The sequence below is a fragment of the Ranitomeya imitator genome, chromosome 5 (assembly GCF_032444005.1).
Source record: "Ranitomeya imitator isolate aRanImi1 chromosome 5, aRanImi1.pri, whole genome shotgun sequence".
NCBI lineage: Eukaryota > Metazoa > Chordata > Amphibia > Anura > Dendrobatidae > Ranitomeya > Ranitomeya imitator.
In genome coordinates, this window is record NC_091286.1 from 259,049,676 (window position 1) to 259,193,854 (window position 144,179).

A 144,179-nucleotide genomic window follows, 5' to 3' on the forward strand; every position below is an offset into this window, starting at 1 on the left:
AGGAGAAGCAGATCTCTCAGATCTATTACACGTGTTCATGTGTTCTATTGATTTATGAACTAGAAACTTAATGATGGTTCCTTAGTATGAGTCAGACCTAGTAGTCCTCTCGCATCGCTCACTTATCTGCACGGACATGTCATCACAGATATCATTAATTGTAGCTCTGTTATGATAGATGCCACTTGTCCACATACTACCAGATACCGGTAATATCACGTTCTTCTGGTCCATGACAAGCTGAACCCATGAGATCACCTCATCTTAGAGGTAACCTTTAATTTCTTATTTACCAGCTTCTTTTCTCAGCTAGTGACCCATAATTAAAGGAAAGGTTCACCTCCTAGCCATTTTAATAAACCTTTAAGAAATAGCAATTCTCTAAGATCTTATTCACTTCCAGTCATCAGGAGAACACTGTGATTAGAGGATGTTGGGCTTTTTAGAGTTTTGCACAGTTAGCCACCTATAATCTGCTGACAAAGGTGAAATTCTCTAAACCCACATGTTATCAGAACGCTCCAGCGCGCCTGTTAACCTTGGATTAGATAATTGCGTTTCACCATGCATCATCACAGAGATTCTCTAGAAGATAGAACAGGAAGCCATTAGGAAAAGGATTCAGTTTTCAGCTTTCATTTTTTCGCTCCCCCCCAAGAACCATAACTTTTTCACTTTGCCGCCGACATAGCCGTGTGAGGGTTTGTTTTTGGCAGAACCAGCCCCAACACCATTCATCATAATGTATCATTCACTGATAAATGGGGAAAAAACTCTAAGTTGGTTCAAACTGTGTGACCCAAGCAAAAAAAAATTGTCAATGTTCTGAAACGTGCATTTTTTCATCAATGGAGCAGTGCGAGGCATTTTTTGTTGTTCATAGTTGTGTTTTGTATGTAAACCCCTTTTCTTTGGTATTCTTACTAGGCCTCTAGTGATAATCCTCAACTGACAAAACAATGATTTTATGAAAACTACAACATGCAGCCCAGTGAGTGACGCCACTTGGCTCAGGGTCTCTGTCCCTACATTATGCTGCTTTCAGATTACATAGCACAATCCTGGTGACCGATTCCCTGTGAATTATTCTTCCTAGATGTGACTACGCTTTCCACCATTGGTATTGGTTCTCTTGGCCTATGGAGCTGTACGTTCAGAGCGCATAGGTGCTTCAGGAGGAGACACGGTCTACTCACCTTGTTGGTGGCCAGTTCAGCCGCCAAGGAATATGGGTTAATAAAATCTAATTGGCTGAATATTATGCATAAAAATTTCTGTACATACATTGCAATGATTGACTTCTGGCATAATAAAAACATTAAAATCAGAACAAACTATACAGAATAGAGTATAAAAAAAAAATCTTTATTTCTGAAACATTACCCAGCCCATCTGTTTATTCCAATGACAAGTCACTTATCTGTACATTTAGCATTTAAAACGATTAACAAGATGGCATGTTAATTTTCACCTACCGCACATTTGTATCATGTCTAATAGTGATGAGCGAACATGTTCGGTTAAGGTGTTATGCTCGTGTGCGGAGTGTCTTCGGCATGCTCGAAACACATGTTTGAGTCCCCGCGACTTCATGTCTCATGGCCGTTCGACAGCTGCAGGGGCCGCCTGTTTGCTAGACAGCTGCACACGCGCAGGGGCCGCCTGTTTGTTAGACAGCTGCGCAGGGGCTGCCTGTTTGTTAGACAGCTGCACACGCGCAGGGGCCGCCTGTTTGTTAGACAGCTGCAAAGCGCAGGGGCCGCCTGTTTGTTAGACAGCTGCACACGCGCAGGGGCCACCTGTTTGTTAGACAGCTGCACACGCGCAGGGGCCGCCTGTTTGTTAGACAGCTGCACACGCGCAGGGGCCGCCTGTTTGTTAGACAGCTGCACACGCGCAGGGGCCGCCTGTTTGTTAGACAGCTGCAAAGCGAAGGGGCCGCCTGTTTGTTAGACAGCTGCACACGCGCAGGGGCCACCTGTTTGTTAGACAGATGCACACGTGCAGGGGCTGCCTGTTTGCTAGACAGCTGCGCAGGGGCCGCCTGTTTGTTAGACAGCTGCACACGCGCAGGGGCCGCCTGTTTGTTAGACAGCTGCACACGCGCAGGGGATGCTTGTTAGACAGCTGCACACGCGCAGGGGATGCTTGTTAGACAGCTGCACACGCGCAGGGGATGCTTGTTAGACAGATGCACACGTGCAGGGGCTGCCTGTTTGCTAGACAGCTGCGCAGGGGCTGCCTGTTTGTTAGACAGCTGCACACGCGCAGGGGCCGCCTGTTTGTTAGACAGCTGCACACGCGCAGGGGCCGCCTGTTTGTTAGACAGCTGCACACGCGCAGGGGCCGCCTGTTCGTTAGACAGCTGCACACGTGCAGGGGCCGCCTGTTTGTTAGACAGATGCACACGTGCAGGGGCCGCCTGTTTGCTAGACAGCTGCACACGCGCAGGGGCTGCTTGTTTGTTAGACAATCCCTGCATGTGTTGCAGCTGCCGAACAGCCGCGGGGATTCAAACATTTTTAGAGCACGCCGAAGATACCCTGTTAGCACCCGAGCATGCTCTGATAACACCTTATCCCAGCACATTCGATCATCACTAATGTCTAATCAAACTGCTATATCAAACAGAAAAACTGGAACATTCTGGGCACTGCCATACATAACTAACAGGAAAACAATTGATTCAAGAAATAAGGCACTAAAGTATATTGAAACAAGTATGCAACCATTGTGTATATGCATATACTAGCAGTATATATACACATCCATACTCTGACACAGCACCAAATGGAAGCCTATGGAACCAATGTTTGCTCCACCTAGAAGCCATGTTTAAGTTATGTGCAATTAAAACTTATTTCTTAAAGTGCAGCTTGTACATCATCATTAAATAAGTTACAATAAAACGATGGTGCGTGTAATGCCAAACATAAATATCATTAAATTACAGTACAAAGTAACCCATTTACCCCATAATGCTAAAATACAGAAACAGACATGAAAAACCTGTAGGAACAAAATTAATATACTATGCAAACATCTTGCTTTTCGGCTTCAGAGCCAACATAATGATATGGAAACGTCCTACACAATAAAAAGGATAAATGGGCTGTAACTACCATCAGTATTTTACAAAAACTACTGTCAATTAGAGTAAAATCAATAAGATTTTATTAAGCATAAAACAAAATTAGACAAACAAAAAAGATAAAATAAACACACTAATCACTTTTTGAGAAACCAAATGAGAGGCTTCAAAATAATTGAGACGCTCTTAACTGGATTATACGTGGAATAAATAAAAAAGGTAGTTTACTTTAGAGGGGCGATAATGGAAAATATACAGTTGGCCGTAGTGGTTGTCACTTCCGAATAAACTTCTCAGACTGCTGGTAAAGATGTCACTTTGTGATTGATACGACTTGCTGACAACGTGACAGCTGCCATCGGGTTCTCAGAAAGATTCAAAATTAACAACCAATATGGCTGTACTCCCTGTAAAAACAGAAAAAAATCCACTATATCTGCTGGTTAAACCAAGCTTACTACTGCGCCAACATCCAATTTGCTATTACATGGCCAATGTTCATTTGTGGATCACAATTCTCTTTGTATAATGTGGATAGGCAAATTTGGCTTAGTCTATATTACAAACTGCATCAACTATCACTCAAAACTCACCGCAAGTAAACTCAACCAAAATCATGTCACCGTAGGGAGTCTAAAACCCAAATGATAGCTATTCAAAGGGGTTGTCCACTACTTGGAAAACATCTTAAATTAAACGGGGCTCCACTGAAAATAAAACCAGCTTATACTCGTCTACTGAACAGGCACCGGTCCGGCAAAGTCTACGCTGCAGATAATCATTGGCCGCTAATGGGCTGCTTCGCTCCTACCAAACTTAGACGTATGGGTAAGATATGAGCACTGCAGCCCACCAGCACCCGCTGTTTATGTCACGTGTCTGGAGATATGGCTCTGACATCACTGGAACGGTGGTGGTCTGGCAGGCGAGCATAAACACTGGGTTCCTGTTTCATTTAGGAAGTGGATGTCCAAATAGTGGCTAACCAGTCACCGATTCCTGCCTTGTGAATTTAGTTCTAGTGATATTGGCATGTGATTGAAGTCTGGGATACTGATGTGTGAATAAAGCCTAAGGGCGAATTCATATACTGCAGATTTTGTTACAGAAATGTCTACAAAGGAATATCTGTCCCATCCATCTGACTGGGATTGTTCCAGACAAAATGGCACAACTTTCTGCCACAGAAATGCACACCAAACAAACAACATGCAATCATGCCCTAATTGAGCCGATGCAGTTGCTGAAGCATAGGTCTGCTGCTGAAATATCCTGTAACAGGCACTTTTCTAGGTAATAGAACCTGTCCCCGATACTTTCAGGGCTTAAAGAGGTTGTCCACTATTGTAGCATTGATGACCAATTCTTAGGATAGGTCATCAGTGTCTGATCGGTCGGGGTCTGACACCCAGCACCCCGGCCAATCAGATGTTCTGTGGGGTCGGCCGAAAATACTCACTTGCGGAGCTGCCCATCTATGGATAGTGGCAGTGGCTGGATACTACACATCTGCCTCCTATTCAAATCAATACGAGGTGGATGTATAGTATCCACAACCATCAGAAGACAGCCAGTTCCGCAAGTGAGCACTTTCGGTCGCCGCCGACACAGAAGACAGCTGAGCGGCAGGGCTGCAGAGTCCCAACTGATCAGACATTGATGACCTATGCTAAGGATAGATCTTCAATGCTAAAGTAGTGGACAACCTCAGACTGTTGGCTTGGGAGCTGTATCGCCCAGCATGCACTAGTGTCTCTTCACAACCTATGACCTACTGGGCCGGACTGTATCCACGGACAACCACCAGTCATGGAAAACTCAGATCTAGAACAAATGGATGTGGTGGTTCACACTGATACAAGAGACAGCTGCGATTAAATTCTATTCTCTGCCTTGGAGGTTACAAAAGTGTAGAGCACTAGAGTTTGGTTCACAACATCATGTATCCTGTTGACAGTGTGCAGATAAATGGCTTCCCACGACGGCCTGGTTCCCTGATCCAAAGTCTTCTGTCTGCTGCAGTACAAATTCTACTAAAGAAAACGAATGACGGTAATGCAATTTCCTGATCGATTAGTCTTCATACTTCCAAACCAGAGGTACACACTAATGGAACGCATGGCGTCTGACTTGTACGTGAACTTCATAAAAATGCATTCATCAAGTTACATAGAAGGTTAACCATTTGGCGTGAATCTGATGCTGGAAACCATCATTTTACCAATGGGGAAAAAAAACTTCCAATGACCTTGAGTGTGAAAACTATCAGTGCAATACATGTCTCTGTATTGAGGGCATTACTTGCTCCAACACATACAAGCTCACCTACGTGTGACCATGGACACACAATCTCAGCCAAACTAGATCAAGTGCAGGAAAAAGGAACAAGAATGCAGTGACAAGTTTCCCTCCTAAACGATGTCAGACACCCATGTACATTGTGGCCCCTAATTGCACAGATATTTAGGAAACGTTGCAACATTTTATCCAAGGCTCTCGTTTCAGTACAATTCATACATGATAGTGTTTATGGCTTCTGACTAGTACTGAGACTCTGGACATGGCACTAAGCCAGCCTGAACATCTTAAAGGCATAAATCAGTAAAGCAAAAAAAATAAAATCACATTTACCATATATATTTGGCAAAATGACTGTCAAATGGCATTGTCAACATAGCAGTCTTCAAAAATGTGCTACCTTGGTGAAATTTATTAGACTTCTATGCTGTATTTTCCTAAAAGCCAAACCATTTAGAAGAACATGAACAGGAGTAATAGAATAGTTCCATTACTAATCTGGAAGTTTGGAGTTGTGATACCGGTCCTCTTACAGCAACAAATATAGTCTACGAGCCACAGTAACATTGTTAAAAACATATCCACCCCCGTCTTTACAGGTGGATGGAAGCAGAACGATATTTAGGTTGATGATCCAAGAAAACCACCTAAACCGCTTTGCCAAGATTATCCTGTATGAAATCTGCCCCTAGGTCTTTATATGAAGTAAAATTTACAAAGAAACTAGACTTTCTTAGACATTGGATGAAAGTCTCACAGAAATATGGAAATTCCTCAAATCATAAAACTTTTAAGCCTTGCTAAATTTTTCACAAAGAAATTAAAAAAAAAAAACCATAAAACCACATTCCATAATTGGCACTAAAAAGGATACGTGAACAAAGTTTTACTTCCTAACGATTACATTTAGTGGTCACCATGATGGAATGCCAGATCACCTGCTTATCAATGGAAATGGCTTTCACAAAACTTTGATACAGTGGTGTAATTTACACGCGTTTTCCTAGTGGAAACACGCTGAACAAATGTCAGCTGAGCACTTCTCTCCCTTTGTAACGTTTTTTGCTCCTTACGGACCGCTTTTTCCGACCGCGCATGCGCAGCCGGAACTCCGCCCCCACCTCACAATGGGGCAGCGGATGCACCGGAGAAATGCATCTGCTGCCTCCGTTGTGCAGTGCGTTAAACGCTAGCGTCGGAATCTCTGCCCGACGCATTGCGACGGGGAGATTCCGACGCTAGTGTGAAAGTAGCCTTACACTTTAGTACAGAATACTTCCAGGCATGCTCAAGATCGTACCAAAAAGTGCATGAAATATAATGGGAGATTTTGTGGAAGAATTGTCAGGTCTTTCCTGATAAAAAAAAAAAAAGTGTAGCCAAATGGACTGATTTGTAAAATAAAATGTATAGCCATCGTATCTGCAGCGACAGTTTTGATCCCATCATGTGACCAAAATGCATATGGAATGATTCTAATATCCACACATAAGAATTCATTCTTTTAAGATCTAGGGGGAGCAGGAGAATCATAGTACATAATAGGTGTTCTTAATAATGGCCACTAAATGTCTATTATCATTGCAGAGTGCCAAGCGGCATCATTTCTGAGTTGGCCTTCTTTACGCCATACCAAAAACCTTTTGTCTGGCATAATGCTGAATACAAACCTGAAAAGGAATGGTCATTCCCCTTCTGTCCATCTAATAAGAACATGGTCACTTGGCTGAAATATCAGGAATTACAAAAGGTAAATGTTCATATTTCAGGGGTTTAAAAAAAATATAAAAATAAAACAAACCAGCACAACATGTAACTTAAGGCTTTTGGCAAAACTATTTTTTTGGCATTTTTGTTCTTGGCAAGCTAAGGGTTTTCTCGAAAATCTACATTGAATTTGTTGATCCCACCAGCAGAAATCAAGCTTCCTTCTAAACTTTGCTTTGGCACGGGTACTTCACTACTAATCACTAAACAACAAAAATCCCTCCTTAGCCAGGTGTGATTTATGTTAAGGTACCTACACACAAGAGCAAAGCCGTCTGCCACCATCGATTTTGGGTGATGAGAGGAACTAGGAGGCTCTTATGTGCATGTGTCCTACAAACTCAAAAACAAAAAAGGGCCAGAGGAATAGTTTAATTTTCTGAAGAAAAGCTGATGGCGGAATGAACAATTGGGCCACAGCTCCTGAAGGTGTATAGGCACATCTGCAAGTAGTGCAGGGATCACAATGCTCATTTCTTCTCTATAACGGAGCTGGTGAGCTGGCGATTCCTAGTGTAGCACTAGAAGGCTGTGTAAAGTGCTCGGACAACCAAATCCTGCTCACTTTCCACTGGCTTTTGTAAGACTGCAGCGAAAAACCTGCTTGAAGTGTTGCAAAAATGTTGCGACTTTTGGCATCTGCCATGTTTTAGATACTTCGGTACAGAGAAGCCTGACTGAGTGGCCTCAAAATCATCCCAATTTACGCCACAAAAGTGGTGCAAGTTACTACAGAAATTATGTCAGTTTCTTAGGCTGGCTTAATGAATTTGGTGCATCTTGCTCCAGTGGACTGTTCATCAAGAATGGTTATGTATTGCAAAAAGGACGCTTGATTACAATTATGCAATCAAACGGTAACCATGTCCATTTTGTCTTTTTACGCTCTAGGCATGGCTGAATAGGAGATCGTATTTGTTGCTGAAGAGGACCGCTACTTGATGTAGATTCGAAACGTGCCCTACTATCAGAAGAGGCGCTAGAAGAAGCTAGAATACTGCTGTACGGATGAACACGAGCAGCTGACATATCTTCATATTAGTGTTATATCAAAACGTTCCTGGGCTGGGAGTCATCGCCACAAGAAGAGATGCGGAAATAGAATTTCCAATGACTCTGAATACAGCATCCCTCCGGAGGTGTCGAAGAAAAGGAAATGTTGGCTTCACAGGAGCTAGACAGCTTAACTATTCGAAAATAAACAAGGGATAGAAGGCGAGGTTTGAAGCCTGAAATAAAATAAATGGTAAATTTGTCTTCACAAACTTATGCCAAAACTCAGAAATCTCCACCAACAGAATTGAAAGAGTGATCGTTACTGCTGTCTTCATTACAGATTTCGATCTGTACGGAACTCGGTTAATCTTTCCAATACCTATGATTCATGGCTCAAGTAAGCCAAGCCTGTGTGACAGAGGCTCGAGGAATAGACAGAGGCCGCTTAATCCTTCAAGTTCAGATCAGGAAAACTACTTTGATTGTCTAACAAAAAAATAGAAAAGAAAATGTAAAAAAAAAAAAAAAAAAAATTATATATATATATATATATATATATATATATATATATATACATACATACATACATACATACATATATACATATATACACATATATATATATATATATACACATATATACACACACATATGTACACATATATATATATATATATATATCTCAACACTTCTATGAGAAATAAAATGTTCTAAAGTAAAAATACAGATATCACAAATAAAAAAAGCAGCAATTCTGGGCATATCCAGCTGGGAGTGCACCATTATCTGGTGGCATTATGGTCTGCCTTTGGGGGCTGTCTAGAAAGCGGAATATTGACGTAGTGGTGGTCTACGGTCTCTGTTCAAAGATCAGGTGACGGTGATAATGTTCTCCGATACACTGCATGGTTTGGCCCCCACAAGACATTTTTCAAGCTTAAAGGAGTCCTCCCCTCCTACCACGGCATGCCGGTCCGTGTTCTTTTCCGTTGCTTTTTACAAAGGCAATAGATAGGCAGTCCAAATAACCCTAGGGGAAAACAAAAACAGCACTCAAGTTACTACAAAATGTAAAGCAATAAAAAAAAAAGCCTTGTCAGTGTTCTGTATGGGATGTTCATCAGCGTTTGGCTAGTGTTAATTTTTACCATGAATAATGTTAACTTGGAAAAAATAAATAAAAATACAAGGCTTCTCCTATTCATTATGGTGTTAAAGGGGTATTCCCATCTCCTAAATCCTATTCCAATATGTGCAGGCATTGCAGGACCTTAGGTATCTATGGATACCACAACCAGTAGCAACTAGCTGTCACTTTATCAGTTGATGCAACCATGGATACCTAAGGTCCTGCAATATGAGAAAACATGAGAAAAGAGACGTGACGAATCACAAAAACTATACTACATTTCCAATTGGAGGTATTTGCTAATTTTGTCATTATTACACCTACTACCTATTGGGATTGGATCTTGGAGATGGGAATACCCCTTTAAAATCACATACTGCACACTGATGTCATCCATGTGTTGTCTGTGATTTTTGCGCACCCGTCGATTTGTATTGGTACTTTTTATCAGTTAGGACGGTTAAAAAAAAAGGTCTGCAGAAAAACAGACGAAGTGCCCTGCACACTTATGGGGAACAAAATCCATCAGAATGAGGTTTAACATGTATACAGGCGCTGGTCAATTGATTATCGGGGTAGATTTTGATCAGACATGTTAGAATTGCGGACTGCACATCTGTTGGTGGTTTCTTATACAGAACACAGTAGCGCTCATTTGGCCGTGAAAGTTGGGAGAGACACCCGAGATGGCCGTCTGCCAAACAAATGTCCCAACCATCGTTTATCCAAAACCCATCGAATGTTACAGAGGGTTAAAAAAAAAAAAAAAAGACCTAGGCCCATCAAGTTCAACCTTTTCTCCGCCAATTAGAAATGCGTATGGTGGGATTAACAGAAAGCTAGTGGCGGCCATTTTGCTGATCTAGTCATGGGAGGGCTGCAAGAAAGCAGGCTATGTGTTACTTTGTGCATCTCAAGCGCAAGGGAGTGGTTCCTTTAGGTCAATCATCTGTTTAATATAGAACCCACCTAATGTTTCTTTAGTGGGTTTTTCGGTGGGAGTTGGCTACTCTTGCATATATATTGATTATATGCTTATTGTGTAACTATACCTTAGCGTTACAATTGTCTTGAGCTATGGCTAGTGCTACCTATTTTGCGTTCCTTCTTTGTAGTGTGCAACAAAAAATGTTTTCTATTAATATCTTGATACGTGGGATCTTGAAGATTTAGCACTCTTTTTTTCCGCAGTCTATGGACCCTTTTTTTTTTTTTTTTTTAAGACTTAAAGTATTTCTTATGCTCTACTGCAGTCAGGTATGCGTCACTGTGAAATGTTTGGACATGTGCTGTGTTCAGTTGAAACACAAGAAAACTGATCGCCATGCCACAGATAAAGTGAAACCTAGCCCAAAGAGGATTTCCCAGGAAATCATTACTAGTGGTTACATGTATGTGCATTTGTGGACACGCACGGTCACCTAACTGTTTTACCAAACAGGGCCTTTATCCCATGAGGCCTCTCCTGGATTTTAAACATTAAATACATAAAAGGCATTAAAAGGGCTTTATAGGTTAAATGTGGATTTATGTCTATCCTCCATCTGTGTAAGCTGGTATACAGTCTGCACCAGGACGCACAGCAGGTGGCCCAGATTATGTCCGAAGAGAGCAGACGGCTACATGTGTTCAGCTGCCAGCGGGCAAAGTTGAAAAAGCACAGCACGCCAGCTGTAGAGAGAAAGCATTTTAGATATTCCAGCAACCCACCCATTTAAAGAGACCCTACACTCCATAGATAAAATATTCATGATCTAGAGAAAACGGAGGTTGTCAGAGCATGATTAGGTCCTGTTGTGAATGGGATAATAAATATATATATATATATATATATATATATATATATATATATATATATATATATATATATATATATATATATATATATATATATATATATATATATATATATATATATTTTTTTTTTTTTTATGTCCTGGATACAGATAAGGCAGTTTTTAGTAGAATGATTTTTTTCATTGAGAATGAAAACCTTATGATTTAATTTAACATAAAAATCAGACTTAAATAGGTCATTTTCTGATTACATTAGTGTTAAGGATGACTCTTACCTATGACAACTGCGATAGCTCCCAATGCCAGGCCAATGACTAGAAGCAAGGGTGCAATAAGCAGCTTCCCAGCTGAAAAAGAAAAGGAAGTCGTCATTTTATATGAATAGATAAGACCCAATGACAGCCAAGGAGATCTGCAATCTATTATGGGGACAGCTGACATTTTTAGAACAAATGTAAGAGATGCTCTGCATATTGCAGACATAGGATGATTTCACAGTCATGTGTGAATGTATAAAATCTTTCACATAAGAGTGTTGCGAACGTCATGCATTAAATGAGACCCTAGAATAATGTAGCAAAGGACAGACCCTGCAGTACATAGAGTGGTCCGGAAATATATGTACTGGTTGTACCAGGCAATGACTACAGCATCACGCTTATGTGGTTTAGAGACCAGTGTTCACAGGCCGATTTGGTTTATTACTATTGATCGCTACATCTGATAAGGGAGTCCGTCATCCCCATAATGCATTTTAAATGGGCTTCCTGGAGTGATCACTCTCTAAATCCTGCTGGAGTGTGCGCGGCCACGTCCGTTCTCTATCCAGTCTCCGCTAGCTCCACAAATACACCCAGAAGTGTTGCCAGAAGAAAGTAGAGCGGTAGGAGATCGCGTCCGGCCCACACACTCGCCAGTACTCCTCCAATCAGAAGTGGAGGAAGGGCTTACAGAAGGCATAAGTGCACTGAAGCCTCCTCATTTGCATATGAATTAAAAATTATTTTCTCAGGCACCTTACCAGTAAGAGGTATAACACTAGTATGGTTGTTATAGGGGGTAAGTCCCCTACAAAACCGTATAGTCAATGAAAACTGCATTTTGGGAGTCAGTGACTACCTTAAAAAAAAAAAAAAACAACTTGAAAAGTCACTAATGCTGTCCACATAGTTGGCACTATACTACACAGCCGTCTTCTACAAGTCCTGATCTTTAAGATTTGACCTTCTGAAGTATTTGTATATAGAGACTGTTGTGTCGCCATGCACTCACCACAAACAGAGCCTCGCACTAATCTCCTTACATGCGGTCTCTCGGGGAGGTAGCGGTATTTGCATCCAAATATACTGAGGTTTGACGTGTGATCACCAAAGAATCGCAGCTGGCGGTATCTCTCCCCACACCGGTAGCAGAAATTAGTGTTACACTGAGAACAAGTCATGTGATCGCATCCTTCGGTTCTCTGAATGTGGACCTGGAAGGTGAAAGTAAGAAGTCTAGTGAAAGTAAATGGACAAATGGACAGATCCAGTTGAGAAAGTATCTAAGCGACTGTAGCAAGAGCGGAGGCTTGTCGGTCCTTTACAATAAGGTGTCCCAAAATACTTCCCAAATATATACACCTGACCTGTTTGGCTTCTTATCCATGGGTAACAAATATTGCTCCACGCTGGAACACTTTCCTAATAGATTATCTAAATGGGTCAGTTTGTAAGAAAGAAAAAAAAAATAGCAAAAAATATATAAAGAAATGAATGCGGAAATGCACAAAGAGGCCAGCAGAGGGGGCTTACATCCCATATAACTGAATATTTGTACATTGCCATATACAAGCAATTCAATATTAAGTAGATAAAATAACATTAGCTTTAATAAATTCATAGCGAAAAAAATTAGGATGCCTTATCTTGTAGGTCATATATACCAAATAAAAGAATCCCCTTGAGGTTGGATTCAAATGAACTGATGTCATGGTCCATATACGGACCGAAATGTCTGGACCGGCCGACATGACCTTGCACGGAGACCCACAGTTCATGTGTTGTGGGCCATGGACCCAGCCTAAAACAGTGCAAGTGATGATTGTTAGCTCAGTCTGGGTCCCAAAGCTGGCCCCCATCCCCATTCTCTCCGGGCCGTAGGAGCACAGCCAGGAAGCGTTGCATAGATCGGCAGGCTGCACATGAGAACACAGGTTCACACCAAGGACACTGACAAAAGTGGCCAAGCAGCCCAGAAATGGAGGGAGTAGGATGCGCATACGCGCTGCTCACTGCTTGGAGCCATACCAGGAGTAGATATAGGATACGTGGTAAGTCATGCTTTAAAAGTAAAACTGGATTTTCCAGCTATCAAATCACGGTAGAAATTTACGGGTCAATCCACACAGGTTAGGAAAAGATCTGCCTTGGATATTTCGGCAAACCCCATCAAAACTGTTAGAGAGTTACATACACATTAGCCGTGGTTTTCACCAGTGCTACTTTGATTTGGGGTCCCTTTCCCTCGTCCTACAACAGGTTGGTTTCCATATGTCTAAATAGCCCATCTCAGGGTCTCTTGTCATCTACTATGCATTAATATATGGCTTTACAGTTGTACTTTATGGATGGAGCATTGACTTATATCTGTATGGTATAGCTTTATACATGCCTTGTAGGTCTGGTGACCAGGTATAATTAATGCACTTTACATAATTTGATACAGTTAAGGTTTAACAGGATTGATTGCAATTTATTTGATCATTGCACAATTTCCTTATTTTAATTATAATACCTTTTTTCATATAAATCCTCTGACTGAATAGATAGTTATAGACTTGTTTACCAACCTTGTTGGACCTGGCACTATGGTGTCGCCACCCTTTGAAAAAAATTTTTACTCTAATATTTGAATTGGTATTTTTTAGCCTTTTTATCCTTTGTTGTTTATGTATTATCTATGTATGTAATAGAACATATCATTTGAATATTGCTCGACTATCCATTCGTTATTGGTTATCTGTAAAATTCTATGGATAAGCTTTTATTCAATTAGCCTTTCTTGGGATTATACTTTGAAAGGGGGTAAATCTGCGGCCAAGACCTGTAACAGCAATTGATATGCTGTGGAATGAAAAACGCACTGCAATTTTTGTGTCAGGAGTGATCAAAGTACTGGATCAAAAATTCGCAATGCAAGTCTATGGGTCTGTGAAAATCTGATTTTTTTTTTTTTTTCCAAGGACTGCTAGATCATAAAAGCTGATGACACTGACTAAACTGATGAAAACGGATTAACAAAAAAAAAAAAAAAAAAAAATTAGTGATTGAACTCTGGCTGATTTCATACGAAAAAAAAATCACTCTGATGTCTCACCATTTAGCCAGAGTCTGCCGATTCATGACATAATTAGGGTTGTCAAAGCGTTGACATTATTGACCACACATAACGGCCAGGTTATCGCTGAAAAACCACTCGAATATGTGGTTTTACCACAGATCAATGTGTTTCTTAAATTGATATATACTGGGGAAAAGAAGTATCTTCAAGTTTTCCCGCTTACAAAGAATGGAGAGGTCTGGAATTTTTTTTATCGTAGGTACACCAACTGTGAGAGACAGAATCTAAAAATAAAAAACAAAATCACATTGTAGGATTTTTAAATAATTCACCTTCTATTCAAATCAATAGGAGGTGGATGTGTAGTAACCCTGCGGAAGTCACTATTTGAAGACGACCAGATCCGCAAGTGAGTCCTTCCGGCCAGAGGACGCCGACACCAGCTGATCGGCAGGGGGTGCTGGGTGTCTGATCTTGGCCAATCAGGCACTGAGGACTACTCATCCTACAGATATGTCATCAATGCTAAAGTAGTGGACAACCTCTTTAAAGGCAAGCGTAAATCCAGTTCTGGCATCAGTCTTGAAGCACTGCTTCTCACAAGGAGCGTTTCAGGTCAATGATCACCTGCAGATTTCGGTCTCTGGAAGCAGTAGCCGCTGATTAAGGAGCAGAACTGACTCCTCCTGTTCTCAATTCAATGTTAAATTGGGATAAGGATAAAAAGTAAAAATACAATTAGGAAAGATATGTAATTTTGTCATGGAATATGACTGCTAGCGAGGCCCTAAAGAAGTACAAAAAGATGAAGATGCCTGATGATAAATATATTACAACAAAGGTACCATTTAGAATAAAGGGTTCCTGCATTGTCCATATGGACCAGCAGCTTGTCAACCATGTAACCTGCGAGAACTACGGGCCGCATGAATGCTAGACAGGCTTTATCATTGGAGAGCTCCAGGCTGTCCTCTTAAACACTATGGCGTTTCAGAGAAAAAGTCCGGCCATGGGATAATTAGTCCACCAGGCAGATTTTTATAGCTTCTCACCACATGGTTCAGCTTGACAGGTTTACACACCGCTTTAGAGGTGTTCACACTAGATAGGTTCCTAACAAAACCAGAGATCGCCTTGTCTTTTGGCTGCTGGGCATGCATGCGTCAAATTATGTGCCAAGTGTCTTAATTTTTTATTATTTAGAGAAGTAACAATATTCATATTTCATATTTTCATGCCTTAGCACTACAGAGTGCAACGTTATTTGTTTGTTATGTATAAATATGGCTACTCTTAGTTCACACCAGTTTTCGGATTTGGAAGTGCAGGTCAGTGTTTTGTTATCTACACACTGGGGAAAATCCTGTTGATACACCCGAACAGCGGAAAACATAGGGGAGCCACTCAGTGAACTCCCCTCACACTGCCCACATCTTTGATAAAGATAGGTTTCCTCTGAAAAGCTGCAGCACTTAGTATTGGAGGAAAAGGTCCATCACGAGGTCCATGCTGTGATGTGCGATCAAATATATTTCAGGATGACAAAGCAGAGATGGCCTAAATAACTCGTTGATAGAGAATAACTATTGTGGAAAACTGAAGTACTGCTTTTATGCTATGCTGAAAAACATTAGGGCCATGTTTCCCTCTGACACTAGATGAATCAAAAGACGGGCAAAGTATTCTGGAAGTGTTCATTCTACTCAACCAACGACCCCATTCTAAGTGCTATAAAAACCGCAGGAGACTTAGGCTATGTGCACACGCCCGGAATTGCAGCGGAAATTTCCGCAACTGTGCCGCGGGTAAAACGCATGCAGAATTGGCATACGTTTTCCCGCTAAACACTAGCGTTTTCCAAGCATAATTAGCTTGCAGAATGCTAGCGTTTTCCAAGCAATCTGTAGCATCGCTTGGAAAACTGATTGACAGGTTGGTCACACTTGTCAAACATAGTGTTTGACAAGTGTGACCCAACTTTTTACTATGGATGCTGCCTATGTGTGCGTGTGTATATATATATATAAGCCCGGCGTTGCCTGGGCAAAGTAAATAGCTGTGGTTAGTTATAGCACGTCACTTCTCTTATTTTCCAATCACGCCTCTCATTTTCCCCCTCACATCTCTCATTTTCTCCCTCACTCCTCTCATTCCCCCCTAACACTTGTCATTTCGACCTCACATCTGTCATTTTCCTATCACTACACTATTTTCCCTCACTCCTCTCATTTTGCACTCACACCTTTTCATTTTCACCTCACACCTCTCATTTTCACCTCAGTATATACATGTTTGTAATCTCCCTTATATATAGTATACACCTGTATGTCATCTCCTGTATATAGTATATACCTGTATGTCATCTCCCCTGTATATAGTATATACGTGTGTCATCTCCCCTGTATATAGTATATACCTGTATGTCATCTCCTCCTATATATAGTATATACCTGTATGTCATCTCCTCCTGTATATAGTATACACCTGTAGGTAATCTGCTCCTGTATATAGTATATACCTGTGTGTCATCTCCTCCTGCATTTAGTATATACCTGTATGTCATCTCCTCCTGTATATAGTATGTACCTGTATGTCATCTCCTCCTCTATATAGTATATACCTGTGTGTTATCTCTCCTGTATATAGTATATATATGTGTGTCATCTCCCCTTTATATAGTATATACCTGTGTGATCTCCTGTATTCGACCTCGTTAACACGTTATTTGCTCAGTATTTTTACCTCAGTATTTGTAAGATAAATTGGCAGCCTGATATATCCCCAGCCAAAAGGAAGCCCTCCCCCAGGCAGTATATATTAGCTCACACATACACATAATAGACAGGTCATGTGACTGACAGCTGCTGTCTTTCCTATATGGTACATTTATTGCTCTTGTAGTTTGTCTGCTTATTATTCAGATTTTTATTTTTGAAGGCTAATACCAGACTTGTGTGTGTTTTAGGGCGAGTTTCGTTTGTCAAGTTGGTGTGTTGAGTTGTGTGTGGCGACATGCATGTAGCGACTTTTGTGAGATGAGTTTTGTGTGGCAACATGAGTGTAGCAACTTTTTGTGTGTCGAGTTGCATGTGACAGGTTAGTGTAGAAAGTTGTGTGCAGCAAGTTTTGCGCGTGGTGAGTTTTATGTCTGGTGCCTTTTGAGTATGTGCAAGTTTTGTGTGAGGCAACTTTTGCATGTGTTGCAAATTTTGTGCATATGGCAATTTTTCCGCGTGTGCAAGTTTTGCGTGTGGCGAGTTTTCCATGAGGTGAGTTTTGCACTTGTGGCGAGTTTTGCGTGAGCCTAGTTTTTGCATGTGGCGAGTTTTGAGTGGCGACTTTTGTGTTTCGACTTTTATGTGGCGAGGTTGGTGTATGTGTGGTGAAATGTGTGCCGAGGGTGGTATATGTGTTCAAGCACGTGGTAGTGTGTGGCGCATTTTGTGTGTGTGTGTGTGTGTGTGTTCATATCCCCATGTGTGGTGAGTATCTCATGTCGGGGCCCCACCTTAGCAACTGATCGGTATATACTCTTTTGCGCCATCGCTCTCATTCTTTAAGTCCCCCTTGTTCACATCTGGCAGCTGTCAATTCGCCTCCAACACTTTTCCTTTCACTTTTCCCCATTATGTAGATAGGGGAAAAATAGTTTGGTGAATTGGAAAGCGCGGAGTTAAAATTTCACCTCACAACATAGCCTATGACGCTCTCGGGGTCCAGACGTGTGACTGTGCAAAATTTTGTGGCTGTAGCTGCGACGCCTCCAACACTTTTCCTTTCACTTTTTTCCCCATTATGTAGATAGGGGCAAAATTGTTTGGTGAATTGGAAAGCGCGGGGTTAAAATTTCACCTCACAACGTAGCCTATGACGCTCTCAGGGTCCAGACGTGTGACTGTGCAAAATTTTGTGGCTGTAGCTGCGACGGTGCTGATGCCAATCCCGGACATACACACACACACACATTCAGATATAGATATAGATATATTTTTTTATTTTCACCTTCCGGCGTCCCCTGCAGCCTTCCTGCTCCTTGCAATGCTCCTGTTCCCAATGATGCCTAGCGGCAAAGACTTCAGATGACGTAGCGGTCTTGCGAGACCCACGTCATCACAGATCATTGCCGCAAAGCATCACTGGGAACGGAAGCATAGCGAGGAGCGAGAATGCTGCTGGAGACGCCGGAAGGTGAGAATATCACGATTTATTATTTTTTATTTTTAACAATTTAATGGTTCCCAGGGCCTGGAGGAGTCTCCTCTCCTCCACCCTGGGTACCAACCGCACATGATCCGCTTACTTCCCGCATGGTGGGCATAGCCACATGCGAAAAGTAAACGGATCAAAACATTCCTATGTATGCGGAATCCCCGCGATTCCGCACTAGGAATGAACATGCTGCGTTTTTTCCCGGAATGCGATTCCGCCGCGGCAAAAAACGCAACATGTGCACAAAAATTGCGGATTGCATTCTAATAATAGGATGCTTAATATATGCGGTTTTTTTTCACGGTTTTATTGCGTTTTTATAGCGAAAAACCGTGAAAAATCCTGAACGTGTACACATAGCCTTAAAGCAAATTTGGTATATTTACTAAATCATAAATGGACAATGATCCTGGATGATATGTAACAAATACCATGAACTTGTATCTAAATAAAATGGTCAATGCCATACAGAAAAAAAGTAATAGATTCAGTGGGGAAAATAAATATTTGATACTCTGCCAATTAATTATATAAGAATCATATAATGTGATTTTCTGTTTTTCTATTTTTAGAATATTGTCTCCCACAGTTGAAGCGTACCTACGATAAAAATTACAGACCTCTCCATTCTTTATAGGTGGGAAAACTTGCTAAATCGGCAGTGTATCAAATACTTATTTTCCCCACTGTATGTAGCCTGAGACAGAGGAGCTGTGTGTATAGACAGAATGCTTAATCACCCATCACAAATATTTGATGTGATCGCAATCTCCAAATGTTCCACAATACAGGGTCCTCTATTATCCCACTGCTTATCCCACCCACTGCTGTAATCCTCCTACTAATCCGGATTACACTTGTGAAGGTGACAGGGAAAAGTTACTGGCACAGTATCAAATGTTTCTATCACATTGAACATAATACTGGCCTCCCCAGCCGCAGAGTCAGTCATCCTTTCCTAAAAACAGAAACACAAAAATGGAGTCCCATGTTTTGTAATGGTGCTGCAGATACACAGCACCCAACAAACTGGACTAGGCATTATTGCATGTGCGAGAATACCATCTAAACTTTCCCCAGATATTAGCATCATCACTAGGGATCACCAACACCCTTTATACATAATAATCTACAACTACCCTACTGACTATTTAGAGGAGCAGTATGCTGTAGGATTGGCAAGATGGCTTGTTGGGCAATTTATAGTCATCTTCAATGTAAAAATACCTTATGTAGACCAACAGCTCACTGCCCGCAGCGTTGTTCCAGCAAGTGAAGTGTTGCTGATCTCAGCGGGTAGTTTGAATTTTTGAGCATAAAATCATATTTTTGGTCTTTCCAGTTCTGATTTTTTTTTTTTTTTTTAAATATTTCATAAAAATTAGACATAGGCCTGAGTGGTATGTATGAGCTCTACACATTAAACATTTACCTTAAAGAGATGGGCTGATGGTCAAAAGTAATTTTCTATTTGATGCCATAATCTAAAGTATTTTCTAATCTACGTGAATTAAAAACTCTAGCCTTCCTTAACTGCAATAGCTGCTTTTTTTGTTGCCTACTTTCTTCTTGATGAGGCTTCCTTTGAGAATCCCATTGCATGCTGGGATACGCAAATGAAGCGTCAACAGGGGTTAGAGGCTATGGTCATCGCCACAGCCCTTGCAACTTTTCCTGAAACAAAACGCCAAAGACGCTAGGTTCAGGGAGATGGGCTAGTACTTGCGTGCTGTGCACAAGGACCACACGCGCACCATTGCATCTGAGGGATGATTGGTTTTTTTGGTTTTTTTTGACTGCGCCAGGTGTCTACTTTCATAAAATTTGTAGGTATTGGGGGTTGGATATCTTCATGTCAACATTATGAAAATTTACAAAATTTAAAAGTAAAAAAAAAAAGAAGAAAAAAATCTCTGGCAACAAAAGCATAAAAAAAAGTGAGCGCAATTGTGAGAGCTTTCCTTTATAGATAAAATCCATAGATTCAAAGATAGCACTGGACATTAGACCTAAACATATAAAAAGCAAAAAAAAAGAACAAAAACAAAACGGAGCATCAGGTAATACTGGTATTGCCAAGTGAACAAATAAAGTCACTACTTGCTTATACCGTTGTCATTATTTGATTTACAATTATACTACGGTCTCTTTTAGTTGATAGAAAACTTAACCTTAAGGGTATCATCTCAATCAACCAGAATGTGGCTAAGGGGCAAGTGAAGGGCCTGACAAGTTCCTTTTGCACCGGTTAGAACACGCCGTTTTCTGTTGATTCTACAAACAAAACTCTCCTTCCCAACCCATGCCAAACACTCAGGACCTGATAACACGGCATGTTTATGCCCATTTTCAGGTTGCACCGGAAGGGTGAATGGGGGTTCCCATGACACACCAATCAGATGGCTATTGAGTGTTTTTGCCTCAGGGAATGTGAAACCGTAAACTTACTTGACTTTTGTCAACTCAGGTGTTGCAGAAACAAAAGCTTCAACCTCACATGGCCCGGGTATTGACAGTCATGTTCTTCAAAATTGAGCAGATGACATATGGAGGGCACACAGAGTAATAAAGCAGGACAATGGACTGTCACATCTCACTGTATGGCCCAGGTGGGCAATGTTCTCCAGAGATAGCGGATAATTGTAATGTGAGATCATTACTTTGGCCTTTGTGAAAAGATTGTGCTAGTTAAATAAACTCTGGTTACAAACATTGTACACTGCTGGGTCAATTATTCATGACCTTTGAGTGACATTTGGGAGGATACAGCTCGGGGCCAATGTTGCTGATAAAAAGGAACAGGGGTAACAGGTCTTCCACCAACTGGTGAGACGAGTTCGGATGTGGCACGTCTGCCTGACATCTCAGGTGAAAGCAAACAGGCTTGGAAAATGCATCTGTCAACATTACAGTTTTACCTTGAAGAAATCACAACTCCATTTTTCTTAAGCTTACTTGGGGAGAACCAAATTAGGTCTGTCTGATAGAATAAAAAATGGGTAGTTTAAGACCTTCTGAAGTTCCTTGAAGACAAGATTTAGAAATACTGCTCTGGAGGACCATCATTGTTGAATATTTTTTAATGGGTGGTCTCTAGTAGTCGTTTTTTCCAGTCAATCCCTTGTATACCCAAATAGGATAAGTGGACTTAATATCAAATTAATTTTAGTTCCGTTTAATACAGTAACGTTGCAAAGAACTGTACAAAATCAGAAAAATTATCTTTCCGATGTGATGATTTACCATGAAAATATATTGTTCCCGATTAGTCAATAAAGTATAAAAGTATTTACACGGACCTTAATAAAAGGTAATTGAACAAACATGACTCCCGTGCACCTTCTCAGATACTCACCTTACATCTCGGACACTTCTGGGCATTCCTTTGCCCATACTCAATCTCATTAGCCCAGTGACGCAAAAGTTTGTCTCCTTTCTTGTACTCCCTGCAGTTAACGCCTTCATGCCAGGGAGAATGGCACTTAAAACACCATACAAATTGGCAAGATGGACACTGAACCTAAAAGCAGAAATAAAATAAAAATACATCTATTACTTATGAATTTATGTTTGACCATTTGTTAACAGTGTTGACTGGTCACAAAAAAGCAAATTGTGAGAAATCATCATGTGCAGATTAGGAATCGAGTATATTTTGTGTGAACTATTTTCAGGGGTGGACAAACTTGTAGACTTCAGTCCAGGAGCCAACATGAATGTAGTCTCCATATATTAGCAAAATATAATGTGATTGTACATCTCACTACATCTAGTTATGGGGCAAGAACCCTAGATCATAAACGAGCAGGGCCAGGACTGCTCATGTCAAATTGTAGAATTAGGTCACAATTGAACAATGACCCAGCCACAAGGTTAAAAGTTGGCAGTTTTTGCTTTCATTGCTTTTCCCGTTGCTCCTATGTCTATTCCAGCAAATGATTTTATTTACTGCTAATTTTTATGGTGATTTCAAGGGGGTGTGGCTCATAGGATTCTTTGGGGGTATATCTTTAGTTTGCTCTGTACTATTACCTTGTGAGCAAAGCACCTTTGGTAAAGACCATAAAAGTTAGCACTAAATAAAAAATAAAAGAATAATACCCAGAAGTATAACAAGAATAAATTAAGAGCAAAAAATGGCCACTTTTGTCCAGTTCTGGGCACCACTTTTAAAAAAAAAGACAATGAAAAACTAGAGCATGTTCAGAGAAGAGCTACCAGGATGGTGAGCGGGCTGCCAAGTACGTCCTATGAGGAATGGTGAAAGGATCTGGGAATGTTTAGCTTGCAAAAAAGAAGGTTAAGAGGAGACTTAATAGCGGATTACAAATATCTGAAGGGATGTCACAGTGTAGAGGGATCAGCCTTATTCTCATTTGCACATCGAAACACGAGAAGCAATGGGATGAAACAAAAGGGAGAAGATACAGATTAGATATTCCAAAATACGGTAACTTTTTGACAGTGGCAAGTTCTCCTTCAATGGAGGTCTTGAACAGAGGCTGGACAAAGATGGTTCAGTGAATCCAGCATTGAGCAGTGGGTTGGACATGATGACCCTGGAGGTCCTTCCACCGTTAACATTCTATGATTCTGTGACCTGGTGACAGGTCCTCAAAGATGTAGAGCAATTCCTCTATAAAGGACCAGAAGGAGCTCTAACTCCTTCTGCAGGTATCATCTGCACACCTTCCGAAGGCTGAAGAATCTTACGCTACCTGCCATCTGTTGTGCACTAGAAGATTTTCGGCAGATCAGTGAACCTCCACATTTTCACAAAATGCAATCAAATTAGCCCCTCAATATACTATGGCAACAGTAATATCGCAGTCAGATAATACAGGTCATAGTGCTCAAGCAGTCTGTTGCACTGTCCTCACGTGTGTTATGTAACTGCTCTGCATATTTAAAGAGTACAACAAGACATCGTTTAGTCACTAGATTGGTATGCTAAAAATGAGAGTGATCCGTGGGTAATCCCAAAGGGAATGCGGTCACTTATGTGCAATATAGGAACTGTATTAAAATAAGCTTGTTTTACTGGAAAGAAACCACTGCTGGAATAAATACAAGGAGATCTTGACAATACTTACTATACTATACATTCACATACCGAACCATTATATCAGTGCTCTGCTACCTAAGCCCAGACAACCGTTGTAAAACCACAAATCACAGCAGTTTCACAATGATTTAGGGGTAAACCTTTTAATTACTGATCAGTATTTCTAATGTTATAAATCTTTGTAATAGACTACATTGCCTTACTGTGCTTCTCTTTATCTTGGGCCTCTTTCACACTTCCGTCCTTTGGTGTCCGTCGCAATGCGTCGTTTTGGGAAAAAAAACGTATCCTGCAAATGTGCCCACAGGATGCGTTTTTTCCCCATAGACTTGTATTGCCGACGGATCGCGACGTATGGCCACACGTCGTGTCCGTCGTGCACTGGATGAGTCGTGTTTCGGCGGACCGTTGTCACGAAAAAAACGTTCAAGGGAACGTTTTTTCGTACGTCGGGTCCACCATTTCCTACCATGCATGCGCGGCCAGAAGTCCGCCCCCTCCTCCCTGGGACTATACAATGGGCAGCGGATGCGTTCAAAAACTGCATCCGCTGCCCACGTTGTGCCGAATTTTCACAACGTCCGTTGGTACTTCGCGCCGACGCATAGTGACAGCCCCGTACCGACGAAAGTGTGAAAGAGGCCTTAAACACCATGATGAAAGTGCTGGCTTGTCTGCCTAGTTCCTGCTATCTTAATAGCTGATTTGAACTCCAAGTCTAAATAAAGGGTTAGTACTCTGATCTTCAATGCTCCTCTCCTCCGTGCTCACAGAAAGACTAGGGCTAGCATGGCAGAGGAGCAGAGAAACCCTCCCACAGTACAGACCTTATCTAGACATGCAGTCCAAATCAGCTACCAAGACAGAATGAACTAGGCAGACAAGCCAAGCACTTTCACCCAGTATTACAATCAAAAGAAAGCTAGATCAATTAATGGAGCATATTACAAAGATTCAGAACTTTACAAAGACTGGTGCATGATTAAATAAAAGTTCAGATACTCTAAAGGAAAAATCCAATATAAACAAAAGGAAAATCTAAAAGGCCATTGCATTTATTATATAAGAGTGCAAACAGCAATTATCCATGATACAACATTGGCACTGATGTAATATTCTCAGTGGCCACATAGCAGACATTTATTTTTAACCCCTTTACCCCCAAGGGTGGTTTGCACGTCAATGACCAGGCCAATTTTTACAATTCTGACCACTGTCCCTTTATGAGGTTATAACTCTGGAACGCTTCAACGGATCCTGGTGATTCTGACATTGTTTTCTCGTGACATATTGTACTTCATGATAGTGGTAAAATTTCTTTGATAGTACCTGCGTTTATTTGTGAAAAAAACGGAAATTTGGCGAAAATTTTGAAAATTTCGCAATTTTCAAACTTTGAATTTTTATGCAATTAAATCACAGAGATATGTCACACAAAATACTTAATAAGTAACATTTCCCACATGTCTCCTTTACATCAGCATAATTTTGGAACCAAATTTTTTTTTTGTTAGGGAGTTATAAGGGTTAAAAGTTGACCAGCAATTTCTCATTTTTACAACACCATTTTTTTTTTAGGGACCACGTCTCATTTGAAGTCATTTTGAGGGGTCTATATGATAGAAAATGCCCAAGTGTGACACCATTCTAAAAACTGCACCCCTCAAGGTGCTCAAAACCACATTCAAGAAGTTTATTAACCCTTCAGGTGTTTAATAGGAATTTTTGGAATGTTTAAATAAAAATGAACATTTAACTTTTGTACACAAAAAATTTACTTCAGCTCCAATTTGTTTTATTTTACCAAGGGTAACAGGAGAAAATGGACCCCAAAAGTTGTTGTCCAATTTGTCCTGAGTACGCTGATACCCCATATGTGGGGGGGGGGGGGGGGGGGGGAACCACCGTTTGGGCGCATGGGAGGGCTCGGAAGGGAAGGAGCGCCATTTGGAATGCAGACTTAGATGGAATGGTCTGCAGGCGTCACATTGCGTTTGCAGAGCCCCTAATGTACCTAAAAAGTAGAAACCCCCCACAAGTGACACCATTTTGGAAAGTAGACCCCCTAAGGAACTCATCTTGATGTGTTGTGAGAGCTTTGAACCCCCAAGTATTTCACTACAGTTTATAACGCAGAGCCGTGCAAATAAAAAATATTTTTTTTCCCACAAAAATTATAATTTAGCCCCCAGTTTTGTATTTTTCCAAGGTTAGCAGGAGAAATTGGACCCTAAATGTTGTTGTGCAATTTGTCCTGAGTACGCTGATACCCGATATGTGGGGGGGGAACCACCGTTTGGGCGCATGGGAGGGCTCGGAAGGGAAGGAGCATCATTTGGAATGCAGACTTAGATGGATTGGTCTGCAGGCGTCACATTGCGTTTGCAGAGCCCCTAATGTACCTAAACAGTAGAAACCCCCCACAAGTAACCCCATATTGGAAACTAGACCCCTCAATTAACTTATCTAGATGTGTTGTGAGAACTTTGAACCCCCAAGTGTTTCACTACAGTTTATAACGCAGAGCCGTGAAAATAAAAAATCTTTTTGTTTTCCCACAAAAATTATTTTTTAGCCCCCAGTTTTGTATTTTCCCAAGGGTAACAGGAGAAATTGGTCCACAAAAGTTGTTGTCCAATTTGTCCTGAGTACGCTGATACCCCATATGTGAGGGTAAACCCCTGTTTGGGCACACAGGAGAGCTCGGAAGGGAAGAAGCACTGTTTTACTTTTTCAACGCAGAATTGGCTGGAATTGAGATCGGACGCCATGTCGTGTTTGGAGAGCCCCTGATGTGCCGAAACAGTGGAAACCCCCCAATTATAACTGAAACCCTAATCTAAACACACCCCTAACCCTAATTCCAACGGTAACCCTAACCACACCTCTAACCCTGACACACCCCTAACCCTAATCCCAACTGTATATGTAATCTAAACCCTAACCCTAACCCTAGCCCTAACCCAAACCCTAGCCCTAACCCTAACCCTAGCCCTAATGGGAAAATGGAAAAATACATTTTTTTTTTATTTTTCCCTAAGGGGGTGATGAAGGGGGGTTTGATTTACTTTTATAGTGGGTTTTTTAGCGGATTTTTGTGATTGGCAGCCGTCACACACTGAAAGACCCTTTTTATTGCAAAAAATATTTTTTGCAATACCACATTTTGAGAGCTATAATTTTTCCATATTTTGGTCCACAGAGTCATGTGAGGTCTTGTTTTTTGCGGGACGAGTTGACGTTTTTATTGAAAACATTTTCGGGCACGTGACATTTTTTGATCGCCTTTTATTCCGATTTTTGTGAGGAAGAATGACCAAAAACCAGCTATTCATGAATTTCTATTGGGGGAGGCGTTTATACCGTTCCGCGTTTGGTAAAATTGATAAATCAGTTTCATTCTTCGGGTCAGTACGATTACAGCGATACCTCATTTATATCATTTTTTTATGGTTTGGTGCTTTTATACGATAAAAACTATTTTACAGAAAAAATAATTATTTTTGCATTGCTTTATTCTCTGGACTATAACTTTTTAATTTTTTTGTTGATGATGCTGTATGGCGGCTCGTTTTTTGCGGAACAATATGACTTTTCAGCGGTACCATGGTTATTTATATCTGTCCTTTTGATCGCGTGTTATTCCACTTTTTGTTCGGCGGTATGATAAAGCGTTGTTTTTTGCCTCTTTTTTTTTTTTCTTATGGTGTTTACTGAAGGGGTTAACTAGTGGGACAGTTTTATAGGGCGGGTCGTTACGGACGCGGCGATACTAAATATGTGTACTTTTATTGGTTTTTTTTTTTTTATTTAGATGAAGAAATGTATTTATGGGAATATTATATATATTTTTTTTTTCATTATTTTGGAATATTTTTTTTTACACATTTGGAAATTTTTTTTTTTACTTTGTCCCAGGGGGGGACATCACAGATCAGTGATCTGACAGTTTGCACAGCACTCTGTCAGATCACTGATCTGACATGCAGCGCTGCAGCCTTCACAGTGCCTGCTGCGGGGGGCTCAGGGAAGCCCGCAGGGAGCCCGTCAGCGGTGACGTCACCGCTCTGCTTTCCGGCCGCCGTGCTCACAGCCAGTACAGGAGGAGAGCAGAGCACAGTGCTGGAGGACAGACAGCGGTAGGCAAGTATGTAGTGTTTGTTTTTTTTTTACTTTTAGGATGGTAACCAGGGTAAACATCGGGTTACTAAGCGCGGCCCTGCGCTTAGTTACCCGATGTTTACCCTGGTTACCAGTGAAGACATCGCTGGACGGTGTCACGGGAGATCCAGCGACGAAATAAAGTCCTGGACTTTGTTCAGCGACCAACGATCTCCCAGCAGGGGCCTGATCGTTGGTCGCTGTCACACTGGACGATATCGCTAGCGAGGACGCTGCAACGTCACGGATCGCTAGCGATATCGTCTAGTGTGACGGTACCTTTAGAGGGAAGTGCACGCTATCAGCCTGATGAATGGAGGGAGCACGCAGTATCCACCGCTGATAGCGCCACCTGGGACATACTCCCCTGCGTCTATGTACTGCTTCTACAACCTGAATTCTATATAGCTTCAGGCTTTTTTTCTGATGCATCTTAGTTCTAACTTTTGGGGCTCCTCCAACATACTAGTAATCTAGCACACTGATGAAGGTCCAGTTACGACCGAAACGTTTGTGTTTACTGTATGTATAATAAACCCCCATTTTTGCATCACAACACGTCCGGAGTGTGCCAGTCACTTGTTATTTACACATTGAGGCTTGGGAACCTATGACCGTGCACCTCCTCCTTTCGGCTGTGCTGAACATTTTCTATATTACCATTGTTAATATATTCGTCATCATATTATATAGCACTGTGTACTGTACTGTGGCTCATTTTGCCTTTCTACCCAGTTAGTTCTTCTCTTTTCCACTGGGTCTATGGACATCACGTGACTAACAACTGACTAGTTGAATCCTTCAAAGCTCTAGGATGACTTGTGCAAAGAAAATTGACCTACTGTTTCTACAGTCACAAAAATGTATGGCAGGGGTGAGGGTGAGCAGCTTTTTAAGAGTTGAAGAAGGGGATGAGTCATGCAAGGGCAAGAGACTTCCTGTTTCTACATATAGCAGAGAAAAGAGAATAACTTACTGGGTAGAAAGGCAAAATGAGCAATTGTAAATACACAGTGCTATATAATATGATGATCGCAATAAACTAAAAGGACAAAAACTTTGATGGGAGGACTTATTTAAGGCTGCTCAAGAACCTTTGGTGACTTCAGTCATGTGAACATAACGTCATTAGAGGTTTCTTAACTGCAGGGGTCTAAAGGAACTGAAAAGGAGACAGGTTGGTATGCAGGATTGGCATTAGGGAGAGAAAACCAAGCAATTTCTTATGCCCCCGCTGTCTTAGGCACCCCCAGCATATCTATTCCAAGGCTAAGACTGCTTAAGAACCTTTGGGGACATCACGGTCATGTAACCATGTGGTCACCAAATGTCTCTTGCAGGAGTCTAGAGCTGAAGAGGAGGAGACAGGCTGGTATATATGTGTGTGGTCATGCATGTGCATGTACATTTCTGCCAGAGGTGCACGGCACTGGTGAGATTCCTAATTAATTAAGTGGCAGGCATCTTTTAAGGAATTAGGTGCATCTTACTCCAGCAGCTCCATTCATTAATACTGACCTGCACAAAGCCCATCTTAATGAATCAGGGCCATTGTTCACGCTAGCGCGTTGCCAGGAGTAAACCGGTGATGTGCTGCCGAGAACATGATACACAATTCTAACCCCATCTTCCCTAGTCAGCATGTGAAAAGTATAGACTGCTGTACATTTAAAAAGGAAATAGGATCTCAAGAAATTCATTCAGGGTTTGGAGAGTTATTTTGATGTTCCAGAATTTTATTTATTTATTTTTTTAATGAGATGACCTGATTATATTTGAATAAATGTAGATTTTTTTTTGTTCAAGAATAAATTTGTATTGTTGTATATGAAAAAAAAAATCCCCTGAAAATAAGCCCTAACCTAGGATTTTGAGAAAAACATAATAATATAAGACCCGGCCTTCTTTTCGGAGAAACGCTGTAGCTGTTAACAAGTGCAGACAGTGATCTAGACCATTATCTACAACTGATCGCAGTAAAAACCCAATAGATGATCAAATGTTTAACCATACAGGCACTTGTGAAAAAGGCAAGACTCGTCACTCAGACATCCTCGTTGCACAGGTCATTGGCTTACTTTGAACTTGATCTCGGATTTGCTTGGGTTTGGAATGTGGATCTTTCTCTTGAAGGTTGTAAAGTGCTTGCACTGTGGACAGGGCTTGGTGCTAGAGTCTATGCGACTAAGTTCCAAGAAGTATTTGTATTTGATGATGTCATCATGTGGCAGATTGAACAAAATGGTGGCTTCATCCAGGTGTTTATTGCATTCAGTTATTGGGCATTTTATCTCCACTTGTCCAAGCTGCACCTGTAGGTAAAGTATAAGAATAAGCAATGTTTTAATCAGTGTTTCGCCCCTCTGTGCATTAACATTTAGAAATTGTAAACTTGCATTCAATCTGGGAGTAGGACGGCTCATGCGAGAAACCAATGCATTCAGTACAAAGCTTTGACAACCCTCCAATAAGCCGACCATAAACAACGATCATCCACCCAAAGCAAAGCTAAAAGGTCTATTTAGAAGAAGCAAATTTAGCTTGCAAGTATCTGATGGAAATTTTCATAGCAGAATCCTAATACATAGGCTGTTATTTTCAAATGCCTGATGGATGTAGCAAAATATGCATTATAAATGCCGTAACAAGCTGCATTTAGAGATAGGAACAGCCATCACGATGGTTTTACAATGTTTTGCTCATTTTCTGGATTTGCAATGAGAAAGGATTGTTGCAAAAATTGTCCTTCAGAAATGTAATGGAAGCTTGTTAATGTAGCGTTCAGGCCAGGTGCCTTGCAAAATGACAAGACTTCCCAACTTTTTTTTTTTTTTTTAGCAATGGAAAACCCTTAGGGCCCCCCCCCCAAAAAAAAATAAGTCTATAAGCACTAATACTCATGTTCTAATTCAGAGGTCCCCAACGTTTCTGGCCTTGAGAGCCACAGTCAGCTCTGAGAAAGGGTCGCGAGCCACATCCAGCCTTGAGAGAGGGTCGTGAGCCCCCCTCAAAATAGTGGCAACCAAAGCCCCCATTACAGGCATAATGTTAACCAAAGCTTTTCCACAAAAATCAATCACCGCAAAGCAGTATACAAAGATCCAAGGGTTCCTACAATACCCCCATTCAGTATTCTATAAAGCACTCCCAAGACAGTGTCATATCCAGCTTCAAACACCTCCTCTGACAGGTGGTGTCATCTTGTCTCCAGCGTACCATACTTAAATCATCTCAAAACCCTAAGACCAGTAGATGTGCATGCAGATCTGCTCTTCTGTGCAGGGCTGCTCACAAAATTCAGATGTGCTCTTGATACCTATTTGCTAGAACTGGAGCGAATGCACCAAGCTGACAGACAGCCGCGAGCCACAATTCATGGGTCCGCGAGCCACATGTGGCTCCCGAGCTACAGGTTGGGGACCCCTGTTCTAATTGTTCCCATTTGTAAGCAAAATAAATCAGCAGTGAAACAGTGTGAACAAGGGCAAGACAACAATAATCCCAAACCCATTGATTAATTCAGACTCAAGAGCCCACACCAGATCCCCCTAAATCATACCCCAAGGTCAGACCCCGGGTCAAAAATCTAAATCACTCCCTAAAGCAAACAGCAGGTATTTATTTCCTCTTCTGGCTTCCTTATCATCTTTAGGGTCCTGCACATGTCAACCAGTTTCAGGACACTATACTTTGCCATACACATGTCCTCATGCAGGTTAGCGTCAGGACCCTTGTATGCTCGGCCATACACAATATGTCATTGCTCAGCGTCAGGTCCTGAACGGCTCGATATTGCAGGTAGACCTGGGACACCCTGGACTGCAGGGCTGCAACTCCCACATTTAGGCCATTGCATGGTCTGGAAAAATGAAAGGAGCATGGAACGAGCAGTCTATATATGATATGATATAGATAGGCCAATACTCTTGTAAGATAGATCAAGCTAGTACACATGGCAAAAATTCCCTTCTAATAAAAGAATCAAGCAATCTACAATGAACAAAATACTAATTAGTGATGAGCGAGTGTACTCGTTGCTCAGGTTTTCCTGAGCATGATCGGGTGACCTCCGAGTATTTATGACTGCTCGGAGATTTAGTTTTCATCATCTCAGCTGAATAATTTACAGCTACTAGCCAGGTTGAGTATATGTGGGGGTTGCCTGGTTGCTAGGGAATCCCCACATGTAATCAAGCAGGCTAGTAGCTGTAAATCATTCAGCTGCCGCGATGAAAACTAAAATCTCCGAGCAGTCAAATACTCGGAGGTCACCCAAGCGTGCTCAGGAAAACCCGAGCAACGAGTACACTCGCTCATCACTACCGTATTTCTAAAGTAAGCTTGGCTTGTGTACATTGTGTAATAAAACCAACACAGAGGTATGGATGCATACATATGGTAGTCATGGGCATGGAAGCATTATTAATCAGGAAAAACACAGTAATGATTTACAGCCTTTGGAGTTTCCCTCTGTTCCCATCCTATAGGGCCGCAGTAAGTTCTCTCCTGGTAAGCAGGTGTGATCTAGATCGGTAACTTGTGACCCACTGATCTGAGTTCAATCGGTTTAGCTGTTCTGTTGACACAATGAAATGCCGTCCTCTGTACAACCTGACACGGAGCAGCAGCTTTAAAAGCTTAGTCACTCAATTACATCAGATGCAAATGTAGCGAAAGAGATCAACTCTAACGGGAGAGTCGTACACACACACACAAAAAAAAAAAATCTATGATGCAATGGATGAGCTAATTATTCTGCCAAAAATCTACGTCCAAAGCTTACATGAGATGCGGCAAATATATCCAAGTATACACCACTGCTACTGTAGGTCACCAAGCCTTAATCACCATCTAATAGAGTAATAGAAAATTCTAGAATCTATGAACATTTATATGACCACCTGAAGGCCCGAAGCTGCACTACTAAAACATGGTGGTCATGGAGACCTTTGGATTCAACCATTAATGTGCACCGATAGTGACTGTTCAAGTCAGTAGGAAGAAATGTGGCCCTTGGCTCAAAACTACAAGGTCCCATAGGAGGACACCCCAATATTGCAGAGGAGCATTAAAATACATATAATAGAAAGCATTTTGAAAAATCTAAAGGCGTCTTAAGCTCTCCCTTAAGAATAATTTGTCAGTCATATCTTGGCATTCAGCATAACTAGTTAAGCTTTACTCAAACGTACTCTGGCCTCTACCTGCAGGTTCAGATGAAACTGGGAGACAACTATGGATTCATTTATGGTAACTAAACTTATGGAGAAGGTTGCAACCTCTTCTGGGAAGGTTTTTAACAAGATTTTGGAATGGGTCTGTAGAAATTTTTGCCCAGTCACCAAGAAGAGCATTGATGAGTTCAGACATTGATGTGGGGCCTGGCTTAGTGTCTCTGTTCTAGTTCATTCCAGAGATTTGAAATGGGGTTGAGGTCGGAGCTTTCTGTGGCCAGTCAAGTTTTTCCACACTCACAACCATGGCTTTATGAACCTTGATTTGTGCACTGAGGCAATGTCATCCCAGAACAGAAAATTGTCCTCGCCAAACGTTGCCCTCAAAGCGGTGTACAATTATCCAAAATGTCTTGGAATGTTGAAGAATTAGTTTCAGTGAAGGGAAATCTTAATGAGCCAAGGTCTACCCCTAAAAACAATCATATCATTATTAGTGGTGAGCGAGTATGCTCATTACTCGAGTTTCTCCGAGCATGCTCAGGTGGTCACCGAGTATTTTGGAGTGCTCGGAGATTTTGTTTATGTCGACACAGCTGCAGGATTTGCGGCTGGTAGACAGCCTGAATACATGTGGGGTTGCCTGCTTGTTAGGCAATCCCCATGTATATTCAAGCTGTCTATCAGCTGCAAATCATGTAGCTGAGGAACTAAATCTCCAAGCATGCCAAAATACTCAGACCACCCGAGCATGCTCGGAGAAACTCGAGTAACGAGCATACTCGCTCATCACTAATCATTATCTTTCTACCAGTCAGGCAGGGAACATTCTCCTAGCACATGCCAAACTCAAGATTCACCCATGAGACTTGCCATATAGAGAAGCGTGATTCGTCACTTGACAGGACACGTTTCCACTGCGCGTGTGCACGACACCACTATCTTGGCATTGTCTTTATTGAAGGGAATTACTTTTTTTTTTGTGGATTCGAAGAAAGCACTTTATGTGTGCTTAGCATCTAGACACAGCTCCACATATATCCTCTTCCCAATATGCTGTATCTCTAGGTCAGGGGTCCCCAACTCCAGTCCTCAAGGCCCACCAACAGGTCATGTTTTCAGGATTTCCTTTGCATTGCACAGGTGATGCAATTATTACCTGGGCAAGACTAAGGAAATCCTGAAAACATGACATGTTGGTGGGCCTTGAGGACTGGAGTTGGGGACCCCTGCTCTAGGTCATCAGTTGGAGGTAGTTGCCACAAAATACTTGTACATGTAGGTCATGATTCTTGTAGGGCACAGGAGAAGTAGTTGTGAAAGCCCATCTGTGTCGACAAGACTTAAATTAAAGGGAACCTGTCACCCAGTTTTTTCAGATTGAGATATAAATACTGTTAAATAGGGCCTGCGCTGTGCATTACTATAGTGTATGTAGTGTACCCCGATTCCCCACCTATGCTGAGAAATACATTACCAAAGTCGCCGTTTTCGCCTGTCAATCAGGCTGGTCTGGTCAGGTGGGCGTGGTGACATCGCTGTTTCTTCCCCAGCTTTCCGTTGGTGGCGTAGTGGTGTGCGCATGTCCAAGTTCCGAATTCCCTGCGCGCACGTGAAGAAACAGCGCGCGATCAGCGCTGTTATCCCTTTCATCGGTGGGGCGGCCATCTTCCTGGGGCCGTGCGTGCGCAGATTGAGTGCTCTGCTGCACGGGGCTTCAGGAAAATGGCCGCGGGATGCCGCGCGTGCGCAGAAGAGATCGCGGCGGCCATTTTCCCAAAGCTGAGATGCAAACTCGACTTTGGGAAAATGGCCGCCGCGATCTCTTCTGCGCACGCGCAGCATCCCGCGGCCATTTTCCTGAAGCCCCGTGCAGCAGAGCACTCCATCTGCGCACGCGCGGCCCCAGGAAGATGGCCGCCCCCACCGATGAAAGGGATAACAGCGCTGATCGCGCGCTGTTTCTTCACGTGCGCGCAGGGAATTCGGAACTTGGACATGCGCACAGCACTACGCCACCAACGGAAAGCTGGGGAAGAAAAGAGCGATGTCACCACGCCCACCTGACCAGACCAGCCTGATTGACAGGCGAAAACGGCGACTTTGGTAATGTATTTCTCAGCATAGGTGGGGAATCGGGGTACACTACATACACTATAGTAACGCACAGCGCAGGCCCTATTTAACAGTATTTATATCTCAATCTGAAAAAACGGGGTGACAGGTTCCCTTTAAAATGTATATCATTTTATATTTAATTATGTATCCCCTTCCTAACAAGTCCTGCCGATCAGTGAGTGTCTGGGTCCTCAGACCCTCATGGACGGCTCAAAAACACTCTGCAGGGTGTTACACAACAGGAAATAGATAACGTTGCATACCACTCTGTGTACGTGCTCATGAAGGACCCATGTGCCTCTGCAAGCTGAGCAGAGAGTTTGTTTTTTTTTGAGTGACTGGTGGGAGTCTTACAAACATGCCCCACTGGTCAGCAGGACAGGTTAGGGAGAAATTGCTTAGGATAAAAAATATTTTATAATAAAATGATAGGTACACTTTGGCTGTAATACCCATGCTACCGTCAGGGGTTTCCTTTTGTTAACCACCTTTTAACATGATTACTGGGTGTCAATTAGTTGCTATACAGGCAAGAGGCTAAAAAATGGCCCCCAGGTCAACTATCTTCCTACTCTAGTAGGGCCTAATAGGTGATCATTGTTTAGAGTTCCCTAGAGGGATTGGGAAAAACAATAGTTGATAAAAATGTTAAATTAAAAAAAAAAAAAGTACCTTCCACTCGCCGTTCTTTATTTTATGGAAAAAAAAAAATGTACATTTATTGCCGAATTCACAACAACTAAAGCTTCATGTCTTTTAACTGCATGGAGAATACTGTAAAAAAAAAAAATATATGATGTCAGCACTGATACACTTATTTATCCTACACTTATTTATCCTACCACCACCCACACCTGGCCAGTGCCATATGCTGAGTAACAGCCCCACACCATGGTGCTCCCTCCTATAAATTGCACAACTGGTATGGTGTTTTGAGGGTGATATACAGCGTCTTTTGGCCTCCAAACAAAGTGTGTATTATGACATCTAAAGAGTTTTGGTCTCATCTGACCAGACTATATTCTCCCAGTATTTCACAGGCTTGTCTAAATGTTGTTGAGCAAACTGAAAACGCTCTTGAACATGCTTTTCATTCCGTTATGAAGGTGTGTGGTGAGCGTGCATACAGGCCATGGAGGTTTAGTGCACTGCTTATAGTTTTCTTTATAAACAATTGTATCTGATGATTCCAAGTCTTTCTGTAGTTCTCCACAGGTGGTTATTGGCTCTTGGACAACTCTTCTGACATGATCACTCCTCTGGCTGAAATCTTGCAGGGGGCACCTACTAGTGATCGGTTTATGGTGAAATGATGTTGTTTCGAATGAAGGATTATGGCCCCAATAGTGTTCACTGTAACCTTCAGTAATTTAGAAATTCTTCTGTAACCAATACCATCAGTAAGTTTTGCAACAATAAGGTTGTGAAGGTCTTGAGGCAGCTCACTGGTTGTACTCATCACGAGTGGTTTCTTGTGCAGCACCTCGGTAATGAGAAACTTTTTTTTATAGGCCATCAGTTGAACCAGCTGATATTTTCCACTACGTGGCAGGATTGCTTTCTAATTACTGATAAATTTCAACTGTCATGACTTTCAATTGGTTTTTGCACATCTGTTTCTTCATGTGTTCAGTACGTTTTCCCTGTATCATTTCTCATTATTGCACATAATTTATGGACATCTATGGCTTGATGTATTTGCCTGTGTGGATTGGATGGGTTGTTAGAGACAACTGGAGAGAATCTCATGTCAACAGCACCTTTAGAAATATATTTACTTAGAAAATTGGTGACGTGTGCAACACTTATTTCACCTGGTGTGTGTATGCAAGAAAGACACATACATATTGTAAGACGGCAGCTAAACAACTCCTGGTTGGAGTGGATGTGTCACTGAGGTACCTGGTGCCAATAGGTATTCCTTTAGTGGAGCAGCATGGGTTCAGGCGTCAGAACTGGCAAGTGATGGATGGGCGAGACTGGTCATTGCCAACGTCTAATCTGGAAAGTGCAGGAAAAATCTGCATACCTGTGTGAATGCTGCCTACTGCTGAGAGAGTGAAAAAAAAAAAAAAAAATTTATATATATATATATATATATATATATATATATATATATATATATATATATATATATATATATATATATATATATATATATATATATATATATATATATATATATATATATATATATACACATATACACACACACACACACACACCCACATGGGATGCTACGCTAACAAACTGCTGTGATAGATTCAATGCGCGGCTAAGTGGGATATGCTTTCAACACGACCGCGTTCCACGTCATTTAAGCTTACCCAACATGTCGCTGGGACTTCAAAGAAATTCCATTCTCATAAAAAAATAATTGAGGGAGCTTTTGTTACTGGTTGGACATTTTAGATACACTCTAGGAAACAAGAGCCCTGGCTATAAACAAGCCATTACAAGCTTTTAATCTGTTTGAGCAGAGTTGTAACAGCCAAACCCATGTTGACAGGTGGGTTTAATGATACCGATCATTAATTACTGGTATGAAATGTCCTGGCAAGAACATATGGGCACTGTACAATAGAAATAGGTACAAATACACTAGTAACAATGGCTTTTACAGGTAAAGGGATCCTCCAAACTGAAAAGGAAACTTTTAGATCACATACTGACATGTGAACATGGCCTACGTATGCATACATCAATACATCCATATTTTTAGTTATATTTTTTGCAGGACGAGTTGTATGATTTAGGATTTTACCCTATACTGTACTGGAAAACTGTTAAAAAAAATAAGTGCGATAAAAGTGCAAAAAAAAAAAAAAGTACAAAATGTACTTACTATTTTTTTTTGGTTTACCATGTTCACTAAATGCTAATACTCACCTAGCAGTAGCATTCCTCAGGTCAGACTGAGTTGAGTTTGCAAGTACCAAACAAGTATAGGTTCTCTTTTTTATTTAAGTGAAGAAAAAAAATTAAAGTTTGTAAAAGAAAGAAGAACAAAAAAAGCCATTTTCAGAAACCAGTTGAGGCCCTATTTTTCGGGATCTGGGTCTGGATGAGGGCTTATTTTTTTTTAACATTTGTCATGCATAGTTTTCTTTAACACAACAACTAATTTAAGTAAACTGTACTGATACTAACTGCCATGCTCATGAGTATCCCAAGAGATCAAAAAAATAAATGGATTTCACATAGTGCTGTACCTGCTTTTATTCCCAAAACTGCTGCAAAAACTCATGGCAACGTGTTTTGCTGTTTTTTCCACTTACACCGGCCTCACACTCAGCATATAAAAATACGGTCCATAATTTACGGCCGTAATACGCAGAAAAGTCCCCAAAATAGTGGTCCGTATCTCCTCCGTAGGCAGGGTGTGTCAGCGTATTTTGTGCATGGCATCCTCCATATGTAATCCATATGGCATCCGTACTGCGAGATTTTCTCGCAGGCTTGCAAAACCGACATACAATGGATGAGATAAAGATAGAGATATCTACTATATAAAGCTGAATGTGTGTGTGTGTGTGTGTGTGTGTGTGTGTGTGTGTGTGTGTGTGTGTGTGTGTGTGTGTCCGGGATTGGCATCTGCACCGTTGCAGCTACAGCCACAAAATTTTGCAGTCACACGTCTGGACCCCGAGAGCGTCATAGGCTATGTTGTGAGGCGAAATTTTAACCCTGCGCGTTCCAATTCACCAAACAATTTTGCCCCTATCTACATAATGGGGAAAAAAGTGAAAGGAAAAGTGTTGGAAGCGTCGCAGCTACAGCAACAAAATTTTGCAGTCACACGTCTGGACCCTGAGAGCGTCATAGGCTACGTTGTGAGGTGAAATTTTAACCCCGCCCTTTCCAATTCACCAAACAATTTTGCCCCTATCTACATAATGGGGAAAAAGTGAAAGGAAAAGTGTTGGAGGCAAATTGACAGCTGCCAGATGTGAACAAGGGGGACTTAAAGAATGAGAGCGATGGCGCAAAAGAGTATATACCGATCAGTTGCTAAGGTGGGGCCCCGACATGAGATACTCACCACACATGGGGATATGAACACACACACACAAAATGCGCCACACACTACCACGTGCTTGAACACATATACCACCCTCAGCACACATTTCACCACACATGCACCAACCTCGCCACATAAAAGTCGAAACACGAAAGTCGCCGCTCAAAACTCACCACGCGCAAAACTCGCCACATGCAAAAACTAGGCTCACGCAAAACTCGCCACAAGTGCAAAACTCACCTCATGGAAAACTCGCCACATGCAAAACTTGCACATGCGGAAAAATTGCCACATGCACAAAATTTGCAACACATGCAAAAGTTGCCTCACACAAAGCTTGCACATACTCAAAAGGCACCAGACCTAAAACTCACCACACGCAAAACTTGCTGCACATAACTTGCTACACTAACCTGTCACATGCAACTCGACACACAAAAAGTTGCTACACGCATGTCGCCACACAAAACTCATCTCACAAAAGTCGCTACATGCATGTCACCACACACAACTCAACACACACAAATTGACAAACAAAACTCGCCCTAAAACACACACAAGTCTGGTATTATCCTTCAAAAATAAAAATCTGATTAATAAGCAGACAAACTACAAGAGCAACAAATGTACCATATAGGAAATCCAGCAGCTGTCAGTCACATGACCTGTCTATTACGTGTATGTGTGAGCTAATATATACTGCCAGGGGGAAGGCTTCCTGTTGGCTGGGGATTTATCAGGCTGCCAATTTAGCTTACAAATACTGAGGTAAAAATATTGACCAAATAACGTGTGAACGAGGTCTAATACAGGAGGAAATGACATACAGATATATACTATGTACAGGGGAGATAACACACAGGTATATACTATATACAGGAGAGATGACACAGGTATATACTATATAGAGGAGGAGATGACATACAGGTATATACTATATACAGGGGAGATGACACAGCAGGTATATACTATATACAGGGGAGATGACATACAGGTATATACTATATACAGGAGATGACATACAGGTGTATACTATATATAAGGGAGATGACAAACATGTATATACTGATGTGAAAATGAGAGGTCTGAGGTGAAAATGAAAAGGTGTGAGTGCAAAATGAGAGGATTGAGGGAAAATAGTGGAGTGGTCGGAAAATGAAAGATGTGAGGTCGAAATGACAAGTGTTAGGGGGGAATGAGAGGTGTGAGGGAGAAAATGAGAGGCGTGATGGGAAAATAAGAGAAGTGGGGTGCTATAACTAACCACAGATATTTACTATGCCCAGGCAATGCCGGGCTCTTCAGCTAGTATAGATATATAATCATACAGCGCTAGATAGCTTAAAAGCCGGTAATTCAATTGCCGGCTTTTGCCATCTCCTTCCCAAACCCGACATGATATGAGACATGGTTTACTGTATGTAAACTATCTCATATCCCTTTTGCATATTCCACACTATTAATGTTAGTAGTGTGTATGTCCAAAATTTGGGCGCTCTAGCTATTAAAGGGTTAAATCGCGGAAAAAATTGGCGTGGGCTCCCGCGCAATTTTATCCGCCAGAATGGTAAAGCCAGTGACTGAGGGCAGATATTAATAGCCTGGAGAGGGTCCATGGTTATTGCCCCCCCTCCCCCCCCCCCAACTCAAAACATCTGCCCCCAGCCACCCCAGAAAAGGCACATCTGGAAGATGCGCCTATTCTGGCACTTGGCCACTCTTCCCATTCCCGTGTAGCGGTGGGATATGGGGTAATGAAGGGTTAATGTCACCTTGCTATTGTAAGGTGACATTAAGCCAGATTAATAATGGAGAGGTGTCAATTATGACACCTATCCATTATTAATCCAATAGTATGAAATGGTTAAAACACACACACACACACATTATTACAAAGTATTTTAATGAAATAAATACACAGGTTGTTGGAATAGTTTATTATACTGGTAATCCACCTGAAGACCCTCGCTCTGTAAAAAAGGTAAAATAAAACAACAATATCCCTCTCATACCTTCTGATGATCAGTCTCGTCCCCAGCGAATGAATGGAATGTAGGTAACTACAGGTCATTGACCTACATTCCATTCATTCGCTGGGGTTTTACTGGCATGAGCACAGCTGCATTAGCAGAGCTCCTGCTTGTAAAATTAGTTAACCCCTTCAGATGGATTTACAGCGTGGGAGGAGACTGATCATCAGAAGGTATGGGATATTGTTTTTTATTTTACCTTTTTTACAGAGCGAGGGTCTTCAGGTGGATTACCAGTATAATAAACTATTCCAACAACCTGTGTATTTATTTCATTAAAAGACTTTGTTGTGTGTGTGTGTGTGTGTGTGTGTGTGTGTGTGTGTGTGTGTGTGTGTGTGTGTGTGTGTGTGTGTGTGTTAATCCAATAGTATGAAATGGTTAAAAATGGTTAGGTGTCATAATTGACGCCTCTCCATTATTAATCTGGCTTAATGTCACCTTACAATAGCAAGGTGACATTAACCCTTCATTATTCCATATCCCACCGCTACACGGAATGGGAAGAGAGTGGCCAAGTGCCAGAATAGGCGCATCTTCCAGATGTGCCTTTTCTGGGGTGGCTGGGGGCAGATGATTTTAGCCGGGGAAGGGGTGGGGTGGGGGGTTTGCAATAGCCATGGACCCTCTCCAGCCTATTAATATCTGCCCTCAGTCACTGGCTTTACCATTCTGGCGGAGAAACTTGCGCTGGAGCCCACGCCAATTTTTTCCGCGAGTTAACCCTTTAAATTAATAGCTAGAGCGCCCAAATTTTTGGACATACACACTACTAACATTAGTAGTGTGGAATATGCAAAAAAATAAAGGGATACGAGATGGTTTACTGTATGTAAACCATGTCTCATATCATGTCGGGTTTGAGAAGGAGATAGCAAAAGCTGGCAATTGAATTACCGGCTTTTAAGCTATCTAGCGCTGTATGAAAAAAAAAAAATATATATATATATTATATATATATATATATATATATATATATATATATATATATATATATATATATATATATATATATACATACATACATACACCCACCCCTATACTATGTGTAGACATTTGAGCTATTCTATTGTAACCTGTCAGTGTGATTTTTACTGTACACCGCACTGAATTGCCGGCTTTTCTATAGAACACCGCTGCGTATTTCTCGCAAGTCACACTGCTGGTCCGTGTGTAATCCGTTTTCTCGCCCCCATAGACTTTCATTGGCGGATTTTTTGCGCAATACGGTGACAAACGCAGCATGCTGCGATTTTCTACGGCCGTTGAAGACCGTATAATACGGATCAGTAAAATACGGCTGATAGGAGCTGGGCCATAGAGAATCATTGTACCGTATGCAATCCGTATTTTCAGCACCTCTCTTACGTCCGTAAAGCACGCTAGTGTGACGCCGACCTTACTCATTGCTTTCTATGGGGGGGTGGGGGAGGAGCAAAAACGCTGAAAGAAGTGACGAGCTGCAGTTTTTAAAACTGCAGAGGAGCACAGCGTTTAATTTGCTTAAAAAAAAAAAAAAAGCAGCAAAAACACTGAACAGCCTAAGGAGTAATTCAAAGCCGTTTTTGCACATTCTAAAGGAAAAAAAAAAAAAAAGGTCACAAAAATGAATAAATAAAAAAAAAAAAAAAAAAAAAAAAAAAAAAATGTATCGCACACAGGAATGGATTTAAACAACAAGCATGCGTCCACACTACGAAAAATCCACTCAAAGAAGATGGACTACTTGAAAGGCAAGCCCACTGTGTACTTTGCAGGGTGAGAGTGGGTAACACTGACCACTATTTATTATGAATAGTGAATGCAGCTAATCTCATAAGCCTCCAGTGATGTGACAAACCCACAAGTTATCCCACATTGGAGTCTGTGGATAACTGGATGTAAAGTTGAAAACATGTCTGATGCTCAGCCAGGGGAAGCCGTGAAGAGCTTATTAATAAGCCAGCGGGTCACTTTCACTGCCTGCCAATTAGAAATGTTCTCATGCTGCGCCGCACTGGGGAGCTGCCAGCTACAATACTTTCTTATGCCGGAGGTCTTAACTACTCAGCTGACGGTAATGGCAAATAGTGATGTTCACATGTTTAAAATCGGAGCCATTAAATAGTTCTCCCCCTCCAAGTCATGTACACAGGAAGCCACAGAACACAGAAATTTGCATTTATTCAGTGTAGCAACCTCAATGAAAGAGGCCAGTTATCCCCAGCCAGATCACAGGCAGCCACCAGACCCTGCTAACGGCAGCCCAAACATACACAGAATCTGACTGGTACAACCAAAATACGTATCAGTTAGTGCAGGGGGAAACGTTTAATGACTTTGTCTAATCTCTAAGGGTACACCGCTCATAGCTTGTTAGTGACAGTGCACTCCCAAAGATTGACAGTTCACACAGCACCATGGTTACGCGGCTACAAAAGAAGGCAGGTTTTGCTGTATTTTTATTTTCTTGCATTTTCGCTGTCTCTTGTGCATGCTAAAAAAGTTTACTGCCCCCAAAACATAATAAAACTTCCTTAAGATTTTTGTACCAAAAAGTAAGGCAAAAACGGATACCTGCGTCGTTTTTTGTTTTTTTTGCCAAGTTTTTGCACTTACGGTGAAAAAAAATGCTGCAAATATGCAGAAAGAAGTGACATGCTGCAGTAAAAAACACTGCAGTTTTCCAAATCAGTCAGGAAAATAAAAACAATGTGTGTGCATGAGATTTCTGAAATCTTATAGGCTTTGCTGGTACTGTAAAACGCAGCTTAAAAGTTTGCATTAAAAATATGCAGAAAAGCAACGTGTGAACATAGCCTAGGAACTTGAGACAATCATTTAACAGAGCAATGTATAAATCGGTCAAAAACCATAATGGGCATTTCCACACACAGACACGACATTGAGAGAATTTAATACTACATAGCTATGAACAAAGGGGTTTGTATAAACCCCATTGCACATCATGGTCACCAATCCCTTGGTGGGTAGTCACCACTTACATGTGGACAACGCACAACGTAAACAGTGTCTTGAAAAAGTATCCACACCCTGCCCTAGCATTTTCTGTGTTTTGCTACCCCACAACCTGGAGTTTATTTTTTTTTTTAGGGTTAGCAGCAGTTCATATAAAGAACATGCCTACAACTGTGAGCATATGGTTTTCTTTTTCTTGTGAAGCAAACTACAAATAGGACAAAAAAACGGAAAACTTCAGTGTGCGTAACTATTCACCCCCTAAAGTCAGTACTTTGTAGAGCCTCCTTCTGCAGCAATTAAAGCTGCAAGTCACTTTGCATAAGTCTCTATGCACTTTCCACATCTTGCTTGCCCAAAAAGTTAACTTTTGAGCTCATTTGACAACAGCACCTTCCTCCATACATTTGGGGAGTCTCCCACATATGTTTCTGCCCACTCTTCCATAATGGCCACCTCTACGGAATGTATGGGTTTATTGTGGTTGTATGGACGGATACTCCAGTCTCTGCTATGGAACTCTGCAGCTCCTTCAGGGTTACCTTGGGTGTCTAAGCTGCATCCGTAATGAATGTCCTCTCCTTGCCCAGGCTGAAAGTTTTTGGTTGCTATTTTGGCGGTTTTGCTGTGGTACCATAGTCTTTGATGGTGCTTTGGAGATCATCAGATATTGAGATATTTTTTTTTACAACCCAACCCTGTCTTAAACTTCTCAACAACTTTGTCCCTTATTTATTTGGAGGTCTCCTTGGTCTTCATGGTGTTATTTAATTAGTGGTGCCTCTTAGGCTTCTTTCACACTTCGTCACGTCGCAATCCGTTGTTTTGGGGAAAAAACGGTTCCTGCAAATGTGCCCGCAGGATACGTTTTTCCCATAGACTTGTATTGCCGTCAGATTGCGACGTATGGCCATACGTCGCGTCCGTCGTGCACTGGATTCGTCGTGTTTTGGCGGACCGTCGGCACGAAAAAACGTTCAATGGAATGTTTTTTCGTACAACGCGTCCGCCATTTTCTACCGCGCATGCGCGGCCAGAATTCTGCTCCCTCCTCCCCGAACTTCAGAATGGGCAGCGGATGCGTCGAAAAACTGCATCCACTGCCCACGTCATGCATCATTTTCACAACGTGAGTCGGTTTGTTGCGCCGACGCTTCGCGACGGACCCGTACTGACGCTAGTGTGAAAGTAGCCTTACTTAATGGTGCTGCAGCTTCTGTGGCCTTTCAGAACAGGTGTGCATGTACTGACAGACCATGTGGCACTTAGGCCGGCGTCACACACAGCGTAAAACAATACGGTCCGTATATTACGGCCGTAATACGCTGAAAAGTCCCGAAAAAAGTGGTCCGTAGCTCCTCCGTAGGCAGGGTGTGTCAGCGTTTTTTGCGCATGGCATCCTCCGTATGTAATCCGTATGGCATCCGTACTGCGTGGTTTTCTCGCAGGCTAGCAAAACCAACATACCGCTATAGAAGTGATCCATGTGTCCCAAAAAGAAAAGAAAATATATATATGATATATATGAGAGATATATATATATATATATCAGTAGACACATATTAGAGAGAAAAGCCGGTAATTCAGTGCGGTGTACAGTAAAATCACACTGACAGCTTACAGTAGAATAGGTAGAATAAATGTGTACACATATACATTATATATATATATCTCTATATATATACCTATTCTATCAGTGAGACACATATATGTATATATATTAATATTTATTCCAGCGCTATACAGCTTGAAAGCCGGTAATTCAATTACCGGCTTTTTCTTTCTCCTTCCTAAAACCCGACATGATTTGAGACATGGTTACATACAGTAAACCATGTCTTCTCTCCATTTTTTTTGCAGATTCCACACTACTAATGTCAGTAGTGTGTATCTGCAAAATTTGGCCGTTCTAGCTCTTAAAATAAAGGGTTAAATGGCGGAAAAAATTGGCGTGGGCTCCCGCGCAATTTTCTCCGCCAGAGTAGTAAAGCCAGTGACTGAGGGCAGATATTAATAGCCTGGAGAGGGTCCATGGTTATTGGCCCCCCCTGGCTAAAAATATCTGCTCCCAGCCACCCCAGAAAAGGCACATCTGGAAGATGCGCCTATTCTGGCACTTGGCCACTCTCTTCCCATTCCCGTGTAGCGGTGGGATATGGGGTAATGAAGGGTTAATGCCACCTTGCTATTGTAAGGTGACATTAAGCCTAATTAATAATGGAGAGGCGTCAATTATGACACCTATCCATTATTAATCCAATTGAATGAAAGGGTTAAATAAAACACAAACACATTATTTAAAATTATTTTAATGAAATAAAAACAATGGTTGTTGGAGTATTTTATTCTACGCCCAATCCAGTCACTGAAGACCCTCGTTCTGTGAGTAAAAAAACATAATAAACCAATAATATACTTACCCTCCGCAGATCTGTAACGTCCAACGATGTAAATCCTTCTGAAGGGGTTAAAACATTTTGCAGCAAGGAGCTTTGCTAATGCAATGCTACTCCTCGCTGCAAAACCCCTGGGAATGAGTCTAAATATAGATCAATGAGCTATATTTAGCTTCATTTGCGGTGAGGCGCCCTCTGCTGGCTGTTTATAGATCGTGGGAACTTGCCTAGAAAGCCTGGGAGCTTTCTAGGAAATTTCCCACGATCTATGAACATCCAGCAGAGGGCGCCTCACCGCAAATGAAGCTAAATATAGCTCATTGATCTATATTTAGACTCATTCCCCGGGGTTTTGCAGCGAGGAGCAGCCTGCATTAGCACAGCTCCTTGCTGCAAAATGTTTTAACCCCTTCAGAAGGATTTACATCGTTGGACGTTACAGATCTGCGGAGGGTAAGTATATTGTTGGTTTATTATGTTTTTTTACTCACAGAACGAGGGTCTTCAGTGACTGGATTGGGCGTTGAATAAAATACTGCAACACCCATTGTTTTTATTTCATTAAAATAATTTTAAATAATGTGTTTGTGTTTTATTTAACCCTTCACTACAATTGGATTAATAATGGATAGGTGTCATAATTGACGCCTCTCCATTATTAATTAGGCTTAATGTCACCTTACAATAGCAAGGTGGCATTAACCCTTCATTACCCCATATCCCACCGCTACACGGGAATGGGAAGAGAGTGGCCAAGTGCCAGAATAGGCGCATCTTCCAGATGTGCCTTTTCTGGGGTGGCTGGGGGCAGATATTTTTAGCCAGGGGGGGGGCCAATAACCGTGGACCCTCTCCAGGCTATTAATATCTGCCCTCAGTCACTGGCTTTACTACTCTGGCGGAGAAAATTGCGCGGGAGCCCACGCCAATTTTTTCCGCCATTTAACCCTTTATTTTAAGAGCTAGAACGGCCAAATTTTGCAGATACACACTACTGACATTAGTAGTGTGGAATCTGCAAAAAAAATGGAGAGAAGACATGGTTTACTGTATGTAAACCATGTCTCAAATCATGTCGGGTTTTAGGAAGGAGAAAAAGCCGGTAATTGAATTACCGGCTTTCAAGCTGTATAGCGCTGGAATAAATATTAATATATATACATATATGTGTCTCACTGACATATATATATATATATATATATATACCTATTCTATGTGTACACATTTATTCTACCTATTGGACTGTAAGCTGTCAGTGTGATTTTACTGTACACCGCACTGAATTACCGGCTTTTCTCTCTAACACCGCTGCGTATTTCTCGCAAGTCACACTGCTTGTCCGTGTGTAATCCGTATTTTTCACGCTTCCATAGACTTTCATTGGCGTATTTCTTGCGCAGTACGGTGACAAACGCAGCATGCTGCGATTTTGTACGGCCGTAGAAAGCCGTATAATACTGATCAGTAAAATACGGCAAATAGGAGCAGGGGCATAGAGAATAATTGTGCCGTATTTTTTGCGAGTTTTACGGACGTAGATTCTGCGCTCTTACGTCCGTAAAACTCGCAAGTGTGACGCCGGCCTTAGACTGCACACAGGTGGGCTTCCTCTCACTAAGCATGTGACGTAGGGCTCATTCCCACTTGCGATTGAAATCGGATTGTGTTTGGACCAATATTATTCTTTCATTGTGTGTTTATCTGCTATTTCTATTCCAAACATATTAATTACAAACAGTACACATGATGCAGCGCAGGTGCCATGGCAGAAGGTTTTTTTTTTTTTTTTCTCAATATGTGTGCGTATATAATATTCGTTATGTAAACTAGAGGGCAGGTCACTGCATTATGCATTATGAATACCTAATCAGAGCTCCACATGAAGACCCCAACAGGTCGCCCCGAAACACGAGCATATCAACTCAAAACTGAAAATAAAGATTACACAAGACTGATTTCATCAACCAATGTATTATTGTAATTAGTATAATGGTGCCGACCTGGCACTGTGTGTAGGTTACTGTGCACAAGCCTGCTGACAGGTTTCCTTTAATAAATGTGGTATATACCGTACCTTAGTGTGAGTGTTAGGTATGTTTCCACGTTCAGGATTTGAAGCAGGTAAAATCTGCACCCGAGGTCACTGGCAGGTCACCTGCTTTTCATGCATTTGACGCATTTTTCGTGCGTTTTTTGATGCGTTTTTCATACGAATTTGTGTGTGTTTTTGTAAGCGCAATACAGATATACAAAAAAAAAAAAAAAAAAGAATTGTGATGTCATTTCTGTCCAACCTCTTCATTTACATACTCCATTGAAGAATATACACACACAGCTAGATAGATGGAGACAATAGATAGATGGAGACAATAGATAGATGGAGACAATAGATAGATGGAGACAATAGATAGATGGAGACAATAGATAGATGGAGACAATAGATAGATGGAGACAATAGATAGATGGAGACAATAGATAGATGGAGACAATAGATAGATGGAGACAATAGATAGATGGAGACAATAGATAGATGGAGACAATAGATAGATGGAGACAATAGATAGATGGAGACAATAGATAGATGGAGACAATAGATAGATGGAGACAATAGATAGATGGAGACAATAGATAGATGGAGACAATAGATAGATGGAGACAATAGATAGATGGAGACAATAGATAGATGGAGACAATAGATAGATGGAGACAATAGATAGATGGAGACAATAGATAGATGGAGACAATAGATAGATGGAGACAATAGATAGATGGAGACAATAGATAGATGGAGACAATAGATAGATGGAGACAATAGATAAGATGGAGACAATAGATAAGATGGAGACAATAGATAGGATGGAGACAATAGATAGATGGAGACAATAGATAGATGGAGACAATAGATAGATGGAGACAATAGATAGAATGGCATTATCTTAGGTTAATGGGCAGTTGCCACCACACAAGGTTAGAGTAGGTATAGAAGAGTGCAAATTGAATGCGGAAGAGGCATATACAGTGTGAATTTTCCAAGAAACTCTAAAGTAATGCACCTTCTGAACCTGTTCAGAGCCACTTACACTGCACGATTATAACACGTGTTCCTACAAAGCTCTTAAGAGCCTGCAGATCACCTGTCGAATGAGCCAAATGCGTGTTTGTCAGGTGAAATGATCTTTTGCGCTGCACAGAAGGTCATCACCCTAGGCGTATTGTCCTGTGACTTGCACGCTGAGAACATTGGCAGTCTATGTGCAATAAAAATTGATTACAGATTGCTCAGTACATGCATCTGAGGCCAGGTCGGCCTGTGTAAACAGGCAATTAAACGACCGCCAAGCATGTTGCCGGCTGTGCGACACTGTGCACTATTAATGGCCCCTATGCTTCATTCAAGCCCAAGTTCTGATCTAACTAAACTCCAGAATTGCCATGAATGTATACAGCACATCATTTCTGACTTTGTGTGGTAAATTAATAAACTCAACATCAGATAAGCTGACACAAAGCATGCAGACAGACAAGTTACTCTGTTAGGTTGGGGTCACAAAATAACGGCCTGAAATGTGGAAAAAAAAAAAAAAAAAGGTGGAACAGAACAATCAATGTCTGCTTACATCTTGAGGTTACTTTTTTATGGAACTATATGCCCTGGAAAATTTGAGTAAAGAGTAATCTCTTATGTACACATGGGGCTCTGTGAATAAAAAACAGAAGCAGCTGCCTACTGCAATCTGGTCACATTTTATGTCAAAAGGAAAAAATTCCCTCACTGATTGTTCACTGGACAATCAACACTTAGTTCTAGGTCATTTTATTCACTTGGCACCGCCATGCATGTAGGAAAGTGTGTGTGTCTACCACAGTCACTTATTTTTTCTAAGGGTTCATAACCAGCTATCATTTGTGAGGTAAAACCCTGTTGAATGACGCGAGAGCCTGGCTCACAACCTCCTTCAGTTCTAGTTGATCCAGTCAAGCCAGTTAAAGGACTCTGTCAGCACAAAAAGACTGTTAAAACCAAGTACAGGCGCTCAGTGCTTTATGGCGGGGCCAATCATTTATATACACCTTCCCACCTGCTTGGTTTCCATCTATCTCCACCCTTCTCTGGCCCATTGAAGCCAGACCTGTCAATCAAAGAATGGGGTGGTGGCGATAGATGGAAACCAAGCAGGTGGAAGGTGAAGTTAAAGGATTGGCCCAGCCATGAAGCATCGAGCAGCAGGACTTAGCTTGAACAGTCATTCTGTGCTGACAGCTGTTCCACACTAAACTTGCCCAACTCTACAAATACGGACCCTACTTGTACTTTGGGCACAGTCATCATACTCAGGGTGGTGGGAACATTGGAGAGAAATATATAAAATATTATCGGATAATTTTGTAGTTTTTATAGGAATTTAGACTTTAAGATTATATATATATATATATATATATATATATATATATATATATATATATATATATATATATATATATATATATATATATATATATATATACACACACACAATACACACAAACATATACACACACATATATAGTCAGACCAAAAGTTTGGACACCTTCTCATTTAAAGATTTTTCTGCATTTTCATGACTGAAAATTGTACATTCACACTGAAGGCATCAAAACTATGAATTAACACATGTGGAATAATATACTTAACGAAAAAGTTTGAAACAACTGAAATTGTGTCTTATATTCTAGGTTCTTCAAAGTAGCCACCTTTTGCTTTGATGACTGCTTTGCACACACTTGGCATTCTCTTGATGAGCTTCAAGAGGTTGTCACCGGGAATGGTCTTCCAACAATCTTGAAGGAGCTCCCAGAGATGCTTAGCACTTGTTGGCCCTTTTGCCTTCACTCTGCGGTCCAGCTCACCCCAAACCATCTCGATTGGGTTCAGGTCTGGTGACTGGAGTCTAGGTCATCTGGCGTAGCACCCCATCACTCTCCTTCTTGGTCAAATAGTCCTTACACAGCCTGGAGGCGTGTTTGGGGTCATTGTCCTGTTGAAAAATAAATGATGGTCCAACTAAACGCAAACCGGATGGAATAGCATGCCGCTGCAAGATGATGTGGTAGCCATGCTGGTTCAGTATGCCTTCCATTTTGAATAAATCCCCAAGAGTGTCACCAGCAAAGCACCCCCACACCATTACACCTCCTCCTCCATGCTTCACGGTGGGAACCAGGCATGTAGAGTCCATCCGTTCACTTTTTCTGCATCGCACAAAGACACGGTGGTTGGAACCAAAGATCTCAAATTTGGACTCATCAGACCAAAGCACAGATTTCCACTGGTCTAATGTGCATTCCTTGTGTTCTTTAGCCCAAACAAGTCTCTTGTGCTTGTTGCCTGTCCTCAGCAGTGTTTTCCTAGCAGCTATTTTACCATGAAGCCTGCTGCACAAAGTCTCCTCTTAACAGCTGTTGTAGAGATGTGTCTGCTGCTAGAACTCTGTGTGGCATTGACCTGGTCTCTAATCTGAACTGCTGTTAACCTGTGATTTCTGAGGCTGGTGACTCGGATAAACTTATCCTCAGAAGCAGAGGTGACTCTTGGTCTTCCTTTCCTAGGGCGGTCCTCATGTGAGCCTGTTTCTTTGTAGCGCTTGATGGGTTTTGCCACTGCACTTGGGGACACATTCAAAGTTTTACCAATTTTTCAGACTGACTGACCTTCATTTCTTAAAGTAATGACGGCCACTTGTTTTTCTTTACTTAGATTATGTATTATGGCAAGAAAAAAAAAAAAATCAGCTAACAGTCTATTCAGTAGGACTATCAGCTGTGTATCCACCAGACTTCTGCACAACACAACTGATGGTACCTACACCATTTATAAGGCAAGAAATCCCACTTATTAAACCTGACAGGGCACACCTGTGAAGGGAAAACCATTCCCGGTGACTACCTGTTTAAGCTCATCAAGAGAATGCCAAGAGTGTGCAAAGCAGTCATCAAAGCAAAAGGTGGCTACTTTGAAGAACCTAGAATATAAGACAATTTCAGTTTCACACTTTTTAAGTATATAATTCCACATGTGTTAATTCATAGTTTTGATGCCTTCAGTGTGAATGTACAATTTTTATAGTCATGAAAATACAGAAAAATCTTTAAATGAGAAGGTTTGTCCAAACTTTTGGTCTGTATGTATATATATATTGCCCAGCCACGTAATATATACCACAGCCATGTAGTATCTAGCACAGCCCACGTAGTATATAGCAATGTGGGCACCATATCCCTGTTAAAAAAAAAGAATTAAAATAAAAAAATAGTGATATACTCTCCCTCCGTCGGCCCCCCAGATGCAGCCGAGGGGTTTACAGATGCTCCTCACGACGCTCCGGTCCCAAGAGTGCATTGCAGTTTCGCGAGATGATGACGTAGCAGTCTCGTGAGACCGCTACGTCATCTCGCAAGACCGCAATGCATGAAGCGGTCACCGGAGCGTCGCGAGGAGCTGGAAAGGCCTCAGCTGGATCCGGGGGCCAACGGAAGGTGAGCATATAATGATTTTTTTTTAATTTTTTTAACATTAGATCTTTTTACTATTGATGCCGCATAGGCAACATCAATAGTAAAAAAGTTGGTCACACAGGGTTAATAGCAGCCTTAACGGAGTGCGTTACACAGCGGCATAACGCGGTGTAACACAGCCATTAACCCTGTGTGAGTGCTGACTGGGGAGTGCTGACTGGGAAGGAGTACGGCGCGGGCACTGATGGCAGGGGAGTAGGCAGCCATTTTGCCGCCAGACTGTGTCCGTCGCTGATTGGTCATGGCAAAACGGCCCCGACCAATCAGCGACTTGGGATTTCCGTGACAGAAAGAAAGACACAGACGGAAGTGACCCTTCGACAATTATATAGTGTGTAGAGATGTAGCAGTATGCTATAGCAAATTTTTAGTCATATGTGCATCATTATTTGGAGTGCTCGCTCTGTAACGTTATATGGTCTACCACTCTGTGGTTTCGTTCCTGTGGTCCCCGTAATGGAAGGCCCAAGAGGCCCAGATACACATCAAATAGATGGTTGGTTCAGCCTAAGCACATTTGGCCAACGTCATCTAGTCAGTATAGAGACATTTATGTCACTGCCTCTATAATGTGGCACATTAGTGGTGTCCATTTTCGTGATTGTCTTATACATTTGAATAGAGCCTGCAGGAGAACATGCACACACTGCAGAAACAAACCCACTCATATGTGTATAATTGGTTTGTTGGCCCTTCAACAAAACTACAGTGTGCTTTTTCCCCCCTACATGTTAGAAAACAAATTTGGCCAAGTAAGCTCATGTAAATGTAGTTTGCGAAGATGTGACATAACATGTGCAAGGTTAGTGTTTCATGTGTGGCAGTGGAACATAGCACCTAATTATAGACAGTGTGATTCGCTAAAATCCATCCATGTTGGATTTTCAGTCACAAGTCAAGTGCAACTCTGTACACTGATACAAGAAAAAAAAAAAACTGAGTGACCCGGCGTCATCCAATTTACTGTAGTGTCAGGGATCATCCAACACACACCTTCTGGCTATCGGGATATGGTGGTGCAGTAAAGGCTATGTAAAATTCCAAAAGCTCGAGAAAGGTGGCACTCCCCATCACATAATAGAAACTTTATGAAAAAATCATTAAAAAGTGGAAGTCGGAGGATGCAGGCAGCGGTATGTCCATAAAGCTGTCCTCCTGCATCCTCTGACTTTAGATAAAGTTTCTTTTATGGGATGGCGAGTGCCATCTTTTTCGATCTTTTGGAATTCTGCACTGATGCACTTCAATGTACGGCAAGTTGTATGCGTCTTAAATGTGACTAGCCAAAACTGTAATTTGGCGGTTTTTCTTTTCCATAGCTGTCACTGTGTAAAGATAGTATATTAGCCTACACCTGTAAAAGGTTTTTCCATAGTGAAGCCTACCACCTGGGAAATGGCTTTGTCATGTCACATGCAAGCTCCGCACATACAGAAATGTTCACTTGTTGTAACCCAGGAAGCAGATGGCTAGAATGGTAATCATATGAGGCAAGCCAGAGGCTGGCAACAGAGGAAATCGCACCCTATCCACTAATGGCTTGAGGCTTTCCCACATTCGTGCACACAAATGATATCCAATACAATTACCGTAATAATGGATTAACACAAAACCAACACAATGAAAAGTCTACGAATTGAGTCAGGACACTTTAAAAGAGGAGTGATGAAGAAAATGTGGCAATTCCTACACGCTGGGGACCCCATATTGACCTCAGGCTTGACAGATTAGGGCTATAAATTTTTATAGATCGCTTTAAATCAGTGAGAGGCTTCATAGTGGTGAACGTCTCCGAGCTGGATAACATCCCGTATGCATCATCTACTGGAAAGATACTCCAATAATCCACCATATAGGTACGAGATAAGAAAAAAAGTGATTCTGATTTTAAGAATCCTTAAATCAATGTCTGTAGAAAATTCCAGCCAGAATTAATACAAGTTTACAGTATTCCTTATTCTACATACTCATTGCCTAGGAAAACACAATTGCTGTCATTTTTACAAGTATTTTGCATCTTGAAGCCGGTAAGTAAAAGCACTATGCAGCACACCCAGTGTCTTTACAACTTTTTCTTGACCCTTCAGGTGTTCTTTATTCTTAATTAAGGGTATGTGCACGCAATGTCTTTTCTAGGCAGGTTCAATTGTGGAAACTGCATGAAAAACCTTTAGTATGTGCACACGTTGCAGAATTTCCTATGGAAAACAAAATCCGCAGTGCACACGGAAAAGTGGCGTTGTTTATTCCGCAGCATGCCAATTCTTTGTGCGGATTCCGCAGCGGTTCTCACCTGCTCCATAATAGGAATCCGCAGGTGTAAAACCGCAGGTGGAATCTGCACAAAATCCACAAAAAAAAAAAAAAAAAAAAAAAAAAATCGCGGTAAATCCGCAGGAAATCTGCAGTGCTGTTTACCTGCGGATTTACCAAAATCAGTCTGGAAAAATCCGCACACTATTCCGCAACGTGTGCACGTGGCCTAAGAAAGAGTCAGCACATGCATTTGTATGTACAAAGGAGATGCTGTGCTTGAGTTCCGTCTTTTAACAGTTTCAGGTCTCCAAAGATGCAGACCTGTTAAAAAAAAAACAAAAAAAAAAAACACGCCACTGGTACATTCTAGTGGCATCTTCCACTTAGAAAATGCTCACGATTAATAAATTATGAACAAAAAAGTCAATTTCTCATTTTGGTTCAAAATATAGCTTTATGTTAGCGCGCACTGTCTGCACACCTAAGCTCTGTAAGGCTACGTAACCACTATGAGATTTTAATGTTGAAGATTTTCTACACCAATTAAGTAAAATTGGTTACTTGCATTTCTTTGAATATACGTCGCGTTAAAAAAAAAAAAAAAAAAAAAATGATAATTACTTACGGGTAATTTGATTTTCCGGAACCATGACAGCGCCGCACGTGAGAGATGGCATCCGCCCCCAGGAACAGGAAACCTGTAGCAGAGATATAAGAATGGGGCGGCCCCTCTCTCCTCAGTTTGTTTGCAGAGTATGGAAGATGACCGCTTTGTTAGTACACAGTTATGTATCATATTTACATTTGTATAGCCATTTCGTTAGCTCTTGTGTACACACATGCTTTGTACATATACATTTATCCATATACAATAAGTTTTTTTTTTTTTTTTGTGAATCACACAACCATCACCAAGATAGGGCGGGAATTAATGCGGCGCTGTCATGGTTCCGGAAAATCAAATTACCCGTAAGTAATTATTTTTCCCTTCACCATGACAGCGCCGCACGTGAGAGGAAAAAATAGAAGATTCCTAGGGTGGGACGACAGCAGACAACACCTTTCTCCCAAAAGACAAGTCTGATTGACCTAAGTCTAACCTATAGTGTCGGAAGAAGGTAGAGGGTGATGACCATACTGCCGCTTTACAAATCTGTTCTATCGAGGCGTTAGCCCTTTCCGCCCAAGAAGTGGCTATAGCACGCGTGGAGTGAGCCGTAACACCCTGTGGGGGAACTTGACCAGAAAAAGAATACGAAAGTGAAATAGCCGTACGCAACCACCGTGCAATAGTTGCCTTTGAGGCCTTTTTTCCCCTGTTTGTCCCCTGATAGGTGACAAAAAGGGCCGATGACTGACGCCAGGAATTTGTGGCCTCTAAGTATTGAAGGAGGCAGCGTCTGACATCGAGACAATGGAAGGTCTTCTCTCCCTGGGATTTTGGTTGGGAACAAAAAGAGGGCAGAATAATTTCCTGGTCTCTATGAAATTTAGAATTGACCTTCGGAAGAAAGGCAGGGTCGGTTTTAATAACTACTTTGTCATCATGGAAAGTAGTGTAAGGAGGGTTCACCGACATAGCTTGTAACTCACAAGTACGGCGGGCAGACGTTAAGGCAACTAGGAGAACCGTTTTTAGAGTCAAGGATTTTATTGATATAGAATCCAGAGGTTCAAAGGGGGAAACGGTAAGAGCCTTTAAAACTAAATTCAAATCCCAGGGAGCTATCTTAGGTATTAATTTTGAGGGTCTGGAAGTAAAGGAGGCTCGAATGAACCTATAGATCCAAGGGTGGTCAGCAAGTTTTTGATCAAACAGTGCACCAAGGGCAGAGACCTGCACCTTTAAGGTGTTAGTAGACAGACCTTTTTCCAACCCTTTTTGGAGAAATTCAAGAATTTCTTTTACTGGGACCTGTTGACCAGAGTCAGACAACTGTCGTCCCGAAAAATCTAGGAATTTTTGCCAGATTTTTTGGTATTTGTCTGAGGTGACCTTTTTCCTGCTAGCAAGCAATGTGGTCACCAAAGGGCTTGAGAATCCTTTTGCTAACAGAAGTCCCCTTTCAAGTTCCAGGCGGTGAGATGCAATCTGTGAACTTGGGGATGTTGAACTGGCCCTTGGTATAGGAGATCCGGAGCATCCGGAAAGATCCACGGGTCCGAGATAGACATGCGCCTGAGCCACGTGAACCACGCTCTCTTCGGCCAAAAGGGAGCTATGAGGATCACTCGTGCTTTGTCCTCCCGAATTTTCCTGAGGACTGCCGGGATTAATGATATTGGGGGGAATGCGTATGCTAGATGGAAGTTCCACCGATACAGGAACGCGTCTACCCCCTCCGGGTGCTCTCTTGGGTTCAGAGAATAGAACCTCTTCACCTTCCGATTTTGTTTTGTGGCGAACAGGTCTACGTCTGGAACGCCCCAGCTGGCACATATTTTCCCAAATACTTGCTGGTTCAGGGACCACTCCCCCTGATGTAACGTGTGACGGCTTAAGTAGTCGGCTACTTGATTCTCTGATCCTTTCAAGTATGTTCCGATTAGCGAAAGAAGGTTGTTTTCAGCCCATATAAAAAGTTCTTTGGCCTCTGCCATAAGGGATGTTGATCTTGTGCCCCCTTGGCGGTTTATATAAGCTATTGTTGTGTTGTTGTCGGATAACACTACCACATGTCTTCCCAGAATTCTTTCCCCTATATGAAGTGCTAGTCTCACCGCAGACAATTCTTTTAGATTGGAGGACGCTGTTGTCATTGGGCTTCCCCATTGACCCTGTAGGACCTGATCTCCCAAATGTGCCCCCCAACCCCACGGACTCGCATCGGTAGTAATGACTACTGGATCTCGTACTGACCATGGCACTGCGTTGGTTAGATTTTCTGTTTTCAGCCACCACTCTAGTGAGTTTTGAACTTCTGGTGACAGAAGAATCTTCCGATTCAGATTGTATGGATTTTTTTCTTGTTCGGCTAGTATCTGCCATTGTAACTCCCGTGTGTGGCTTTGTGCCCATCGCGTTGCTGGAATCGTTGCCGTTAGGACCCCTAGGAGTGACATTGCGTTTCTCAGAGAGATAGTCTGTTGTAATTGGAATGACTCTACCCTCTGTTGGATAGATTGAACTTTCCTCTGTGGGAGGACACACTCCTGCTTGACTGAATCTAACACAATTCCGAGGAATTCTTGGGTTTGAGTTGGGACAAGCCTTGATTTTTTCAGGTTTATCATCCATCCTAAATTGGTCAGTACCTACAGCACCCTTGCGGCCGCACTTTTGCAACTTTCTTTGTTTTTTGCTATTATCAAAAAATTGTCCAAATAGGGTACCAACATTATGTCTTCTTTCCTGACGAAAGATGCTACTTCGGAAATAATTTTTGTGAATATACGGGGCGCAATGGCTACCCCAAAAGGAAGACATTGATATTGTAGATGGACGGGGGTTTTTCCCAGATTTACCACCAATCTTAGGTATTGTTGGTGTTGGACGGCGATTGGCACATGGTAGTAAGCGTCTGTAAGATCGATCACCACCATGTAACAGTTTGGGTCGAGTACTTTTACTGCGGTCTTTAAAGTCTCCATCTTGAACTTGTCTATTTGAATGTAATGGTTTAGGGCTTTTAGGTTGAATATTACCCTCAGCGAGCCGTCTGGTTTTGGTGTTAGAAATAAAGTGCTGTAGAACCCTTTCCCTATCTCTTGATGGGGTACTTCTACTAACACTTCTTTTTGCATGAGGAGATAAATTTCTTTCTAATATGGCCTGATTTTTTCCTCCCACCTGGGTCATTTTTACACGATTTGGTGGGAGGTTGGAGAATTTGAACTTTAGACCTTCTGACAACAAATTTGTTATCCAATGAGAAGCCGGCAGTGCTGCCCAGTGATGGACAAACCGCCGGAGTCTTCCCCCCCACCGGAATGCTGGCGTCACTGATTTTTGGGATCAGGCTTGGGGGGAGGTTTGTTGAAAAGGAATCCCCTTTCCTTTCGCTCTCTCCAGGGTCTGCCTCGACTAGACCTGTCATCTGATCGGCCGCGGGTCCCTCTATATCCACCACGAAAGGACGAACGAGAGGTATCCCATCGGCGCCTGGGAAAGGAAGGGGGTGGAAACCGCTTCTTTTTGTCCGACGCTTTCTCAAGGATCTAATCTAGAGATTTGCCAAAAAGGTATTGCCCTTCACAGGGTACTCCGCAGAGTTTGACCTTTGATTGGAAGTCAGCCGTCCAATTTTTCAGCCATAATGTTCTCCTTCCTGAATTAGATAAGGCACACACGCGTGCGGCACTTCTAACTGAATCTATCGAGGCGTCTGCTAGGAATCTTGCGGCGCCTTGCAGAGAGGGCAATGCTTCCAGAAGCCTCTCTCTTGGGCATTTGTTTTTGATTTGGTCACTTAACTCCTCTAACCACTTGACCATAGCACGTGCCGTGCAAGTGGCAGCAACCCCGGGTTTAAATGACCATGTCGCTGCTTCCCAAGCCGACTTTAGAAAAGCATCTGCTTTTTTGTCGAGGGGGTCCCTTAGGGCTCCCATGTCTTCAAATGGTAACGCAACCCCCTTAGAAGTGCTGGCGATGGCTGCATCTAACTTAGGCGCCTTATCCCACTTCTCACAGACCTCCTCATCAAAGGGGTATTTGCGTTTTAATGCCTGAGGGACAGACATCTTTTTATTAGGCTTTTTCCACTCACGTTTTATTAATTTAATTATGTTATCATGGAAGGGGAAAAACTTTCGCTTCTTCTCCTCCAAGTTGCTAAACATGGTGTCTTGGATTGTCCGTGGTTCTCTAGGGGTCTCTACTCCCATAGTCGTTCTGACAAGTTTGAGCAGCTTTCCAATGTCCTCCGACTGAAAGCATGGGCGGCCATACGCCTCATCTGAGGAGTCTAAATCTGAGGCATCAGAGGGGGTTAAGGCTCCCGGCTCATCCCCTGAATCTACATCCGACCCTTGTTCACTTGTTGGGGGAGGGGGGGTCTCCTTTGTGTGATGTCTCAACTGTTCTTTAACTGTAGATTTAACTTCCTCCCGTATGATTGTTTTAATGTTTTGTAATAGGGAAGAAGATTCCTCCGCAACTGTTCTGTCAATACAGGGCTGGCAGATCTTTTTGTTGTATAGCCTAGGGAGTTTTTCTTTACATAGTGGACAGACCCTATTCTTTTGCTTGGAGGTGGCTTTCCCTTCCTACAAAACACAGTGTACAGGTATCAGTGTGTGCGTAGCTTGCCTTACAAAGGCACTCACCCCTCCAGGACCCTGGGTACCCCTGCAGCTTGAGTGTCTTCCGACATTTTAGGCGCAGGCATCAGCAGCTCCGGATCTACCTCTGGTTCGGTCATCTCCGTCTGAAGAGCAGGACCAGCGACTCCTCTTTGCTGCCGTATTTTATAGAGGAGTGGTGTGCGCGCCACTGGATCAGCTTCCGCCCGGAAGTGTCCAGCACACCGGCTCCCTCGGCGTGTGACGTCACTTCCTGCGACCGGAAGTCGTCATCCCTCACTTCGGCGCCAGCGTCAGTGAGGGACACGCCCCCGCAACCCCGGACCGGCCTCTTGCACAGAGCGGTCGCCGGGGAGTCCAGCGAGGAAAGGGATGGCGCGGACCCAGCAGCCCGACACCGGACAGCACCGCACGCGATGCCGCCGAGTACGGCTGGCTTCCCCGCGGACCTCGGCCTCCGGACCGGACTCAGAGGGGGTATCCCTCCGGAGGTAGGAGCTCTGCGACAGGCGTCCACCTGCAGGAACAGGAAACCAAACTGAGGAGAGAGGGGCCGCCCCATTCTTATATCTCTGCTACAGGTTTCCTGTTCCTGGGGGCGGATGCCATCTCTCACGTGCGGCGCTGTCATGGTGAAGGGAAAAACACCAAAACCTCCTTCGTGGGAACACAAACTAAGCGTTAATACGAGAGATTTTTTTCGTTAATACTGGTTACAGTCCCCACTATACCATGCTGACTGTTTAATTAGAAATGTGGAGGCAGGTTCCTATAATAATGGCAGTGGACCCTTTAGAAGTTGGATCCCATAGCAGTGGCCATGGCCAATATGCCTATGCCCTGGAAGTAGACAGTTTTCAATTAAGAAATTTAAATTTCAATATTTTCCACTGTAAAAACAACCTTCAAGATTCGATATCTGAAGACCGCTTTATATACGGTATGTTATATAGAACAGCGGTTCTCAACCTGGGGGTCGCGACCCCGAGGGGGGGGGGGGGAGGGGGGGGGGTCGAACGACCAAAACACAGGGGTCGCCAGGGGGAAGAAGAAAAAAAAAAAAAAAAAAAAAAAAGACGCCCCTTTAAATCTTCGGGCGGCGCCGTCCGCCGCCACGACCAGGGCCAGCTCCCCCCACCCCCGGGCCCCGCCCCCGCTCTAATACTCACCTCTATTGGTTCCTGCGGCGCCGGCAGCTGCAGCGTCCTCTGACTCTGCGACGTCTCAGAGCAGAGGGCGCGATGACGTCACTACTGTGCGCGCCGCTCTGCCTCTCTGTCCTGAGCGTCGCAGAGCCGGAGAGACGCTGACTGGCTGCACCGGACCTGCGCTAGGAACGGGAGAGGTGAGGATTTTACTTTTTTTTTTTCTTTATGTCTGACTGTCTGGGGGCAATGCTGGACACACTGGGGCAATACTGGAGACCATGGGGCAGATTGCTGGACACACTGGGGCAATACAGGAGACCATGTGGCAGAATGCTGGACACACTGGGGCAATACAGGAGACCATGGGGCAGATTGCTGGACACACTGGGGCAATACTGGAGACCATGGGGCAGATTGCTGGACACACTGGGGCAATACAGGAGACCATGTGGCAGAATGCTGGACACACTGGGGCAATACAGGAGACCATGGGGCAGATTGCTGGACACACTGGGGCAATACTGGAGACCATGGGGCAGATTGCTGGACACACTGGGGCAATACAGGAGACCATGTGGCAGAATGCTGGACACACTGGGGCAATACAGGAGACCATGGGGCAGATTGCTGGACACTGGGGCAATACTGGAGACCATGGGGCAGATTGCTGGACACACTGGGGCAATACAGGAGACCATGTGGCAGAATGCTGGACACACTGGGGCAATACAGGAGACCCTTTGGCAGATTTCTGGACACATTGAGGCAATGCTGGAGACCCTGGGGCAGACTTCTGGACACACTGGGGCAATGCTGGACACTGGGGCAGATTGCTGGACACACTGGGGATAATATGCTGGACACACTGGGGCAATGCTGGACACTGGGGGTAATATGCTGGACACACTGGGGCAGATTGCTGGACAACATGGGGGTAATATGCTGGACACACTGGGGGCAGGACTTGAGGCATGGCCAGAATGTAGATACGGGGCATGATTGGAGACACGGGGCAGGATTGGATCATGGGGCAGGACGGATACGATGGAGGCTGGTGGGGCAGGATGGGGAGATCATATGGAGTAGAATGGATACTCATGAGGGCAGGATGCGAGAACATATGGCTGGAGCCAGGAATGAGATAAACGGGGCCAGGGTGGGGAATAGTGTTACCATAGGCATAATAGGGGATAATTAAGGGATATTATTACTGCAGTGATGTATTTATTTTATTTTTTGAGTATACTGTTTTAAATGGGGGGGCGGTCCTGTTACTGTGCAGAGTGACACTATATCGCCTTTTTATCTTCATGTGGTGTAATGTAGAAGTTGTGAAAAATTAAGTAATGTGTTCTGCAAGCGGAGCTCTAGATAACTTATTTCCTGCAGAAACGAGTCCTGGCTGGAAGGAATGATGGCGGTCTGTGCTGGATGAAAGATGAAGGACTTCACCTAGAGACGTCACTGGTGAGTCAGTGTTACCTATACACTGACGCTATACACTGTATACTATATAGAGGTCCTGTGTATAATGTCACCAGTGATCTCTGTATTACCTCTATACATAATGCATATCAGATATTTACATTCCGAATCATAACTAATAAAATTACAGTTTTAAAGTAGCCACCAAAATTATTTTTTGGGTTGGGGGTCACCGCAACATGAGGAACTGTATTGCGGGGTCACGGCATTAGAAAGGTTGAGAACCACTGATATAGAAGAACGAACATGTAGCGGACTGTGCCAGTTCTTTGTGTTGGGTCACGTACTGCAAGGCCCTTTTACAATTATATACAGTATGTCACACATAGGGTCGGAGTCAAAGCTTTGACGCCAGGATTCTGCTGTAAAAGACTTCAAAAAGTTCCATAATTTTGACGCAAATTGAGGCTGCGCTAAAATTTTACAACTTTGCATTCTCACATCATTTTTGACAAGCTTCCAAAAATGGGCGGAGGTGGAGCGGGACGGGGGCATCATGACTGGCGGCTATTCCTCCAGTCTTACTCCTGCAGCGACTGCAGTATGGTTAGCGCCAAGCCACACAGGTGTACACCACTCATCCGATGCTCCCAATTCACGAAGAGGCATGTGCCACCACTTCATGAATCCGGAGCATTTGACTCCAGCACTGGCATAAACAACGCAGGTATGGCTTTAGGAATTAAGCCTATTTGCATTCTTCAATAATGAAACTGCAACACCAAGAAGATAATGTTGTCGAAAACAAAGGCATGAGAATTTTTTTTTTTTTTTTTGCTGAATGCACTTGGACACAAATAATCCAAATCAGCGGCTGGCAGCTCCCATTCCAATTGCCTACTAATGATCTCCCAGACGTGTTCAATGAGAGCCCGTGCAGAGACAATGGGAAAGCAACATGCAACCTGGCATTGTCCAGTTGGAAAACGGCTCCTAGGACACTTTGGAGAAATTGCCTTATTACTCGTTCCATAGGCAAACTGATGTAAGGCCAAGCTGTTAGTGTAACTGGAATGAAGACACATTATACCACCCCACACCATAATCCCGGGAGTAGGACCAGTGTGACATTCCCTTGTGAAGGCCTCTTAAGGCATTGTTTACATGAGCTCCAGACCAATCTCCAGGTATCATTGTATCAAAGACAGAAGGACTCACTGCTGAAAAAGGCAGGCCTCCATTCCACTCTTGCTTTGCACCATGATTGCTTCTGAGAGCGAAGGGCATGAAGTCAATGGACCATTTGTAGCTGAACAGACAAGGTCATGAAAACACCTTGTAATGGTCTGTGTAGATTGCTTGACACATTAGACTTGGTATGCAACATCCAATTTCACTTGCAGTACAGAATGGCTCTCTATGTGCCATTGTTTGAGTCGGCTGAACTGCAAGATCTTCTCCATGGATTATCGTGTGGGCCGCCATTTTTTCAACATGACCATGCCAAGTCGCATGATGCTCATGTTACTGTGAGCAGTCTACATTGCCTAAAGCTGCTGCAGAGGCTATGGACTTGTCTCCCGTCGAGCGTGTTCCTCAGGCCACCATTGATAACCTTACTGATGAAAAGCCAAGGTGTGAAAGTGCGTGTATTTCAACGTGTAGCACTTATACTGATTAAATCAAGACATTTTGATTAAGTTCCGATTTTTTTCATCATTTGCATATCATTACCATGTCTATGAGTCCTGTCATTTCCATAACACCACAGCTTTTCCTTCTTGGGTGTTGCAATTTTCAATGTGGCGTTTTATTACTGTATGTGATTATGTACTTTGTGGTAGTTACGATTCATTCGTAGAAAGCCATTTCTCAAAGATATCCATAAAAAGTGTTGTTTAAAGTTTGCAACAAGCCACCTGGGAGACACACCAAACATGTGGAAGAAGGTGCTCTGGTCAGATGAAATCAAAATGAAACTTTTTGGCAACAAAGCCAAACGATATGTTTGGCGTAAAGGCAACAGCTCATCACCCTGAACACACCATCCCCACTGTCAAACATGGTGGTGGCAGCATCATGGTTTGGGCCTGCTTTTCTTCAGCGGGGACAGGGAAGATGGTTAAAATTGATGGGAAGATGGATGGAGCCAAATACAGGACCATTCTTGAAGAAAACCTGTTGGAGTCTGCAAAAGACCTGAGACTGGGATGTAGATTTGTCTTCCAACAAGACAATGATCCCAACATAAAGTAAAATCTACAATGAAATGGTTCACAAATAAATGTATCCAGGTGTTAGAATGACCAAGTCAAAGTCCAGACCTCAATCCAATCGAGAATCTGTGGAAAGAGCTGAAAACTGCTGTTCACTAACGATCTCCATCAAACCTCACTGAGCTTGAGCTGTTTGCCAAGGAAGAATGGGCAAGAATTTCAGTGTCTCGATGTACAAAACTGATAGAGACATTCCCCAAGCGACTTGCAGCTGTAATCGCAGCAAAAGGTGGCGCAATAAAGTATTAAGTTAAAGGGGCAGAATAATATTGCACGTCCCACTTCAGTTTTTTAATTTCCACAAAAATGTAAAATAACCAATAAATTGTTCCACTTGTTGTTGATTCTTCACCAAAAATGCATATTTGGTATTTTTATGTTTGAAGCATGGTATGTGGAAAAAAGGTTGAAAGGTTCCAAGGAGCCGAATACTTTCGCAAGGCACTGTATAACAGATTATAGAGATCAATTTCTACAGGGGTGCGTTTACAGCAGTGACTGAACCCGAATGCTGCTGGGGAGCCAAAAGTTAATTTTCTACCTTTGTGCTATGTGCACACACAGGGCAGGTTAGTAACACTATCAACCTGCAGATTACCTTAACTCCATATCTGCAGGTTAATAGTGTTTTTGCTGGTGACAGGTTCCAATTCCAGACTGATGACCCTTATGTGCTCCTGGAGATAAGCCTCTGTCAGATATGTCTGGCGGAGGCTCGCTTTTTGACAAGACTAAAGGTACCGTCACACTAAGCGACGCTGCAGCGATACCGACAACGATCCGGATCGCTGCAGCGTCGCTGTTTGGTCGCTGGAGAGCTGTCACACAGACAGCTCTCCAGCGACCAACAATCCTGAGGTCCCCGGTAACCAGGGTAAACATCGGGTTACTAAGCGCAGGGCCGCGCTTAGTAACCCGATGTTTACCCTGGTTACCATCGTTAAAGTTAAAAAAAAAAAACAACCACTACATACTTACCTACCGCTGTCTGTCCCCGGCGCTGTGCTTCTCTGCTCTGGCTGTGAGCGCCGGGCAGCCGGAAAGCAGAGCGGTGACGTCACCGCTCTGCTTTCCGGCCGCTGTGCTCACAGCCAGAGCAGAGAAGCACAGCGCCGGGGACAGACAGCGGTAGGTAAGTACAGTCATGGCCAAAAGTATTCACATCCCTGCAATTCTGTCAGATAATACTCAGTTTCTTCCTGAAAATGATTGCAAACACAAATTCCTTGTTATTATTTTCATTTAATTTGTCTTAAATGAAAAAAAAAAAAAAAAACACAAAAAGAATTGTCCTGAAGCCAAATTGGATATAATTTCACACCAAACATAAAACAGGGGGTGGACAAAGGTATTGGCACCCTTTGAAAAATCATGTGATGCTTCTCTAATTTGTGTAATTAACAGCACCTGTAACTTACCTGTGGCACCTAACAGGTGTTGGCAATAACTAAATCACACTTGCAGCCAGTTGACATGGATTAACCCCTTCATGACCCAGCCTATTTTGACCTTAAAGACCTTGCCGTTTTTTGCAATTCTGACCAGTGTCCCTTTATGAGGTAATAACTCGGGAACGCTTCAACGGATCCTAGCGGTTCTGAGATTGTTTTTTCGTGACATATTGGGCTTCATGTTAGTGGTAAATTTAGGTCAATAAATTCTGTGTTTATTTGTGATAAAAACGGAAATTTGGCGAAAATTTTGAAAATTTATGTTATGTGACACAAAATAGTTAATAAATAACATTTCCCACACGTTTACTTTACATCAGCACAATTTTGGAAACAAAATTTTTTTTGCTAGGAAGTTATAAGGGTTAAAATTTGACCAGCGATTTCTCATTTTTACAACGAAATTTACAAAACCATTTTTTTTAGGGACCACCTCACATTTGAAGTCAGTTTGAGGGGTCTATATGGCTGAAAATACCCAAAAGTGACACCATTCTAAAAACTGCACCCCTCAAGGTGCACAAAACCACATTCCAGAAGTTTATTAACCCTTCAGGTGCTTCACAGCAGCAGAAGCAACATGAAAGGAAAAAATGAACATTTAACTTTTTAGTCACAAAAATGATCTTTCAGCAACAATTTTTTTATTTTCCGAATGGTAAAAAGAGAAACTGAACCACGAAAGTTGTTGTACAATTTGTCCTGAGTACGCTGATACCTCATATGTGGGGGTAAACCACTGTTTAGGCACATGCTGGGGCTCGGAAGTGAAGTAGTGACGTTTTGAAATGCAGACTTTGATGGAATGCTCTGCGGGCGTCACGTTGCAGAGCCCCTGGTGTGCCTAAACAGTAGAAACCCCCCACAAGTGACCCCATTTTGGAAACTAGACCCCCAAAGGAACTTATCTAGATATGTGGTGAGCACTTTGAACCCCCAAGTGCTTCACAGACGTTTACAACGCAGAGCCGTGAAAATAAAAAATCATTTTTCTTTCCTCAAAAATGATGTTTTAGCAAGCAATTTTTTATTTTCACAAGGGTAACAGGAGAAATTGGACCCCAGTAATTGTTGCGCAGTTTGTCCCGAGTATGCTGGTACCCCATATGTGGGGGTAAACCACTGTTTGGGCACACGTCGGGGATCGGAAGTGAGGGAGCACCATTTGACTTTTTGAATACAAGATTGGTTGGAATCAATGGTGGCGCCATGTTGCGTTTGGAGACCCCCTGATGTGCCTAAACAGTGGAAACCCCTCAATTCTACCTCCAACACTAACCCCAACACACCCCTAACCCTAATCCCAACTGTAGCCATAACCCTAAATCACAACCTTAACCCCAACACACCCCTAACCACAACCCTAATTCCAACCCAACCCTAACCCTAAGGCTATGTGCCAACGTTGCGGATTCGTATGAGATTTTTCAGCACCATTTTTGAAAAATCCGCGGGTAAAAGGCACTGCGTTTTACCTGTGGATTTACCGCGGATTTCCAGTGTTTTTTGTGCGGATTTCACCTGTGGATTCCTATTGAGGAACAGGTGTAAAACGCTGCGGAATCCGCACAAAGAATTGACATGCTGCGGAAAATACAACACAGCGTTTCCGCATGGTATTTTCCGCACCATGGGCACAGCGGATTAGGTTTTCCATATGTTTACATGGTACTGTAAACCTGATGGAACACTGCTGCGAATCCGCAGCCAAATCCGCACCGTGTGCACATAGCCTAATTCTAAATGTATGTGCACACGCTGCGGAAAACGCTGCGGATCCGCAGCAGTTTCCCATGAGCTTACAGTTCAATGTAAACCTATGGGAAACAAAAATCGCTGTACACACGCTGCGGAAAAACTGCACGGAAACGCAGCGGTTTACATTCCGCAGCATGTCGCTTCTTTCTGCGGATTCCGCAGCGGTTTTACAACTGCTCCAATAGAAAATCGCAGTTGTAAAACCGCAGTGAAATGCGCAGAAAAACCGCGGTAAATCCACAGCGGTTTAGCACTGCGGATTTATCAAATCCTCAGCGGAAAAATCCGCAGAGGACCAGAATACGTGTGCACATCCCGAACCCTACCCCTACCCCTACCCTAGTGGAAAAAAAAAGTTATTTATTTTTTTTATTGTCCCTACCTATGGGGGTGACAAAGGGGGGGGGGGGGGGGGGTCATTTACTATTTTTTTTATTTTGATCACTGAGATATAATCTATCTCAGTGATCAAAATTCACTCTGGAACGAATCTGCCGGCAGATTCGGCGGGCGCACTGCACATGCGCCCGCCATTTTGGAAGATGGCGGCGCCCGGGAAAGAAGACGGACACCGGCAGGATCGGTAAGTATAAGGGGGGGGAGATTAGGGCACGGGGGGGGGGGGCGTCGGAGCATGGATGAGGATCGGTGTGCGTGCGGGTGGATTGGAGCACGGGGTGGGGGATCGCTGTGCAGGGGGGTGGATCGGAGCACGGGGGGGGAATCGCTGTGCAGGGGGGGGGTGATCGGAGCACGGGGGGTTTCATTGGAGCACGGGGGGAGCGGACAGGACGACGGGGGAGCGGAGCACAGGACGGAGGGGAGCGCTGCACAGATCGGAGGGCTGGGGGGGGGGGGCGATCGGTGGGGTGGGGTGGGTGCACATTAGTATTTCCAGCCATGGCCGATGATATTGCAGCATCGGCCATGGCTGGATTGTAATATTTCACCAGTTTTTTAGGTGAAATATTACAAATCGCTCTGATTGGCTGTTAAAAGTGAAACTGCCAATCAGAGCGATCGTAGCCACGGGGGGGGTGAAGCCACCCCCCCTGGGCTAAACTACCACTCCCCCTGTCCCTGCAGATCGGGTGAAATGGGAGTTAACCCTTTCACCCGATCTGCAGGGACGCGATCTTTCTGTGACACAGCATATGCGTCACAGGTCGGATTGGCACCGACTTTCATGACGCATACGCTGTGTCACAGGTCGGGAAGGGGTTAAAGTTGACTCAACCTCTGTCCTGTGTCCTTGTGTGTACCACATTGAGCATGGAGAAAAGAAAACACCAAAGAACTGTCTGAGGACTTGAGAAACCAAATTGTGAGGAAGCATGAGCAATCTCAAGGCTACAAGTCCATCTCCAAAGACCTGAATGTTCCTGTCTCTACCGTGCGCAGTGTCATCAAGAAGTTTAAAGCCCATGGCACTGTGGCTAACCTCCCTAGATGTGGACGGAAAAGAAAAATTGACAAGAGATTTCAATGCAAGATTGTGCGGATGTTGGATAAAGAACCTCGACTAACATCCAAACAAGTTCAAGCTGCCCTGCAGTCCGTGGGTACAACAGTGTCAACCCGTACTATCCGTTGGCGTCTGAATGAAAAGGGACTGTATGGTAGGAGACCCAGGGAGACCCCACTTCTTACCCAGAGACATAAAAAAGCCAGGCTGGAGTTTGCCAAATCTTACCTGAAAAAGCCTAAAACGTTTTGGAAGAATGTTCTCTGGTCAGATGAGACAAAAGTAGAGCTTTTTGGGAAAAGGCATCAACATAGAGTTTACAGGAGAAAAAAAGAGGCATTCAAAGAAAAGAACACGGTCCCTGCAGTCAAACATGGCGGAGGTTCCCTGATGTTTTGGGGTTGCTTTGCTGCCTCTGGCACTGGACTGCTTGACCGTGTGCATGGCATTATGAAGTCTGAAGACTACCAACAAATTTTGCAGCATAATGTAGGGCCCAGTGTGAGAAAGCTGGGTCTCCCTCAGAGGTCATGGGTCTTCCAGCAGGACAATGACCCAAAACACACTTCAAAAAGCACTAGAAAATGGTTTGAGAGAAAGCACTGGAGACTTCTAAGGAGGCCAGCAATGAGTCCAGACCTGAATCCCATAGAACACCTGTGGAGAGATCTAAAAATGGCAGCTTGGAGAAGGCACCCTTCAAATATCAGGGTCCTGGAGCAGTTTGCCAAAGAAGAATGGTCTAAAATTCCAGCAGAGCATTGTAAGAAACTCATTGATGGTTACCGGAAGCGGTTGGTCGCAGTTATTTTGGCTAAAGTTTGTGCAACCAAGTATTAGGCTGAGGGTGCCAATACTTTTGTCTGGCCCATTTTTGGAGTTGTGTGAAATGATCAATGTTTTGCTTCATTCTCTCTTGTGTTTTTTCATTTAAGATAAATTAAATGAAGATAATAATACCAAAGAATTTGTGATTGCAATCATTTTCAGGAAGAAACTGAGTATTATCTGACAGAATTGCAGGGGTGTCAATACTTTTGGCCATGACTGTATGTAGTGGTTGTTTTTTTACTTTAACGATGGTAACCAGGGTAAACATCGGGATACTAAGCGCGGCCCTGCGCTTAGTAACCCGATGTTTACCCTGGTTACCAGTGAAGACATCGCTGAATCGGTGTCACACACGCCGATTCAGCGATGTCTGCGGGGAGTCCAGCGACGAAACAAAGTTCTGGACTTTCTGCCCCGACCAGCGATATCACAGCAGGGGCCTGATCGCTGCTGCCTGTCACACTGGACGATATCGCTAGCCAGGACGCTGCAACGTCACGGATCGCTAGCGATATCGTCTAGTGTGACGGTATCTTAAGCCCTTTCCAGAGAGCGTTCCTGTGTATCTGTGGGGCTTCACCAAGAGCGAGATTTCCTGACAGTAGCCCTGTAATCACACGCCATTACCGCTGCCATGCCTTTATTATCCAGCAGTGACTGTACCCACAATTGGTATTTTGGTGTCATCTTTATCTACAGTTACAGCAGCACAGTGGAGTGAAGATCTAGGTGTGCCTGTGATTTACTAGCAATAATCATCTCTTCCAAGAATTTGGAAGAAGAAAAACGTGTATCTGACAGGCCAGCACCAAGTATGCCAGCATGTAGTAATAACAGGACATTGAATAAGAGGAAACCTATTAGCACGCACTGAGCCTCCTACACAGGCAGGTACGTACTTTGTGACAACCACCAATTACCCCATTTACAAAGTTCATACATGCCACTCACAGGCTATATTCATATGTATCTTATTCGATATTACCTTGGTTTATAAAATACTAAACACCGGACTCATGTTAACGGCTGCATGGCAATAATCACCCATAGACTACTATGGCATGGGTGTAACGTATAACTCCTACGTTTACCAGGGTGGATAAAAATCAATGTTTAAAAAAAAATAATAATAATAAATAAATAAATAGGATTTCTTTTATTTAAATCGGATTTTTTTTATTTAAATCAGATTTTTTTTCAATAAACTACTTTTTGAGGAAAATCTTTTACCATCCAAAGGTTCTTCCATCATGAGATAAAGCGGAGTTGTTTAACTCAGTAGAATAAAGGCTGTATATGTGTAACATTCACAATTGGAGAAAAAATATAAATTACATCCGTCAGGACATCAGGTATGTACGAGGGTGCGGTATAGGAGCTCGGACGAGCTCCTATACCGCACCCTCGTACATACCTGATGTCCTGATGGATGTAATTTATATTTTTTCTCCAATAAAGACCACAATCTTCACAGCCAATTTGGGGTGAGTGCCGCATATTTTCTTCTTCTCTACTATGTATGGATTGCTTGTTGGATATTTGTGCAGAGCACCCGTTCCCTCGGTGATTGTGGCGCCTGAATACACAGCTGTCCGTCCATAAGTCCTGTGTTTTGGATGCACTCTACCCTAGTGCCGTTCTACTTCATATTTGTATAGTAACATTCACAATGCCATGCTCTTCCAGAGGTTTCTGTAGGATTAGTGGGCAGTTTCTCTCCTATATTATCACAGACGCTCGCTTTACTTACGCAGTTCTCAAAACTGAATTTGACTCCGCAGAGGTCCCAGCCTCTTCTTCACGGCAAAAATGTTACAACATGAACAGAGTTGAGAAAAAGACCTTAATCCTATTGTTCTACAAACCTATGAATACAGAATCAACCCCTTCAGTTGATTCTCATCTTCATCACCGCACTTCTCATGATGTTGCCTCATTCGCGCCACCAGGCCTTGCATCTCTTTGTTGCATTGTTTGCATTTTGCACGCATGCCTGCCTTACCGATAGGCGAAGGAGCTTCATTAAAATATTCCCAAACTGGGTCTCTCTTACGGCCTGCTGCCATTATAAGGAAAGAATGTAATAAACCTCAGATCGTACACACAAACAGATCCAGACTTTTCTGTCTGTGGCTATGCTGCAGTATTGTGCTCAAAGTTTCACTTTCATTTTCTTGTCTGCTTGCCCTTCCTCCTCCTCACACTTAGATTCACATTCTTCTTGTGTTGTGCAGATCTATTCCACTCCAAACAATCAGAAACATGTTGTCTAACTTCTTGGACTTGGCACTGAAGGGGTTGATTCTGTATTCATAGGTTTGTAGAACAATAGGATTAAGGTCTTTTTCTCAACTCTGTTCATGTTGTAACATTTTTGCCGTGAAGAAGAGGCTGGGACCTCTGCGGAGTCAAATTCAGTTAGGTAGAAACTTTGATTTAAATCACTGATTTAAATCAAGCCTTACTGACTAGTGATTTAAATCGTGATTTAAATCAGTTAGATTTAAATCAAATCCACCCTGACGTTTACCAAACGTTGCATCCGAGAGGATCAGTCACATTCACTATACAAACTGTATATACAATTGTTTGTCCAGGTGACGTCGGTATACTATGAAAAGTCACGTCAGAATGGCTTTATAACCATTTTCCTAGTCTGACAGCTCCTCAGCGTCCCTCTTCCTGCTGCGGAGATCTCACACTGCTCTGTACAAGCAGCAGCCAGGCTGGGCAAGTTTAGACTTATACACTTGGACCCATGAGCCATTTCATTATACATCTACGCTCAATAATAAAGATTTTCTAAGTACCCCAGGATTGTCAGCTCTAATAGATCTATTTGATATACAGGTCCTTCTCAAAAAATTAGCATATAGTGTTAAATTTCATTATTTACCATAATGTAATGATTACAATTAAACTTTCATATATTATAGATTCATTATCCACCAACTGAAATTTGTCAGGTCTTTTATTGTTTTAATACTGATGATTTTGGCATACAACTCCTGATAACCCAAAAAACCTGTCTCAATAAATTAGCATATCAAGAAAAGGTTCTCTAAACCAGAGGTCCCCAACTCCAGTCCTCAAGGCCCACCAACAGGTCATGTTTTCAGGATTTCCTTTGCATTGCACAGGTGATGCAATTATTACCTGGGCAAGACTAAGGAAATCCTGAAAACATGACATGTTGGTGGGCCTTGAGGACTGGAGTTGGGGACCTCTGCTCTAAACGACCTATTACCCTAATCTTCTGAATCAACTAATTAACTCTAAACACATGCAAAAGATACCTGAGGCTTTTATAAACTCCCTGCCTGGTTCATTACTCAAAACCCCCATCATGGGTAAGACTAGCGACCTGACAGATGTCAAGAAGGCCATCATTGACACCCTCAAGCAAGAGGGTAAGACCCAGAAAGAAATTTCTCAACAAATAGGCTGTTCCCAGAGTGCTGTATCAAGGCACCTCAATGGTAAGTCTGTTGGAAGGAAACAATGTGGCAGAAAACGCTGTACAACGAGAAGAGGAGACCGGACCCTGAGGAAGATTGTGGAGAAGGACCGATTCCAGACCTTGGGGAACCTGAGGAAGCAGTGGACTGAGTCTGGTGTGGAAACATCCAGAGCCACTGTGCACAGGCGTGTGCAGGAAATGGGCTACAGGTGCCGCATTCCCCAGGTAAAGCCACTTTTGAACCATAAACAGCGGCAGAGGCGCCTGACCTGGGCTACAGAGAAGCAGCACTGGACTGTTGCCAAGTGGTCCCAAGTACTTTTTTCTGATGAAAGCAAATTTTGCATGTCATTCGGAAATCAAGGTGCCAGAGTCTGGAGGAAGACTGGGGAGAAGGAAATGCCAAAATGCCTGAAGTCCAGTGTCAAGTACCCACAGTCAGTGATGGTGTGGGGTGCCATGTCAGCTGCTGGTGTTGGTCCACTGTGTTTCATCAAGGGCAGGGTCAATGCAGCTAGCTATCAGGAGATTTTGGAGCACTTCATGCTTCCATCGGCTGAAATGCTTTATGGAGATGAAGATTTCATTTTTCAGCACGACCTGGCACCTGCTCACAGTGCCAAAACCACTGGTAAACGGTTTACTGACCATGGTATTACTGTGCTCAATTGGCCTGCCAACTCTCCTGACCTGAACCCCATAGAGAATCTGTGGGATATTGTGAAGAGAAAGTTGAGAGACGCAAGACCCAACACTCTGGATGAGCTTAAGGCCGCTATTGAAGCATCCTGGGCCTCCATAACATCTCAGCAGTGTCACAGGCTGATTGCCTCCATGCCACGCCGCATTGAAGCAGTCATTTCTGCCAAAGGATTCCCGACCAAGTATTGAGTGCATAACTGAACATTATTATTTGATGGTTTTTTTGTTTGTTATTAAAAAACACTTTTATTTGATTGGATGGGTGAAATATGCTAATTTATTGAGACAGGTTTTTTGGGTTATCAGGAGTTGTATGCCAAAATCATCAGTATTAAAACAATAAAAGACCTGACAAATTTCAGTTGGTGGATAATGAATCTATAATATATGAAAGTTTAATTGTAATCATTACATTATGGTAAATAATGAAATTTAACACTATATGCTAATTTTTTGAGAAGGACCTGTATGTAGTTTGTATTAGAAATCTACTGACATTTGTTTTTAAAAAATGGCATCTGTAATCATTATGGAAAGAGCCATTGTGCAGCATCCACAATTCATGGGCTGTTATGGATTCCATTGACCAAGACGTGGTGAAATGTATGATATGTATGAGTGGCATTTGTCACTAAGAAGTACCGTATTTCATAAAAACTTGTTTTTTCTTGACTGGATTCTGGTGGATGAAATCACCAAGTCCATCCTTTTTTGGCCTGTGAGTAATGGATCTCTAAGCTTTACACAGTAGAAAAGGGAATGTGACTTCGGCCTAAAACTACATTGTTGGGACTCATTCTAAAAAAGCATTTGATTGCCGAATATCCATTTTTGGCCAATTTGGATTTCAGCAAGAAAGCAATTCTCGATTTTTACTGGGAAGAATATGTGCTGCTAATTATGAAAGGTTAAAGGGAATCTATCACAGGATTGCCACATAATCTGAGAGCAGCGTACCGTACGGGCAGAGACCCCGATCCCGGTGATGTGTCACTTACTGGGATGCTTCAAACTAATGTTATCAAATTTACTCTATCAGATTGTCATTAGAGGACTAGTAAATCTGCTGTCTGGTAGTCATGCATATTCATGAGTTCTGCATAACCCACCCCCAACCGGCTGCTTTGTGTGTACACTGGGCATGGGCAAAAAGCTGCCAATCAGTGGTGTGGACGGGGGTTATACAGGGCTCCGCAGAGAACTGGTAGATCTGAGGCAGAGAAAACAGCGATTTTATCAAAATGACAGAAACAAGCCCAATAAGTGATACATTGCTGAAATCAGGATCTCTGCCCCTACATTATGCTGCTTTCAAAAGCCTGGTACATATTCCCTTTAAGACTCCCAGACACAGATGAATCGGGGATAGCTGATTTTGTCCACATTATTGACTTTCACCATGACACCTGTCGTGAGACCAAAGTTAGCTCGGTACCACTGCTTCATCGCAGCCCTATAGAAGTCAATGGGGTCGTATTGTGACCACAAGAAACAACTGGCAAGAAATAAAATCTTGTTGGGATATTTTGCAACTTTGTTACAGTACCCATTAACTTGTATGGTGCGGCAATGTAGCAGGTGTCGCCGCCAAAGTCTCGGCGTGGTGACAGCCGATTTCAGGGCAAGTTAAATGTGAAGGCCAATGGAAGGAAAATGAAAAGTATATGTACGGGCAAACAGTCAGCGATGTTGACGGTGAATATGCTGTGGCGCTCTTAACAGTTATGTCGTGTGAGCAATGCATCCATCAGGCTGCAGCACTCGCAAAATACAAATTATCACGGGAAGGCCGGCAAACTACTCCAATATCACAGGTCCGGGAGGGGAAGATTTTATTTCTATTTCACAAAGCATTTTTTTTTTTTTTTTTTTTTAAAGTGGTTACGCAGTAGTGGACAACCCTTTTAAGGAAGGAAATGGCTGCGGGCTGTGTCGGGGACTATTGAGAACAGAGGTATCATTTTGGGGTCATACAGCCATAATGGTCTTGACTCGCTCTCCCCGTCACAGCAGGTCTGTGGAGTGCACATTATATGGGACCCCAGCTATGGTTTTACAGTAACTGTTGATTCCCGGTAACTACCGTACCTCACATGACAACATATTGCTACATTAATAGGGTTCCAAGGTTTTGTTTTTTTAAGAATCCATATAGTGATACCAGAGACTATGTTTCGCAGCATCTCACTGGCTTCTTGACATGCAATAACCCTTTGTGCCAAAACATGCCATCCTAATTAACGAGTCGTCCAGACGGGATGGGCAAGGAGTGTACCCAACAGACTGCCAATTAGATGGCTATTTAGGACAATTTCCTTGTTTTGCTTACTTTGCATGCTAGTAAACACTCAAGTAGGAATTAAGCAATCTGTTTCCATTGTAAATAAGTAGTGCTACCGAACACAGCGACGATTCTCGCCAAGCAACACTATAATCTAGGGAGATTTCTCATTTATACCAATTAAAAAGGAAACTAATCTTTCCTGGTATAAAGAAGACCACCGTTTTAGTAATCTTTTCACAGATCCCTTTATTAGAGACATGCCATGTTAAAGGCATTTATGACGTCCATATACAAATGGTAGCTATTGATTTAGTATTTGGAGAAACCCTTTCTGGACCCTCCATATAGTAAGTGGCGTGTGCTTTATGGCGACTCCTATGAATGAGAGCCAATTGACAGAGAAATATTGAAGATTATTATAGTCTACAGGAAGGGAGAAGGGAAGCTTAAAGGGAATATGTCAGCAGTTTTCAATATGTAATCTGATAGCGGCATGATGCAGGGGCAGAGAGCCTGATTCCAGCGCTGCATTAGTTACTGGAATGACAAGAAAAACCTATAAAGATGTCCACGGCCACATAGCTATTTGTAACTAAATATGTACTAAAAGCATATGATCTGAAAGATACACATGCACCCCTCCCTATACAGATGACTTCCACAAAAGGGGCACAAATAAATATTTAGTATAAAATCACATGATTAAAACTTACTAAATAACAGTGTCATTGTATCATAAGAACCAATGAGGAGTAGTTAATTATGGTTTAAAAACTTAGTTGATCATCGATAAACATACAGTAATAAAATATAGAGTATACTCTCTCGTCATTAGTGGAATAGCTTTTAGTAAGTTATGCGTGTACATAGACAATATATTAATTATATAGGAATAGATAGCTTAGAAGTGACTAGATACTGAGAATTTTAAATACAGATTACTAAATATACTGAGAACAGTGATATGCTAATTAGGGTGCTCGGCGCACTCTCGGTGAGGCGCTCAGTGCATTGCTCCACCCACTGGCTTTGCATGCCACCACCCCTCACTGGTGATTGGCTAAAAAGCTCCAGCTAATCCGTGCCGTCAGAGTGCTTGCTCCAGGGAGGCGGGGCCATGAAGAATCGTGGCTGTGCGCCATTCCAGCCACAACAATGGGGCAACGGGCATTCTAATTCGCATATTTGATTAAACCTCAGTTTTTGCAGAGTGGACGCAGCAATTAACACTCTAAAGGTGTCAGTTATATTAGTTATATCACCTACAAGGTTGTGCGCTTAGTTTATGCTATCAATTTGGCCTGAGACTCCCTTTGTCATAATTACGATGCATAAAGAAGTGATATTTGATAGTAAAAAAAAAAAAAAGTTCTAAAAGTCCAATAATGAGGGGAAAAAAAAAAATATGAGAATTATCAGGTCCACACTGTGCTGTAGATCAAAGCACAGACCCATGCAAACACAATGTGAGGTCTCTCTTAAACGTTGCCAATGTTATTCTATATGCAAACAATAAAAGCAGATAAAGACAATAACACCAGAGAAGTGGAGCTTGATTCCCATGTAACAATGTGCCCAGTATGCTTAGAGCAGATTAGATCCCAGTCACTGGCCCATAATGGCTAATATTCCAGGCAATGGAGAGTACAGTACGCTACAGATCACCTTTTGTTCTAATGAAAGCTAGTTCTGGGGGTGCCCTGCTGCAAAGAACATTGGCAAAGCACAAGACCAAAGAATCACAGCCTGACAAAATTCTCACGAGGCCAATGCGGACTTGTTACACTTGTCAGGGCCATTAATGGTCACCAAGTTATCTGGGTGCTAAAGATGTAACCGGTCCTGCATTTACATCCATCCAAGGCATGGCAGGAAAGAAACCTGGTTAAGGTGGCACAAAGGTTCAGTACATCATGTGTGTGATTAGATGGTCTGAGGATTCACTTCAGGGTGGGCAGAATGTACATCGTGCAGCCACTGAGGAGCCTGACTGACAGATCCCTATTCAGAGTAAGGAAGAAGGTTCTGCTTATTTGGCCGGGATCACACATTCGAGAAACACGTCTGTGTCTCGCATGTGAAATCCAAGCTGTGGCGCCGGCACTCCAGAGTGGAGCGTGCGGGTCCATGTGTTGCTAGGTGGCCGCACGCTCCGCTCTGGAGTGCCGGCGCCAGAGCTTGGATTTCACATGCGAGACATGGACGTGTTTCTTGCATGTGTGATCCCGGCCAAATAAGCAGAACCTTCAATCAGCCACTCTGGTATCTGATTAACAGATCCATTTTCCATAGACTTCAATGTCAAAAACATGGATCCAGCAGAGATCAGTTATTTAAAAATGGACCTAAAAACTTGTGTGTGCTGGACCCAATGTACCTGATCCCTACTGGACATGTGAACATAGCCTTACTAGTAGTTTAGTTAAGTTCCTGCAGTTTACCCGTCCTCAGCAGACTATCTCCGTTTGCAACGTAGATGCCCATCACTAAGAAGCTATGTTGACCGAGTAGCAGAACTCATCGATTGGCTGCAGCGCTGCCAATGTGATGTCAGTACAACAGACACAGGGGCAGCACCTGGACCTAGCCAAAGTACATAAAGAACAGTTTTTTTTTTTGTTTTTTTTTTTACTATTGCCATAGCTGATGAGAAAAAAAAACATTTTAAATACCGGTAATCCCTTTAAGGCCAGGTTTATGTCTGCATAAGCTTTCAGCTTTAATATATTCATTCAATGCATAGATCCACCAAATGATGCACAATAGCATCACCCAAAAGACCTTTATAGTTGAGTATCCATCATAGAGTGTCATTTTATCTAGGGAAGCAAACTAGAGCAACAAGAAAAGCTTCAATGATTCCTATTAGTGATGAGCGAACGTGTTTGGATAACATGTTATCTGAGCATGCTCAGTGTTATCAGAGTATCTCGGGTGTGCTCGCATATTGCGTTTGTGTCCCTGCAGCTACACGATTTGCCACTGTTAAAAAAAAAAAAAAAAAAAAAAACCAGGCAGCCTCAACACATGCGGGGATTCCCCAACAAACAGGCAGCCTCAACACATGCGGGGATTCCCCAACAAACAGGCAGCCTCAACACACGTGGAGATTCCCTAACAAATAGGCAGCCTCAACACATGCGGAGACTCCCTAACAGGCAGCCTCAACACATGCGGAGAGTCCCTAACAAATAGGCAATCCCTGCATGTGTTGAGGCTGCCTAACAGCCACAAATCATGTAGCCGTGGTGACTCAAACATAATATACGAGCACTACAAGTTACTCGGATAAGACGTTATCTGAGCACGTTCGCTCATCACTAACTTCTATACATCAAAATCTGAAAATGTGACAACCCAGTTTTTACAATCTGACATGGTCGTAAAATTGTACTTGGCATCACAAGTATGAAAATACTTCTGAAGATATTCAAGGCAACTTGTGTGGGATGGCGATTTACCCTTCTCTCCACATGTCCTAATCATTCTAGAAGTGGTACATTGTATAATGCCCCCATAGATTTACACCATTTAACTACTTATTTTTGTGAACACCGTGTGCTGCCAAACGTGCCTGTGAGTGGCACTATCGCTGCTCGCACAGTTCGCAACACAAGACCCTGACTGCAGCCGCTGCTGACATCCGTTGAGGTCACATTTCCTGGATTCACCCATACATGACTCAGTCGCACACACTCCCCCTGATTGACTAGGCTGTGGGCGTTATTTCGCCACACGTCACAGTACAGTATCCAATGCGTGCACTGCATATTGTTCTGTGACGTGCGGTGAAACGCCCGCCCAATACTACTTGGTCACACCAGGGTGACTCCAGGATATCAGCAGCTTGGTCACGTGATGCAGACTGAGCGAGCAGTGATAGCGCCGCTCACAGGCACATATGGCAGCAGAAGGTAATTGCAAAAATACTTAGTTAAAAGGTGTAAATCAATGGGTGAATTATAAAATGTAGTGGACCACCTCTTTAAGGACAGGAATAATGGACCAGGTGGTTTGTGACCCCTTGACCTCTTCTGAGGTCAATCCGGATGACACAGGCTTTCCTGTCATTCCTTTTACTCATCCATTTACTTACATGGAGCCACTGTCCTGTGTAGAAAAGGTGTTTTGCTTTGTTTTTTTCTAGAGAACTACATTCAAATGTTAATGAACAAGCAGGCAGATCGTTATCTAAAGAGGGTTGGTTACAGTGTGACTCACAATACTCAGCACATATCTACAGACTCCGCGATAATACTGTGGATTGGGGTGTATGACCACATGGACATCAACTATTAGCCTATGTTCACATGTCCAGTAGGCATCTCTTACAACTAGTCCACTAGTCCCAATACGTTAGGAAAGTTTGGCCGTTTTTGAAAAACTGATTTCAGCTGAATCTGTTTTTTCAACATTGAAGTCTATGGAAAACGGATCGTTAAATAGCCAGCCATTCTCCCAATTAAAATTAATCAGATTCTTGCTAACTGGATCAGTTTCAAATAGAGGACCTGAACACATAGAAAAAAAAACAAACAAAAAAAAAAAAAAAAAAAACACAACAACTTTTTTTTACATTATCTACGACATTTGAGGTTTCTTCATCACCTGGCAACACAGATACAGACCACAAACTTTCCATTTGTTACATATTTCTCTGGTGAAATCACCCATGGATCTGCAGCAGCCATACAACCTGGGATCAGGTCAGCATATATTGATACTATTTTTATTAATTACTATCAGTTAAGACCCTATCCCGCAAGGTTCAGTCCTAGGGCCCTGCTCTTTATCTATACCTTTGGCCTCAGACAGCTCATAGAGTCCCATGGCTTGCAGTATCATCTCTATGCCAACGACACACAGATCTACATCTCTGGACCAGATATCACCACCCTACTAACTAGAATCCCACAATGTGTCATCCTTCTTCTCTGCTAGATTTCTAAAACTTAATATGGACAAAGCAGAATTCATCATCTTCACCCCCCCCCCCCCCCCCATCTCACTCGACTCAAAAAACGGACCTATCCATTAAGGTAAATGGCTGCTCACTCTCACCGGTCCCACAAGCTCGCTGCCTCGGGGTAAGCCTTGACACTGATCTCTCCATCAAACAACATATCCAAGCCCTTTCCACTTCCTGCAGACTAACTCAAAAATACTTCCCGGATCTGTACATTCCTAAACCTAAAATCTGCAAATGCCCTAGTCCATGCCCTCATCATCTCCCGCCTTGACTACTGCAACCTCCTACTCTGTGGCCTCCCCTCTAACACTCTCGCACCCCTCCAATCTATTCTAAACTCTGCTGCCCGACTAATCCACCTGTCCCCCCGCTATTCCACAGCCTCTCCTCTCTGTCAATCCCTGCACTGGCTCCACATCACCCAAAGATTCCAGTTCAAAACCCTAACCATGACATACAAAGCCATCCACAACCTGTCTCCTCCATACATCTGTGACCTCATCTCCTGGTACTTGCCTACACGCAACCTCCGATCCTCAAGACCTCCTTCTCTACTCCTCTTCCCACAACCACATACACGATCTCTCAGTACATCCCCCTTACTCTGGAACTCTCAACCACCACATATCAGACTCTTGCTTACCATCGAAACCTTCAAAAAGAGCCTGAAGACCCACCTCTTCTGACAAGCCTACAACCTGCAGTAACCACCGATCGACCAGCTCTATCCTCACCTACCCTTTGTAGATTGTGAGCCTTCGTGGGCAGGGTCCTCTCTCCTACTGTACAAGTTGTGACTTGTATTGATTAAGATTATTGTATTTGTTTTTATGATGTATACCCCTCCTCACATGTAAAGTGCCATGAAATAAATGGCCCTATAATAATAATTTTGCGCTATTTTCTCTCAGCCATTTTATAACACTGCAATAAAGATGTTGATCTCAACCACTATTAATCCTAGCCGCAGGCAGATTAATCTAATGGTGGGCGTCAGTAAAATGGCGCCGGTGACACAAAGCAATCTATGCATGCGCAACTGCCATTTTCCAAGACTTCCAAGAGCGCAATTGGTGCAAGCCCTGCCCAAGGCTAGATCAGCACCAGTGCGACATTTTAAATAAAGACGACACAGTGGAGGGGATGGAACAAAGCTGAAGACTCGACTCACCGGCAGTATCAGTTTAATCAGTATGACAGCGTCAATATGGCCCTGTCTGCACGTTACGTCGTTGAATGCTGCCGACTGGTTACCTTTCTAGCTAAGAAAATTGCACCCACTTATCACAAATGAGGCACAATTCCATTTTTATTTTTCTGTGTTGACATAGAAAACTGAAAATGTCAGAGCCAAAACAGCCACCATTGATTAATATATTGTGTATTTAGACCTCTTGAACATGGCAGATATGTATACATTGTCATTGTGCCTGTATTAAAGAGCCATAGGCACATCACGTGCTGCCATATGGTGCCACCAGACGGCACGGAAGGGCTTCTATATCTCTATAGGTTTCTCGCTCACTGAATCTCCATGTGCCTGTGTATGACGTCATACAGAAGAATAGATGATTGTCCACTGTATAGGATGGACCCATAACACCGCCATGTGCCAGGGGCCTAACAATAGTATCATCAAAAAGGCCAAGGGCTAAATGCAGTCAGAAACCTATGTAGAAAACATCCCTTGGTGTAACCACAGACTACTGCAGATCTCGGAAGCCGTCGTTATGTAACCTTTCAGATCTCCTGAGTAAATAAGGAAATAAAATAAAAAAAATCAAAAGGGCAGATATCAATCATTAACTTTGATAACACGTCCAGACTGCAGCACTAAAGGTACAATAACCTTGATGTTTGTAAACTGTAATGTGATGTTGTGTCTGATGTACGGATATAAAGGAATTAAAAACTGCAAGAATAGAACATGTGGCTGTAGCACTGGGCTCCTGAATTCCCTATGGTGGAGTGCAGTAGTATCACCGCCGCCATTCCCTGCATTACTTCATCACCTCCTATACACTTAGCTCCCATGCATGATGCAGTTTGAGTACTTATGGATGAGCCGACCTCTGTGGCTACTAGCACCACCCTGCTCCCCCCTCTGGACCACCCTGCTCCCCCCTCCGGACCACCCTTCAGCTCTGGCAGCTCATGTGGCGTCTAGCGTCAATTACTCCATAGTATTACATTGAGAAAGCAACTTCTGGTACACCCGTGTGTGTTCTGGCTTGCCCGTTTTAAAGTCACACGGACCAGAGCGGCACTGACACTATATGACATAAATATTTACAAATGATCATGGGAGTGCTGCATTACAGTGAAAGCATCATAAAATTACCAACTGATAAAATCATACTTTTTTTTGCATTTTGTCTCCCATATCAAAATCTGTATTAAAAATAAACTTGCAATTTTCACACCAACCACTGGGGATTTTTTTTTTTAGACTATGTTCCTGTTTCAGGAAATCCGCATGTTTATTAGCCACAATGGGCAGACTCGGAGCCAAAGGTCATTGTTTAGGGAAGGGGAGCAGGGCCAGCTGTGACATCCCCTATATTGACTGGTGGATCCTGTGTTATCAGCTGTGTATAGGTTACTGGTCACTGTAACCCTGGCCTTGCTGATAAGGAACCTTCCTGAAAACGCAGGAAGTATCAGTCTAGAAAACCCCTAGTGGCCAGAGTGAAAAGTGCAGGGTTACTAAACGTGTTGCACGCACCTTTAAATAAGCGAATCTAAAAGAAAAACTTAAGCCAGACAATGTAGGTGGCCACAGGAGTTAGATGAGCATCTGAACCTGTAAGATTGGACCAGCAGACAATCTAATGTGTATGGTGGTATGCCTCTGACTATCCCAATGGCAGAAGCTAAACACTGAGCCACACTGCGCAGACCACTTCAATGTGTAGCGAGTGCTGCCAGGTACTGCCCATCAGCTCCTATGCCACGGCAGGACCTAATAGCTGATTGGCAGGGTGCCAGGTGTGGACTCCAACTGATATAGTGCAGACTTATCGTTTTGATAGGTCATCATTATCAAATGACTGGCTGGACATCCCCTTTAAGGCTTGATTTTTCCATCAGGGAAGACGGGACATATCCATACACATTAGAAGGTGGGCTGGGCCACCCTAAATCTACAAGTACTGCTGCTGGTCCTTTAATTGCAGTAGAATATGAGCCAATGTGTCGTATTCGGCAGCAGCCACAAGACATTGTAGAAACTGATCAGTGGAGGAGCAAACTCTGGGACTATGAATCTGATCACCTAACCTTTCAATAAGTAATGAACACGAGAAGACTGGACAACCCCCTTTAAAGGGAATCTTGTCAAGAGGTTTCTGCTATGTAATCTGAAGACAGCATGAGGAAAGGGTTAAAACACAACTATAAGATGTGTCACATGTCAAGCTATGTGGACTTGCAGGTCCAGTGGTTGCAAGTCCGACCATGCCCCCTCCTGTGATAAGCCGCTCACTGCCAATATAAAGTGTACATAGGGAGCCTGGTGTGGGCGGGGCTAGCTTACTCAGCTCTGCTGCATAGCTAAGCCTAAAAACTGTGTGTGTCAGAAGGGCTGCACCCAGTAAACCAAGTGATACATCCTTGGATTCAGCTTCTCTTTGCCCACATCAGGCAGCTCTCAGAAGAGGTAGGAAAAAAACCTGCTGATATATTAATAACAAGACTTAAAGGGAATCTAAGAATTGATATGCAGTACCCGGCAGCATCTGATTGAGGGGAGCTGCACCGCTGGGCTTATTTCAAGTGCATCTGTCACAAGATTTCACTATTTAAACTACATACATCATTAAAGACATTGTCCACCACTTTTACATTGACGGCCCCTCCTTAGGATAGGTCATCAACGTCGGATCATCTGGGGTCCGACACCCCTGACAGTCAGATGTTATCGGCGGCCAAAAGCTGCTGGGTGACACACATCCGCCTCCTATTGATTTGAATGCAGTATCAAACCCCGGCCACTACAAGTAAACGGCGCAGCTTCACAAATGAGTACATCCTGCCAGCGACCGGTGGAGATGCTGGGTGTTTGACCACGGCCGATCAGACATTAATGACCTATCCTAAGGACAGGTGATCAACGTACAAGTAGCGGAAAACCTCTAAGCAGATCTCTTACAAATAAGGCTGGTGCACTTACTATGAAAATCCTATGGCAGATTGTTTTCTTAAACACCACCCATTTAGCCGGACTCATAACTCAGTCCCTCCTCCCTACTGCCAACAACATCTTCAACTGCCTTGTGCACACTGTAGCTGTCAGGCAGGCAGGGTGAGCAGACAATGAGTACACTTGGGCTGCCTTGTGCATGCTGTAGCTGTCAGTCAGGCAGGGTGAGCAGACAATGAGTACACTTGGGCCGCCTTGTGCATGCTGTAGCTGTCAGTCAGGCTGGGTGAGCAGACAATGAGTACACTTGGGCCGCCTTGTGCACGCTGTAGCTGTCAGTCAGGCAGGGTGAGCAGACAATGAGTACACTTGGGCTGCCTTGTGCACGCTGTAGCTGTCAGTCAGGCCGGGTGAGCAGACTGTGTACACTTGGGCTGCCTTGTGCACGCTGTAGCTGTCAGTCAGGCCGGGTGAGCAGACTGTGTACACTTGGGCTGCCTTGTGCACGCTGTAGCTGTCAGTCAGGCCGGGTGAGCAGACTGTGTACACTTGGGCTGCCTTGTGCACGCTGTAGCTGTCAGTCAGGCTGGGTGAGCAGACAATGAGTACACTTGAGCAGTTTTCATAGTGGAAGTTGCTAATACACTTTCAGTTCCCAATTTCAAAATTCCTTTTGCTTTTAGTAGATGCAACTGCAGCAGACATTCATTCTCCAAATAGAGTGCTTTGGACATGTATTTTGTAGTTTTCATTTCAATACAAGGGGATCTCTCTAATCTAAACAGTGTCCCTATCAGAGGACAGGCCATCAGTAGCAATCAGTGTGGGACCACTCATCAGCTGGATGAAGGGGCTATGGCACTTGATGCAGGTTCTGCAAGGTTTGTTTAAACAACCAATGTCAGGAGTAAACCCTCCACTGAGCCAACATTAATTGCCTACCCTGGTGAATGGTGATAGGTCATTATTATTGTGATTCCTGAGGACCCCTGGAAATATATATATATTGGGTTTTTTTTTTCAATCAGACTATGGTCTGGTACCATTCTATGCCCTAATAGGAATGTAAAACATACAGATGTACAAGGCCCCATGCATGCAGAACACCACACTTGTGGGGACCCGACTGCCAAGAGCCCCCATTTGAATTGAGTGGTGATTGTGATTGTACTGCAAGATATTGGATGGACAGATCCGCCCCTCCATCAATCCTATAGGTTAAACCCGCAGCAATTCCTGATGGTGGGCACATACCCCTACAGTGACAAGCAGTGCCTAGATTTGCACAGCGATGTGCAGGGAGAATTTGGAGACATTTCAAGCTGCAGAATTGATTCCTGAATTGCTTTATGCTGCGTTTCCCAAGCCCAGGTATAAAGAATACACAAAAGCTGCATTTTATTTTCTGTTTTAGCCACTAACGCTTTGAAAGCAATTAGTAATTCTATCAAGTGAGATCGCGAGCACTGTGAGCCTTTCCCATCGACTGCTAAATTTATCTCCTGGTCCTTTATAATCAGTTTGGGAAAGAAAAAAAAAAAAAAAATACCGGATTACGTACCGGTAATGCTCTTTTATAGAGCCCACGACAGCACCCACTAGAGAGAGGGGATCCGCCCCTAGGAACAGGAAACCTACAGAGAGATAAAAGGGGCGGCCCCCCCTCGCTCCTCAGTTGTTTTACAGAGAATAGGAGGAACCGCCGCCAGGTTTTAGTTAACAGGTTCGGGTATATCCATATATATATACATATTTACAACCTCATACTATATTTTCTAATATTTACACCTCACCAAACAAGCACCATGTGCAACTATATACAGAAAAGGGAGGGATGTGAACGGGTGCTGTCGTGGGCTCTATAAAAGAGCATTACCGGTACGCAATCCGGTATTTTCTATTCGCCACGACAGCACCCACTAGAGAGAATTGCAGAGACTATAGACTGGGTGGGTTTACTGAGTCAAGGACCGATACACCAAAGGTGAGATCAGAAGTAGAGGATAGATCTAATCTATAATGCTTATAGAAGGTATTCGGTGAAGACCAAGTTGCAGCCTTACATATAAGGTCTATTGGCACATTCGCCCTTTCTGCCCAGGAAGTCGACAAGGCTCTTGTAGAGTGTGCTCCCACATGTATTGGAGGATCTTTCCCTCCAGCCTTATACGCCAAGATTATTGCCTCTCTGATCCAGCGAGATAATGTGTTCTTTGTGACTCCGGCACCCTTGGTTTTACCCTGAAAAGACACAAAGAGAGCCCTACTCTTCCTCCAGTCCCTAGTTCTCTCTAAATAGGCTAAGACAGTCCTTTTTACGTCTAGGGTGTGAAGTCTTTCTTCTTCTGGAGTTGAGTGGTTCTCATAAAAGGTAGGTAACTGGATCTCCTGGGATCTATGAAAGGTAGAAGCCACCTTAGGGAGATAACAAGGATCTGTTTTTAAAAGTATCCTATCTGATGTTACCACAAAAAAGGGAGGATCTATAGATAAAGCATGAAGATCACTTACTCTTCTGGCAGAAACTAATGCCACTAATAATACCGTTTTTAAAGAAATATTTTTTAGTGAGGCTGCATGGAGAGGCTCAAAAGGTGATTGAGTCAATGCATTTAGGACTATTGATAGATCCCACTGAGGGACCCGAGGTATGCTAATTGGTCTCGATCTCTCACAGGCAGATATAAACCGAGATATCCATTTATTACCTGCTACATCAAAATTAAAAAGAGCTCCTAAGGCTGACACCTGCACTTTCAGAGTGCTTACAGAGAGTCCTAATTCCAGACCTTTTTGTAGAAATTCCAATATTGGAAATATAGGAATATCAGCGGAAAGTTGTGTAGTATGGAATTGAAGGAATTTCCTCCAAATTCTGACATAAATCCTGGTAGTTGAGGGTTTTCTACTTTTCATCAGAGTATCTATTAACCCACTAGAAAACCCCCTGAGATTTAGTAACTGCCTTTCAAACTCCATGCAGTTAAATTCATGCCCTTTGCCTGAGGATGAAGGAACGGACCCTGAGAGAGCAGGTCCTTGGATTGAGGCAGAATCCACGGGTCCGACACTGACATCGCCCTCAGCCATGAGAACCATGGCCTTTTGGGCCAGAATGGGGCTATTAATAGAATTCTTGCTCCTTCTTCTCTTATTTTTCTTATTACCAAAGGTAGTAGATTCAATGGAGGAAAAGCATATGCCAGGTCGAAAGTCCAGGGCACTTGGAGGGCATCGAGTATGTCCGGCTTGTCCTCTCTGTTTAGAGAGGCAAACATCCTGACCTGTCGGTTGGCTCTTGTGGCAAACAAGTCTATTTGAGGAATACCCCATTGCGCTGTTATCATTTTGAAAATTTTTCTGTTTAGCATCCATTCCCCTTGATGAAGGGTGTGACGGCTCAGAAAATCGGCACGAAAGTTGTCTGTGCCCCTGATGTGAACTGCTGATAGTGATAGCAGATGACCTTCGGCTAATTCCATGATGTCTGATGCCAGCTGCCTGAGTCTGTCCGACCGCGTACCTCCTTGATGGTTTAAGTAAGCTACTGCCGTGGTGTTGTCGGAGAACACTCTTGTGTGAGAGCCGCTGAGCTGAGGAAGAAAGTGAAGTAGGGAATAATATATTGCCCTCAACTCTTTGACATTTGAAGAACTATCTAGTTCCGAACTAGACCAAAGATCCTGAACCCACTGATCCTTAAAATGTGCCCCCCAGCCTTTAGGACCAGCATCTGTGGTCACTATACTAGAGGGGGAAATTATCCAGAGAACCCCTTTTGAAAGGTTTTTCTGATTTAACCACCACCTAAGGGAGTGTAATACTTCCGTTGTTAGATAAACTGTTCTATCCAGACAGCCTCTATTCTTAATGTCCTCCTCTAATATAAATTTTTGTAGAGGCCTAGTATGAGCCTGTGCCCACTGGACCGCAGGGATACACGATGTCAGAGAACCTAGTAATGACATGCTCTGTCTGAGTGACATACTACGATTTTCTATTGCTAAAGATACCTTATCAACTATGGAGATTTTCTTATCCTCAGGCAGCTTACAAATCTGGTCAGCTGAATCTAGAAGGAGCCCTAGGAATTTCTGACACTTAACCGGCTGAAGTCTAGATTTTTCCCAATTAACCAGCCACCCCAGGGATTGTAAGGAAACCACTACTTCCCGTAACCTCTGCTCACACTGTAGGGGGTCTTTACCCACAATCAATAGGTCATCTAGATATGGAATGACTAAAGTATCTTTTACTCTTAGGAAAGACATAACTTCCAATAGCAATTTTGTGAAAACCCTTGGGGCCATGGATAATCCGAAGGGCATCGCCTTATATTGTAGATGACGAATTTGTCCCTCTATACAGACTGCTACCCGAAGGAACTGCTGGAATAAATGATGTATAGGAATATGATAGTAAGCATCCTTAAGATCCAATACTACCATGTAACAGTTTGGAAATAAATTCTTTATGGCTGAACGAATGGATTCCATTTTGAATGTTTTAGGCCTTATAAAGGAGTTCAGCTTTCTTAAATTAATTATGGTTCTGAAAGAGCCATCCGGCTTATTAATCAGAAACAAGGGAGAATAAAATCCCCTCCCCCTCTGGGAAGATGGGACTTCCACTAGGACTTGTTTGCGTAGGAGGGTTTTAACCTCTGTTTCAAGTGCCTCTTGCTGAGGCCTGGATCTTAAGGTGGTAAGGAGGAAGGAGTCCGGTGGAGTTCTAATAAAGTCTAATGTGAGGCCTGAAGATATTAATTTAATGGCCCAAGTATTTATTGTTATCTCTTCCCATTGTTGCCTAAACTGTTTTAATCTTCCACCCACTGGAGGAATATAATTACTGGAATTTGTCGGCTGGCTTGAATGGACGTTTATTAAACAGGTTTCCTTTTTGTTTAAAATCCTTATTGTTCCATCTGTCTCTGAAGCCTCCCTTCTTTCCGAATGGTGGCTTCCTGAAGGCCCTTCTGTAAGATGGAACAAAGGGATTAGGGAATCCTTTTTTCCTTTCACCTGCCTTCTTGAGTATATCGTCAAGGACTGTTCCAAACAGGTACTCACCCTGACAGGGTATGGCACATAATTTTGATCTAGATTGGGCATCTCCTTTCCAGTTTTTTAGCCATAAAGCCCGCCTAGCCGTGTTGGAGATATTAGCTGTTCTGGCCGCCAGACGTAGGGAGTCAATAGAGGCATCCGATATAAAGGCAGCCGCACCCTTGATCAAAGGGATAGACGCTCGTAACTTCTCCCTGGATACACCATTTTTAATATTTTGCTCCAGCTGATCCAGCCAGACTAACATTGATCTGCCAGTACATGTGGCTGCAATTGCCGGTTTGAATGCCGTGACACAGGCCTCCCACGATTTTTTAAGGAGCGCATCTGATTTTCGGTCCATGGGATCTGTTAAGGAACCTGCATCTTCCACGGGCAAGGAGAACCGGCGAGATGTAGATGCAACTGCAGCATCGACCTTTGGTATTTTGGTCCATGTACTTAAATCTTCGTCATCAAATGGGTAGCGCCTTTTACAGGGTATTGGTACAAAACCTTTTTGACCTTTACCCCATTCCTTCTTAACGAGGTCCTTTATGGCCTGGTTTATTGGAAACACGTGGCCTTTCCGTTGGGAAAGGCCAGCAAACATGATTTCCTGTGGTGTTTGGGGTTCTTTTGACTCCGATACCCCCATCGTATTTCTCACCGATTTAACCAAGTTGTTTATGCCTTCAGTTGGAAAGCAAACAAAGTCTTCTTCCCCTGAAGAATCAGACAGTTGAGAGACCTCAGAGTCGACCTCTCCACTCTCTGCTGACGTGTCAGCTCTAGGTGAGGATACTCTTCTTTTCTTTTTCTCGGTATTAATCGAGGAAGAACCGCCTCCTAACGACTGAAGTTCTTCCCTAATTATGAGCCGTATCTCGTTCATTTTCACCGATTCCTCCTGCCGTAAGGTGTTATCTATACATGCCTGACATAGACTCTTAGTATAGGAGTCAGGCAGGGGTTCGGTACATATAGCACATTGTTTGTGCTTACTCTTTCCCGTCCTTTTTGCCTAAAATAATACAAGCAAAGGAATCAATATATACTTCAGTGAAGTATGCGTACACTCACCCAGCGTATTAATTTTACCGGCTGCGGGGTTGTCTTAGTTTGGGATGTGGAACGGGATGATTTTCTTCCCGATTTATCAGTGGAGTCACTTAACTTAAAGTGTCCACTGCTGTTTTTCCTGGTTTCGCTACTAGGTACTAGTGGCTCTTCCATGGAGTGCACACGGACCTCCTCTTGGGATGACATAATGCACACTGACTGCACTTCTCATCCTGACTTTTATAGTGTAGCCACTCCTGCATACATCCCCATCCTGTTTTTTGTTTTTTGTTTTTTTTTTTACTCACAAGTCCGGCATCCAGACGCTGGGATCGCATGGGGGAATCCAATATGGCGGTTCCCCCGGAAATGGTACTCTGACACCGCGACCCCGGAAGTTCAAGCTTCCTTCCATGGGACGCCGACGCTACTGCGCATGCGCCCGCGTCTCTGCAAACCGGAAGCGCTCTCAGCGCTGCTTCCCACCATGTCGCCTCTTACCTCTGGAGGGAACGGAGGGAAGATTCCGCCCAGGGATACCACACCGCTGCTCAGCTCCACTCAGGAGGGCATTACCACAGGTATCCACACTGCGCCGTGCCTTTCATTAGCACTTACCCAACGGTGTCCCAGCAGGGAGACCGTTGGTACCTTCAGGCTTCCCTGTCAGCCGCACCAGATGAGGGGGGAGCCCGCAGGAACATTCCCCCGACACTGTCTACCTGCTCTGGGACCCCTGTCGCTCAGCAGAGTCGATACAGGCGGTAGCCCAGGCAGGTCTTCCTCTTCTTAGCCATAGAGTTCTTCTCTGTGGGTTCCCTTCTAGGAACAGGAAACCAACTGAGGAGCGAGGGGGGGCCGCCCCTTTTATCTCTCTGTAGGTTTCCTGTTCCTAGGGGCGGATCCCCTCTCTCTAGTGGGTGCTGTCGTGGCGAATAGAAAAAAAAAAAATCTATAACACCAGAATGTGTGGAAGTGCCACTGAAAGAACCCAATGAGGCAGGGGCTGAGATTTACGCACTCCAGAAACAACATTACATCTGCCCTTTTCCCAACAGCAATTTAATCCTATTTACAGAGGTTTCTAAAATCCACGGCTAACGATGACCCTAAATGATTTTTAGTTAGAGGAAAAGAAAATGACAAAGCTGCTATAGCCAGAATACACCGATATACCATAATCTGGTAGGCATACTTATATTAACAACCTATTTGCAGGTGAGCATTGCTTTTTTTCTTAGAGCCTCTTTTTGTGGAGGGAGAAGTTGAAGACTTTATTTTGGGGTATAGATGAGGGTTAGAATATTGATCGTTATGAAATCCAATATTGCTGAGTTTAATAATCATTTTAATATGTTACCTTTTGATCATATATTTGATCAGCTGCCATGTGCTTCTAACAGCCGCGGGTGGAATCACAATCCACCTGCGGCTGTTAACATGTTAAATGCCGCTATCAAATTCCCAGCGGTCGGCGCTTATAGCAAGTGAGCATTTCTGCTACAAACCACAGGGCTGCAGCCCTTCTCTATAAAGTACAAGCGATTGAATGATCGCAGCTTCTAGTCTCCCATGGAGACTATTGAAGCAAGCACAAAGATAAAAAAAAAAAATTCTTAAAAATATAAAAGTTCAAATCCCCCCCTCCCCCCCCAATTCACCCCATTCAAAATAAAACAATTAAGAAAAAAAAAATATTTGGCATCACTGTTCAAAATCGCCCAGTCAATATGTAAAAAGAATTATCCAATCGTTAAACATTGTAGCGAGAAAAAAAAGTCAAAACACCAGAATTATGTTTTTTTGCTCACTGCAACATTGCATTAAAATGCAATAACGGGAACCAAAAGATCGTATCTACAACCAAAATGGTATCAATAAAACTGTCAGAGACGCAAAAAAAAAAAAAAAAGCCCTCACCCAACCAGAGATCCCAAAAAATGGAGACGCTACGGTTCTCAAAAAAAAAAAAAAAAAAAAAAAAAAAAAAAAGGGAGACTTGTTTTTTTGACAGCCATTGGATTTTTTTTCACCACTTAAATAAAAAAAGAACCTATGCATGTTTGGTATCTAAGAACTCGTAATGACCTGGAGAATCATAATGGTCGGTCAGTTTTAGCATTTAGTGAACATGGTGAAAAAAAAAAAATTTAAATCCCCCAAACTATTGTGGAATTGCACTTTTTTGCAATTTCACAGCACTTGAAAAATAACCACGTTATGGCTGAGAAGAAGGGGAGCAAAAAAAATGGAAACGCAAAAACTGAAATACCCAGGTCCTTAAGGGGTTAAGCAACGTAAAAAATGTTCTTCCTTTTGCAATTTAAATGTCATTTTACATTATATGAACTCCCGTATAAAATTAATTTGCATCTGTTCTGGCATATCCTGACAGACTACTTGATCTTGATCACTAGAAGCATTTTTTCATGCATACTTTTAAATGGGTGTTCTCAAGTTCTTAAATTGCTCCAATTAGACAGCATGAAAATAAGCAAGCTCGCAACGGACTTGCTTTTTTTATCTGTTGTCCTTCTCCTGCAATGAGAGATTATATAAGGTATATGGTTTTTTTAATTTTTAACAATCTGTTGCCATGGAACCCAGGTGCTACAGCCTGGCTGAGGGTACAAAGAAGTTAAATTCTAGGAGAAGGGTTAACTCTTAACATACCAGCCACCTATTTCCAGGCCATTGATTTCTATACAGCAGTTAGCTGCAAACCTCCCTCCTCTTCCTCTGTTTTTCTGAAGAGACCCAGTTAAAAATCACCAGCCAGGGTTCTCTGCTCTTCCCTTATGGAGCTGTTTGCTTGTTCAAATGACCTGTTATCTCTATGTGTAAATACAGGAATAACAGTGCAGACTCAGAACAAAGCACCAATGGCTGAACTTGTAGTTCTAATACTACAGTTCTATTCACCAGAGCTGTCACTCACTGAGGAGAGCCCACCCTGCTAGAAACCAGAAAGTAAGGAGTCTAAAGGTACCGTCACACATAACGATATTGTTAACGATATCGTTGCTTTTTGAGACGTAGCAACGATATCGTTAACGAAATCGTTATGTGTGACAGCGACCAACGATCAGGCCCCTGCAGGGAGATCGTTGGTCGCTGGGGAAAGTCCAGGACTTTATTTGGTCGCTGGACTCCCGCAGACATCGCTGAATATGCGTGTGTGACGCCGATTCAGCGATGTCTTCACTGGTAACCAGGGTAAACATCGGGTTACTAAGCGCAGGGCCGCACTTAGTAACCCGATGTTTACCCTGGTTACCATTGGAAAAAAAAAAAAAAAAAAAAAAAAAAAAAAAAAAAACACACTATATACTTACATTCCTGTCACGTTCCTCAGCTTCCCTGCGTCCCCCAGTGTCAGCGCCGGCCGGCCGTAAAGCAAAGCGGTGACGTCACCGCTCTGCTTTCCGGCAAGCGCACTTACACAGTGCAGGGAAGCTGAGGCCGGGGGACGCGACAGGAATGTAAGTATGTAGTGTTTTTTTTTTACTTTTACAATGGTAACCAGGGTAAACATTGGGTTACTAAGTGCGGCCCTGCGCTTAGTAACCCGATGTTTACCCTGGTTACCCGGGGACCTCGGGATCGTTGGTCGCTGGAGAGCTGTCTGTGTGACAGCTATCCAGCGACCAAACAGCGACGCTGCAGCGATCGGCATCGTTGTCTAGATCGCTGCAGCGTCGCTTAATGGGATTGTGTTGCTCCAACGGCTCGAGAGACAATTTGAGAATACCCCTTTAAGTAAGTGACATGAAAGATGCTTATGTAATCCACTGAGAAAACAGGTTTCTCTCTCTGATACACCCATAGCAGAGGACAGATATTTTAGCACAACACTGACAGGTTAAAGCAGTTTAACTTGCTTATCTCTCCCATAATAGACAGAAAACAATCAAGTAGCAGCACATGTCAAGAATCCAGTAAGTATTCATCCCAATGGCGGGCACAGCAGAAACCAGTTTTGTCCATGGCAAGCCATGTTTATGATCAAAATAAGAACAATAAAACCTCAAATGTAAGCAGCACTTTAACACATAGAAGGACTACATAGTCAGAAGAAAAAAAAAAATCTACTATATACCGTAATTGTCTAAGGGTCACTTCCGTCTTTCTGTCTGTCCTTCTGTCTGTCACGGAAATCCCAAGTCGCTGATTGGTCGTGGCCATTTTGCCACGACCAATCAGTGACTGGCACAGTCCGGCGGCAAAATGGCCGCTCCACTCCCCGCAGTCAGTGCCCGCTCGATACCCGCACCCCCCAGTCAGCGCTCACACAGGGTTAATGGCAGCGTTAATGGACCGCGTTATGCCGCAGTGTAACGCACTCCGTTAATGCTGCTATTAACCCTGTGTGACCAACTTTTTACCATTGATGCTGCCTATGCGGCTTCAATAGTAAAAAGATCTAATGTTAAAAATAAAAAAATCATTATATACTCACCTTCCGTTGGCCCCCCGGATCCAGCCGAGGCCTTTCCCGCTCCTTGCGACGCTCCGGTGATTGGTCCATGCATTGCGGTCTCGCGAGAGCGCTACTTTATCATCTCGCGAGACCACAATGCACTCTTGGGACCGGAGCGTCGCGAGGAGCACCGGTAAACGCCTCGGCTGGATCCAGGGGGGGGAGCGACGGAAGGTGAGTATATAACTCTTTTATTTTAATTACCGGTAATTTTTATTTTTTTTGCCCACATTGCTATATACTGCGTGGGCTGTGCTATGCTATACTACGTGGCTGGGCCCTCAAAAACCTGAATCCTGTGTATAAATTGCATTATTCTGAAAACTTCATAAATAAACTACATGCATATTCTAGAATACCCGATGCGTTAGAATCGGGCCACCATCTAAATAATAGGGGGTGGGAGGGGGTTGGGGACAGGGAACTTTTTTTTTTTTTTTCAGTAATGGTGCTTTTACGTTTTGCGTCCAGGTCGGTCGGGGCATATGTCAGAAATCCCCAGCAAAACGCAGTCCAGATATATGCACCCCATAGGGCCATTTTTGGGAGTGTACGCCTACAGGAGACAGACAATCAGAAGTACTAGACTGTGTTACGTGTCAGCTTCCTGTAGGCGTACACTCCTGAAAATGATGCACAGCAGAGTGAACGTGCTCTCTGCCATCAACATTACAGTCTAAGGTCCCGTTATGTGTCTGGACCGCATTCTGTGAGGGATTTCAAACGTATGCCCCGATGGGGACACATAATGCAGTGTGAAAGCATCTTAAGGCCGGGGTCACACTTGCGTGTGCAATGTGAGAAACTCGCATCAATACTGATGCTGCCGCTCGGGACTGGAGTGTGCGGCTGCATGTAATTCTATGCAACTGAATGCTCCGGTCCCGAGTGCCGGTATTGATGCGAGTTTCTCACATTGCACACGCAAGTGTGACCCCGGCCTAAGGCTCAATATCAGCAGAGGCAAGATTACAGTGACAGGCAACACATCGGTACACAGCTGATAGCAGGATCGACCAATCACAATAGGTGATGTAACAGCTGACCCTGATCCCCTCCCTTCACAATGATCCTTGCACACGCTCATTAGATGCTTTAATACAAAAGATTGGGACAGAGATTGCTCATTGCAGCTAGTGTACATTTCCTAACACCAGGAAGTTAGTCTACAAAAGCCCCAGTGGTCAGTGTGAAAATTGCAAGATGTCGATTTTGTTAATTAAAGATTGTGATAGGGGGTAGAAGCAAAACAAATTGCCAAATTAAAGATATAATATGCACCCAAAACCTTTGACAAACACCTGTTTTAAACAGCAATTCATTTTCTGAGGAGTCTTTCCTTTTTTTTTTTTTTTTTTTTTTTTTAAGGGGGATCACTAGTTTTATGTAACTAAAACCTAGAGGTGTTCCATAGCTATAGCGCAATACCTATTCAAACAGACAGGCAACATGACTGCAGGGCGGGGGGGGGGTCACACTGATAACAAGAATGGGGGTCCCGTGTCCCCAATTGAATGCGAGGTCTACAGGTCCGACAAAGATATCCAAACACTGAACTTGGTTATCTGTCACTTCATAAGAGAAAAGAGCGTCAAAATATGTGTCTGTTCCGAAAGAATACAACCCCAATTCTCCTGAAAAGTAGGAGTGCGATCAGTGGGATGGGATATAGTGTGGCAGGTATAGTATAGTCCGAGCAGGTTCACTTCTAATCCATCTTTGGGGATCAGCATCGGCCATACAATACATGAGGCTCCGGTAAAAAAAAGATGGAGTTGTAAGCCTTTCGTTTTTAACATACGCATTTTTCTTTTCGTGTCCCCAAAAACAGAAATCTTTTAGTAAATCCTCTCCGTACAGATGAGTGAGAAACCGACAATTTATTTTGCTATCGGTCATAGGCATCTAACCTTAGACCATTTACTTTACAGTAGAGAATTGACCTGAGGATAACGCACTTCTGTAGTAATCATGTCACACAATATGACTCATAGAATCCGCCGAAGATAACCGACTGATCATATGGAGACCTGGCTGGTCTGGGGACAGAGTCCTGCCGCCAGAACAGGTTTGTACCGCCCTGCACCCATCAGAAACTAGACTTGTGGCTCATGGCTGACTTTTTTTTTTTTTTTTTTTTTTTATGTTATAATCATAAAGAAGAGTTGGCGAACCAAAACAGTAAAGTAGTGACAATATAGCTAAAGTGTCAGGAGAAAAAAAAATGGCTAAGGCGGCTCCGAGTTACTAAATGATCACAATGTAAAGAGGCACTGGGACCAGCTTTCTCTGGAAATTATCAGGTTCAGGTTCAACTTTCTCCTTGTGAAGAGCTTCAAGTCGGCGTAAGGAGACTTATAGGCCATGAAATACTCCAATTTAAATATGCCATTTCGCAACGCTCCTTTAGAGTTCATAGAGTTTTAGGATTGGAACATCCAATAGATGGCACAACAGTTTTCTAAAGAGGTTATTGGAATATTTCTACTGACCTTAAAGATGTATCTTAGAGGAATTGTCCAGGACTATGATAATGACTACTCAGTTCAGAGGGGCCCAACACAACTAATACTACTAGCAGGGCGCCAATTCGCCCCAAAAAGGAGGCTGAGCTGCACTACCGAGAATGGCCACTACAGGGTGTCAGGAGGGTTTTCCGACTGTATACACCGTGTAGTTCTTGAGGCCACGGAATATGCTGACTGATGAATTGTGGGGGCAGGGGGATGAGACCTTCGTCAATCAGCTATATATAACTTATCATAAAGCTAAGGCTTCAATATTTTAGTCTTGAACAAGAACAAGCCCATGTGTTTTTCTTTATATTATTTCTGATCTTTGCACTGGAAGACATTAACGTTGTTACCTAGAGCAATAAAATTAGCAGACCTGTCTAGTGCTTTCATGGTGTAATCTTCATCTGTGCCAAGATAAGACATAAAAGAACTGTAGCCAAGAAAACTTGAAGGCCAGGTGTCAGCAAGTAAGGGTACCGTCACACAGTGGCATTTTGATCGCAACGACGGCACGATTTGTGACGTTCCAGCGATATATCCGTGACGTTCCAGCGATCTCACTGTGTCTGACACGCTACTGCGATCAGTGACCCCGCTGAGAATCGTAGGTCGTAGCAGATCGTTTGAAACTTTCTTTCGTCGTCTAGTGTCCCGCTGTGGCGGCATGATCGCATGGTGTAACAAAGGTGTGCACGATATTGTATACGATGTGCGCATAGTAAGCAACGGCTTCTACATCGCACATACGTCATGAAGTTATCGCTCCAGCGTCGTACATTGCAAAGTGTGACAGCAGTCTACGACGCTGGAGCGATATTGTTACGAAGCTGGAGCGTCACGGATCGTGCCGTCGTAGCGATTAAAATGCCACTGTGTGACGGTACCCTAAAAGGAAAAAAATAAAAAATAAAAATATCCCTTTACAAGGTTTTTTCCCCACAAACCATAAAATAATCTGACCAATAAAAAAAATGTAAGATAATAAGGGGAAGGTCAATGCTCACTATTCTTGGAGTCTCCCATCCATGTTCCCTCTTACCAGCACAGAAGTGGTGAAACGTTGTGCGCACGCCTAGCTCCAAACAACCTGGGTATGTCTCAGGGTAACAGCCGAGAGGGAAGAAGCACTATGGCCAGTGGGATCGTCTACCATTGTGGCTGTGAGAAGCAATGATCCAACACATGATATAGGGGTGGTCTACAATCACAAGTTATCACCTATCCGTAGTAGACCGTACACTAATCATTATAGCAGAGGGACCACCAATCACCAGAATGAAGGACCTGTGCTTAAATGGAGTGGTGATCCAAAATGCAAGGTCACTGCCTATAGGACTACTGAACGCAATATCAAACGAGATCATCGCAGTTCACCCTGGTATTCCTCACTGAGGTCAGCGCAGGTCCTGGGCCCGCTCTTGCTGCAGCCTCTCTCCTGCTCTTCAGCATGAGCGGTCACCTCAGGCCACAACTCCTGTCCATGAACAAAGGACGTGCAGATGGATTACATTCACCATCCAACCTGAAGGAACTAGAGAGGATCTGCAAGAATCCAGGTGTGAAAATCTTGTTGCATTATTGCCAAGAAGACTCCTGGCTGCATTAGCTCAAAAGGGTGCTTCTATTCAATACTGAGCAAAGGGGCTGAATACTTATGATCATGAGATAATTCAGTTTTTCTTTTTTAATACATTTGCAAAAATTTCTACATCTGTTTTTTTTTTTTCAGTCAAGATGGGGTGCAGAGTGTACATTAATGAGAAAAAATGAACTTTTTTGAATTTACCAAATGGCTGCAATGAAACAAAGATTGAAAAATGTAAAGGAGTCTCAATACTTTCTGTTCACATAGTATATCAATATTTCAAGTCACCTTCTGAGAATCAGAATGACATGAACCTCCAGCGCTCATAGGCTGCATTTTACATATACCATTACTCACTCGCAGTGGCATATGTAAACGAGGAAACATGAAAAAAAAAAAAATTATATATATATATATATATATATATATATATATATATATATATATATATATATATATATATGTGTGTTCCACAATCGGCAGTCATTCGTTCCAAGCATGGTTGAATACTTGCCGAGCAGCTATGGGTACGTGCCCACGATCAGGAATATAGTAGAGTATTTGACGCAGCGTAGCCAGCAATAAGAAGTCATTCAGTGATGAGTTTTAACCCCTTAGTGACCGAGCCAAATTTTTGAAATCTGACCAGTGTCACTTTATGTGGTAATAACTCTGCAATGCTTCAACAAATCCCAGTGATTTTGAGACTTTTTTTCGTGACACATTATACTTTATGATAATGGTAAATTTAGTTCAATATTTTTTGTGTTTATTTATAAAAAAGATATAAAAAAAATTAGAGAAAAATGTTAAAAAAATTAGCAATTTTCTAAATTTGAATGATTATCCCTTTAATCCAGATAGTCATACCACAGCAAACCATTAATAAATAACATTTCCCACATGTCTGCTTTACATCAGCACCATTTGTAAAATGTTATTTTATTTTGTTAGCATTTTAGGAGGTTTAAAAATGTAGCAGCAATTTTTCATTTTTTCAAAGAAATTTACAACATTTATTTTTTTAGGGACTTATCCATGTTTGAAGTGACTTTAGGGGTCCCATATATTGGGAAACCCCCAAACGTGATACCATTTTAAAAACAGCACCCCTAAACATATTGAAAACTGCTGTCAGGTAGTTTATTAACCCTTCAGGTGCTTTACAGGAATTAATGCAAAGTGGCATGACAGAAATGAAAATGTGTATTTTTACCACCTAAGTGTTGCTAACTTCTAAACAGATTACTACAGCCGTCTGACTCTAGGGCCGCTATTTGGTCATGAATTGCCATCGCAAACATCAGGACCACACAATCATGATCTGAGGGCACCAATTGGAATAAAGAAGAAGCCCCCACACTCTGTTAATCATTTATAATGATGTAGTCACTATTGACAGCAGCATCTAAGGGGTTAAACAGATTTAGAAGGCGCAGATACTGATCGTGGCTGATACAGCAAGTTGTCAGCTATAGTGTACAACCAACAGATGCTGGATTGTCATCTGTATGGGGAGGCTATTCTCTTATATGTAAGGTCAGTTAAAAGACGTATTGGCGGTCATTAAGGGGTTAAACCATCTCTACCAATTAGTTGACAGGGAGTGCATTGTCCCCTTTGTTTTTTTTTGTTTTTTTTTGGGGGGGGGTTAAGCCCCTTTTTAGGACAGACATAATATACATATATAAAGGAAAAGTGAAGTTAAGGATAGTTCTGAGATATTAGTACTTTTGCATAAAGTAACTCTTCTAGCAAGGTACCAAGATCCCCACCTTATAGTAAGTACGGGGCCGATAATGATACAGGCGAACAAAACATTAATCTCACATGTAATTGTGAGGGTATGTGCACACGTCAGGATTTTCCTGGCAAAAAAAACACGGACATTTCTGCCAGAAATCCGCATGCGATTTTACCACGATTTTAGTGCGTTTTTCCCAAATGCATAGAATTGCAGGAAAAAAAAAAAACGCAGAAGATCCGCAAAAAATAACGAACATGCTCATTTTTTTTACCGCAATGCGTTTTTTTGCGCGGAAAAAAACGCATCCATGTGTACAAAACATGCAGAATGCATTCTAAATGATATAATGTATGCGTTTTTAATGAGTTTTTATAGCGTTTTTAGCACGAAAAAACCTGAACGTGTGCACATTAAAGGTTTCCAGTTTCCTACGAGACCCTCATTCATTTCTAAAACACAAGCTGCAGAGCTGTCCAATAGAGACAAGGAAAGACAAGAGCCGGACCCCGGAGCTCGGGGAACAGTTACATCTGAAGTCCAATTATTGGGGCATGCATGTAAATAAGGCCGCCCAATGTCAGTCTATAGAGTATGGGTGCCCCAGACAGATGATTGGAGCCATGGGGAGTCAAGCACTCCGAAGACATTCAGTTAGCACACGAGCATGCTCGCTCATCACTACTGCTGATCTTTCTCTGGAAGACACCACAGCAATGTTCTGCTGTGAATGGGAGATGGCTGAGATAGCTACCAAGCCCAGCCCCCTCCGTCAGGCATGAATGGGGGGCACAGCAGTGCTCAAGGTGGGATCAGAATATTTACTTCCCTGACAGTTGGTAAAACACGTTATCACAACTGTGACACACAATGCAGTGGAAACCAACATCCTTTCTCCGCTATCTCCTTCCGCTGTGCTAGAGACCAGTTGTTTTCTTAGGAGGAAGATAAACCCAGTCAGCCACACAGGAAGTGACCCACTCACAAAAGGCCCAGTGTGGAGATCTAAGGTTGCAGACATAAGGAAGTTCACTACAGCATTACCAGCAGTTTTCTGACATCTAGGTTTAAAATAATTCGTTTTGGACCACCCCTTTAAAATGAAGTAGAAATATACAAAAAAAAAAAAAAAAAAAAAAAACAAACGACAAAATAAGCCATACAGTGCTCATGAAGGCACCGATATCTACGCAGGACAGTCCCGAGAAGGCTGGTTACATGAAGAAAGCACAGCGCTGGCAGCTGACACCAGAACTTTCTCAATGTAGTTTTCATTTCCACCTAAAGGACATAGCGGGTCCATTGTACATTTCCATATTCCCAGCCATGATGGACTGCCGCCATGGTGACATGATTGGAGTCTCAACATGGCAGAGACCAATAGCTGCCAGACGCAGGAATGACAAGATATAGTACACCGCACACTATGTGTATATTTGCAAAGCGGTGGAGAGTTTATTAACAAGTTTGACTATATTGCATGAAAAGCGACCAGAGGTAATTATTATGACGTTTCGGCCCTACCAGGGCCTTAATCATATAATCGCTTTAATGTGCATATAGAGGGGGAGAGGAGAAGGTCCTTGTGGATAAAGGCATACACTTTAAATGCCAAATGCATCGGCGCTCCCGATACCGGCAGCAGGGCGCGGGAGCGCCGCTCAGTTCCTTCATCCACCAAAACCCATCTCAGGGCTGTTGTTGCGTCATTATACGCATTATCATTTGGCATTTAAAGTGTATGCCTTTATCCACAAGGACCTTCTCCTCTCCCCCTCTATATGCACATTAAAGCGATTATATGATTAAGGCCCTGGTAGGGCCGAAACGTCATAATAATTACCTCTGGTCGCTTTTCATGCAATATAGTCAAGCTTGTTAATAAACTCTCCACCACTTTGCAAATATACACATAGAGTGTGCGGTGTACTATATATTTTCATATATGTAGGGCTTATACAGCCCACTACACCTGCACCTCGCTCCCCCATTATACCGAGTGCGCGCCAATTTTCTGTATATAGACGCAGGAATGACATCACAATGCTTCACTTTTCCCTGCAGTGAAGTCATTTCCCACAAAATATCACAGACTGTACAGCGCGGATCATTGTACAACCGCCAATCAGTGGCCAGCAGACTGTACAGCACGGATCATTGTACCACCAGCAATCAGTGGCCAGCAGACTGTACAGCACGGATCATTGTACCACCAGCAATCAGTGGCCAGCAGACTGTACAGCACGGATCATTGTACCACCAGCAATCAGTGGCCAGCAGACTGTACAGCGCGGATCATTGTACAACCACCAATGAGTGGCCAGCAGACTGCGGATTATTGTACCACCACCAGCAATCAGTGGCCCGCAGACTGGGATCATTGTATCACCACCAATCAGTGGCCAGCAGACTGGGATCATTGTATCACCACCAATCAGTGGCCAGCAGACTGTACAGCACGGATCATTGTACCACCAGCAATCAGTGGCCCGCAGACTGCGGATCATTGTACCACCAGCAATCAGTGGCCAGCAGACTGTACAGCGCGGATCATTGTACAACCACCAATGAGAGGCCAGCAGACTGCGGATTACTGTACCACCACCAGCAATCAGTGGCCAGCAGACTACGGATCATTGTACCACCACCAATCAGTAGCCCGCAGCCTGTGGATCATTGTATCACCACCAGTGGCCCGCAGATCATTGTACCACCACCAATCAGTGGCCCGCAGACTGGGATCATTGTATCACCAGCAATCAGTGGCCAGCAGACTGTGGATCATTGTACCACCGATCAGTGGCCAGCAGACTGCGGATCATTGTACCACCACCGATCAGTGGCCCGCCAGCTCCTGCCCCCCTTACCTGCGAGCTCAGGTAGCGCTTCAGGCACTCCTCACACACCCCTTTCTTGCAGCAGAGTAGGGGCTTGATGGACTTGTCCTCCAGACACACCCGGCAGCTCATCAGCACCTTGGGGCCGCCATCGGCGAGGCTGCTGATCAGGAAGGGGGCCAGCTCGAGCTCCAGGCTGGCCGGGCTCAGGGGCAGCTCCCCGGTGGGCCGCACAGAGCTCCGGGGGGTGCTGTCCGCCAGGGGGCGCTGCAGCTCGTGCTCCGCGGGGGGCTCAGGGGACAGGTCTCCGGAGAGGTCGCTCTCTACGCAGTACACGGTGCACAGGACGCCGCATCTCTTCCGGGGCTTGTGGCGCACGGAGCTGGCGCGGGTCCCCGGGGCAGGCGGCCCCTTCTCGTCCTCCTCATCGTCGTCCTCCTCCTGGGCAGTGTTGGCGGAGTGCTGCACGTCCTGGCTGTGCGGCGCCTCCTCATGCTGATCCCCCATTCCCGGAGCCAGGCTGCCCGCACCGCGCCGTCTGCTTCTCTTGTGCTTCCGGGTCCGTGCTCACCTCCCACTATTGTCAGTGGCGAGCCGCACCGGGCCCACGCTGCTGCTCGGCGGGCAGTAGCCCCATGCACAGCGCCGAGGTCTCACCGGCGGGCCGCGCGCCTCGTCCGTGTACAGTCCGCAGCACAGCCCCGGGAGAGCATAGCCGAGCACAGCACCCAGCACAGCGCCGGGGGCGGGGCCAGCCTGCATCTTCCTGCTCTGCACAGCTGTTACCGTACTCCACCCTGTAGCCGAGGACTATTACCGTACTTATCCTAGTGCTCCTACCGTATCCCTGCTAGTATACTGCGTGCATTAATCGCCTATATATGGCTAGTTCTATTACCGTAATCCTTCCAGTAAGCTACAGCGACCAGTTTGGTGTTGGCCAGCTAGCTGAGCAGCATTAGCTTATAGCAAAGCCGAGCACTTATCACCGTATTCCCTCTAGTACTGCAGCTGACCAGTGTCTTATTACCGTACTCCTTAGTCTATACTACAGAGCCTAGCAGAGCGTCTAAAGAGCAGGACTGAGTATGAGATTTCTTCTATAATCCCACAAACTGCTGGAACTGTAAGACGCTGCGTTTATGACGCAGCAAAAACACGCAGCGCCAAAAACGCACCAAAGCTCGTGGCGGGGATGTAGCCTCATCCTCCTATTAGTCTTCACGCCCCAGCAGAGCGTCTGAACTCGCCGATTACCATATTGTTCCGCGCCAATCACCGGATTTATCCCGGATTTCTACTGTATCACCTGTTGTGAATTCTGTTGTCAAGCTCCCTCCTGTGGTCATGAATGGTACTTCAGCTGGTTCTGTCCATGGGCTTCCTCTGGTGGTTGTGAGTGGGGCTGCGGCTTCTGAGTTTCCTTCCACAGGTGACGAGGTTAATTCGTTAGCTGGCTGCTCTATTTAACTCCACTTAGATCATTGCTCCATGCCACCTGTCAATGTTCCAGTATTGGTCTGTTCGCTCCTGGATCGTTCTTGTGACCTGTCTTCTCCAGCAGAAGCTAAGTTCCTGCTTGTTTTTCTCTTGTTTGCTATTTTTCTGTCCAGCTTGCTATTTTGATTTTTGTCTTGCTTGCTGGAAGCTCTGGGACGCAGAGGGAGCGCCTCCGCACCGTGAGTCGGTGCGGAAGGTCTTTTGCGCCCTCTGCGTGGTTTTTTGTAGTTTTTGTGCTGACCGCAAAGTCACCTTTCCTATCCTCTGTCTGTTCAGTAAGTCGGGCCTCGCTTTGCTAAATCTATTTCATCTCTGTGTTTGTGATTTTCATCTTAACTCACAGTCATTATATGTGGGAGGCTGCCTTTTCCTTTGGGGAATTTCTCTGAGGCAAGGTAGGCTTTATTTTTCTATCTTTAGGGCTAGCTAGTTCCTTAGGCTGTGACGAGTTGCATAGGGAGCGTTAGGAGCAATCCACGGCTATTTCTAGTGTGTGTGATAGGATTAGGGATTGCGGTCAGCAGAGTTCCCACGTCCCAGAGCTTGTCCTGTATTATTAATAACTATCAGGTCTTTCCGTGTGCTCTTAACCACCAGGTCCATTATTGTCCTAACCACCAGGTCATAACAGTACAGGTGGCCACTGTTGTGAATTCTGTTGTCAAGCTCCCTCCTGTGGTCATAAATGGTACTTCGGCTGGTTCTGTCCATGGGTGGTTGCCAGTGGGTTGCTTTTGCCCTTGCCGGTCCCGAAGAGGCCCTGGACGCATATTTCTATGGATTTTATTTCGGATCTCCCTGTCTCTCAAAAGATGTCGGTCATTTGGGTGGTTTGTGATCGCTTCTCTAAGATGGTCCATTTGGTACCCTTGTCTAAATTGCCTTCCTCCTCTGATTTGGTGCCATTGTTTTTCCAGCATGTGGTTCGTTTACATGGCATTCCGGAGAACATCGTTTCGGACAGAGGTTCCCAGTTTGTTTCGAGGTTTTGGCGATCCTTTTGTGCTAGGATGGGCATTGGATTTGTCTTTTTCCTCGGCTTTCCATCCTCAGACAAATGGCCAAACCGAACGAACTAATCAGACTTTGGAAACATATCTGATATACTTTGTTTCTGCTGATCAGGATGACTGGGTGTCCTTTTTGCCTTTGGCTGAGTTCGCCCTTAATAATCGGGCCAGCTCGGCTACTTTGGTTTCGCCGTTTTTCTGCAATTCTGGTTTCCATCCTCGTTTCTCTTCAGGGCAGGTTGAGTCTTCGGACTGTCCTGGTGTAGATACTGTGGTGGATAGGTTGCAGCAGATTTGGACTCATGTGGTGGACAATTTGACATTGTCCCAGGAGAAGGCTCAACGTTTCGCTAACCACCGGCGCTGTGTGGGTCCCCGACTTCGTGTTGGGGATTTGGTTTGGTTGTCGTCTCGTTATGTTCCTATGAAGGTTTCCTCTCCTAAGTTTAAGCCTCGTTTCATTGGTCCGTATAAGATTTCTGAGGTTCTCAATCCTGTGTCATTTCGTTTGACCCTTCCAGCTTCTTTTGCCATCCATAATGTATTCCATAGGTCGTTGTTGCGGAGATACGTGGCGCCTGTGGTTCCATCCGTTGATCCTCCTGCCCCGGTGTTGGTTGAGGGGGAGTTGGAGTATGTGGTGGAGAAGATTTTGGATTCTCGTATTTCGAGACGGAAACTCCAGTACCTGGTCAAGTGGAAGGGTTATGGTCAGGAAGATAATTCCTGGGTCTTTGCCTCTGATGTTCATGCTGCCGATCTGGTTCGTGCCTTTCATTTGGCTCGTCCTGGTCGGCCTGGGGGCTCTGGTGAGGGTTCGGTGACCCCTCCTCAAGGGGGGGGGTACTGTTGTGAATTCTGTTGTCAAGCTCCCTCCTGTGGTCATGAATGGTACTTCAGCTGGTTCTGTCCATGGGCTTCCTCTGGTGGTTGTGAGTGGGGCTGCGGCTTCTGAGTTTCCTTCCACAGGTGACGAGGTTAATTCGTTAGCTGGCTGCTCTATTTAACTCCACTTAGATCATTGCTCCATGCCACCTGTCAATGTTCCAGTATTAGTCTGTTCGCTCCTGGATCGTTCTTGTGACCTGTCTTCTCCAGCAGAAGCTAAGTTCCTGCTTGTTTTTCTCTTGTTTGCTATTTTTCTGTCCAGCTTGCTATTTTGATTTTTGTTTTGCTTGCTGGAAGCTCTGGGACGCAGAGGGAGCGCCTCCGCACCGTGAGTCAGTGCGGAGGGTCTTTTGCGCCCTCTGCGTGGTTTTTTGTAGTTTTTGTGCTGACCGCAAAGTCACTTTTCCTATCCTCTGTCTGTTCAGTAAGTCGGGCCTCGCTTTGCTAAATCTATTTCATCTCTGTGTTTGTGATTTTCATCTTAACTCACAGTCATTATATGTGGGGGGGCTGCCTTTTCCTTTGGGGAATTTCTCTGAGGCAAGGTAGGCTTTATTTTTCTATCTTTAGGGCTAGCTAGTTCCTTAGGCTGTGACGAGTTGCATAGGGAGCGTTAGGAGCAATCCACGGCTATTTCTAGTGTGTGTGATAGGATTAGGGATTGCGGTCAGCAGAGTTCCCACGTCCCAGAGCTTGTCCTGTATTATTAATAACTATCAGGTCTTTCCGTGTGCTCTTAACCACCAGGTCCATTATTGTCCTAACCACCAGGTCATAACAATCACCGTTATTACGTGAGATGAATCCAGTGTCATCGTTTCAGTCTTCATCTGGTGGATTGTTGGATTTCTGAAAAAGTTCAGCTCCAATGATTTCTGCTGGACATCCTGATTGCCCCCAGTGTGCTACATCCAGTAGGAGAAGTCCATATATCCGTCCTGCAGCCGTCGCTGGACACTGCTGCTATATGGCGGCATAATAACAGTGAGTGGGTCACATTATGACCCACAAGCAAGTCACAAACTTAGGACCACTTGAGACTCTTTGCAGCATTTTGTTGCCAGCTAAATTACACCTCTAACCCTGGCCAGTATTTTTTTCTGCACCCACACAAAAATAGTGCACCTAACTAAGCTTCTCAGTTTTGCCGCACAGTTTAATACCTTTATGGCCTCCACACAGTACAATGCGCCAAAGATGCCAACTACACACATTATCGACCCCTTACATACCTTTTGAAGCTCATACATTGTCACCCATACAGTATGTTGCCCCACATACACAGTATGAGGCTGTGCAATGGCCCCCACACACATTATGATTCCCCTACATTGCCCCTCAACTCATCATCTCTGCAGGGCCTCTCCATACTGTAAGAAGTCACCAGTGTCTACACCAGTGGTCCCCAACTCCAGGCCTCGAGGGCCGCCAACAGTGCAGGTTTTCAGGATTTCCTTAGTATTGCACAGGGGTTGGAATCATCACCTGTGCAGATGATCACATTACCACCGATGCAATACTAAAGAAATCCTGAAAACCTGCACTGTTGACGGCCCTCGAGGCCTGGAGTTGGGGACCACTGGTCTACACAGTTTGATGTCCCCATATTCCACCCCCACAAAATATGATGACCCTAGGTTTCCCTCACACACACAGTATGATGTCCCCACAGTCCCCCTCTCCATAGTGTGATACCCTAAAGTGGCCACTTTCCCCCAGTGTGAAGTACCTCCACTCCACTGGCAAATATATACAGTAACCAGAAGTGTATATACACTATATAAAAATAAACATATGCATGTTTATCTCAATATCTGACATGAAAACAGAATAAACCTTTACCATTTAGATCAATTAGGATTATCATTATTATTAATATTTGCCAAATGTGTTATGATCAGGTGGCCTTGGAGCAGCATGAAATGACCTTCGCTGGAGCAGTGGTAACTATACTGACTGCAAACCCTGATCCTATCACCGCAACTAGAAGTAGCCGTGGGGTGTGCCTAATCAGACCTAGACACCTCGACACAGCCTAAGGACTAAATATCCCTAAAGATAGAAATAGGAAAACTCTCTTGCCTCAGAGTAGACCCCCAAAGGATAGGTAGCCATCCACAAATAATGACTGCGAGTAGGAGAGGAAAAGACACACGCAGACAGAAAACAGGGATAAGCAAAGGAGGCCACTTCTACCTAGATAGGAAAGGATAGTACAGGATACTATGCGGTCAGCATAAAACACTACAAAATATCCACAGCAGAAAAATACAAAAACTCCGCCACCTAACTAAAGATGTGGAGAGTATATCTGCGACTCCTGCGAGTCCAACTAGACTGAGAAAAACATCAGGCACAGTCTAGCAGGAACAAAATAGAAACAAGATAAGCACAGAAAATAAACACACAGCAATGTGTCTAAAAAAAAATGAAGCAAACACTTAGCTGAATTGGCAGCAAGCAGGAGAGGCCAGGCAGAGGACCAACACTTCCAAAGGAACATTGACTACTGGCAAGGACTAATGAGTCCTGCACAGCTAAATACCCCAGTCAGAATTGCAATTTGCAGAAACACCTGTCCAAGACTGCTGCTCAGGAATAACTGCATTACCATCAACCACCACCAGAGGGAGCCCAAGAGCAGAATTCACAACACAAATGCCAGAATAATGAAAGAGAGAGAATGTTTTAAGGCATTTTTATTACTTACTGCCAAGTGAAAAGTTTACCTACACTAAGATTACTATGCCTTTAAACAATTCTGGACTGCCCATATGATCATGTCATGTGTTTGGAAACTTCTTTTTTTCCAACATCAGAGTTAATTAGAGACACACCTGTGGATGTATTTTAATGCACACTTGAAACACACTGCTTCAGGGCTGCCACTAGGAATTTCAGGGCCCCATACTGGCAAAATTTACAGGGCCCCCCTTGAGACTCCGCCCAGGCTCCACCCCAGCCCTACCTCCACCCCTCAAACTGTCCACAGTCTCACTGCTCTCTCTTGTAAAAACTACACTTCAGACCAATCACACATTAACAGCTCAAATCACCAGATCAGAGTATAACCAGCAGCTTTTGTTTAGGCCAAAAGATTTTTTAATCTGCCACTATGACAAGGTAGACTCCTCTGGCCGGGCTCTACTCTACTCTAACCTATTAAACATTTGTTAAAATATGCAATACAATTTAGGTATATTTTTATTTATTTTTCAATTTTTAAAATGACCAATATCACATACAAAAGACAAATACCACCACACCATGACCAGGCACCATATTACCACCACATAGTGACTTATAATACCACATACAAGGAACAAATACAGCCACACCATGTCCAGACCACATATTACCACCACATAATGACCGAATACTACAGTACTGATCATTAATAAAAAAAAACACAATACTAATATCATCATAAGTGCCATTATACACTGGAGATCTGTACTTAGTATGCAGTGTCCAAGTACAGGTAATACAGTCATCACCGGTTACATTATACACAGGAGCTCTGTATATAGTGTCAGTGTGCAGGTAATATAGTGATCACTGGTGACATTATACACAGGAGCTCTGTATATAGTGTCAGTGTACAAGTAATACAGTGTTCACTAGTGGCATTGTATACAGGACCTCTGTATATAGTATACAGTGTATAGTGTCAGTGTACAGGTAACACACTGACTCACCAGTGACGTCTCTAGATGAAGTCCTTCATCTTCGCTTTTCATCTTCATCCAGCACAGACCACCATCACTTCTTCCAGCCTTGGCTCGTCTCTGCAGGAAATAACAGTTATCTACAGCACCGCTTGCAGAGCACATTCCTTTTTTCCCAACTTCTACACTACACCAGATGAAGAAAAAAGGTGTCAGTGTCGCTCTGCAGTGTAACAGGACTGCCCCCCATTTAAAACAGTATCCTCAAAAAATAAAATAAATACATCACTGCAGTAATAATATCCCTTAATCAGCCCCTATGGTAATAATATCTTGCCCCCCCATGTGTCTCATTCCTGGCTCCAGCCATATGGTCTCCCATCCTGGCCCCATATGTCCTCCCATCCTGCCCTCATGAGTATCCATTCTGCCCCCATGTGATGTCCCATCCTGCCCCATATGATCTCCCCATCCTGCCCCATCTGTCTCCATCCTGCCCCATATGATCAACCCATCCTGCCCCATCTATCCCATGATCCTGCCCCATGTGTCTCCATCATATCCATCTTACCCCATGATTCTGCACCATGTCTCTCCATCTTGCCTCGTGTCTCAATCCTGCCCCATGATCCTGCACCATGTGTCTCCATCCTGCCCCATCTGTCTCCATATTGTCCCATGTCTCCATCTTGCCCCATGTCTCCATCATGTGTCTCCATCTTGCCACATGTTTCTTCATCCTGCCCCATGTTTCTCCATCCTGCCCCATATGTCTCCATCCTGCCCCATATGTCTCCATCCTGCCCCATGTGTCTCCATCTTGCCCCATGTGTCTCCATCCTGCCCCATGTTTCTCCATCTTGCCACATGTGTCTCCATCCTGCACCATGTGTTTCCATCCTGCCCCATATCACATGGTGCTGGATCATGGGGCAGGATGGAGCAGAATGAAGACCTGTAAACACTACTGAATATACGTTATATAGGTGATACTGCTGCGTACTGTATAGTCTCAGTATGTGTGTGTGTTTGAAATTACATTTTATAAATCATATATTATATAAATTCATTTGTATTTTGCAGTGAGTAATAAGTATTTTATCTCCTTTGAGCGACTCGGCTCAAAGTTGCATGGAACAGCGGGACCGAATAATGACTATTCTGACGATCTTGGGTTGGCTCATAAATATAAAAAAATCAAAGTTGGAACCCTGTCAAATAAAGGAGTTTCTGGGGCTAACATTAGACTCCCAGGTTCAAGAATGCCAACTCCCAGGTTCCAAAAAGGACAATATATTGGCCATGATAGCACGAACTCTACACAACCCCTCCATGACTCTAAGGAGGGCAATGTCGCTACTTGGCTCTCTCTCTTCATGTCTGCCAGCGATACCTTTCACACAATTCCACACAAGGGAGCTTCAATGGCATATACTGGAGTGGCAGTCAATACTAAAAAAAAATTTAGAAGGTCGTATCATTCTAAATTCCTCAGTTATTCATTCCCTTCTTTGGTGGGGAAAGAACCAAAATCTTTCAAAGGGAATTCCTTGGGTACCAAAAATATCTTGGGTAATAACAACCGATGCGAGTCCCAGAGGGTGGGGGGCTCACATGGGAAACAGTGGCTCAGGGAAACTGGACAGTTCAGGAACTATCAGCATCCTGGAACCAAAAAGAACTTTGGGCGGTGCATCGTGCTCGTCTATTTTTTCTAACTTACATTCGAGGACATCATGTCTGAATTTTTTCGGACAACAAAGTGACAGTAGCATACAGAAATCACCAGGGAGGAACAAGGTCTCGGTCACTGATGAGTTCCTCTGCCAAAATTATCAGTCTTGCAGAGGAAAATCTACTATCCCTCTCTGCGCTACATATTCAGGGATAAAACAACGAGAAAGCAGATTACTTGAGTCGAACCCAGTTGAAACAAGGCGAGTGGTCCCTAAATCAATCTATCTACAACCAGATTACAGAAATGTGGGGAACTCCAACAATAGACTTATTCGCCAATTCCCAAAACAAAAAAGTAAACAAATTTTGCTCACTAAACCCGGAAGGGAATCCCCAGGGTCTAGATACTTTTCTGATCCCATGGACCCACAAACTAACATATGCCTTTCCTCCAATTGTTCTGATCCCGGCAGTCATTCGGAAAGTCAGAGAGGACAAAACAAAAATGATCCTTATAGCCCCGTTCTGGCCAAAAAGGACATGGTTTTCCTGGCTAAGGATGCTATCGATCTCAGACCCATGGATCCTACCGAATATACCAGACCTGCTATAGCAAGGACCGATCTTCCACCCACAAGAGTCGAATTTACATTTGACAGCCTGGATTTTGAACGGAGACTATTAAAAAAAGGGGGTTTTCGGACAACTTAGTTGCCACGTTGTTAAAAAGTAGAAAACCTATTACTACTAAAATATATGGAAAAACGTGGACAAAATTCTTATCTGTCTCAAAGGTAAAAGTCCAGGATGGACCTTCAATTGATAAAATACTTGAGTTCCTACAAAAAGGTCTGGAACAGGGATTGGCGGTCAGTACTCTTAAGGTACAAATAGCAGCTCTGGGAGCACTCTATAATCAAAATATTGCGGCCAATCCATGGGTAATAAGATTTATTAAGGCGATAACAAGATGAAAACCTTTAATTACTCAAAAAATGCCCTCATGGGACCTAAATTTAGTCCTCTCTGCGCTAATGGGTAGAGTTGAGCGACCTTGACCTTTTTAGAGTCGAGCCGGGTTTCGCGAAACCCGACTATCTCAAAAGTCAGGTCGAGTGAAATCGGCCGATTATGACGTAAAGTCGGGATCGACCGAAACACGAAACCCAATGCAAGTCAATGGGGCAGCATAGTCGGCAGTGAGTGGGGGCCAGGAAAACACCTAGAGTGCCCATTTTAATGTCAAAACCATCCATTCTTCTTAATGAAGCTTGTCAAGTGTAATTTACCTTATAATAATTGGAAGGCATTTGAAATTGGGGGTCATTTGGCTAAAGTTGTGGTGGGTAGGGCTGGTTCAAGTAATTAGTGGGCCCAGGAAATCTGGACCACGTCACGGCAGTGGAGCAGGGAGAGGTAAGTATTTCAACTTTGCAAGTGCTGTGAACCTGAGCAAGCAGGGGGGGCCCACTCGTTGGCATTGGCACTGGCACAGGGCCCCTCAAAGTACAGCGGTGTGTTTGCACGGCGGGGGCGCCTCCCACCGGCAGCAACACTTTTGCGTACTATGAGAGGCCCTGTGCCAGTGACGTCGCCAACTAGTATTCCTCCCCCCACCTGATGAAGGAACCTGCACTTTCATCTGCACCTTCCTCTTTGTCCCCGTGTAAGGTGGTATGGTATGCGGGAAGAGCAACCTGACTTTCAGCAGGGTCACAATGTTGTTGTGTAGCGTGCACGGGGAATGTTGCGTTATGGGTCAATGTACCAGCAGACTCATCTATCACTGGCTGGGCAATGGGCAGGATGAGGAGGAAACACAGATATAGGCCCAAAGAATAAAGTTGGCTAAATGCAGTTCAAAATTGGTAACACAGGAATAACCAGGGGGCATTGCAGTGGAGGACAACTGGAATGAGAGGCTGACACAGAGAGTAGGCCCAAATCAGTAAGTAGTCGAAATGCAGTTCAAAATTGGCAACCGTAGTAAACAGGCGGCACAGCTTTGTTCAGTGGAGGAGAACAGCAAGGAGTGGCAGACACCGATAGTAGGCCCCAACCCAACTAGTAGGCCAAATGCAGTCTAACATTAACAACTACTTAACGAGCGCCTGAAAACGGAATTTCAGGACAGGAAACCAGGAGAACAGCAAGGAGCGCCAGACACTGTTAGTAGGCCCCAAACCAACTAGTACGCCAAATGCAGTTGTTCCATTTAACCACAATTTAACGAGAGCCTGAAGATAGAAGCTCAGGAAAGGCAACCTGGAGAACACCTTGGAGTGGAACACACCATCTCTCTCCACCCCATACCCATTTTGTAGGCCTAATGCAGTGTAGTTTTCTACAACTACTAAACGAGAGTCGGAAGACCGAAGCAATGGCAAGGAAACCTGGGGAACACCTTGGAGTGTAACACACCATCTCTCTCCACCCGATACCCATTTTGTAGGCCTAATGCAGTGTAGTTTTCTACAACTACTAAACGAGAGTCGGAAGATCGAAGCAATGGCGAGGAAACCTGGGGAACACCTTGGAGTGTAACACACCATCTCTCTCCACCCCATAGCCAATTTGGAGGCCTAATGCAGTGTAGTTTCCAACAACTACTAAACGAGAGCATTAAGATCGAAGCTCTGGAAAGGCAACCTGGAGAACACCTTGGAGTGTAACACACCATCTCTCTCCACCCGATACCCATTTTGTAGGCCTAATGCAGTGTAGTTTTCTACAACTACTGAACGAGAGTCGGAAGACCGAAGCAATGGCAAGGAAACCCGGGGAACACCTTGGAGTGTAACACACCATCTCTCTCCACCCGATACCCATTTTGTAGGCCTAATGCAGTGTAGTTTTCTACAACTACTAAACGAGAGTCGGAAGACCGAAGCAATGGCAAGGAAACCTGGGGAACACCTTGGAGTGTAACACACCATCTCTCTCCACCCGATACCCATTTTGTAGGCCTAATGCAGTGTAGTTTTCTACAACTACTAAACGAGAGTCGGAAGACCGAAGCAATGTCAAGGAAACCTGGGGAACACCTTGGAGTGTAACACACCATCTCTCTCCACCCGATACCCATTTTGTAGGCCTAATGCAGTGTAGTTTTGTACAACTACTAAACGAGAGTCGGAAGACCGAAGCAATGGCAAGGAAACCTGGGGAACACCTTGGAGTGTAACACACCATCTCTCTCCACCCCATAGCCAATTTGGAGGCCTAATGCAGTGTAGTTTCCAACAACTACTAAATGAGAGCATTAAGATCGAAGCTCTGGAAAGGCAACCTGGAGAACACCTTGGAGTGTAACACACCATCTCTCTCCACCCGATACCCATTTTGTAGGCCTAATGCAGTGTAGTTTTCTACAACTACTGAACGAGAGTCGGAAGACCGAAGCAATGGCAAGGAAACCTGGGGAACACCTTGGAGTGTAACACACCATCTCTCTCCACCCGATACCCATTTTGTAGGCCTAATGCAGTGTAGTTTTCTACAACTACTAAACGAGAGTCTGAAGACCGAAGCAATGGCAAGGAAACCTGGGGAACACCTTGGAGTGTAACACACCATCTCTCTCCACCCGATACCCATTTTGTAGGCCTAATGCAGTGTAGTTTTCTACAACTACTAAACGAGAGTCGGAAGACCGAAGCAATGGCAAGGAAACCTGGGGAACACCTTGGAGTGTAACACACCATCTCTCTCCACCCGATACCCATTTTGTAGGCCTAATGCAGTGTAGTTTTGTACAGCTACTAAACGAGAGTCGGAAGACCGAAGCAATGGCAAGGAAACCTGGGGAACACCTTGGAGTGTAACACACCATCTCTCTCCACCCGATACCCATTTTGTAGGCCTAATGCAGTGTAGTTTTCTACAACTACTAAACGAGAGTCGGAAGACCGAAGCAATGGCAAGGAAACCTGGGGAACACCTTGGAGTGTAACACACCATCTCTCTCCACCCCATACCCAATTTGTAGGCCTAATGCAGCCTACTTTCCGACAACTACTAAACGAGAGCATGAAGATCGAAGCTCAGGAAAGGCAACCTGGGGAACACCTTGGAGTGTAACACACCCTCTCTCTACACCACGGAAGGGCTGATTCTTAGGAAGGAAGGCTGTCGGAAAGAAGCAGGGCGCGTCCGAGGGTGATTATATTCTTATTAGGTATATACTCACCCTCGGACGCGCCCTGCTTCTTTATTTGTAATGAATGTTTATTTGCAATGTGGTTTTGACTTACTCTATTTTTTTGGTAAATAATGATTTTATTATTTTCATTGTTTTGCATCTTCTTGGCAATAATATAAAGAAGACGCGACAGGACAACACTTGGTGGATGCCATATCTGTGTTTTAAATTGAAAAAAACTTTCAGTTAACTACTTGCAGGAGAAAGTTATTGTAGCTGGTGGCCATTTTTAGTACTGTACCAGATTTTTGTTGTATGTGTTTGTTTTTAATGTTAAAATGTCTGCATTTGATATCTCTCCAGTATTTTCTTTTTTTATAAGCAAAATACTTATTTTTATATTTTCTGATGTTGGTTCAAGGGGTACACGGGCAGCAGTAGACAGGTCAGTGGAGGCCTAGTGGAAGGAGGGACCGCAGACAGGCTTCGAAGGCCTAACATAATAAATTGGGCTGGCTGTAGGCAATTTAAAATTTGTTCCAGGGGAACACGGGCAGCAGTGGCCTGGTCTGTGTAGTAGTAGTGGAAAGAACGGGCCGCAGACAGGCTTCGAAGGCCTAACATAACAAAAATTGGGATGTAGGCAATTTACAATTGGTTCCAGGGGAACACGGACAGCAGTAGACAGGTCAGTGGAGGCCTAGTGGAAGGAGGGACCGCAGACAGGCTTCGAAGGCCTAACATAATAAATTGGGCTTGCTGTCGGCAATTTTAAATTGGTTCCAGGGGAACACGGGCGGCAGTAGCCAGGTCAGTGTAGTAGTAGTGGAAAGAACGGGCCACAGACAGGCTTCGAAGGCCTAACATAACAAAAATTGGGCTGTAGGCAATTTAAAATTGGTTCCAGGGGAACACGGGCAGCAGTAGACAGGTCAGTGGAGGCCTAGTGGAAGGAGGGACCGCAGACAGGCTTCGAAGCCCTAACATAATAAATTTGTCTGGCTGTAGGCAATTTAAAATTGGTTCCAGGGGAACACGGGCAGCAGTAGACAGGTCAGTGGAGGCCTAGTGGAAGGAGGGACCGCAGACAGGCTTCGAAGGCCTAACATAATAAATTGGGCTGGCTGTAGGCAATTTAAAATTGGTTCCAGGGGAACACGGGCAGCAGTGGCCTGGTCAGTGTAGTAGTAGTGGAAAGAACGGGCCGCAGACAGGCTTCGAAGGCCTAACATAACAAAAATTGGGCTGTAGGCAATTTAAAATTGGTTCCAGGGGAACACGGGCAGCAGTAGACAGGTCAGTGGAGGCCTAGTGGAAGGAGTGACCGCAGACAGGCTTCGAAGGCCTAACATAAGAAAAATGTCAATACAATGGTATTGACAGTGCCAGGCATTGAAGGATGTCAGCGCATAGACTAAACATTGGTGGAGCTGTGAGAGAAAATTTTGCAAGTGGTAGAGCACTGTTTAAGCTGGGGGGGGGGGACTGTCTTGTGGCCGGCGGTACAGGCCCAGGGCCCCTCATATTACAACGGTGTGTCTGACGTTGGGTGCGCACCACCACCGCCAGACACTTTATTGTACTATGAGGGACCTAGTGGCAGTGCCGTTGACCAAAAGCGGGCACACCCACCTCCTCAGACAAACAGTACTCTCACGGGTGCTGGCGCCAAGTGGCGATACCACGGCCCCGTGTGGGGACTTTGGCCATTTAGGGAGGTGTTAACATGTCGGATGCTGGACAATCAGGTGCTGCAAATTACGAGATTGGAAAAGTCGTTCACAATAGTCCACAGGCAAGACCTTTAAATAGGAAAGCTAGGTGTCAGCCGGGCAAGGTGGGGCAAAAGATTTCGAAATCCAGTTGTGGTTCATTTTAATGAAGGTTAGATCATCTACATTTTGGGTAGCCAGACGAGTCCTTTTTTCTGTTAGTATTGAACCTGCAGCACTGAATACTCTTTCTGATAGGACACTAGCTGCAGGGCAAGCAAGCTCCTGCAATGCATATTCTGCCAATTCTGGCCAGGTGTCTAATTTTGATGCCCAGTAATCAAATGGGAATGACGGTTGAGGGAGAACATCGATAAGGGATGAAAAATAGTTAGTAACCATACTGGACAAATGTTGTCTCCTGTCACTTTGAATTGATGCTGCAGTACCTGTCCTGTCTGCGGTCATAGCAAAATCACTCCACAACCTGGTCAGAAAACCCCTCTGGCCAACGCCACTTCTGATTTCTGCCCCTCTAACACTTCTGGTCTGCTGGCCCCTGCAGCTCGTGTTAGAACGATCACGGGCGCTGTGTGCAGGAAATGCCAGAAGCAAACGGTCAACAAGAGTTGATTGTTTGGTTGCTAATATTAGTTCCAAGTTCTCATGTGGCATTATATTTTGCAATTTGCCTTTATAGCGAGGATCAAGGAGGCAGGCCAACCAGTAATCGTCATCGTTCATCATTTTAGTAATGCGTGTGTCCCTTTTGAGGATACGTAAGGCATAATCCGCCATGTGGCCCAAAGTTCCAGTTCTCAAATCTGTGGTTGTGCTTGGTTGAGGGGCAGTTTCAGGCAAATCCACGTCACTTGTGTCCCTCCAAAAACCAGAACCCGGCCTTGCCGCGCCAACAATTTCCACGGCCCCGGAAAAGCTTCCTCATTAAAAATATAATCATCCCCATCATCCTCCTCGTCCTCCTCCTCCTGTTCGCCCGCTACCTCGTCCTGTACACTGCCCTGGCCAGACAATGGCTGACTGTCATCAAGGCTTTCCTCTTCCTCAGCTGCAGACGCCTGATCCTTTATGTGCGTCAAACTTTGCATCAGCAGACGCATTAGGGGGATGCTCATGCTTATTATGGCGTTGTCTGCACTAACCAGCCGTGTGCATTCCTCAAAACACTGAAGGACTTGACACATGTCTTGAATCTTCGACCACTGCACACCTGACAACTCCATGTCTGCCATCCTACTGCCTGCCCGTGTATGTGTATCCTCCCACAAAAACATAACAGCCCGCCTCTGTTCACACAGTCTCTGAAGCATGTGCAGTGTTGAGTTCCACCTTGTTGCAACGTCTATGATTAGGCGATGCTGGGGAAGGTTCAAAGAACGCTGATAGGTCTGCATACGGCTGGAGTGTACGGGTGAACGGCGGATATGTGAGCAAAGTCCACGCACTTTGATGAGCAGGTCGGATAACCCCGGATAACTTTTCAGGAAGCACTGCACCACCAGGTTTAAGGTGTGAGCCAGGCAAGGAATGTGTTTCAGTTGGGAAAGGGAGATGGCAGCCATGAAATTCCTTCCGTTATCACTCACTACCTTGCCTGCCTCAAGATCTACAGTGCCCAGCCACGACTGCGTTTCTTTCTGCAAGAACTCGGACAGAACTTCAGCGGTGTGTCTGTTGTCGCCCAAACACTTCATAGCCAATACAGCCTGCTGACGTTTGCCAGCAGCTGCCCCATAATGGGAGACCTGGTGTGCAACAGTGGCAGCTGCGGATGGAGTGGTTGTGCGACTGCGGTCTGTGGACGAGCTCTCGCTTCTGCAGGAGGACGAGGAGGAGGAGGGGGTGCGAACGGCTACAGCCAACTGTTTCCTAGACCGTGGGCTAGGCAGAACTGTCCCAAACTTACTGTCCCCTGTGGACCCTGCATCCACCACATTTACCCAGTGTGCCGTGATGGACACGTAACGTCCCTGGCCATGCCTACTGGTCCATGCATCTGTTGTCAGGTGCACCTTTGTGCTCACAGATTGCCTGAGTGCATGGACGATGCGCTCTTTAACATGCTGGTGGAGGGCTGGGATGGCTTTTCTGGAAAAAAAGTGTCGACTGGGTAGCTCGTAGCGTGGTACAGCGTAGTCCATCAGGGCTTTGAAAGCTTCGCTTTCAACTAACCGGTAGGGCATCATCTCTAACGAGATTAGTCTAGCTATGTGGGCGTTCAAACCCTGTGTACGCGGATGTGAGGCTAAGTACTTCCTTTTTCTAACCATAGTCTCATGTAGGGTGAGCTGGACTGGAGAGCTGGAGATCGTGGAACTAGCGGGGGTGCCGGTGGACATGGCAGACTGAGAGACGGTGGGAGATGGTATTGTTGCCGCCGGTGCCCTAGATGCAGTGTTTCCTACTACGAAACTGGTGATTCCCTGACCCTGACTGCTTTGGCCTGGCAAAGAAACCTGCACAGATACTGCAGGTGGTGCGGAAAATGGTGGCCCTACACTGCCGGAAGGGATGTTGCGTTGATGACTAGCTTCATTGGCCGAGGGTGCTACAACCTTAAGGGACGTTTGGTAGTTAGTCCAAGCTTGCAAATGCATGGTGGTTAAATGTCTATGCATGCAACTTGTATTGAGACTTTTCAGATTCTGCCCTCTGCTTAAGGTAGTTGAACATTTTTGACAGATGACTTTGCGCTGATCAATTGGATGTTGTTTAAAAAAATGCCAGACTGCACTCTTTCTAGCATCGGATACCTTTTCAGGCATTGCAGACTGAGCTTTAACCGGATGGCCACGCTGTCCTCCAACAGGTTTTGACTTTTCCACGCGTTTTGGGCAAGATACGGGCCCGGCAGATGGAACCTGTTGCGATGTTGATGCCTGCTGCGGCCCCTCCTCCTCCGCTTCAGAACTGCTGCCGCCTGCACCCTGTTCCCCCAATGGCTGCCAATCGGGGTCAAGAACTGGGTCATCTATTACCTCTTCTTGTAGCTCGTGTGCAACTTCGTCTGTGTCACCGTGTCGGTCGGTGGTATAGCGTTCGTGATGGGGCAACATAGTCTCATCAGGGTCTGATTCTTGATCAGCACCCTGCGAGGGCAATGTTGTGGTCTGAGTCAAAGGACCAGCATAGTAGTCTGGCTGTGGCTGTGCATCAGTGCACTCCATGTCAGATTCAACTTGTAATGGGCATGGACTGTTAACTGCTTCACTTTCTAAGCCAGGGACGGTATGTGTAAAGAGCTCCATGGAGTAACCCGTTGTGTCGCCTGCTGCATTCTTCTCTGTTGTTGTTTTTGCTGAAGAGGACAAGGAAGCGACTTGTCCCTGACCGTGAACATCCACTAACGATGCGCTGCTTTTACTTTTACCAGTTTCACGAGAGGAGGCAAAAGAGCTAGAGGCTGAGTCAGCAAGATAAGCCAAAACTTGCTCTTGCTGCTCCGGCTTTAAAAGCGGTTTTCCTACTCCCAGAAAAGGGAGCGTTCGAGGCCTTGTGTAGCCAGACGACGAACCTGGCTCCACAGCTCCAGACTTAGGTGCAATATTTTTTTTCCCACGACCACCTGATGCTCCACCACTACCACTACCCTCATTACCAGCTGACAATGAACGCCCCCGGCCACGACCTCTTCCACCAGACTTCCTCATTGTTTTAAAAACGTTACCAAACTAACGGTATTTGTTGCTGTCACACAACTTACACGGTGAGCTATAACTTCAGTATGATTTAGCAACCCCTTTACAGGTGGGTGAGACCACAACGAAAATCAGGCACAATGTTACACACTCTGTTGTTGGTGGCAACAAATGAGAGAGATGCCACACACGCAGGACTGTCACTGAAGCGCAAATGTAAATATTAATCTCCCACTGATTTGGTTTTTTTTTTTTTAAAGGGAGACTTTAGAAAAAAAAAAATAATAAAAAAAAATGATTTTTTAAGGAAGAATTTATAAACCAAATAAAATGAAATGATTGTTTCAGGGAGAATTTAGAAAACAAATAAAAAAAAAATAGGCTTTCTATGGCCCACTGAGTGAGAGAGGACGCACACAGGAGTCAGGAGTGGCACACAAGCCCAGAGGCCAATATTTATCTCCCACTGATTGATTTAGTGATTTTTTTCAGGTAGATTTTGGAACCCAAATCAAGCAAAAAAATAAATAGGCTTTCTATGGCCCACAATTGGAGAGAGAGAGAGAGAGAGATGGCACACCCAGGAGTCAAGACTGGCACACAAGCAGAAAGGGCAATATTAATCTCCCACTGATTTGATTTTTTTTTTTTTTTTCAGGGAGACTTTAGAAAAAAAAATACAAAAAAATGAATTTTTCAGGAAGAATTTAGAAACCAAATAAAATGAAATGATTGTTTCAGGGAGAATTTAGAAAACAAATAAAAAAAAAAAAGGCTTTCTATGGCCCACTGAGTGAGAGAGGACGCACACAGGAGTCAGGAGTGGCACACAAGCCCAGAGGCCAATATTTATCTCCCACTGATTGATTTAGTGATTTTTTCAGGTAGATTTTGGAACCCAAATCAAGCAAAAAAAAAAAAAGGCTTTCTATGGCCCACAATTGGAGAGAGAGAGAGAGATGGCACACCCAGGAGTCAAGACTGGCACACAAGCAGAAAGGGCAATATTAATCTCCCACTGATTTGATTTTTTTTTTTTTCAGGGAGACTTTAGAAAAAAAAATACAAAAAAATGAATTTTTCAGGAAGAATTTAGAAACAAAATAAAATAAAATGATTGTTTCAGGGAGAATTTAGAAAACAAATAAAAAAAAAATAGGCTTTGTAGGGCCCACTGAGTGAGAGAGGACGCACACAGGAGTCAGGAGTGGCACACAAGCCCAGAGGCCAATATTTATCTCCCACTGATTGATTTATTGATTTTTTCAGGTAGAATTTACAACCCAAATCAACCCAAAAAATAAATAGGCTTTCTATGGCCCACTATTTGTGAGAGAGATGGCACGCTCAGGACTGGCACACAAGCCCAGAGGCCAATATTAATCTCCCACTTTTTTTTTTTTTTCCAGGGAAAATTTATAAACCCAATAAAAAAAATAATAAATAGGCTTTCTATGGCCCACTATCTGAGAGAGAGAGATGGCACGCTTAGGACTGGCACACAAGCCCAAAGGCCAATATTAATCTCCCACTGATTGATTTATTGATTTTTTCAGGTAGAATTTAGAACCCAAATCAACCAAAAAAATAAATAGGCTTTCTATGGCCCACTATTTGTGAGAGAGATGGCACGCTCAGGACTGGCACACAAGCCCAGAGGCCAATATTAATCTCCCACTTTTTTTTTTTTTTCCAGGGAAAATTTATAAACCCAATAAAAAAAATAATAAATAGGCTTTCTATGGCCCACTATCTGAGAGAGAGAGATGGCACGCTTAGGACTGGCACACAAGCCCAAAGGCCAATATTAATCTCCCACTGATTGATTTATTGATTTTTTCAGGTAGAATTTAGAACCCAAATCAAGCAAAAAAATTAATAGGCTTTCTATGGCCCACTGAGTGAGAGATGGCACACACAGGAGTCAGGAGTGGCACACAAGCCCTGAGGCCAATATTTTTCTCCCACTGATTGATGTTGTGATTTTTTCAGGTAGATTTTGGAACGAAAATCAAGCAAAAAAATAAATAGGCTTTCTATGGCCCACTGAGTGAGAGATGGCACACACAGGAGTAAGGAGTGGCACACAAGCCCTGAGGCCAATATTTTTCTCCCACTGATTGATGTAGTGATTTTTTCAGGTAGATTTTAGAACCCAAATCAAGCAAAAAAATAAATAGGCTTTCTATGGCCCACTGAGTGAGAGATGACACAGACAGGGATGGCACTCTAGCAGAAATGCCAATCTTAATCTCCCACAAAAAAAAAAAAAAAAAAAGGAACTGTCCTTCAATTACTATCTCCCTGCAGTAATCTCAGCCAGGTATGGCAGGCAGCAATAAGGAGTGGACTGATGCACAAATTAAATAAAAAGTGTGGACAAACAAACAAGATAGCTGTGCAGAAAGGAAGGAACAAGAGGATTTGTGCTTTGAAAAAAGCAGTTGGTTTGCACAGCGGCGTACACACAGCAATGCAGCTATCAGGGAGCCTTCTAGGGCAGCCCAATGAGCTACAGCGCTGAGGAAAAAAAAAAAAAAGTAGCTTCCACTGTCCCTGCACACCGAAGGTGGTGTTGGGCTGTGGAAATCGCTACAGCACAAGCGGTTTGGTGGTTAATGGACCCTGCCTAACGCTATCCCTGCTTCTGACGAAGCGGCAGCAACCTCTCCCTAAGCTCAGATCAGCAGCAGTAACATGGCGGTCGGCGGGAACGCCCCTTTATAGCCCCTGTGACGCCGCGGACAGCAAGCCAATCACTGCAATGCCCTTCTCTAAGATGGTGGGGACCAGGACCTATGTCATCACGCTGCCCACACTCTGCGTTTACCTTCATTGGCTGAGAAATGGCGCTTTTCGCGTCATTGAAACGCAACTTTGGCGCGAAAGTCGCGTACCGCATGGCCGACCCCGCACAGGGGTCGGATCGGGTTTCATGAAACCCGACTTTGCCAAAAGTCGGCGACTTTTGAAAATGAACGACCCGTTTCGCTCAACCCTACTAATGGGTCCTCCATTTGAACCCATAGATACAATTTCCATAAAAACACTATCACTTAAGACTATTCTTCTAGTAGCTTTAACATCTGCGCGCAGAATAAGTGATATTCAAGCCCTGTCCTCTAACCCACCTTTTACAAAAATATTGGATGATAGAGTCACTCTTAGACCAGATCCGGCCTATTTGCCAAAAGTGGCATCAAAATTTCATAGGTCACAAGAAGTATCCTTGCCGTCCTTTTGTCCAAACCCAAGAAATGAGAAAAAGCAGAACTTCCATAATCGAGATGTCAGAAGATGCCTAGTCCAATACCTAGATTCCACCAGGGAGTATAGGAAGGAATGCTCTTTGTTTGTCTGTTTTCAGGGTCCCAGAAAAGGATTCCGGGCATCCAAAGGTACCTTGGCAAGGTGGATAAAGGAGGTAATATCCTTGGCATATTCATCCTCGGGGAATACGATCCCGGATGGTATAAGAGCGCATTCCACAAGAGCTGTAGCTAACTCATGGGCTGAGAGGTCAGAGGTATCAATTGAGCAAATCTGCAAAGCGGCCACCTGGTCATCACCATTAACCTTTTTTAGACACTATAGATTAAATCTAGCCTCTGTGTCTGACTTGACCTTCGGGCGAAGGGTTCGCGAGGCTGTGGTCCCTCCCTAAGCTTAATCTTTGTAATGCTCTCCGTAGTGCTGTCATGGGAGACTGAGAAAGTCATAGTTACTCACCGATAACTGTGTTTCTCAGAGCCCATGACAGCACCTGCTTATTCCTTCCCATTACGAGTGCGGTGAGCACCTTTATTTACATATAACTTATATAATATAATATAAGCACGGGGTTCCTCTACTAAGAAATGTTATAATATGTTTTTTCTCTGTTGTAACTAACCTGGAGGTCCTCCGATGCTCTGTAAACCAACTGATGCGAGGGAGAGGTACCGCCCTTTTATCTGTAGGTTTCCTGTCCCTGAAGGGCGGATCCCCTCTCTCCGTAGTGCTGTCATGGGCGCCGAGAAACACCGTTATCGGTGAGTAACTATGACTTTCTCACTGCAAAATGCAAATAAATGTATATAATTTATACAATGTGATTTTTTTGGATTTTATATTTAATATTTTATCAATGTTAAAATTAACTTACCCTTTAAATTATAGACTGTTCATATCGCTGTCAGTGAGAAAACTCACAAAATCAGCAAGGGATCAAATACTTATTTCCCCACTGTTTATAACATATATACACATCAGTAGCAGTATTGCCAATATAACGTATATAGACTGCCGTATATACATTATATAGGTGATACTGTGATGATATACAGCAGTAGCAGCCAGTATCACCTATACATTGTATATATAGCAGTCTACAGTCATGGCCAAAAGTATTAACACCCCTGCAATTCTGTCAGATAATACTCAGTTTCTTCCTGAAAATCATTGCAATCACAAATTATTTGGTATTATTATCTTCATTTAATTTGTTTTGAATGAAAAAACACAACAGAGAATGAAGCAAAAAGCAAAACATTGATCATTTCACACAAAACTCCAAAAATGGGCCAGACAAAAGTATTGGCACCCTCAGCCTAATACTTGGTTGCACAAACTTTAGCCAAAATAACTGCGACCAACCGCTTCTGGTAACCATCAATGAGTTTCTTACAATGCTCTGCTGGAATTTTAGTCCATTCTTCTTTGGCAAACTGCTCCAGGTCCCTGATATTTGAAGGGTGCCTTCTCCAAACTGCCATTTTTAGATCTCTCCACAGGTGTTCTATGGGATTCAGGTCTGGACTCATTGCTGGCCACCTTAGAAGTCTCCAGTGCTTTCTCTCAAACCATTTTCTAGTGCTTTTTGAAGTGTGTTTGGGTCATTGTCCTGCTGGAAGACCCATGACCTCTGAGGGAGACCCAGCTTTCTCACACTGGGCCCTACATTATGCTGCAAAATTTGTTGGTAGTCTTCAGACTTCATAATGCCATGCACACGGTCAAGCAGTCCAGTGCCAGAGGCAGCAAAGCAACCCCAAAACATCAGGGAACCTCCGCCATGTTTGACTGTAGGGACCGTGTTCTTTTCTTTGAATGCCTCTTTTTTTCTCCTGTAAACTCTATGTTGATGCCTTTGTCCAAAAAGCTCTACTTTTGTCTCATCTAACCAGAGAACATTCTTCTAAAACGTTTTAGGCTTTTTCAGGTTAGTTTAAGCAAACTCCAGCCTGGCTTTTTTATGTCTTGGGGTAAGAAGTGGTGTTTTCCTGAGTCTCCTACCATACCGTCCCTTTTCATTCAGATGCCAACGGATAGTACGGGTTGACACTGTTGTACCCTCGGACTGCAGGGCAGCTTGAACTTGTTTGGATGTTAGTTGAGGTTCTTTATCCAACATCCGCACAATCTTGCGTTGAAATCTCTTGTCAATTTTTCTTTTCCGTCCACATCTAGGGAGGTTAGCCACAGTGCCATGGGCTTTAAACTTCTTGATGACACTGCGCACGTTACACACAGGAACATTCAGGTCTTTGGAGATGGACTTGTAGCCTTGAGATTGCTCATGCTTCCTCACAATTTGGTTTCTCAAGTCCTCAGACAGTTCTTTGGTCTTCTTTCTTTTCTCCATGCTCAATGTGGTGCACACAAGGACACAGGACAGAGGTTGAGTCAACTTTAATCCATGTCAACTGGCTGCAAGTGTGATTTAGTTATTGCCAACACCTGTTAGGTGCCACAGGTAAGTTATAGGGGCTGTTAATTACACAAATTAGAGAAGCATCACATGATTTTTTGAAAGGTGCCAATACTTTTGTCCACCCCCTTTTCTATGTTTGGTGTGGAATTATATCCAATTTGGCTTTAGGACAATTCTTTTTGTGTTTTTTTCATTTAAGACAAATTAAATGAAGATAATAATACCAAATAATTTGTGATTGAAATCATTTTCAGGAAGAAACTGAGTATTATCTGACAGAATTGCAGGGGTGTTAATACTTTTGGCCATGACTATATATACATTATACAGGTGATACTACTACTAATGTGTGTATAAGTTATATTGGTGAGACTGCGGTGTGTGTGTTTATATACTGTATAAATATATATATATATATATATATATATATATATATATATGCAGCGCCCCAGGGTTCTGGTCGTTGCAGTAATGTCATTCTTCCACCAGGGGGAGTGATGTTACGTCTGAAGGGAATAAAGGAGATCACTTTATCAGCTCTAAGCCTGTTTAAGGTGAACTCCCCTATAAAATATCCTGATCTGGAGGGAAAAGGGGTTCAGAGTTCAGTTCTTGTCAGGAGGACAGAGGGACAGGACGGAGTCCTGGAGCCTGAAGTGCTGCAGCTCCTAAAGTGAACATATTGCAGAGTGTGCAGGAAAACAGAGCACAGGAGAGGAATATCAGAGGGAGACCAGCCAGGAGCAGGCTGCTTCCTTCTGAGGCGCAGAAGCCGGTAGCCAGAATACCGAAGGAGTAAGGATCTCTACGCTTTACTTCAGAGACTGGCAGGACAGATAATTGCACATTGCTGATCGCACTTATACCCAGGAGGCACGGTGGCAACTAGTGGGGGCTGGGGCGTGCTAGAGTCCCTGTAAAAAGCCTCAGGCCATCAGTCATACGGGCTTGTCCTATCCATCTGGGGGACAGAGAGAGACATAACATCTAGAGCAGGGGTCCCCAAACTTTTTACACAGGGGGCCAGTTCACTGTCCCTCAGACCGTTGGAGGGCCGGACTATAAACAAAACTGTGAAAATCCATTTGTACACTACACATATCTCATTTTAAAGTAAAAAAAAACATACAGGGAACAAATACAATATTCAAAATAAAGAACTAGTACATTTAAATCAACAAACTCACCATTATTTCAATGGGAACCTATGGGCCTGCTTTTGACTGATGAGGTGGTCAATGTCCGGTTCCATATGTCACTGCTAGCCGTAACAAGTGATGCAAGTGCACATCAGTTAGTCTAGATCTGGTTGGAGATTTCAGATGTTTCATTCTGGAAAAAGTCTGTTCACAAACATAAGTGCTGCCAAGTATGGTTGCCATTTTGAGTGCATGATTCCTGAGATTAGGATAGGTCTCAGAGGGAACAGATGCATAGAAGTTAGGCAAGCTGCTTGACTTGAATGCGTCTTTCAGAGAGTTACAATTCTGCAGTTCAGCCAGTTCCATTTGGTAAATTGCATCCACATTTTCGATGTCAATAGAAAATGGGTTACGGAAAAGCTGTATGTCCTGTTCATGGAGATGAAGCTCTTTAAATCTGAATTAGAACTCCTTTTGCAATTTTTCCAGTGAATTCACACGTTTCTTTTGGAGATGCAACCATGGGTTTTTCTGCTAACAGATTTTGAGTTAAGGGGAGATGGCAGAAATTTTCCTCCTTCACTTGTTTGATAAGGAGGCCTAATTTTCCTTCAAATGCTTTCACATGTGAGTGCATATCACAGATGAGCTTCTCTTTTCCTTGAAGTTGCACATTTAAACTGTTGAGTAGCTCTGTTACATCTGTCAGAAAGGCGAGGTGCCATTTCCATTCTGCATCACTGAGCTCTGGTACTTCTTTTTTTTTTGACAGCATAAAATCTGTAATCTGTGGAAGCATGTCATAAAAATGTCTCAAAACTCTGCCTCGACTCAGCCAACGGACTTCTGTGTGGTACAGAACATCTTCATAGGCAACATTTAGCTCAGACAGAAATTCCTGAAATTGTCTGTGGTTTAGTGCATTAGCTCTAATGAAGTTAACACAAGATACCACAATTTTCATAACAGAGTCCCACTTCAGTGATTTACTACATAGCGCTTGTTGGTGGATGAGGCAGTGTATGGCTATTGGATGAGAATGGTTACGTTTGTCCATCTCTTGTTTAATGCAAGCAATTACTCCTTTCTTAGACCCCACCATGCTAGGCGCACCATCAGTTGTCACACTGGCTAGTTTAGCCCAGTCTATCTCCAAATCCTTCACAGTTTGGGAAAGCTTTTCATAGATATCCTCTCCTGTAGTTGTTCCTTTGATGCTTTGCAGTGCAGCAAGCTCTTCCATGACTTCAAAATTGTCATTCGTCCCACGAATAAAAATTAGAAGTTGTGCAGAATCACGAACATCATTGCTCTCGTCAAGTGCCAAGGAAAAATAGGAAAGTTTTCTTGCAGAGTTTTGCAAATGCTGATGCGAATTGTCTCCCATTTCTTCAATCCTTTGTGTAATTGTAGATCCTGAAAGACTAACTGTACTAAACAAGTCTGACTTTTCTGGATACATCTCTTTGGCGACAGAAACTAGGCACTCTTTAACAAATTCTCCCTCCACGAATGGCCTGCCAGTGCACGCTATTAGCTTGGCAACTTGAAAACTTGCTCGCAGTGATGAAATGTTTAGCTGCTTCTGCTTCACAAAAGTATTTTGCCGAGTTTCAATGAATGTTTCAGTTTTAATATTTTATCTTTTCTTACATCTCCAAACAAACAATCATATTTATCTTTATGTTGAGTTTGATAGTGTCGACGCAAATTGTATTCTTTAAACACAGCCACTATATTCTGACATATCAAACACACAGCTCTTTCCTTGTACTGCATGAAAAAGTAATCATAAGTCCACTGTTCTTTGAATATCCTACACTCCGAGTCAATTTTTCTCTTTCTTGACGTCATTGTGTCCTAGGGATTCCAAATTGCTATTAGTAAAATACCAATAGATATATATATACAGCCCTACAAAAACAATATACCAACAATCACCCCCATATAGGTCCAGCTCCATGCTCTGTCTTCCCCCATATAGGTCCAGCTCCATGCTCTGTCTTCCCCCATATAGGTCCAGCTCCATGCTCTGTCTTCCCCCATATAGGTCCAGCTCCATGATCTGTCATCCCCCATATAGGCCAAGCTCCCATGCTCTCTCCCAACCCCCCCCCATCCCCGCTTAAAAAACAAAGAAAACTATACATTACCTAGCAGTGCACTGTAGCGTAGCCGCGCCCGCGCTCCTCGCTGTTTGTCTGTCAGGCCTAGATGCGCACATCGCGTGTCACTCCATGCGACGTGCTCATCTAGGTCTGGACTGGAGTCTCAGTCTGGATTCCAGACTCTGAAGATGAGCGCCGAACTCTCGCTTCTGCATAGCGCCCACCATTCTAATACAGCACAGGGGACCCCACCATTCTAATACAGCACAGGGGGCCCCACCATTCTAAGATAGCGCAGGGAACCCCGATTCTGGTATAGCACAGGAGGCCCCACCATTGTAAGATCATGCAGGGGGACGACCCCCATGAGGAGCCCTCCCCACCCTCCCCCACTGGCCAGCTCCTGGCCACTGCTCTCTGTGGCTGATGTATGGCAGACGGCATCATTCACCAATCCAGGTCCTGGCAGCAGTGAGGAGCTAACTCTAAACCAGTGGTAACTTCCCAGCCCCCTCCGGTCCAGGCACTTCCCCTGAGCCACACAGTGCCCTCACAGAGCTACTGTAGCCTGTCTACTAATAATGACACTACTCGGTGACAGAAGGGGGCTCCTCCATGAAAGGTGTCACTATCCTGCTGCCTCTCGGAGCCTGTCACATACATGGGACGTCTCTCGCGGCTCCGGTATCACTCAGACAGCGTGGCTGGTCCTCCTGTCTCCTCGGGGGTCTCCTCGGTGCGCTCCTCGCTGTTCATCTGTCAGGCCTAGATGCGCACGTCGCGCGTCACTACGTGCGACGTGCTCATCTAGGTCTGGAGTCTCAGTCTGGATTCCAGACTCTGGAAGATGAGCGCCGAACTCTCGCTTCTGCATAGCGCTCAGAAGCGAGAGGAACATGTGAATTGCGGCGGGGGCCGGGTAAAAGGCCTCCAGGGGCCGGATGCGGCCCGCGGGCCGTAGTTTGAGGACCCCTGATCTAGAGCATCTACAACAGTTGTGAGGACCTTATGAGAGGCTTAGCAGTAAGGTACTGCAACACCCAGGCACTAGAGGAAGGCTACTGATTTCCACCTGGGTAAGGGGACTCAGGATTTGCCTTCAGACCGGCCGGACTCTGCCTGCCCTGTGATCTGGTGCTCTGGACTGTGGACGCTGAAGCCTTCTGTAAAGGTAAAGAGACTGCAACCTTGTGTCCTCGTTCTTCACTGCGCCTCACACCATCCACACACTGGGAAGCCCTGGAGACATACTTCACCTGTGGGAAGGTACACCATCTAGCTGCCATAACATCACCCCAGTGGACCCCTAAGCAGCATCGGTCACCCTTACCGAATACCACAGGTGGCGTCACAAACATTATCCCTTTAAAGACCTTTCCCCTTTTATCAACGGACGCCCCAAGGGCCACGGACCGGGGCAGCCACCGTGACATCCCCCTTGAGAACCAAAGGGTCCGGCTCCGAGTACCCCGCTGCCCTTGGGGGTGCTCCACATACAGTACCGAGCAAAAGTTTGGACACACCTCATTTAAAGATTTTCTGTATTTTCATGACTATGATATACTTAACAAAAAAGTCTGAAACAGCTGAAATTATGTCTTATATTCTAGGTTCTTCAAAGTAGCCACCTTTTGCTTTGATGACTGCTTTGCACACTCTTGGCATTCTCTTGATGAGCTTCAAGAGGTAGTCACCGGGAATGGTTTTCACTTCACAGGTGTGCCCTGTCAGGTTTAATAAGTGGGATTTCTTGCCTTATAAATGGGGTTGGGACCATCAGTTGTGTTGTACAGAAGTCTGGTGGATACACAGCTAATGGTCCTACTGAATAGACTGTTAGAATTTGTATTATGGCAAGAAAAAAGCAGCTAACTAAAGAAAAACGAGTGGCCTTCATTACTTTAAGAAATGAAGGTCAGTCAGTCTGAAAAATTGGGAAAACTTTGAAAGGGTCCCCAAGTGCAGTTGCAAAAACCATCAAGCGCTACAAAGAAACTGACTCACATGAGGACCGCTTCAGGAAAGGAAGACCAAGAGTCACCTCTGCTTCTGAGGATAAGTTTATCCAAATCACCAGCCTCAGAAATCACAAGTTAACAGCAGCTCAGATTAGAGACCAGGTCAATGGCACACAGAGTTCTAGAAGTAGACACATCTCTACAACAACTGTTAAGAGGAGACTTTGTGCAGCAGGCCTTCATGTTAAAATAGCTGCTAGGAAACAACTACTAAGGACAGGCAACAAGCAGAGGAGACTTGTTTGGGATAAAGAACACAAGGAATGAACATTAGACCAGTGGAAATCTGTGCTTTGGTCTGATGAGTCCAAATTTGAGATCTTTGGTTCCAACCACCATGTCTTTGTGCGATGCAGAAAAGGTGAACGGATGGACTCTACATGCCTGGTTCCCACCGTGAAGCATGGAGGAGCAGGTGTGATGGTGTGAGGGTGCTTTGCTGGTGACACTGTTGGGGATTTATTCAAAATTGAAGGCATACTGAACCAGCATGGCTACCACAGCATCTTGCAGTGGCATGGTATTCCATCAGGTTTGCGTGTAGTTGGACTATATTTATCAACAGGACAATGACCCCAAACACACCTCCAGGCTGTGTAAGGGCTACTTGACCAAGAAGGAGAGTGATGGGGTGCTACGTCAGATGACCTGGCCTCCACAGTCACTAAACCTTAACCCAATTGAGATGGTTTGGGGTGAGCTGGACCGCAGAGTGAAGGCAAAAGGGGCTAACAAAGAAAAAACTCAGAAAAAATACATACCATGAGATACGGCCTTCCCAAAACCCTGTCTGATGACAAATGCACACTTAGCAGGATGCAGCAGGCCTCCACTGATACAGGCTAGGAGCGGCACAGGTGCAAACTACTTGATAAAAACAACCACCCCAACCAAACATTGCAGGGGTTGGCTGCCTAGCAGAAAAAATGCACATTGATATAACTCACATAGGACGCCAGTCACACTGATAGGTGCGGTGCACAGTTTCTGTATGCAACTTATTGATGACGCCCCTTGTATTAACAGGCGGGCTGCCCAGCACTATAAAATGCAGCGCACAGTGAAAGACGCCCCAGAAAAACCTAGCCAACATAAAGAGGCTTGGCCACATCCTGCAGAAAAGGATATGATATAGTGCAAAAAAATGCATGCATATGATAAATACATACACTATATGAGGTATTGGTTTAATATTTTGGCCAAAATAAAGTAAGCCCGCAACCCAACGTCAAGGGTCCCCATAATATTGCGGGTCCTAACACTAATATCAAAAACAGCTAACATAGAAAAAACTCAGAAAAAATACATTGGAGGCCTGCTGCATCCTGCTAAGTGTGCATTTGTCATCAGACAGGGTTTTGGGAAGGCCGTATCTCATGGTATGTATTTTTTTTAAGGCAAAAGGGGCCAACAAGTGCTAAGCATCTCTGGGAACTCCTTCAAGATTGTTGGAAGACCATTCCCGGTGACTACCTCTTGAAGCTCATCAAGAGAATGGCAAGAGTGTGCAAAGCAGTCATCAAAGCAAAAAGTGGCTACTTTGAAGAACCTAGAATATAAGACATATTTTCAGTTGCTTCACACTTTTTTGTTAAGTATATAATTCCACATGTGTTAATTCATAGTTTTGATGCCTTCAGTGTGAATGTACAAACTGCCATTTTTAGATCTCTCCACAGGTGCTCTATGGGATTCAGGTCTGGACTCATTGCTGGCCACCTTAGAAGTCTCCAGTGCTTTCTCTCAAACCATTTTCTAGTGCTTTTTGAAGTGTGTTTTGGGTCATTGTCCTGCTGGAAGACCCATGACCTCTGAGGGAGACCCAGCTTTCTCACACTGGACCCTACATTATGCTGCAAAATTTGTTGGTAGTCTTCAGACTTCATAATGCCATGCACACGGTCAAGCAGTCCAGTGCCAGAGGCAGGAAAGCAACCCCAAAACATCAGGGAGCCTCCGCCGTGTTTGACTGTAGGGACCGTGTTCTTTTCTTTGAATGCCTCTTTTTTTCTCCTGGAAACTCTATGTTGATGCCTTTGCCCAAAAAGCTCTACTTTTGTCTCATCTCACCAGAGAACATTTTTCCAAAACGTTTTAGGCTTTTTCAGGTAAGTTTTGGCAAACTCCAGCCTGGCTTTTTTATGTCTCGGGGTAAGAAGTGGGGTCTTCCTGGGTCTCCTACCATACAGTCCCTTTTCATTCAGACGCCGATGGATAGTACGGGTTGACACTGTTGTACCCTCGGACTGCAGGGCAGCTTGAACTTGTTTGGATGTTAGTCGAGGTTCTTTATCCACCATCCGCACAATCTTGAGTTGAAATCTCTTGTCAATTTTTCTTTTCCGTCCACATCTAGGAAGGTTAGCCACAGTGCCATGGGCTTTAAACTTCTTGATGCCACTGCGCACGGTAGACACAGGAACATTCAGGTCTTTGGAGATGGACTTGTAGCCTTGAGATTGCTCATGCTTCCTCACAATTTGGTTTCTCAAGTCCTCAGACAGTTCTTTTGTCTTCTTTCTTTTCTCCATGCTCATTGTGGTACACACAAGAACACAGAACAGAGGCCGAGTCAACTTTAATCCATGTCAACTGGCTGCAAGTGTGATTTAGTTATTGCCAACACCTGTTAGGTGCCACAGGTAAGTTACAGGTGCTGTTAATTACACAAATTAGAGAAGCATCACATGATTTTTCGAACAGTGCCAATACTTTTGTCCACCCTCTTTTTTATGTTTGGTGTGGAATTATATCCAATTTGGCTTTAGGACAATTCTTTTTGTGTTTTTTAATTTAAGACAAATCAAATGAAGATAATAATACCAAACAATTTGTGTTTGCAATCATTTTCAGGAAGAAAATGAGTATTATCTGACAGAATTGCAGGGGTGTCAATACTTTTGGCCATGACTGTAATATATATATATATATATATATATATATATATACATATATATATACAGTGGGGCAAAAAAGTATTTAGTCAGCAATAGTGCAAGTTCCACCACTTAAAAAGATGAGAGGCGTCTGTAATTTACATCATAGGTAGACCTCAACTATGGGAGACAAACTGAGAAAAAAAAATCCAGAAAATCACATTGTCTGTTTTTTTTACATTTTATTTGCATATTATGGTGGAAAATAAGTATTTGGTCAGAAACAAAATTTCATCTCAATACTTTGTAATATATCCTTTGTTGGCAATGACAGAGGTCAAACGTTTTCTGTAAGTCTTCACAAGGTTGCCACACACTGTTGTTGGTATGTTGGCCCATTCCTCCATGCAGATCTCCTCTAGAGCAGTGATGTTTTTGGCTTTTCGCTTGGCAACACGGACTTTCAACTCCCTCCAAAGGTTTTCTATAGGGTTGAGATCTGGAGACTGGCTAGGCCACTCCAGGACCTTGAAATGCTTCTTACAAAGCCACTCCTTCGTTGCCCTGGCGGTGTGCTTTGGATCATTGTCATGTTGAAAGACCCAGCCACGTTTCATCTTCAATGCCCTTGCTGATGGAAGGAGGTTTGCACTCAAAATCTCACGATACATGGCCCCATTCATTCTTTCATGTACCCGGATCAGTCGTCCTGGCCCCTTTGCAGAGAAACAGCCCCAAAGCATGATGTTTCCACCACCATGCTTTACAGTAGGTATGCTGTTTGATGGATGCAACTCAGTATTCTTTTTCCTCCAAACACGACAAGTTGTGTTTCTACCAAACAGTTCCAGTTTGGTTTCATCGGACCATAGGACATTCTCCCAAAACTCCTCTGGATCATCCAAATGCTCTCTAGCAAACTTCAGACGGGCCCGGACATGTACTGGCTTAAGCAGTGGGACACGTCTGGCACTGCAGGATATGAGTCCATGGTGGCATAGTGTGTTACTTATGGTAGGCCTTGTTACATTGGTCCCAGCTCTCTGCAGTTCATTCACTAGGTCCCCCCACGTGGTTCTGAGATTTTTGCTCACCGTTCTTGTGATCATTCTGACCCCACGGGGTGGGATTTTGCGTGGAGCCCCAGATCGAGGGAGATTATCAGTGGTCTTGTATGTCTTCCATTTTCTAATTATTGCTCCCACTGTTGATTTCTTCACTCCAAGCTGGTTGGCTATTGCAGATTCAGTCTTCCCAGCCTGGTGCAGGGCTACAATTTTGTTTCTGGTGTCCTTTGACAGCTCTTTGGTCTTCACCATAGTGGAGTTTGGAGTCAGACTGTTTGAGGGTGTGCACAGGTGTCTTTTTATACTGATAACAAGTTTAAACAGGTGCCATTACTACAGGTAATGAGTGGAGGAAAGAGGAGACTCTTAAAGAAGAAGTTACAGGTCTGTGAGAGCCAGAAATCTTGATTGTTTGTTTCTGACCAAATACTTATTTTCCACCATAATATGCAAATAAAATGTTAAAAAAACAGACAATGTGATTTTCTGGATTTTTTTTTCTCAGTTTGTCTCCCATAGTTGAGGTCTACCTATGATGTAAATTACAGACGCCTCTCATCTTTTTAGGTGGTGGAACTTGCACTATTGCTGACTGACTAAATACTTTTTTGCCCCACTGTATATATATATATATATATATATATATATATATACACTGTATATATATACACTGCTGAAAAAAATATAAGGGGCACTAGAATCCCACATCCTAGGTATCACTGAATGAAATATTCCAGTTGTAAATATTTATTCATTACATAGTGTAATGTGTTGAGAACAATAAAACCTAAAAATGATCAACGTAAATCACAACTAATATCCCTTGGAGGTATGGAGTTGGAATGATGCTCAAAATCAAAGTGGAAAATTAAGTTACAGTCTAATCCACCTACCGTGGAAATGCCTCAATACAAGGAAATGATGCTCAGTAGTGTGTGTGGTCTCCACGTGCCTGTATGATCTCCCTACAATGCCTGGGCATGCTCCTGATGAGGCGGCGGATGATCTCCTGAGGGATCTCCTCCCAGACCTGGACTAAAGCATCCGCTAACTCCTTAACAGTCTGTGGTGCAACGTGACGTTGGTCGATGATGCGAGACATGATGTCCCAGATGTATTCAATTGGATTCAAGTCTGGGGAACGTGCGGGCCAGTCCATAACTTCAATGCCTTCATCTTGCAGGAACTGCTGATACACTGTCACATAAGGTCTGGCGTTGTCCTGCATTAAGAGGACCCCAGGGCCAACAAAACCAGCATATGGTCTCACAGGGGGTCTGAAGATCTCATCTCGGTACCTAATTGCAGTCAGGCTACCTCTGGCGAGCACATGCAGGGTTGTTCGGCCCTCCAAAGAAATGCCACCCCACACCATTACTGACCCACTGCCAAACCGGTCTGTTATGAATAGGTAATTCAGAACCACAATGGACCTTGAAGTTCAGAGCACACAAAGTGACCTGACAATAACCAAAAAACATAGGACGAGCTCTGAGACGTGGGAACTCTGCTGACCGCAATCCCTAATCCTATCACACCACACTAGAGGTAGCCGTGGATTGCGCCTAACGCTCCCTATGCAACTCGGCACAGCCTGAGAAACTAGCTAGGCCTGAAGACAGAAAAATAAGCCTACCTTGCCTCAGAGAAATTCCCCAAAGGAAAAGGCAGCCCCCCACATATAATGACTGTGAGTAAGATGAAAACACAAACACAGAGATGAAATAGATTTAGCAAAGTGAGGCCCGACTTACTGAATAGACCGAGGATAGGAAAGATAGCTTTGCGGTCAACACAAAAACCTACAAACAACCACGCAGAGGGGCAAAAAGACCCTCCGCACCGACTAACGGTACGGAGGTGCTCCCTCTGCGTCTCAGAGCTTCCAGCAAGCAAGGAAAACCAATAAAGCAAGCTGGACAGAAAATATAGCAACAAAAGTAACACAAGCAGAACTTAGCTTATGCTGAGCAGACAGGCCACAGGAACGATCCAGGAGTAAGCAAGACCAATACTAGAACATTGACTGGAGGCCAGGATCAAAGCACTAGGTGAAGTTAAATAGAGCAGCACCTAACGACTTAACCTCATCACCTGAGGAAGGAAACTCAGAAGCCGCAGTACCACTCGTGACCACAGGAGGGAGCTTGATCACAGAATTCACAACAGTACCCCCCTTTTGAGGAGGGGTCACCGAACCCTCACCAGAGCCCCCAGGCCGACCAGGATGAGCCATATGAAAAGCACAAACAAGATTGGCAGCATGGACATCAGAGGCAAAGACCCAGGAATTATCTTCCTGACCATAACCCTTCCACTTAACCAGATACTGGAGTTTCCGTCTCGAAACACGAGAATCCAAAATCTTCTCCACTATATACTCCAACTCCCCCTCCACCAAAACCGGGGCAGGAGGATCAACAGATGGAACCACAGGCGCCACGTATCTCCGCAACAATGACCTATGGAATACGTTATGGATGGAAAAAGAATCTGGAAGGGTCAAACGAAAAGACACAGGATTAAGAACCTCAGAAATCCTATACGGACCAATGAAACGAGGCTTAAACTTAGGAGAGGAAACCTTCATAGGAATATAATGAGATGACAACCAAACCAAATCCCCAACACGAAGTCGGGGACCCACACAGCGTCTGCGATTAGCGAGACGTTGAGCCTTCTCCTGGGACAAGGTCAAATTGTCCACTACATGAGTCCAAATCCGCTGCAACCTGTCCACCACAGTATCCACACCAGGACAGTCCGAAGACTCAACCTGCCCTGAAGAGAAACGAGGATGGAACCCAGAATTGCAGAAAAACGGTGAAACCAAGGTAGCCGAGCTGGCCCGATTATTAAGAGCGAACTCAGCCAACGGCAAAAAGGACACCCAATCATCCTGATCAGCAGAAACAAAACATCTCAGATATGTTTCCAAGGTCTGATTGGTTCGTTCAGTCTGGCCATTTGTCTGAGGATGGAAAGCCGAGGAAAAAGACAAATCAATGCCCATCCTAGCACAAAAGGCTCGCCAAAACCTCGAAACAAACTGGGAACCTCTGTCAGAAACTATGTTCTCTGGAATGCCATGTAAACGAACCACATGCTGGAAGAACAATGGCACCAAATCAGAGGAGGAAGGTAATTTAGACAAGGGTACCAAATGGATCATCTTAGAGAAGCGATCACAAACTACCCAAATGACCGACATTTTTTGAGAGACGGGGAGATCCGAAATAAAATCCATAGAGATATGTGTCCAAGGCCTCTTCGGAATCGGCAAGGTCAAAAGCAACCCACTGGCACGAGAACAGCAGGGCTTAGCCCGAGCACAAATCCCACAGGACTGCACAAAAGAACGCACATCACGCGACAGAGACGGCCACCAAAAGGATCTAGCCACCAAATCTCTGGTACCAAAGATTCCAGGATGACCAGCCAACACCGAACAATGAACCTCAGAGATAACTTTATTCGTCCACCTATCAGGGACAAACAGTTTCTCTGCTGGACAACGATCAGGTTTATTAGCCTGAAATTTTTGCAGCACCCGCCGCAAATCAGGGGAGATGGCAGACACAATTACTCCCTCTTTGAGAATACCCGCCGGCTCAGGCAAACCCGGAGAATCTGGCACAAAACTCCTAGACAGGGCATCCGCCTTCACATTTTTAGAGCCCGGAAGGTACGAAACCACAAAGTCAAAACGGGAGAAAAACAGCGACCAACAAGCCTGTCTAGGATTCAACCGTTTGGCAGACTCGAGATAAGTCAAGTTCTTGTGATCAGTCAAGACCACCACGCGATGCTTAGCTCCTTCAAGCCAATGACGCCACTCCTCGAATGCCCACTTCATGGCCAGCAACTCTCGATTGCCAACATCATAATTTCGCTCAGCAGGCGAAAACTTCCTGGAAAAGAAGGCGCATGGCTTCATCACCGAGCAATCAGCACCTCTTTGCGACAAAACAGCCCCCGCTCCAATTTCAGAAGCATCAACCTCAACCTGGAACGGAAGCGAAACATTTGGTTGACACAACACAGGGGCAGAAGAAAAACGACGCTTTAACTCTTGAAAAGCTTCCACAGCAGCAGAAGACCAATTGACCACATCAGCACCCTTCTTGGTCAAATCGGTCAATGGTTTAGCAATACTAGAAAAATTACAGATGAAGCGACGATAAAAATTAGCAAAGCCAAGGAACTTTTGCAGACTCTTCAGAGATGTCGGCTAAGTCCAATCATAAATGGCCTGGACCTTAACAGGGTCCATCTCGATGGTAGAAGGGGAAAAAATGAACCCCAAAAATGAAACCTTCTGAACACCAAAGAGACACTTTGATCCCTTCACAAACAAAGAATTAGCACGCAGGACCTGGAACACCATTCTGACCTGCTTCACATGAGACTCCCAATCATCCGAGAAGACCAAAATATCATCCAAGTATACAATCAGGAATTTATCCAGGTACTCTCGAAAGATGTCATGCATAAAGGACTGAAATACTGATGGAGCATTGGCAAGTCCGAATGGTATAACTAGGTACTCAAAATGGCCCTCGGCGTATTAAATGCAGTTTTCCATTCATCGCCCCGTTTAATACGCACAAGATTATATGCACCACGAAGATCTATCTTGGTGAACCAACTAGCCCCCTTAATCCGAGCAAACAAATCAGATAGCAGCGGCAAGGGGTACTGAAATTTGACCGTGATTTTATTTAGAAGGCGGTAATCAATACAAGGTCTCAGCGAACCATCCTTCTTGGCCACAAAAAACCCTGCTCCCAATGGCGATGACGACGGCCGAATATGACCCTTCTCCAAGGATTCTTTTACGTAACTCCTCATAGCGGCGTGCTCAGGTACAGATAAATTAAACAGTCGACCCTTAGGAAACTTACTACCAGGAATCAACTCGATAGCACAATCACAATCCCTATGTGGAGGTAGGGCATTGGACTTGGGCTCATCGAATACATCCCGGTAATCAGACAAGAACTCTGGGACCTCAGAAGGGGTCAATGATGAGATATACAGAAATGGAACATCACCATGTACCCCCTGACAACCCCAGCTGGACACAGACATTGATTTCCAATCTAATACTGGGTTATGGACTTGTAGCCATGGCAACCCCAACACGACCACATCATGCAGATTTTGCAACACCAGAAAGCGAATATCCTCCTGGTGCGCAGGAGCCATGCACATGGTCAGCTGGGTCCAATACTGAGGCTTATTCTTGGCCAAAGG

The 144,179-nt window shown here is 43.8% G+C and overlaps 1 protein-coding gene and 1 long non-coding RNA gene across 2 annotated transcripts; both read right to left on the reverse strand.

Moving 5' to 3' along the window:
* Positions 1 to 1,351: 1,351 nt before the first annotated feature.
* Positions 1,352 to 6,084, reverse strand: LOC138637425 (uncharacterized). The gene is made up of 2 exons (XR_011312395.1): positions 1,979 to 6,084; positions 1,352 to 1,907 (listed from the first exon to the last, which is right to left on the reverse strand). It is a non-coding gene; the product is annotated as an uncharacterized lncRNA (long non-coding RNA).
* A 2,729-nt stretch (positions 6,085 to 8,813) lies between these two features.
* On the reverse strand, positions 8,814 to 106,540 carry RNF217 (ring finger protein 217). Its single transcript, XM_069726097.1, has 6 exons — positions 105,796 to 106,540; positions 29,913 to 30,146; positions 21,964 to 22,128; positions 12,351 to 12,552; positions 11,354 to 11,425; positions 8,814 to 9,182 (listed from the first exon to the last, which is right to left on the reverse strand). The coding sequence occupies exons 1-6, from the start codon at positions 106,270 to 106,272 to the stop codon at positions 9,109 to 9,111; spliced, it is 1,224 nt and encodes a 407-aa protein (XP_069582198.1). The 5' UTR covers positions 106,273 to 106,540; the 3' UTR covers positions 8,814 to 9,108.
* Positions 106,541 to 144,179: the final 37,639 nt, after the last annotated feature.

What these genes read in the sequence shown, in the direction of transcription:
- RNF217 (XM_069726097.1), bottom strand. Translation starts at nt 106,272, where the DNA reads ATGGGGGATCAGCATGAGGAGGCGCCGCACAGCCAGGACGTGCAGCAC. An exon ending in AATCCGAGATCAAGTTCAAA is followed by an intron (nt 22,129 to 29,912) that starts GTAAGCCAATGA and finishes TTCTGCTTTTAG; the next exon opens with GTTCAGTGTCCATCTTGCCA. An exon ending in AGTGCGAGGCTCTGTTTGTG is followed by an intron (nt 11,426 to 12,350) that starts GTGAGTGCATGG and finishes TTTCTTTTTCAG; the next exon opens with CTGGGAAGCTGCTTATTGCA.